The sequence below is a fragment of the Ichthyophthirius multifiliis genome (genome assembly GCF_000220395.1).
Source record: "Ichthyophthirius multifiliis unplaced genomic scaffold scaff_1120509251133, whole genome shotgun sequence".
NCBI classification, from domain to species: Eukaryota; Ciliophora; class Oligohymenophorea; order Hymenostomatida; genus Ichthyophthirius; species Ichthyophthirius multifiliis.
In genome coordinates, this window is record NW_004086173.1 from 1 (window position 1) to 112,172 (window position 112,172).

At 18.5% G+C, this 112,172-nt stretch overlaps 21 protein-coding genes across 21 annotated transcripts, besides 182 other annotated features; 12 read left to right on the forward strand and 9 right to left on the reverse strand. All coding sequences in view use genetic code 6, as the record gives it.

The window, feature by feature from the left end:
• The first annotated feature begins 4 nt into the window (after positions 1 to 4).
• Positions 5 to 51: a microsatellite.
• A 125-nt stretch (positions 52 to 176) lies between these two features.
• Positions 177 to 219: a microsatellite.
• Positions 219 to 275: a microsatellite.
• Positions 221 to 305: a microsatellite.
• A 1,815-nt stretch (positions 306 to 2,120) lies between these two features.
• Positions 2,121 to 2,155: a microsatellite.
• Positions 2,153 to 2,209: a microsatellite.
• Positions 2,169 to 2,210: a microsatellite.
• Positions 2,171 to 2,225: a microsatellite.
• Positions 2,173 to 2,223: a microsatellite.
• Positions 2,226 to 2,969: 744 nt separating the features above from the next.
• Positions 2,970 to 3,121: a microsatellite.
• Positions 2,977 to 3,121: a microsatellite.
• Positions 3,122 to 4,855: 1,734 nt separating this feature from the next.
• Positions 4,856 to 4,904: a microsatellite.
• A 606-nt stretch (positions 4,905 to 5,510) lies between these two features.
• IMG5_146500 (hypothetical protein) lies at positions 5,511 to 6,392 on the reverse strand (the record flags this gene model as incomplete). The annotated part of the gene is made up of 1 exon (XM_004031065.1): positions 5,511 to 6,392. One exon carries the CDS (start codon positions 6,390 to 6,392, stop codon positions 5,511 to 5,513), a length of 882 nt encoding a protein of 293 aa, XP_004031113.1.
• A 235-nt stretch (positions 6,393 to 6,627) lies between these two features.
• Positions 6,628 to 6,667: a microsatellite.
• Positions 6,668 to 6,888: 221 nt separating this feature from the next.
• Positions 6,889 to 6,945: a microsatellite.
• Positions 6,946 to 6,980: 35 nt separating this feature from the next.
• On the forward strand, positions 6,981 to 8,225 carry IMG5_146510 (hypothetical protein; the record flags this gene model as incomplete). Its single annotated transcript, XM_004031066.1, has 3 exons — positions 6,981 to 7,263; positions 7,305 to 7,603; positions 7,647 to 8,225. Exons 1-3 carry the CDS (start codon positions 7,029 to 7,031, stop codon positions 8,223 to 8,225), a joined length of 1,113 nt encoding a protein of 370 aa, XP_004031114.1. The 5' UTR covers positions 6,981 to 7,028.
• Positions 8,226 to 8,343: 118 nt separating this feature from the next.
• On the reverse strand, positions 8,344 to 9,120 carry IMG5_146520 (Ras-related gtp-binding protein, putative; the record flags this gene model as incomplete). The annotated part of the gene is made up of 2 exons (XM_004031067.1): positions 8,344 to 8,885; positions 8,988 to 9,120. 2 exons carry the CDS (start codon positions 9,118 to 9,120, stop codon positions 8,344 to 8,346), a joined length of 675 nt encoding a protein of 224 aa, XP_004031115.1.
• Positions 9,121 to 9,361: 241 nt separating this feature from the next.
• Positions 9,362 to 9,391: a microsatellite.
• A 49-nt stretch (positions 9,392 to 9,440) lies between these two features.
• Positions 9,441 to 9,469: a microsatellite.
• Positions 9,470 to 9,726: 257 nt separating this feature from the next.
• On the forward strand, positions 9,727 to 11,676 carry IMG5_146530 (hypothetical protein; the record flags this gene model as incomplete). Its single annotated transcript, XM_004031068.1, has 4 exons — positions 9,727 to 9,802; positions 9,840 to 10,218; positions 10,268 to 10,868; positions 11,524 to 11,676. 4 exons carry the CDS (start codon positions 9,727 to 9,729, stop codon positions 11,674 to 11,676), a joined length of 1,209 nt encoding a protein of 402 aa, XP_004031116.1.
• Positions 10,872 to 10,912: a microsatellite.
• Positions 11,496 to 11,600: a microsatellite.
• Positions 11,677 to 12,557: 881 nt separating the features above from the next.
• Positions 12,558 to 12,623: a microsatellite.
• A 206-nt stretch (positions 12,624 to 12,829) lies between these two features.
• IMG5_146540 (hypothetical protein) lies at positions 12,830 to 13,340 on the reverse strand (the record flags this gene model as incomplete). Its single annotated transcript, XM_004031069.1, has 3 exons — positions 12,830 to 12,956; positions 13,000 to 13,205; positions 13,299 to 13,340. 3 exons carry the CDS (start codon positions 13,338 to 13,340, stop codon positions 12,830 to 12,832), a joined length of 375 nt encoding a protein of 124 aa, XP_004031117.1.
• Positions 13,234 to 13,293: a microsatellite.
• A 38-nt stretch (positions 13,341 to 13,378) lies between the features above and the next one.
• Positions 13,379 to 15,807, reverse strand: IMG5_146550 (hypothetical protein; the record flags this gene model as incomplete). The annotated part of the gene is made up of 5 exons (XM_004031070.1): positions 13,379 to 14,742; positions 14,785 to 14,879; positions 14,925 to 15,215; positions 15,450 to 15,670; positions 15,718 to 15,807. 5 exons carry the CDS (start codon positions 15,805 to 15,807, stop codon positions 13,379 to 13,381), a joined length of 2,061 nt encoding a protein of 686 aa, XP_004031118.1.
• A 1,287-nt stretch (positions 15,808 to 17,094) lies between these two features.
• Positions 17,095 to 17,144: a microsatellite.
• Positions 17,145 to 17,263: 119 nt separating this feature from the next.
• Positions 17,264 to 17,329: a microsatellite.
• Positions 17,330 to 18,122: 793 nt separating this feature from the next.
• On the forward strand, positions 18,123 to 19,063 carry IMG5_146560 (hypothetical protein; the record flags this gene model as incomplete). Its single annotated transcript, XM_004031071.1, has 3 exons — positions 18,123 to 18,550; positions 18,621 to 18,840; positions 18,887 to 19,063. The coding sequence occupies 3 exons, from the start codon at positions 18,123 to 18,125 to the stop codon at positions 19,061 to 19,063; spliced, it is 825 nt and encodes a 274-aa protein (XP_004031119.1).
• Positions 19,064 to 20,177: 1,114 nt separating this feature from the next.
• Positions 20,178 to 20,739: a microsatellite.
• Positions 20,181 to 23,497: a microsatellite.
• Positions 20,934 to 20,977: a microsatellite.
• Positions 23,220 to 23,263: a microsatellite.
• Positions 23,451 to 23,543: a microsatellite.
• Positions 23,544 to 25,504: 1,961 nt separating this feature from the next.
• IMG5_146570 (tubulin-tyrosine ligase family protein, putative) lies at positions 25,505 to 27,706 on the forward strand (the record flags this gene model as incomplete). Its single annotated transcript, XM_004031072.1, has 4 exons — positions 25,505 to 26,236; positions 26,380 to 26,811; positions 26,858 to 26,900; positions 27,474 to 27,706. 4 exons carry the CDS (start codon positions 25,505 to 25,507, stop codon positions 27,704 to 27,706), a joined length of 1,440 nt encoding a protein of 479 aa, XP_004031120.1.
• Positions 26,221 to 26,295: a microsatellite.
• Positions 26,221 to 26,304: a microsatellite.
• Positions 26,224 to 26,298: a microsatellite.
• Positions 26,262 to 26,304: a microsatellite.
• Positions 26,334 to 26,376: a microsatellite.
• Positions 27,440 to 27,470: a microsatellite.
• A 164-nt stretch (positions 27,707 to 27,870) lies between the features above and the next one.
• Positions 27,871 to 27,944: a microsatellite.
• Positions 27,945 to 28,744: 800 nt separating this feature from the next.
• Positions 28,745 to 28,787: a microsatellite.
• A 3,651-nt stretch (positions 28,788 to 32,438) lies between these two features.
• On the forward strand, positions 32,439 to 33,448 carry IMG5_146580 (Ras family protein, putative; the record flags this gene model as incomplete). The annotated part of the gene is made up of 5 exons (XM_004031073.1): positions 32,439 to 32,591; positions 32,650 to 32,809; positions 32,896 to 33,003; positions 33,052 to 33,219; positions 33,396 to 33,448. 5 exons carry the CDS (start codon positions 32,439 to 32,441, stop codon positions 33,446 to 33,448), a joined length of 642 nt encoding a protein of 213 aa, XP_004031121.1.
• Positions 32,829 to 32,874: a microsatellite.
• Positions 33,449 to 34,106: 658 nt separating the features above from the next.
• Positions 34,107 to 34,143: a microsatellite.
• Positions 34,144 to 37,909: 3,766 nt separating this feature from the next.
• On the reverse strand, positions 37,910 to 39,385 carry IMG5_146590 (hypothetical protein; the record flags this gene model as incomplete). The annotated part of the gene is made up of 1 exon (XM_004031074.1): positions 37,910 to 39,385. One exon carries the CDS (start codon positions 39,383 to 39,385, stop codon positions 37,910 to 37,912), a length of 1,476 nt encoding a protein of 491 aa, XP_004031122.1.
• Positions 39,386 to 40,417: 1,032 nt separating this feature from the next.
• On the forward strand, positions 40,418 to 42,025 carry IMG5_146600 (hypothetical protein; the record flags this gene model as incomplete). The annotated part of the gene is made up of 3 exons (XM_004031075.1): positions 40,418 to 40,600; positions 40,783 to 41,671; positions 41,853 to 42,025. 3 exons carry the CDS (start codon positions 40,418 to 40,420, stop codon positions 41,996 to 41,998), a joined length of 1,218 nt encoding a protein of 405 aa, XP_004031123.1. The 3' UTR covers positions 41,999 to 42,025.
• Positions 40,627 to 40,671: a microsatellite.
• Positions 40,628 to 40,738: a microsatellite.
• Positions 40,633 to 40,685: a microsatellite.
• Positions 40,633 to 40,725: a microsatellite.
• Positions 40,660 to 40,738: a microsatellite.
• Positions 40,720 to 40,749: a microsatellite.
• Positions 41,689 to 41,745: a microsatellite.
• Positions 41,693 to 41,744: a microsatellite.
• Positions 41,765 to 41,843: a microsatellite.
• A 974-nt stretch (positions 42,026 to 42,999) lies between the features above and the next one.
• On the forward strand, positions 43,000 to 44,826 carry IMG5_146610 (hypothetical protein; the record flags this gene model as incomplete). Its single annotated transcript, XM_004031076.1, has 3 exons — positions 43,000 to 43,680; positions 44,270 to 44,341; positions 44,794 to 44,826. 3 exons carry the CDS (start codon positions 43,000 to 43,002, stop codon positions 44,824 to 44,826), a joined length of 786 nt encoding a protein of 261 aa, XP_004031124.1.
• Positions 43,807 to 43,883: a microsatellite.
• Positions 44,212 to 44,240: a microsatellite.
• Positions 44,419 to 44,495: a microsatellite.
• Positions 44,827 to 45,193: 367 nt separating the features above from the next.
• Positions 45,194 to 45,383: a microsatellite.
• Positions 45,214 to 45,383: a microsatellite.
• An 884-nt stretch (positions 45,384 to 46,267) lies between these two features.
• Positions 46,268 to 46,303: a microsatellite.
• Positions 46,304 to 46,766: 463 nt separating this feature from the next.
• On the forward strand, positions 46,767 to 47,111 carry IMG5_146620 (hypothetical protein; the record flags this gene model as incomplete). Its single annotated transcript, XM_004031077.1, has 1 exon — positions 46,767 to 47,111. One exon carries the CDS (start codon positions 46,767 to 46,769, stop codon positions 47,109 to 47,111), a length of 345 nt encoding a protein of 114 aa, XP_004031125.1.
• Positions 47,112 to 47,200: 89 nt separating this feature from the next.
• Positions 47,201 to 47,225: a microsatellite.
• A 519-nt stretch (positions 47,226 to 47,744) lies between these two features.
• Positions 47,745 to 47,778: a microsatellite.
• A 3,231-nt stretch (positions 47,779 to 51,009) lies between these two features.
• Positions 51,010 to 51,077: a microsatellite.
• A 39-nt stretch (positions 51,078 to 51,116) lies between these two features.
• Positions 51,117 to 51,188: a microsatellite.
• Positions 51,189 to 53,067: 1,879 nt separating this feature from the next.
• Positions 53,068 to 53,150: a microsatellite.
• A 116-nt stretch (positions 53,151 to 53,266) lies between these two features.
• Positions 53,267 to 53,295: a microsatellite.
• Positions 53,296 to 54,138: 843 nt separating this feature from the next.
• Positions 54,139 to 54,183: a microsatellite.
• Positions 54,142 to 54,171: a microsatellite.
• A 147-nt stretch (positions 54,184 to 54,330) lies between the features above and the next one.
• Positions 54,331 to 54,430: a microsatellite.
• Positions 54,431 to 54,487: 57 nt separating this feature from the next.
• Positions 54,488 to 54,539: a microsatellite.
• Positions 54,505 to 54,554: a microsatellite.
• On the reverse strand, positions 54,549 to 67,925 carry IMG5_146630 (hypothetical protein; the record flags this gene model as incomplete). The annotated part of the gene is made up of 15 exons (XM_004031078.1): positions 54,549 to 56,868; positions 56,908 to 57,987; positions 58,028 to 58,531; positions 58,675 to 59,868; positions 59,988 to 60,692; positions 60,742 to 62,080; positions 62,248 to 62,678; positions 62,731 to 64,503; positions 64,554 to 65,012; positions 65,059 to 65,281; positions 65,326 to 65,754; positions 65,890 to 66,677; positions 66,743 to 67,190; positions 67,286 to 67,863; positions 67,908 to 67,925. 15 exons carry the CDS (start codon positions 67,923 to 67,925, stop codon positions 54,667 to 54,669), a joined length of 12,171 nt encoding a protein of 4,056 aa, XP_004031126.1. The 3' UTR covers positions 54,549 to 54,666.
• Positions 58,562 to 58,594: a microsatellite.
• Positions 58,592 to 58,669: a microsatellite.
• Positions 62,114 to 62,152: a microsatellite.
• Positions 65,749 to 65,848: a microsatellite.
• Positions 65,757 to 65,830: a microsatellite.
• Positions 65,760 to 65,830: a microsatellite.
• Positions 65,762 to 65,816: a microsatellite.
• Positions 65,767 to 65,829: a microsatellite.
• Positions 66,920 to 66,966: a microsatellite.
• Positions 67,200 to 67,284: a microsatellite.
• Positions 67,202 to 67,276: a microsatellite.
• Positions 67,202 to 67,284: a microsatellite.
• A 364-nt stretch (positions 67,926 to 68,289) lies between the features above and the next one.
• Positions 68,290 to 68,361: a microsatellite.
• Positions 68,304 to 68,353: a microsatellite.
• Positions 68,362 to 68,461: 100 nt separating the features above from the next.
• Positions 68,462 to 68,507: a microsatellite.
• Positions 68,508 to 68,636: 129 nt separating this feature from the next.
• Positions 68,637 to 68,708: a microsatellite.
• A 676-nt stretch (positions 68,709 to 69,384) lies between these two features.
• Positions 69,385 to 69,415: a microsatellite.
• Positions 69,416 to 69,489: 74 nt separating this feature from the next.
• Positions 69,490 to 69,545: a microsatellite.
• Positions 69,546 to 70,779: 1,234 nt separating this feature from the next.
• Positions 70,780 to 70,820: a microsatellite.
• Positions 70,818 to 70,884: a microsatellite.
• Positions 70,835 to 70,891: a microsatellite.
• A 1,374-nt stretch (positions 70,892 to 72,265) lies between these two features.
• Positions 72,266 to 72,303: a microsatellite.
• An 84-nt stretch (positions 72,304 to 72,387) lies between these two features.
• Positions 72,388 to 72,459: a microsatellite.
• Positions 72,460 to 72,965: 506 nt separating this feature from the next.
• On the forward strand, positions 72,966 to 75,498 carry IMG5_146640 (hypothetical protein; the record flags this gene model as incomplete). Its single annotated transcript, XM_004031079.1, has 6 exons — positions 72,966 to 73,011; positions 73,140 to 73,215; positions 73,307 to 73,492; positions 73,536 to 73,603; positions 73,723 to 73,863; positions 73,904 to 75,498. The coding sequence occupies 6 exons, from the start codon at positions 72,966 to 72,968 to the stop codon at positions 75,496 to 75,498; spliced, it is 2,112 nt and encodes a 703-aa protein (XP_004031127.1).
• Positions 73,024 to 73,067: a microsatellite.
• Positions 73,240 to 73,291: a microsatellite.
• Positions 73,495 to 73,534: a microsatellite.
• Positions 73,636 to 73,699: a microsatellite.
• Positions 75,499 to 75,555: 57 nt separating the features above from the next.
• Positions 75,556 to 75,611: a microsatellite.
• Positions 75,599 to 75,641: a microsatellite.
• A 126-nt stretch (positions 75,642 to 75,767) lies between these two features.
• Positions 75,768 to 77,975, forward strand: IMG5_146650 (hypothetical protein; the record flags this gene model as incomplete). The annotated part of the gene is made up of 8 exons (XM_004031080.1): positions 75,768 to 76,066; positions 76,138 to 76,346; positions 76,408 to 76,469; positions 76,523 to 76,810; positions 76,897 to 77,082; positions 77,314 to 77,400; positions 77,449 to 77,560; positions 77,617 to 77,975. The coding sequence occupies 8 exons, from the start codon at positions 75,768 to 75,770 to the stop codon at positions 77,973 to 77,975; spliced, it is 1,602 nt and encodes a 533-aa protein (XP_004031128.1).
• Positions 76,486 to 76,521: a microsatellite.
• Positions 77,084 to 77,147: a microsatellite.
• Positions 77,089 to 77,134: a microsatellite.
• A 1,490-nt stretch (positions 77,976 to 79,465) lies between the features above and the next one.
• Positions 79,466 to 79,581: a microsatellite.
• A 365-nt stretch (positions 79,582 to 79,946) lies between these two features.
• Positions 79,947 to 79,978: a microsatellite.
• Positions 79,979 to 80,390: 412 nt separating this feature from the next.
• Positions 80,391 to 80,433: a microsatellite.
• Positions 80,434 to 80,547: 114 nt separating this feature from the next.
• Positions 80,548 to 80,574: a microsatellite.
• Positions 80,575 to 81,731: 1,157 nt separating this feature from the next.
• Positions 81,732 to 81,824: a microsatellite.
• Positions 81,761 to 81,811: a microsatellite.
• Positions 81,761 to 81,823: a microsatellite.
• Positions 81,816 to 81,895: a microsatellite.
• Positions 81,836 to 81,897: a microsatellite.
• A 113-nt stretch (positions 81,898 to 82,010) lies between these two features.
• On the forward strand, positions 82,011 to 83,494 carry IMG5_146660 (hypothetical protein; the record flags this gene model as incomplete). Its single annotated transcript, XM_004031081.1, has 5 exons — positions 82,011 to 82,060; positions 82,136 to 82,415; positions 82,640 to 82,890; positions 83,103 to 83,233; positions 83,362 to 83,494. Coding segments are annotated over 5 exons (845 nt in total), but the record flags the coding sequence as incomplete, so codon positions are not given.
• Positions 82,066 to 82,108: a microsatellite.
• Positions 82,449 to 82,547: a microsatellite.
• Positions 82,454 to 82,514: a microsatellite.
• Positions 82,469 to 82,536: a microsatellite.
• Positions 82,469 to 82,588: a microsatellite.
• Positions 82,534 to 82,587: a microsatellite.
• Positions 83,042 to 83,078: a microsatellite.
• Positions 83,042 to 83,080: a microsatellite.
• Positions 83,245 to 83,345: a microsatellite.
• A 187-nt stretch (positions 83,495 to 83,681) lies between the features above and the next one.
• Positions 83,682 to 83,727: a microsatellite.
• A 144-nt stretch (positions 83,728 to 83,871) lies between these two features.
• Positions 83,872 to 83,928: a microsatellite.
• A 360-nt stretch (positions 83,929 to 84,288) lies between these two features.
• Positions 84,289 to 84,328: a microsatellite.
• A 450-nt stretch (positions 84,329 to 84,778) lies between these two features.
• Positions 84,779 to 84,838: a microsatellite.
• Positions 84,780 to 84,837: a microsatellite.
• A 120-nt stretch (positions 84,839 to 84,958) lies between the features above and the next one.
• Positions 84,959 to 85,000: a microsatellite.
• Positions 85,001 to 85,015: 15 nt separating this feature from the next.
• Positions 85,016 to 85,091: a microsatellite.
• Positions 85,052 to 85,104: a microsatellite.
• Positions 85,105 to 85,237: 133 nt separating this feature from the next.
• Positions 85,238 to 85,338: a microsatellite.
• Positions 85,262 to 85,293: a microsatellite.
• A 510-nt stretch (positions 85,339 to 85,848) lies between the features above and the next one.
• Positions 85,849 to 85,960: a microsatellite.
• Positions 85,853 to 85,907: a microsatellite.
• Positions 85,871 to 85,960: a microsatellite.
• Positions 85,891 to 85,927: a microsatellite.
• Positions 85,911 to 85,959: a microsatellite.
• A 714-nt stretch (positions 85,961 to 86,674) lies between the features above and the next one.
• Positions 86,675 to 86,721: a microsatellite.
• Positions 86,676 to 86,730: a microsatellite.
• Positions 86,717 to 86,756: a microsatellite.
• A 1,715-nt stretch (positions 86,757 to 88,471) lies between these two features.
• Positions 88,472 to 88,547: a microsatellite.
• Positions 88,472 to 88,548: a microsatellite.
• A 48-nt stretch (positions 88,549 to 88,596) lies between these two features.
• Positions 88,597 to 88,709: a microsatellite.
• A 1-nt stretch (position 88,710) lies between these two features.
• On the forward strand, positions 88,711 to 93,916 carry IMG5_146670 (PAS domain S-box family protein; the record flags this gene model as incomplete). The annotated part of the gene is made up of 4 exons (XM_004031082.1): positions 88,711 to 93,195; positions 93,243 to 93,498; positions 93,557 to 93,744; positions 93,797 to 93,916. The coding sequence occupies 4 exons, from the start codon at positions 88,711 to 88,713 to the stop codon at positions 93,914 to 93,916; spliced, it is 5,049 nt and encodes a 1,682-aa protein (XP_004031130.1).
• Positions 93,917 to 94,025: 109 nt separating this feature from the next.
• Positions 94,026 to 94,078: a microsatellite.
• Positions 94,031 to 94,077: a microsatellite.
• Positions 94,079 to 94,873: 795 nt separating the features above from the next.
• Positions 94,874 to 94,903: a microsatellite.
• Positions 94,901 to 94,980: a microsatellite.
• A 270-nt stretch (positions 94,981 to 95,250) lies between these two features.
• Positions 95,251 to 95,304: a microsatellite.
• Positions 95,305 to 96,307: 1,003 nt separating this feature from the next.
• Positions 96,308 to 96,375: a microsatellite.
• Positions 96,309 to 96,365: a microsatellite.
• A 1,187-nt stretch (positions 96,376 to 97,562) lies between the features above and the next one.
• Positions 97,563 to 97,612: a microsatellite.
• Positions 97,603 to 97,636: a microsatellite.
• Positions 97,637 to 98,214: 578 nt separating this feature from the next.
• Positions 98,215 to 98,249: a microsatellite.
• A 686-nt stretch (positions 98,250 to 98,935) lies between these two features.
• Positions 98,936 to 98,978: a microsatellite.
• A 207-nt stretch (positions 98,979 to 99,185) lies between these two features.
• Positions 99,186 to 102,318, reverse strand: IMG5_146680 (hypothetical protein; the record flags this gene model as incomplete). Its single annotated transcript, XM_004031083.1, has 4 exons — positions 99,186 to 99,595; positions 99,772 to 100,740; positions 100,837 to 102,124; positions 102,180 to 102,318. 4 exons carry the CDS (start codon positions 102,316 to 102,318, stop codon positions 99,262 to 99,264), a joined length of 2,730 nt encoding a protein of 909 aa, XP_004031131.1. The 3' UTR covers positions 99,186 to 99,261.
• Positions 99,607 to 99,722: a microsatellite.
• Positions 99,608 to 99,722: a microsatellite.
• Positions 99,609 to 99,713: a microsatellite.
• Positions 99,624 to 99,719: a microsatellite.
• Positions 99,649 to 99,744: a microsatellite.
• Positions 99,653 to 99,758: a microsatellite.
• Positions 99,675 to 99,755: a microsatellite.
• Positions 100,761 to 100,831: a microsatellite.
• A 40-nt stretch (positions 102,319 to 102,358) lies between the features above and the next one.
• Positions 102,359 to 102,404: a microsatellite.
• A 129-nt stretch (positions 102,405 to 102,533) lies between these two features.
• Positions 102,534 to 102,607: a microsatellite.
• Positions 102,572 to 102,640: a microsatellite.
• Positions 102,611 to 102,657: a microsatellite.
• Positions 102,658 to 102,665: 8 nt separating this feature from the next.
• Positions 102,666 to 102,707: a microsatellite.
• Positions 102,666 to 102,711: a microsatellite.
• Positions 102,712 to 103,850: 1,139 nt separating this feature from the next.
• Positions 103,851 to 103,887: a microsatellite.
• Positions 103,888 to 104,441: 554 nt separating this feature from the next.
• Positions 104,442 to 104,488: a microsatellite.
• A 720-nt stretch (positions 104,489 to 105,208) lies between these two features.
• Positions 105,209 to 105,265: a microsatellite.
• Positions 105,211 to 105,269: a microsatellite.
• Positions 105,212 to 105,310: a microsatellite.
• Positions 105,213 to 105,289: a microsatellite.
• Positions 105,250 to 105,306: a microsatellite.
• Positions 105,280 to 105,371: a microsatellite.
• Positions 105,297 to 105,334: a microsatellite.
• A 353-nt stretch (positions 105,372 to 105,724) lies between the features above and the next one.
• Positions 105,725 to 105,827: a microsatellite.
• Positions 105,727 to 105,772: a microsatellite.
• Positions 105,734 to 105,781: a microsatellite.
• Positions 105,799 to 105,849: a microsatellite.
• A 465-nt stretch (positions 105,850 to 106,314) lies between these two features.
• Positions 106,315 to 106,361: a microsatellite.
• Positions 106,362 to 107,129: 768 nt separating this feature from the next.
• Positions 107,130 to 107,191: a microsatellite.
• Positions 107,192 to 107,217: 26 nt separating this feature from the next.
• Positions 107,218 to 107,252: a microsatellite.
• Positions 107,253 to 108,509: 1,257 nt separating this feature from the next.
• Positions 108,510 to 108,545: a microsatellite.
• A 100-nt stretch (positions 108,546 to 108,645) lies between these two features.
• On the reverse strand, positions 108,646 to 110,085 carry IMG5_146690 (hypothetical protein). Its single transcript, XM_004031084.1, has 3 exons — positions 109,065 to 110,085; positions 108,870 to 108,954; positions 108,646 to 108,822 (listed from the first exon to the last, which is right to left on the reverse strand). The coding sequence occupies exons 1-3, from the start codon at positions 110,020 to 110,022 to the stop codon at positions 108,738 to 108,740; spliced, it is 1,128 nt and encodes a 375-aa protein (XP_004031132.1). The 5' UTR covers positions 110,023 to 110,085; the 3' UTR covers positions 108,646 to 108,737.
• Positions 108,978 to 109,046: a microsatellite.
• A 370-nt stretch (positions 110,086 to 110,455) lies between the features above and the next one.
• Positions 110,456 to 110,516: a microsatellite.
• Positions 110,517 to 110,575: 59 nt separating this feature from the next.
• Positions 110,576 to 110,650: a microsatellite.
• Positions 110,651 to 110,877: 227 nt separating this feature from the next.
• Positions 110,878 to 111,273, reverse strand: IMG5_146700 (thymidylate kinase, putative; the record flags this gene model as incomplete). Its single annotated transcript, XM_004031085.1, has 1 exon — positions 110,878 to 111,273. The coding sequence occupies one exon, from the start codon at positions 111,271 to 111,273 to the stop codon at positions 110,878 to 110,880; it is 396 nt and encodes a 131-aa protein (XP_004031133.1).
• Positions 111,274 to 111,806: 533 nt separating this feature from the next.
• Positions 111,807 to 111,868: a microsatellite.
• Positions 111,853 to 111,893: a microsatellite.
• Positions 111,894 to 112,041: 148 nt separating this feature from the next.
• Positions 112,042 to 112,082: a microsatellite.
• The last annotated feature ends 90 nt before the right edge of the window (positions 112,083 to 112,172 follow it).

Sequence of the window (112,172 nt, forward strand, 5' to 3'; positions counted from 1 at the left end):
ACCACATAAACCCCATAAACCCCATAAACCCCATAAACCCCACAAACCCCAAATCCCAAACATTTAACCCTAACAATTTTAAATTTTTGTCTTATTTTTATTTATTCTATATAATAATAATTAAAAAATTGTTTTGCATTACATATTTGTTTAATTAACAACAATAATTTTTTCAATTATAATTATTATATATTTTTTTATAATTATAAAATATTTTTTATTATAAATTTAACTATATTAAATTAATATTTTATAAATGTTAATATATTTAAATTATTTTTATTAATTTATTTTTAAATAATTTTAAACTAATATTAATAATTAATTGCATTAATTTTAATATAAATATATATAATTTTAAAATATTTTTAATGTTTTTTAAAAATTACCAAATTAATAACTTTCATAAATTATAGAATTTCTATTTTTTTATATTAGAAAAATTTAATATATTTTAATATATAATAAATTTTTTAAATTAAAATAAAAAAAATTATTTAATTATATTAATATATTAAATTTAAAAATAATTAATGTAAATTTTTGAATTGTTTTTTAATATTTTAAAAATAATAAAACTTAAATTTTTAAGAAATTAAATAATAAATTTTTTATTAATAAATTATGTATATTTCATTTTTTATATAATTTAATTAAATAAATATTGTTTTTAGAACTTTTATAATATATATTTTTAAAATAATAATTTAGATTTATCATCAATACTTAATACTATTAATTGAATTGTATTTCTTAATTATTTATTTATTATCTGTAACACTTCTTTATAATTTATTCTAACAATTTTCTTCATTTTTAGTTTTCTAAATATTTATATATGTTGAATCTTTTAAAACACCATCAAATTCTTTAATTTTATTTTAAAATTTCTCATTTTATAATAAATATGATTTTTTTTGCTCAGTAAATCCTACATTTTATCTTTTTAATAGGTTTTACATAAAGCATATATTATTTTATGTTTAGAATTTGGAAAATTTATCATTTTAATTAAAATTAAAACTTTTTCTTTCAATTAAATTTTAAAAAAGACTTTAAATCCTATTTTAATCCTCAGTACTTTTTATATCATTCTTTTATTTTTAATAAATTCCATTTTCTTTATTACTTATAAAACAACTCAATTTTTATTTTTTTCTTAAAACAGAATCACATATATAGGAATGAGTTAATTTTTATTTATTTTGTTATAATTATTAATCACTTTTTTATTATTATATTATATTAATTTCTTTATTTTTTTTTATTAAAAAATGCATTCATATTCCAATTTTATTTCGTCATTTTTTTTTCTTAAAATACTCACTTCTGTTTCTAAATACTATATTCTTTCAATAAAAAGTTAAAATTAAGTTTCAAATATGCCTTTCATATTATTAATTTCATTTTCAGATTTTAGCTTTTCCTGTTATATTATTTATATTATCTCTTTTTCGATTTTTTTTTAGTATTCTTCTTTTAGAATAATATTTTTTTCGTTTAAAAATTTAAGTTTTTCTTAAAGTTAATTAATTTCTAAAGCCGAAATTTATATATGGTTATTTTTTTCGGTTATAATTTATTCAAATTCTTCTATTTATAAATTATTTTACTAATATATTGCTATTTTATTTTATTCGAAATTTTTTTCTAAAATTTCTCTTTCTTTATAATACATTTCTCGATTTTAAATTATTAGATTATATAAATCTTTTATATAAGACTCTAATTTGACCTCTTTTTATTATTATTCTGCAATTTTTTCCTATAACTAACTTATTAACTCCTTAAAATTATTAATTTAAATCAATAATTGTACCTCTTTTTAGTTTCGGGAATTCTCATCTTATAAAAAATCGCTTTTATCTAGTATTTATTGATTTTATTAAATAATTAAATTTAATTTTTGCTCATTCTTATCATTTTTGGCTTTTAATTAATATTTCAAGTCTTCAATTATATTTTATAATTCTTATTGTTTTAAATATGCTTTGTTTTATTATTCATCTTAAAATAAGTTCGTTAATTATTGATTTTCTTAAATTTCTTAATTTTATTCAAAATCATAATTCATTTTTATATAAATATTAAATTAAATATATTTAACTAATATATAAATTTTTATTAAATTTTATTAATTTATAAAAATTTATTATATTGTTTTTGTTTTTATTTTTTTATTTATATTTATATTTTTTTTATTATTTATTCGTATATTTTTTTATCTTTGTTTATAATAATGAAAAATTTATTCTATTTTTTAAATCTACTTTTTACTGTAAAAGCAATTTCTCATTAAATATATTAATTATAAAATAAGTAAAAAATAATAACAGACTTTATAAAGCTAGACTAAAGCAATTAAAATATGTTTAATAAATGTACTAACTTAGGAAATTTTATCAATAGAAATTAATGAATTAAACAGAAATTATTATTTAATAAAATTTTGAGAAAAATAAAATAGATTCATATTTAATATATCAATATAATATTTAATTTTCTTATATAAATATATAATTTGAAATTTCTTATTAATTAAAAAAAGAGGGTTAAACTATTTTATTTGTCAAAGTAATTAATTATTAAATAAAAAAATTAATTAGAATGCAAGATAAAATAGAAGAACTTAAAAGAATTAAAATTCTAATTTAATTTTTTTTTTAGAATAAATATAATTAATTGTATTTTTTTATATACTTATAATTATAGTTTTACTTTTCATTATTAAATATTATGAATAAATTACAAAGGACTTTTTAAAAAATATATTAGTAAAATAATTAAAAAAGTTTCAAATATTATAGAAAAGAATTTGCAAAAAGTCTTAAGAAGAACATTTTTTAAATTATTTAATATAATAAAATAAAAATATTTTATAATAAGAATAAATGTAATATATTCAATAATTAATAATAATTCTCAAATTTAATATTCATAGCTTTTATCATTAACTTAAATTCCCAAATCTTCATTTCCTTCGTATCCTTCGTATCCTTCGTATCCTTCGTATCCTTCGTATCCTTCATATCCTTTATATCCTTCATATCCTTCATATCCTTCTTATCCTTCCTGTCCTTCCTGTCCTTCTTATCCTTCTTATCCTTCTTATTCTTCTTATAATGTTTAACTTTAATTGCATGATTTATAATTTTACTCCTACAAACTATTATAATTCATTAAATTATTTATGTAATCAATTAGTAGTTATTTCAAAGTATTCCTCATATCATCATTTAGCGAATATATTTTGCAAAAATTATTAGCTAGTTATTCAGGATTATCCCCTTAATGAATAATAATCGTTCCCTTTTTTCCTTTTGAAAAATTGACATCAACATTTCCTATAACTTACCTGTCTTTAATTTTACTCATATTATTAGACATACTATTATTCTAATTAAAGGAAAATGGCATAGGCTCAGTAAAGCGAAGCATTTTTTAACTCAAAGACAGTCTTTTTCTTTCAAAAAAACTCTCTTTTTCATTCTAAATCTCCCGTGCTTTATACATTCTTTCCATTAAATCTTTGGCTCCTTTAATCCCTAAAACTGTGTACTCCTTATCGAATTATAGTTCGTAGTTTATTTGAGGTTTAAAAGTGCATTCTTCTGCCTCTAATTACATTTTTAAATTGTCAATTTTTTATTTTGCCTCTTGAATTTCTTAAATTTATTATTTATGCTTTTCATGTAATTTTTCATATACAGAAACATTATTAGTTTAATTTGCATTTGTAATTATTTAACTTTTTTCGTTTATTTAAGGTTTAAAAGTACATACTTATTTTTCTTCTTATTCTATTTATTCCTGAAGCTACTTTTTTTTTTATTCTAAACTTTTTGAATTTTAATAAAGTTTTTCAAATCTATTACTACTTTATGTAATTTATGTTTAATCTAAAATAATCGAATATTTGTTAATATTAGGATGAAACTTTAACTCATTATTATTAGTTTATTAAGAATTATTATTCATCATAAATTTTTCAGAAGAATAACTATGCATTCCTTTAAAAATGCTGCCTTTGTTTTTATACCATTCCATTAAGTTTATTTTATCATCGTTTAAACGTCGAAAATTAAGAATTAATTATTCCAAATTCCAATTTTCTCCACTTGATAATCCTATATATAATATAATTTAAAGAAAAATAAAAAATATACCTTCTTATACTTAAAGTTTTTCATTAATAAATTATGTTACAATATCAATTTTTTATATTTTATTTAATTACTTATTATCTTCAACTAACTATTAGATTTCTAATTATTAATAAATAGCTTCCTTAAGTTAGCTTTCAGCTTATGCATTAGTTAATTTATTTTCGAATAAAATCATTAAGACGTTAAAAGCTAATTTCTTAGAAACCCCATTTTAGTGATTTAATGATAAAATTCTATAGGATTATTCGTGAAATTTCATTTCTTTAGCCATTCTATTAAGGTCTATAGTATTTCTATCGTGTAAAAATAAAGAGGTTTAATCTTAGTCTTTTTTGAACTATATGCATTTAAAAATGTTAACATTAGAAAAAAGTAAACCAAAATTAGGGTAAGAAATGTATTCTCCTTAATCAGAAAATTCAATGATTTAAGAAAGAATTTCTTCAATTTTTTTAAGGACGATTTGTTAACTTTTATTTGTTATTTTCGATTTTTACATTTTTTCTTGAATTTCGTTTTAAATGTTTGTTATTTTTTCAGTTTGTTTGCTTTTTCGGTCTATAAAATCCTAATATAAATATTTTACAGAATAATTTTTCTCATTAGAATCTCTATTTGCAAGTTTTTAAGAATTTTTATTTATTTATGGGTGAAAAGTGAAACTTTAATGTTTATGCCATGCAAATTATTATTATTATTTTTAAATGTTATTTTTTTTTTTTAAAGTAATATTATTTTAATAAAGATTTTAGTAATTCTATTTTGATGAACTAATATTGTTTAAGCTTTTTATATTTTTAATTAAATTTTTTTATACATTGTAATTTAATTTATTTCTTTTTTCTTAAATTTCTTATTCTTATTTATCGTATTACTTTATAATATTTAATTTACTTTCTAGTTCGTTTAATAAACTTTATTCGTTTTAATTTAAAAGGTTACTTTCTAATGCTTTTAGCTTTTGTAATGCTGAAAAATAATCTATTAATTCAGTCTATTTCTGTTCTTGAAGATTTAAATTCGATTACATTATTATATAAATCAATAAAAGTTATTTTTTTGTTAATTAAAATTATATTTAGTATTTTTTTTCTTATATTTTTTTAATATAATAAAAACGTAAAATAAATATATTTATATTTATTATTATAAGTATTTTATTAACTCTATTTTATAAATTTGTATTTATATATCTAAAAATTCAAAAATAAATATTAAATATTTTCTAAAAGAATAATTTAAAAATAAAAATTTTACAAAAAAAAAAAAAAAATTATAACAATAATATAAAAAAATATTTCATTTATTTTTTTAAAAAAAGAATAATAATATAATAAGTAAAACTCAACAAACCCCAAAACTCTTACAAGCCTCCTAGATCGCCCTACATTGCCAATTTCCTTTACTTCCAATCCCTCCAGTACAATCTCTGCAACTAGTTCCACAATTTTAAGCTCCTTCCTAAGCTAAATCACATGTATTTGGAGAAAGTGCAGCCCAAAAAAGTATACCTTTAACATCTTGTTAATTTTTTTTATATTGTAGAGTCTACTCTAAACTTGCTAAATCTTCACAAGTATTAACCAAATTTCTTGCTACTGTCATTTAATTTCCCTAAAGTTTATGTTAATTCCAATACATTCTGTTGTCGGGGGATTATTCAGGGTCATATACCATTACATTAACCCAGTTTAGTAATTCAATATTGTCTAAAGCTGCTTACTCTACGTTAGGGAAAGCTCCTGGAGACGCCCCAGTATTAATTGTTAATACAGAGGACATTTAATTATTATTATTTTTAGGAATTATTTTTCTAAAGGTCTATATAAATTCATTTATCCAATTTTTGGTATTATCAGATTCGGAATCTAGTTCAATTCCTATATTGTATTTTTAGGCAATATAAGCTGCATTTTGGGCTACTTTTGTTGGATTTGCCTATAAAAATCTATTTTAAAAATCCCAACCACCAATAGAAAGCATTACGTAAAAGTTGTCCTTTCTTTAGACTGATATTTGGGCTAAAGAATCTAAAAATTCTTGAGGAAGATTCGTTGAAACTTCTAATTCTAAAGGATCTAAAAATGATAAAATAGCAATATTTCCACCATTTTAAATTAACCATTTAGGAATGCCTCCTTTTAATTATTTTGTTTAATCGTATATTCCATCGTAAATAAATACATATGAACCGAATAATTTTTCTGGAATTCCTTTAGAACTCATTAATTATTATTGTGGGTTTGAATAGTTGAATGTTATATAAAATATTAATAATGTTGTAAATATGAAGGCTTTTATGATTATTGGAATATGATTTTTCATTATTTTAAAATTTAAAACCTATTTATTTTTATTGTGTAAAAAGATTTATATTTAAAAATATGAAAAAAAAAAATATAAAAATTATAAATATAAAATATATTTTCTTTAATTATTTATTAATTTTATGCATTATGTATTTATTAAAAATTATATAATTTTATTTAAAAATTTTATAAAGCAATTACAATTTATAAATTATTTTTAGCTTTTATATTTTATTGTAATTTATCTTTATTTTTAAAAAAATATAAGATTTAATTTAATAAATATTTTAACTATTTTGTTTTATATTGGCATGGCATAATATAAAGTGTAATAATTATTAAAATTATTTATTATATTTTTTACTTTAATTAATTTACAAAAATATAATGGTAATTACATTATTTTATTGCTTTTTAATTTATCATTAAAAAATTACTTTAATATATAATTAATTAAAATATTTTAATTTTTTTTATCGTTAATAAATTATTAAATAAAAATACTTTTTTTTAAAATAAAATTAATTAATATTATTAAAAACAAAACTTATATATGAATATAATCGATTCACATAAGCTTTAGATAATCCTTAAGGAATCATCTGAAACTCTTTCATTTTTATAATCAGTTCTTCCTTAAGACGATTTATCATCCGAACTTGCCGGATATGAAATATCGAAATTATTAAAAAAATAAAAATAACTTGAAAAAGAATACGCATAATTAGTTTAAATTCGTACATCTCTTACAGGAATTCAAAATAAAAAATAACTTATAGAAATCCAAAGTTAAAAACTATTATTTTAATATAAATAAAAAAATAAAAAGATAAAATTGTGGAAGTAGCTTCAAATTTAAAAGAAAGCACAAAAAAATTATGTAGGTTATTTAAAGAAAACCCCGACATAGAAAGCGATTCAGCCAAAGTATAAAGAGATAGGAGAGAATTTATGAAAATGATAGAACTTTTAATTCAAATGGTGCAAAATGGAAGCATACATAAATTTTTTAATATGACCACATAAGAACTAGAAGAATAAGACAAATTAAGGAAATTAATATAAATGGAAAAAGAGCTTTGTAATGATATAAAATAGTTATAAGTAGATAGATTAAATGAAACTAAAGTAATTTATTTATAAATATATGAAATTAAAATATATTAATAAGGAATATGAATAAGAATAAGTTGAGATCAATTTAAAAATATAAACATTTAAAGAAAAACTTTTATATAAAAAAAATAGAGCATATGCTAAAAATTCTTATAGAGAAAAAGAAAAACGTTCAGAAGAATCGACTGATTTTAGAACTTTTGACATAGAATAAAAGCATATTTAAGATTAAATTAAAAATTTATAAAATAAAATAGATACTGAAAATTAGGTGTTTTAAGAATTAAAAGATTTTCTTGTCAAAAAAGAAGAGTAAGCAAGACTTTCGTCAGACGAATGGGAGAAGAAAACTCAAATTTTAAAACTTAAATTAGAAGAAAAAATCGAAATTTTAAATAAAGAAAAGGAAAAGTGTACAGAAGAATTAATTAAACTCAGATAATGGTAAGAAGAAATTGAAGAAGAAAGATAAAGAATTGAGAGATTAGAAATTAAAGAAGCTAAATAAAAAGAAGAAAATTAACTAAACCTTATAAGAATAGATAATGCTTTAAAACTTATATAATAGGAATATATAGAATGGAAAGAATAAGGAGGAGGAAAGAAAAAATCAAAAGGAAAAAAAAAAAAATGAAATTTAAATATTTATTAATATATATAGTTTTAGAATTTTTTTTAAAAAAAAAATTTTTTTACTTTTTAAAAAGGGAGAAAAATACAATTTATAATTAATTTATATTTTTTTTCATATATCAATTACAACATTTTTTCTTTTATTTTTATTATTTTGATTGTAAATTAATTTTATTCGTATTTTTTTAATACCCCTCTTATAAAACATTAAAATTAATAATACTTAACGGCTTACTTTCTTAATTTTATTAATTAAGTTCGATTTACTCAATACCCATTTTACTCAATTAAATAAAAGACTCATATATATTGATGTTATTCAAAGCACTAGTTTCTAAAAAAGGTAAATTATATTATTTTGCTAAAATTTCACCATCTTATTTTGTAACCTATCTTTCTTCTTCTTTAGAATCACATTTATTGCCAACTAAAAATATACATACATTTTAATTATCGCTATGCTCTTTTATATTATATAACCAATTTTCTACATTCAAAAAAGAGTTTTTATTTTGAACTGAATAAACTAATAAAATTCCGTGAGCACCTTTATAATAGTTTTATGTTATGGTCCGGTATTTTTCTTATCCAGCAGTATCCCATATTTATAATTTTATTTTTTTTCCTTATATTTCTAAATATTTTAACTAAAAATCGATTCCTATTAATACATATTATCTTAATATATTAATAAATCTGAATAATTTGACAAATATTTATATATATATATAATATTATTTAAAACATAGAATTTTTTATATACCAACTGTATTTGTATGTGATAATGAAAATTTATCATCACAAAATCTTAAAGCAATACATGTTTTTCCCACTGTAGAGTCTCCGATTATTAATAATTTTAAAATTGTATCAACCTTTTCTTTAGCAATTTTCATTTATATTATAAAAAAATATTTTATAATTATTAAGTATTCGTATTTATAAAATAATTTAACTTAGGATAATAAAATAATAATAAATAAAATTGCTATTATTATTTTTATAAATGAAAAATTAATTTTTTATATAAATAAACAAATGCTTATCAAAATCAATTCAGTTTTAATGTTTTTCAACAATATTTTTATGATTATAAATATATTATTTAATTGTTAAAAAAAAAATTATGTTTATTTTTATTTTATTTATTAATATTTTTTTATTAATTAAATGAATCTTTGAATTTATTATAAATTAAAATTAAAAAAAAAAATTGTAAAAAAGTTAAAATAAAAAAGATTAAAAATTTAATAATATAATTATTGAGATAATTATACCTTTCAAAAAAAATAAAATAATTAATAAAATTAAATGAATAAAAAACTAAGAATAATCTATTTAATATAAATTTCATAATAAATATATATTTATATAAATAAAATTATTAAAAAATAACAATTAATAATTTAAATTTACATTTTTAAAAAAAAAAACATTTTGTAAAAATAAATAGCAAAAAAAATATATATTATTTTAAGATTATAAAAAACTATATATAAATAATGATAAATCAATTCGGTTAGTTATACAAGATGTTTATTAGACCAACCCGCTAAGAATATAATAATCAAGATTTAGGTAAAATTAAACATTTTTAATATATATAAAAAAAAAGGAAATCCATACCAAATATATGGATAATATAAATCAAAAAGAGAAGATATAATAATTCTTAACAAAAAAGGATAAAAACTTTAATGTTCTTTATTTTACCCTTTACTTTTAAGTTAGAGTAATGATGATTTTCCTTTAAAAAAGATAAATTGTGTTATATATTGTCATTGTAACAGTGGATCTCGATTAGAACCTCTTAGATTTCTACCTTAATTAATATCTAAAGGTCTAGCTTTATTTTGTTTCGATTTTTCTGGAAGTGGACTTTCTGAAGGCGAATACGTAACTTTAGGAAAAAACGAAAGTGAAGATTTAGATTTAATAATCTAATATTTAAAAAATAGTGAAAAAGTAAGTAATATGATATTATGGGGAAGAAGGTATAGAAAAAATAAGAAATTTTTACTTTTTTAATATAAATATAAATAGTATGGGCGCTGTAACATGTTTTTAATATTTAAACAAACCAGGCTCTATGAGAAATATCAAAGGTGTAATATTTGATAGTGGATTTGCAAATTTAAAATTTCTTGCACAAGATTTAGCTAAATAGAAAACAGGAATGCCTTCAATTTTAATAGAGACAGCTTTAAGCTTTATAAGCGAATAAATTAAATAAAAATGCAATTTAGATATAAAAAGTATTGATTTGACAAAAAATATACATAATCTGCATATCCCATGCTTTTTTATTTGTTCCAAAGAAGATACTTTTATCAAATGTTAACACACTGAACAGCTTTATAATAGGTATAATGGAAGAAAATGGCTTGAATATGTGAATGGAAACCATAACGCAGATAGATAACCTGAGTTTGTCGAAAAAATAAGCGTATGGATTTTTAAATTGTTTGAAGAAAATCTTAAAAATAATAATAATATTGATTAGAATTTAAGAAAATAATAAAGCTTTCATATGATGAGTTAATCTAGTATCAGCATTAATATAAATAATAATTTGAAAAGATCGTAAACTCCTATTTATTTCAAAACAGGCGAAAAAGATAATATAGAGACTGACAAAAATATTGTGAAAAAAGAAGAAAAAACAGAAGAAAAAATCGAAGAAAAAAATATCAGAGAAATTTCTGAATATGATAAAAGTCAATTAAAAAAATATTTAAATTAATTCATTCGAAAAAGTGATAACTCCCTATATATACAAAAAACAGAAAGTATTTAAACTAATAATTAATATAATTCGCCTTCCTAAACAAGAGTCTCTACTGAAGAAAATACTAATAATAAGGAAAAATAATTGAATGAAAAGACTTCTAGTTTTTTAAGCAATTAATATGAAGATAGTTTGGATTAATAAAAAACAGCAGTTAGTATTTAAAATAATAACTAACATAATTTTTAAGATTCCCCTTTAATAACTACTATAAAAATAAAAAGATAGATTTCTGAATAGTTCTCCAGTTAAAATTAACAAAGTGACTAATCAAAAATGTTTGGAAATTTATATTCTTATGAAAATTTAAATGATAAATATTTTAATATTCCCACTGCTTCCTTTATGCCTACACCAACTTTCACACCTAAAAAAGACATACCTATAATCTAAAATCTGAAAGAAAAGTCGATTTCAAGTAGTTTAGTAATTTAAAATGTTTCGGAATTGTATTAAAATATTTCAGCTAAAGACATTCCTTCCTAATAATTTGAATAAACTATAATTAAAGATTTTTCTAGTTTGTAATATTAATAAACTAATGAAAAAGAATTTTCTACTTAATAATTTTAATAATATAAAAAAGAAGATACAGCTACAAAGAATAAATTCAAAAATAACAGATCAGTTACTATTGATTTTTAATAGTTTTCTAAAATAATGAATAAATAAATAAATTCAGAAAATAATAACCCAAATATTTGTAATAATAATACAAATTATTAAAATAATTAAATTTCGATTAAAAGCTAACCAAACATATATATTTAAAAAGAAGTAAATATTCATTAAAATAACATCCAGAATAACATATATAATAATTAATAATAAATTGTAGATAATTTAAAAATTAATCAATAAAGCATTCAGTTAAACAAGTAATAATTCAATAAAAATAATATTTACCAAAATAATAGCTATGTTGATTAAAATAATTTAAAGAAAGGTGATATTAATATAATAGAATAAAATAAAATTTTCATTTAATAAATCTAATAGAAATATTAGTTTCTCTAATAATAATGTTAAGAAATATAATAATTGAAAGAAAACGATAGACCATTCTTAAATTAAAATTATAATCCATTACAAACAAATGTTTTTAAAACTCAATATTCTTTAGATTTATCCTAATATTAAAGTTAGAATAATAACATTAGTAGCAGTGTAGATTTTAAAACAATTTAAACATAAACACATATATTCAAAGATATATCTCCATAATTAAAATTTTATTAATAATTTAGATGAATATATAATAATAAATATATATATTTAAATTTATAAACAATTATTAAATATAAATAAATAAAATTATTTATTTATTAATGTTTTTATTTACATAAATATATTTATGTTTTTTTTTATGTATTTCTATTTATCGATTTTGAAAATATTATATAAAATGTTTAAATTATAATATTTCTATTTAAAATATTTTTTTTTTTAATTTATATAAAAACAATAAAAATTACAACTTTTAAATTAAAGCAATAATCAAATTATTTTCAATATTTTTTTAAAATTGAAAAAAAATATATGCCTATTATTTATTATAATTTAAAATTATATAATTAGTTTTTTAAATTTAAAAATATTATATATTTTTTTAAAAAAATTATTTTTTAATTAAGTATTTATGATTAAGTTAATAACTATTTTTAAATGTAAACTAAGTTTATATTATAAATTAAAATAAATATTAATTTATTTTAAATAGAAATTATAAAAAAATAAAATAAACATTTATAATATGTTCTTTTTTATTTTGTAGCATAAATTTTATTTATAATCATTATAATATTTTTGAAGATATATCATTATTCAAAATTTTAAACTTCTATTAATGGTGCTAAAACCTACTAATATTAAGGATATTCTTATAAAAGTTATTCGATACATTATTAAATATTATTATTTATTTCTTTTTATTCTTAATATTTTCTATTTAAAAAAAAAAATATAAAATAAGCAAAATAAAAAATACATTATTAATTATGATTCTGGATAAGTTAATTTCGCATTTTTATTAACTAAATCATCATATTTTTTGGACTAAGCTTATTTATAACTAATTTTGAATATATTTGAATTCTTTTCGAGTTTTAACATACACAATTTCATATCCATATCATAAGTATCGGCTTCTAATTCTTATAAATTATTTCCTTCAGATTCAATTTAATTATTAAGCTAATAAATAATTAATTATTAATAATTTAAAAATAAATATAAATTTAATATATAAAAAAAATTATTTTAAATTTATATTATAATAAAATTTACTTCTTAAACTTCATTTTATTTTTATTTGATAGTTTTATCCATTTACTCTGAGTTTTTGGTAGTTTAATTAAGCGTAATTTTCAACTATTAAGTTTTTTAATAGTTAAGGCTGTATTGTCTACATTTTTTGATTTATTCTAACTATCTATACTACTAAAAGTTTTATCCTTATTCATATATTTCAATTAAATAGTTTCTCTCTTATAAACTGTTCTTTCCATTTCTGCAATAATAGTTTCCTACTTTTTCCTGAATTCATCTAATCTCAATTCCATTCTATGAATTTCCTTCTTTAATTCTTAAATTTCAGTTTATCCTACTGTAGGATCTAATGCATCTTGCATTTCTTTTTCAAGCTAAATTTTTCTTTCCCATAAAAGAATTTACCTCTCACATTCTACAATTTCGGCCAATAATTCAGCTTTTTCTTCTTTCAAATTATCGATTTCGACTTCTAATTTAACAGATTCTTTTTCGAATTCTTTCAACTTTTGTTCGAATTCTGAATTAATATTGAAGTTTTAATTATCCAATTTTGCCTATTTTTCCTTATTTCTGTGTAAAGCGTCATTTAATTTATTCATGTCATTTCTCAAGTTTTTCAAAGCATTTTAAATATCCCTAATTTCTTTTTCATAAGATCTATAATTTTAATTCAAACGCATTTTCTTTTACTCCATAATAGTCTATTTAGTCTTTAATTAAGAAACTTCTTCTTCCAATTTATTATATCTATTATTTTACATAACTAAAAAAGTTTATTTTTTAATCCATTCTCTTTACATTTATTCGTTTTCATAAGCTTTTTCATCCGCCAATCTTTTCAAATTATTCCTTTTGGCTTCCAAAGGACCCCTACTGGAATCACTTTAATTACTGCTTAATTTATCATGTTCTCTATTCAATCTTCCTACTTCGTGTTATTTTTTCTCATTTAAATCATGTCCTTATCTTATTTAAACCTCATAAGTGGCCACAGTAATTTCTTTTTCTTCTCTTTCCTTTATTACCTCTTTTTTCTTTTATTCAAGTACTTCAATTTATGATTAAGTGTTTAATTGATCAATTTTTACACGGGCAATTTCATTACATATATTTTCCAATTCAACAGCTTTATCTTCAATGTCAATTGCAATTTGGTTAGCTTGTTTATTCAAATTTGTAGCTGTTTTTTCGATTGTAGTATGTTCTGATTTTTAATGAATTAAATCTTCATAAAGCTTCTTTATTTCTGTGTGAAGTTTCATTATATTTGTCTCAATTAAATCCATTTATTCTTCAATACTGTTTGTATCTATTTCAGCTTTCGATGTTTCAGTTTCTGTTTAATGCAAAGATTATGTCAATAAATTTATTTAAGCTTCCAATTTACTTCTTTCTTCATGCAATTCGTATTATTTTCTTTCCAAATATGTTCTTTCATAATCTAATTTCTTTTTTTTTCCTTTAATTATTTTAATTTAAAATAAATAAAAAAAAAATATACCTTATAATACTTCTTATGTATCATTTTGTTTTCTTATTTCTGAATTCACACCGTTTAATTCAGTTCCGATTTACAAATTAAGTTCTTATTATCCTCTAAAATAAAAAATATAATATTAATATAATATATAAATTTTTTACTTAAGTGCCTCTTTAATAGCCTACAAAGCATTGTCCATTCTTTACATAGTCATAAGTGATTTTTACCATCTTTCAAGCAAATTTTTTTTCGAAGCAATAATTTTTTGCATTTCTAAATGAGCTTCTTTTAAAATTTAACGCGCTTGTTCAGTTTCTTCTTTTTGAGAAATTAATTATGCAGTCAATATAGTTTTTAATTCTGTAAGTCTTTTTATTTCCTCATTCATTTAATTTATGAGTAAATCTTAACTTTTCTTCTATTATTCCAAAGAAACAACATTCTCTTCAGCTCTATAAGTGTTTGTTTTAGTATTTATTATTTAACCTTTCATTTATTAATTAAATTCTGCTATCTAAAATAAGGTTCTAGTTAATTTAGATAATTCATCTTATGCCTTTATGTATTTTTTCGTAATTCTTCTAGCTCTTTTTTTTAGTTTAATAAGTTTCGTTATCAATTTTTAACTTTTATTCAGCTTCAATTCTTTTAATTTTTTTATATTATTTATTTCAAAAAATAAATACCTTAATTTTTAAACCCAATTATAATTTTCATGAGCTTGTTCAAAATTCATTTAATTTTCAGCTAATTATTATTGTACAGAATATAATCTTACACCAACATCTTCTTTAGTTTTTTCTAATTTCTTTAAATTAGAATCGCATTCAATTAATTTCTAATCAACTCTTTCATGTTCATCTGTTAATTATTTTGTTAAAGCAGCTTGTAATTCTTATAGCAAATGCTATTTATTTAATTATTTTTTTTAAATAATAAATAATAGATTTTTACATGATCTGCGGGTAAAAAAGCCATTTCATCATTATCTTCGAAATTTTCATCAACTGCATTTTGAGGGGCTTCGTTAAGATTATTACTCATTTATTTTTTAATTGTGTGTGTAAATTTTATTTTTAATTTTTTTATTTTTGTTAACTAAAAAAAAATAAGTTTTATATTTTTATTTATTTTCTTTATTTTTATTTTTAAAAGTTGTTTTTTTAAAAAATATATAATTCATTTTTAATTGAAAAAACTAAAAAAATAAAAATTAATATATTAAAAAGATATACAAAATATTGATTTAACTTTATTTTTTTCAAATATTAAAATTTAGATTAATTCTTATTATTGTACCCAAAATAGAATTATTTAATTCACAAAGCCATTTTGGGTATTAAGAAATTAATTAATTTAAAAATTATAAAGCAATTTAATTTTCTATTTTTTACTTTTAAACAATTTCTTCGACAATATTAACTTTGAAAATATTACTCACTTTTTTATGTTCAAAATATTACTTTATAATTTATATTGTTTCATTTTATTTCTCGTTCTTTACCTATATATTTTATTTAATACTCTATTATATATTAACTACCTTTTTTTAAATTATTTATTTTATTTATTCTGTAAATTAAGATTCTTAGTTAGTCTTATAATTTTGTTATAATTCGTGATAATATATCCTTTATTTGAAGTCAGTAAACCTTTTTGTTAATTCTTAAAAATTAAAATCATTGTTTTCATCATTATCCATTGAGATAAATAAATCTTATTAATTCTACTAATTAATTTAAAGTTTTAGTTTATATAATTAAGGATTAAAATTCATTATTAAATTCATTTTTTAAAGATTTAAATTAGGAATTTATTGAATTAATTCACTTAAATAGAATTTTATTGTTTGTGAAGAAAAAAACTTTGCTTCAATTTTTTAAAACAAATCCAAAATTTCTTTATTTTAAGAACATTTTATTTCTAAAATATTACTTCCAAGTAATTTTCTGTATTTATCTTTTATTGAAGGGTTATTTAGTATTTTATTTATTGTATTATTTTTGGTTATAGTTTGTACAAAGTTTAGGCTTTTATTCTTTAATTTTTAAATATCGTTTTTAAAAAAAAATTATGTTTTTTATATTCCTTTTTTAATAAACTTTTGTGTGTTAAAATCCTCTTTTTAATATTTTTCAATTTATTATTTTTTTTAATCTTATTGGATTGGTTAAAAACTTTAAGTATCCATTACTTTGTTATTTTTTTTTTTTAGAATATATTTTTTTAAAGGATATAAAAATTAATTTTTAATTTTTTTTTATTTGATAAAATGTTGATACCGTAAATAAATACCTCCAAAATAACTTTGAAAATTAATTAATAACCGGCTAAATATAAATATTTTATATTAATATCAATATAGTTTAATTAAATAAAATTATTAAAATGAAACGAAAATATAGTAATATATATTTTTTATTTTTTAAAAAATAAAATTTTGAAATATTTACTATTATAAAAATAATTTTAAAAATTATTTATTTTGTTAAAAAAAATATTAATTTAATTTAGTTTAATTTAATTTAATTTAATTTAATTTAATTTAATTTAATTAAATTAATTTTATCTTATTATTAATATGAAATTTAATGATTATATTAATATTGACTATTTAATTGTTTTTTAAAAAAAATATATAAATGCTATTTAATGTTTGTTATTTTTCAAAAAAAAATATTTATGTTATGTTTACATATAATTAATTAAATTATTTTTGTAATATTAAATATAAAATAAAAAAAGTTGAACTTCAATAAATAAATAAATAAAATTAATATTATAAACAAATAAATTTAAGTATGGGTAATTAGTGTGGTTGTGTAGGAGACAAGGGACTTGACAATTAAACATAAATAGTATTTTAATTTATTTAATTGTTTGCATATAAATATATAGGATATAGAAAATTAAATATAAGATAAACAATAAACTTCCAATCAGAATAATGACATTAATAATGCTGAAAAAAACATTAAAGCAACTTTAAATGTAAAAAAATAAAATAAAAAAAAATTTAATAAATAAAAGGAAGATGAAAATAAAAAATATGAAGATTATGAAGAAAACATAGCAAAAGTAGAAAAAAACTCAACTTAAAATTTATAACAAACATATAAAAATTAAGAACAAGAGCAGACTTAAAATCAAAATTACACTCTAAGAACTCAAGTGACTGAAAAAAAGCCAGAATCCACTTAAAAATAAACTGAAAATACCATTAATTAATAATAAAATAACGACCCAGATAATTAATCTTAAAAAAGTTAATAAAAATAAGGTTCTAAATATTTTGAAGAAGAAAAGGAATCGCTTATTTAACAATAAAGTATTTTTTTTTAAAAAAAGAAAAACATAATATGATAAAAGATTAATAACATGAAGAAAACAATCATAATTCAGAAATAAGGGAAAAAAGACCCGAATATACGTTCAAAAGTGGTGCTATATATGATGGAGAATGGAAAGGAAATATGCGAGATGGCTATGGAGAGCAAAAATGGCCAGACGGAGCTCGATATGAAGGCTAATGGTGTAATAATAAAGCTCATGGAAAGGGTAAATTTTATCATGTAGACGGGGATATTTTCGAAGGAGAATGGGTTATGGATAAGGCTAATGGTTAAGGCGTTTATATACATGTGAATGGTGCAAAATATGAAGGATAATGGAAAGATGATTTATAACATGGGTTTGGAATTGAAACTTGGAATGATGGGTCGAGGTTCGAAGGAAATTATATAAATGGAAAAAAATCGGGACATGGAATATATGCTTGGGCTGATGGGTATTTTTGTTATTTTATTTTAATTTTTTAACGAATTAATTTATATTTTTTAAATGAAAAAAAAAAATAGTTCAAAATACAATGGAGAATGGAATGATAATAAAATTTCAGGAAAAGTTAAAAAAAAATTAGTTTTTTATTTTTAATAAAATTTAAAGGGTACTTATGTATGGTCTGATGGTAGATAATATGAAGGCGAATGGTTAAATAATAATATGCATGGAAGAGGTATATATACATGGAAAGATGGAAGAAAATATGAAGGAGAATATAGCAATGATAAAAAAAATGTAATTGTTTCAATTTTTATTTTATATTTAAATATTTTATACAAAGGGTTATGGTATTTATATTTGGGCTGATGGAAGGAAATACGAAGGTGAATGGAAAAACGGAAAATAATATGGAAAAGGTAAATATATATAATTAGATGGAACAATTAAAAATGGGATATGGGAAGATGGGAAAAGAATTAAATGGGTAGATGATGAGGATAATAATTAAAATGAATGAAAAATAAAAAATACTTATAAAAAATTATTTTTGTATTAATTATATATATTTGTTATTAATAATCAATAATTTTTATTAATATAAAAGTAAAGGAATTTAATTTATTTATTTATTTTTAATTCAAAAAAAAATATTGAACAAATATAGTATTTTATTTAATAACCACAAAATTTAAAAAAATATTCGCAATTTTATTGAAAATAAATAAATAACAAATATGAATATACCAAATAAAAAAATTAAATAACCTATATTCTTTTCTCCTTCAGCAGTTTAAAAGAATAAAATACAGCCATAATTATCAGGAGTAAAAACATAACCTTAATAAAAAACAATTTCTATATATCCACCAAATAAAAATAATGAAAACCAACAAAAAATTCAAGATTTCGACTAATTTAAATTAAAATAAGAAATAGAAGCAAGAGAACATGAATTAAAACTACTCGCTTAAATGGAATACTTAATAGATTTAATTAAAAGTTTATAAGAAGACAGAACCATAAACATAGATTCTTAAAAAATAGGAGAAATAGAAAAGTTAAAATCAAGTTATTAAAGTAGTAAAAATATCATACTCAATGAAGATTTTCAAGATTAATAAAAACTGATTTTATCTTAAAATATTCAAGAATAAGTCATTCTAGATGCTTCCAAAAATGAAAATGTTTACATGCAAAAGTACTATTAAGAAATGTAATGCGAATAAGATTAAGAAATTAATAATTAAAATAACTTAAATAGCTTTGAAAAAATATAATATAATGAAGAAATAAATATTCTGTAGCAAAAACTTGAAGAAAATAATATAAAGTAGGATAAATTAAATAAAAATATTTTTAAACTTGAAAAGGAATTAGAAGAATAAAAGATTATTATTTAAGAAAAATAAAAAATAAATGAGAAATTAGAAAATCAAAATTATATATTATAAAATTAAATTGATTAAATTTTAAATTAAGATTAAAATTATAATTTATCTAATTAGTAATAGGAAAATAATAATTTGGATATTATAAAGTAATAATTATTTAAATTAAAAAATTAACTGAATAATAAATAAGATGAATATGAAAAATAAAATTTTAATTTTAACTAATAAGAATATGATAAGTTAAAATAAGATTATGAACATTAAATTTAAAAATTTAATAGCGAAAACTAAATTGAAAAAGAAAAACTAAACGAATCTAATAATTAAAACCAAGAATTAGATTAATAGAATTATTAAAACATTATTTTATTATAAAATTAAATATAGTAATTAGTTAAACATAATAAATATTTACAAAATCTAAACCAAAATTTAAATGATAAAAATGAAATTTTATAAGATGAAAAATAAAATTTGGATTAATAACTATAAAAGGAAAAATAAAATTTCGATAAAGAATTAAATAGATTAAAATAAGATTATGAATAACAAATTTAAAAATTAAATAATGAAAACTAAATTAATAATAATATATTATACTAATCAAATAATTAAAACTAAGATTTAGATTAATAAAATTAATAAATAATAATTTCATTGTAAAGTTAAATAAAGCATATAATTAAAGATAATTAATATTTAAAAAATTTAATCGAATAATTAAATGATACTAATTAAATTTTAATTGATGAAAAATAACATTTGGATTCATAATTAAAAATGGAAAAATAAAATTTCGATAGATTTAAATAAGATAATGAAAACTAAGTTTAAAATTTTAAAAACGAAAATTAAATTGATAATGAAAAATTATACGAATCTATAAATTTAAACTAAGAATTAGATTAATAAAATTAATAAAAAATAATTTCTTTATAAAATTAAATATATCAATTAGTTAAAGATAATAAATATTTATAAAATCTAAACCATTAATTAAATGATAATAATTAAATTTTAATTGATGAAAAATAAAATTTAGATTTATAATTAAAAAAGGAAAAATAAAATTTTGATAGATTTAAATAAGATTATGAACACCAAATTTAAAAATTAAAAAATGAAAACTAAATTGATAATAATATAATATACTAATCAAATCATTTGAACAAAGATTCAGATTAATAAAATTAATAAATAATAATTTCATTATAAAATTAAATATAGAAATTAGTTAAAGATAATAAATATTTATAAAATCTAAACCAATAATTAAATGATACTAATTAAATTATAATAGATGATAAATAAAATATTGATAAATAATTAAAAAAGGAATAATAAAATTTTGAAAAATTAAAATAAGATTATGAAGACTAAATTTAATAATTAAAAAATGAAAATTAAATTGATTATAATATATTATACTAAACAAATAATTTAAATTAAGATTTAGACTAATAAAATCAATAAATAATAATATCATTATAAAATTAAATATAGCAATTAGTTAAAGATAATAAATATTTTCAAAGTCTAAACAATTAGTTAAATGATAATAATCAAATTTTAATAGATTAAAATTCAAATATGGATTAACAATTAAAAAAAGAAAAATAAAATTTCGATAGATTAAAATAAGATTATGAGAACTTAATTTAAACTTTTAAAAATGAAAATTAAATTGATATTAAAAATTTATACTAATAAAATAATTAAAACTAAGATTTAGATTAATAGAATTAATAAATCATTATTACCTTATAAAATCAAATAAAGCAAACAATTCAAGATAATTAATATTTAAAAAATTTAAACCAATAATTAAATGATACTAATCAAATTTTAATTGATGAAAAATAACATTTGGATTAATAATTAAAAAATGAAAGAAAAAATTTTGATTAAGGATTCGATAGATTTAGATAAGATTATGAAAACTAAATTTAAAAATTAAAAAGCGAAAAATAATTTGATAATAATATTTAGAACTAATCAAATAATTATAATTAAGATTTAGATTAGTAGAATTAAAAAATCATTATTTCATTATAAAATTAAATAAAACAATTGATATAAGATAAATAATATTTAAAAAATTTAATCGAATAATTAAATGATACTAATTAGATTTTAAATGATCAAAAATAAAATTTTGAATTATAATTATAAATGGAAAAATAAAATTTTGATAGATTTAAATAAGATTATGAATACTAAATTTAAAAATAAAATAATGAAAACTAAATTGATAATAATATATTATACTAATCTTATAATTTAAACTAAGATTTAGATTAATAGAATTAATAAATAATAATTTCTTTATAAAATTAAATATAACAATTTGTCAAAGATAATAAATATTTACAAAATCTAAATAAATAATTAAATGATAATAATCAAATTTTAATAGATGAAAAATTAAATATGGATTCATAATTAAAAAAGGAAAACTAAAATTTAGATATATTAAAATAAGATTATGAAAATTAAATTTAAAAATATAAAAATTAAAACTAAATTGACAATAAAAAATTAAATGTATAAAATAATTAAAACCAAGAATAAGATTAATAAGATTAATAAAACACTATTTCATTATAAAATCAAATACAGCAATTAATTAAAGATAATATATATTTACAAAATCTAAACCAATAATTAAATGATACTAATTAGATTTTAATTAATGAAAAACATAATTTTGATTAAAAATTAAAAAAGGAAAAATAAAATTTTGATAGAATTAAATAAGATTATGAAGACTAAATTTAATAATTAAAAAATGAAAACTAAATTGATTATAATATATTATAATAATCAAATAATTTAAACTAAGATTTAAACTAATAAAATTAACAAATAATAATTTCATTACAAAATTAAATATAGCAACTAGTTAAAGATAATAAATATTTATAAAATCAAAATAAATAATTAAATGATAATAACCAGATTTTAATAGATTATAAATAAAATATGGATTAACAATTAAAAAAGGAAAAATAAAATTTTGATAGATTAAAATAAGATTATGAAAACTAAGTTTAAAATTTTAAAAGCGAAAACTAAATTGGTAATAAATAATTAAACGAATAAAATAGTTTAAACCAAGAATTAGATTAATAAAATTAATAAAACATTACATCATTATAAAATTAAATAAATCATGCAATTTAAGATAATTAATATTTAAAAAATCTTAACTAAAAATTAAATGATAACAATTAAATTTTAGTTAATGAAAAACAAAATTTGGATTAATAATTAAAAAAAGAAAAATAAAATTTTGATAGAATTAAATAAGATTATGAAGATTAAATTTAAAAATTAAAAAACGAAAACTAATTAGATAATAAGAAATTATACGAATCTAATAATTTAAACAAAGAATAAGATTAATAAAACATTATTTCTTTATAAAATTAAATATACCAATTAGTTTAAGATAATAATTATTTACAAAATTTAAACTAATAATTAAACGATACTAATTAAATTTTAATAGATGAAAAATAAAATTTTGATTAATAATTAAAAAAGGAAAAGTAAAATTTCGATTAATAATAATTAAAAGATAAATAAATTTTTAATTAATAATTAGAATAACTTTATTAAAATAATTAATATTTAAGTGATTAAATTTAATAATTAAATGAGGAAAATGAAAAGCTTTGTAATGAAAATTAAATCATATATGACTCTAATGTTAAAATATAAAATGAAAATTAATGCCTTTAAGTAGAAAATGAAAAATTATGGAACGAAAATATGTTGTTTTAATAATAAATATAAGAATATTAATAAGAAAATGATAAATTAAAAAATGAAAATAAAATTCAAAGTTAATAAATATACTAAAAAGAATAAGATTTTAATGATTATGTTAATAATAATGAAGATCTCTTAGGAAAAAATTAATAATTATTAAATGAAGTGAAAATATAATAATAAGAATTAGAAAATCTACTAAAATAAAGTTAGAATTTAAAAAATATTAATAATGATTTAGCAAAATAAGTAAATGAAAAAGATAAATTAATAATTGAGTTAAATTAAGATGAATATTAAAAATGTAAAAAAGCTAAAAAGCCAGTAAATTCAACAGTTAATTAGTAATATAATCAAAACAGTAATTATCCTGTAATATCATCAATAAAATATAGAAATGTTGAAAGCCCAAACATAATTAAAAAAGAAATAAATACTTCCTAAGATTTAAATAATAAAGGTAATTTTTTATTTTATTTATATATAAAAATAAAAATAGATTAATAGTAATTAGACTTAAACAATTTAGTCAGTAATATTTAAGGGATTTAATTATGTGATTTTCCAGAAAATAATTTAGCAGATTAAATAAATAAATATTGTTAAAATGATTAAGAATTATTGTAAAAAATAGAAAAGTTAACATACTAGAATTAAGAATTGAAAAAAATGCTTATGGAAAAAGAAAATGAACTAATTGAATTAAAGACAAATTATAAAAATAGATATAATACTAAATAAAATAAAAATAATCATGGAAAAAGCTAATATTATATTGAAATTAATCAAATGCTTTTAAATTAAAGGAAAAATAAAGAATTAAAATATAGTTCAAAGCTTAATTCAGAAATATAATAGTTATAAAAAATTTTTGATTAAAAATGTAAAGAAGCTAAATAATGGAAAGAAACATATAAATAATTATATGAAAGTTGATAAAAAAAAATTATATAATTTTTAAATATTTTTTAGAATGTATTCTAATTATAGTAATTATTTTAACATTCAATTAAATGTATTTATTAAAAATAATTCTTAATAAATAAATAATAATTAATATATATATGTTAAAAATATAAATAAATATAAAATTAAGTAAATGAAAACAAAAAAATTGACTAAAATTAAAATATATTATGATAATTATTTATTTTTTTAAATATAAAAATATAAAGTAAATTAATATTTATTATTTATAATTATGTTTTTTTAACTAACTTTCAAAAATCAATTTTTTTAAAAAAATTATTAATATTAATAAATCATATATTATTAAAAAAACTCAGTATTTTTTTAAAAAATAAATAAATGTTCAAAAAATAATCTTCAAAATCATGTGATGTCCGTTAATTAAATTATGAAAAAGAAAATTTCGAAAAAATGTAAATCTATTTTTAATACCATCCAATATCTTTAAATAAATTAATATAAGAAAAGAAAGTAAAATTATTTTTAGAAAACCCATTAAAATGCATTCAATTGATTCCCCAAAAATAAACCGATTTTCGTCCCTATAAGTCTTAAAAAATCCCCTTACACACTTATGACGATCTCCAAGACGAAAATGACATATAATAGCAATTAAAAAGATAATAAAAATGCCAATCATTTAGTTATTTACCAAAACAAATAGTTACTGAAGAAACGTTAGCCAATTTTAAAAGAAAAAACAAAATTTTACCCAATTAAAATATATTTATAATAATTGGTGAATATTAAGAACTCCGAAACTACTTAAAATCTCATGGCTGGGTTCAAAATAAATAAGAAAACAGTCTTATTTTTGATTTAAAATGGGTAACAAAAAAAAAGACGTGAATACTCAATTCCTATTAGATAAACAAATAACAAATCATTACGATAAAAATTTTCATTTAATTTCCAAAAATGGTCTTGCTAAAAGTTTAAAAACACTCTCTTTTAAGTAAATTAATTTCAATAAATTTTTCCCAAGAACATATGAAATGAATAATCAAAGCGATTTTGTAGATTTTTGTGAAGAATTTAAATATACATAAGCGGAAAGTATTCTTAAAAAACATATTGAAAACTATTAAAATAATATTGAAATTTCCAAAGTCAAACGTTTATAAATTCTAATTGCACTTTCTTATATTAAAATTAAAAATTAATTTTTTACTTAAAAAAAATATGTTTCTCCTAAATCTATTTCTTAAGAAGAATGGATTATTTTGAGTGAGTAAATCAATCTAGAATAATATTTATAAGATTCCAATTTCTATAACAAAGTATTTTAAAAAACTATCAAAAAACTAAATGAAGATATTTCAAATATAACCTAATTGATAAAAAATCAACTTGAAATTTCTTAAAAAAATGATCCTTAATACACTCTTAACGGTAAAAGTAACATCTGGATAGTAAAACCTTCAGGGTTATCTAGAGGAAGAGGAATAAGAACATTCAATAAACTCGAATAATTGCTTTAGTATGTTAGTGGAAAAGAATTAGGATGGATTACTTAAAAATATTTAGAAAATCCCTTAACAATAAATAATAAAAAAGTAAAATATAATATAATAAATACACATAAATAAAAATAAAAAATAATAAAAAAAATAAAAAAGAAATATGTATAAAGAATTTATATATAATAAAATAAAATATTATAATATTTAATAATTATAATTTTAAATATTTATAAAAGTTTGATATAAGATAATGGGTTATAGTAACTGATTGGAAACCTTTAACAATTTTTTGTTATCAAGAATGTTATTTGAGAATATGTGTAGATGAATATAACGAGGAAAATTTATCAAATAAGTTTGCTCACTTGAGCAATAATTGCATTTAAAAAAATGCGAATAATTTTTAAGAAAAAGTTGATGAAACTATGCTTTTTTAAAATTAATTTGAAGAATATTTGTTTAAAAAAACTAATGTTTAAGACTTTTTTAAATAAAAAATACTCAAATAAATATAAAATATTATCATTGATTCACTTGTAAGTGTTTAAAATATTATTCAACCTAGAAAAAACAGCTTAGAAATGTATGGATATGATTTTACTATTGATGAAGATTATAATGTTTGGATTTTAGAAGTTAATTCAAGTCCTTCTATGGATTATTCGACAGTAATTATATACATAAATATAGTAAAAATATATATTATTACATTAGAAAGTAACTGAAAAACTTGTAAAAAAAGTATTATGGGATACAGGTATTTTAATTAACGAGTATTTTATTAATAAAGATAAAAGAGCTTTCGATAAATATACATGTTATGGATAATGGTAAAACATATATAGAAAATGATTTCAAAACATTCTAAATTTTATTTTATTTAATATTTTAATTTATAAAAAAAATACACATTTAATAAAAAAAAAATTAATTAAACTAATTAAAAAATCTTAAAAATAAAATAAAAAAATGTTTGTTTATGAAAAATTTAAAAGTAACAAATACAATTTTTTTATAATATATACGACATAAATGAAATAGATTTAACATATAATTCTTTTAATCCATATTCTGATATGTTTACATATCCAAATGATACAAGGGAATGGGGTTTAGTTAGATAAAATAAATTAAAGACTATAAAAGAATTATTATCAACAAATTAATTAGACCCAAATATGATAGTAATAAAAGCTTCGGGACATACTTTTCTACATGAAACTATTACTACTAATAAAAAAGAAATTGGAATGCTTCTTTTTTTATATAATGGTTATTTAGTCTTCATTTATTATTTAATAAAAATAAAATAATAAAATTAAAATAAAAGTTGATATTCATTAAAAATGTGATAAAGGATGGACTCCTTTATTAAAAGCTTGTTCTTTAGGTAGAACTTACTTTGTGAATGAATTATTAAAAAGAGGTGCTAATCCTTATGAAACCGATGATAAAGGAGAAAACTGTTATGACAAAGCATAAAAATTTGATAGAAATTAAGTTTTAGAAATTTTAAAAAATAAAGATTATGACGAGAATATTTAATTAGAAGATAGACTTTGAGTTATTTGATTGTAATTTAATTTTTATTAAAAATAATTTTTTTTTTGATATTGAAAATATTATATATTAATAAAATATGTTTTTTGCTAATAAATATATATATATATATATATATATTTCGAATAACTTTTATTAAGAATAAAAATAATGTTTAATATATTTAAAAAAAATTATATTTTATTTTTATAAGTTTAAAATATTTTTTTTTTAATTTTTAACGATTAAAAAATATATTTTTAAAAAATGCTCAATTAAATGGTATACAGATGGTAATCAAGCCCAAAAAATTCTACTTATAAATCCTAAAAATTCTTCAAATCAATAACTAAATATATATTATATATATATAATAAGAAATTATATTTATTTGGAGAATATTACTAAAACTATGTAAAGTAATAGTCTTTTACTTAATAAAGAAAAAACAGTCGTCTAAGTTTTTTTTAAAAAATAAACATTTTTCGTTTTTCTTGTTATAGAAAATCTCCCAAGTTAAAAAAATAAAAAATTAATAAATTAATAGATATATAATTAATTCATTTACAAAAATAAACTTTTTAGCTAATTTAGAAAATAGTGAAGTTTTCTAATTAATGTGCCTTCAAGTCTACCAAAAAATTAGCAAAAATAAAAAAGAAAATGCAAGTTTTAAAAAACTGAAATATTTAAAAATAATTTAATTAACAAATGAATAATAAATTTAATTTTGAAATATTATCCTAATTCAGAAGATATTAAAAATGTTTGAATAGCTTATATTATTATCTATTTATTTATTTTTAGCTGTATCCATGTAAAAATAATAGCTTTTTTACAAAAATTAATGCTTCTCAATTTAATTAACATTTAAAAGATTAATAAAAATAATATCGGGTAAAAAAAGTTGAGCTTGAGATGGACATATATTTAATTATTTTTAGGATAAATATATAATTTTTGGAAGATATAGGTTTATTATGTGTTTAAATTATGTTTTTTTATTAGATTAAAATTAATTATATTAAAAATAATAAAAACTCTGAAATTTTTGTTATTATTTTAAAAAAACTTTGAATTTTTATTAAAAAAAATATTTAATTTTAAATATATATTTTTATATTATTAAATTTTTTTAAAAAAATGGATAATTTATCTTGTGCTTCTCAGGGAGAAATAAAAGCATCTTAAGAATATGATAAAATTGAAAAACAGCTACGTTAAAAAATCCAAAATGATAGGAAAAATAAAGAAAATAGGGAATTTAATGTAATTGAATATGATAAATTCGAACCATATTTAACTAATTTATAATAAATAAATAATCATAATTTAGCGTAACAAAAAATGTACTATATTATTTAAATTAAAATTAAATATTTAGTGTTGCAACAAATTATATGGTTTAATTTTAATAATTACAATTAGATTATTAAAAAATTTAAGATGAAAATTATTAAGCATTAAAGAAAAACGAATATTAGTAAAGAAAATTTGATATTTTATAAGAAAAAATGTAAGAAAAAATAGACTAATATAAATAGCAAAGAGATGAATTAAGAATAATTTAAGAAAAGAACGAATATAAAATTTCAATACATGATAACGTTGTGAATGAAAAAGATGGAATTATATAAAGTAAATCATAATTAATATAAGTAAGATTTGTTTTATTATCTTTTATTTATATTTTTTAAAAAAAAAAAAGTAATTAGAATAATCTTTAGAAATAAAAGATAGAGAAAATTAAAATTTAAGAAAATAATTAGAATTATATTAAAACGATAGTTAAGAAAAATATAAGATAATTTGTGATTTATAATAAGATAACGGATAAAAAGAAAATGAAATTATTTTATAAAATTAAAAATATGAAAATATGAAAAATTAGTTCTAATAAGAAATGTAACATCTCTAATTAAAATTCACAAAAAGCGAAAATGATTATAATATGGAATAAAAAAAAAGGGAACTTTTAGAAAAACAACTGAATCCTTTAATAGCGAAAGTGTAATATTTTGAAGAGAAATAAAAAGAATAAGAAACTATACATGAAAGAATTCTATTTGAAAATAATAAACTTAAATAAAAAAATTAAGAATTAGAATAAGGATTCTAAAATTATTATAAATAGGAAATATAAAATATATATGAAGAAAATGTCAAAAAAATTATTCAAATTGAAAGTTAATTGCAAAATTAAATTAATAAAAACAATTTATTAAATTAATAATTAAAAGACCTTAATTAAAAACTTGTTCAAACAGAAATTTAAAATAAATTTAACAAAAACTAAAGTTAAGAACATGAATAAATGCTTGAAGAATCTAATAAAGAAAAATAGTTATATATGCAATAATTTAGGTATATTATATAATATATTTTTATATATTAATTTAATATAAATATATATATATATAAAGACAATTGAAAGATTAATATGAAAAAGCAATAGATGAATTATAATAATCTTTAAAATAATCACATTTATAAATATTTAATTAATAAGAAGAGCTTAAAAGTTTTTAATCTTAATTAAAATAATATGAAGATAGAATTGTGGTAAAAATTTTTTCTTTTTTTTATTTTTTTAAATGATATATATATAATATAGTATTTATTAGAAATGTAAGAATTAATGAGTCTTACCGGAAATTAAAATACATTAAAATTAAGTTCAGAATTTTTTAAAAAAGGAACTTTTAATAACGAAGAATTAAATGATATTAGAAATTAAGCCTATGATGAACATAATTTAATTAAATAAAAAAGAGAAAACAATTTTAAAGAATAGACAATTAAGAAAATATTGAAATCGCATTAAAATAAGACTTAGAAATCAAAAGTGATTAATTTAAATCTAATGATTTAGATTCTTAATGGAATCAATTATATTTTAAATTAAATAACATTTCTAATAAATAAGATAATTAATCTTAATTGTAATTTAATTATTGAATGTTTGTATTATATTCTTATTTCTTAATTTTATTTACTATAAAAACCTAAATTAATTTAATTATCAAACATTTTGAAATGTAGAATTTTTATTTATTTAATTTTTTTAGTAAAGCTAAATTAAAAAATCTATATTTTTTATTTTTTTTTAAATATAAACGCGAAAAATTCAAAAAAATATATAAATCAACAAATTATAAAAAATAATACTTTATTAAAAAAAATAAAAATGGAGTAAACTTAAGAAAATTATTTAGATAATCTTAAACAATAACTAATGATAAATGCAACATAAACAGTATAAGTGTTTAATTTACTAGAGACATATTGTATAATAGGAAGTACTAAGCAAGAGACTAATTAATTCCTTAAATAAATAGCTAAACAAAGTTTAAATATAATATATTTAAATATATTTGAAAAAAAAAAAAAAAAAGTAAAAGAGTCTGAAATTATTAGATACATTGAAAATATAAATCAAAACTATAATTTTTATAATTAATTAATATCTCCTTTAAGAAACTATAACGACCAAAGAACTGCTTCTAGTAATATTTTAAAGAAAAGAAGAATTTTTACATCGCCCATAATAAAAATTGAAAACGTAAAGTAAGAAGAATAAAACGAATTTAGTGAATTAAAAAGCAATTATTATTTAATTAACTAAAATAATATTACGCCTTGTAAATTTTACTTATAATAACTGGATGAAACTTTTTCAGAAAGCTTTCTTTAATAAATTAACTAAAATAACTAAAGATCAATTTCCAAATTTCTTAAAATACTCGAAAAATCAAGCTAAAAAATACATAAATTCTAGGAAAAACATTTAGAAGAAGATGAAGAATTAATTTCGGATATTGAAAAAAAATAAGAAGTAGATAAAAATATTAGTTAAATAAATAAATATAATAATTTCTAAACTAAGTAAAGAGGCCCTTATTAAAAATATAGTCAATAATTAAAAGAAAGTTTATTAAAAGAAGTAATTATATATCTAATATTATTATTATTTAAAAAAAGGTTTAATAAGGAGAAAGTGCTAAAAATATTTCGCTAAAATATAATATTCCATTAAAAAATATACAAAGATGGTAATAATTCGGAATAGAAAGAAAAGAAGGAGGGGGAAGAAAAATAATGGATATTTATATGGAAATTATGTTGTTTGAGTTTTGTATTGATTATGTTTTAAGGCATAAAATTAAATGCTAGAGAAAAATTATCATGGAAAAAGCACTCGATTTTTCTATTAACAAAAAAAAGTTTAAAGGATCCAAAGGTTGGCTTGATAAATATTAAAAAAGGACTAAATTATCCCAAATAATGTTTAATTTAAAATCACTTTAAGCTAATTAGGAAAAAGAATATTTCGTTATTGTTAAGAAATACTCTCTTAGATATATTTGTAAAGATTTAAAAATTGAAAGTCTTTGTTTTATTTTCTTAAATTAGAGATATTACAACTTTTTAGTTGAATAATCTTAAAAATATAGATATTTTTGGAATTTAGACTTGGTCAATTATTAGATTCATTTAAAAAATTATTAAAGTAATCCTTCTTAACTATAAAGTGTTGTAGATTTGTGCTAAATTTTAAATATTGATCTTTCTTAAATTTCTATTTATTGAATTTTATTTATTTTAACAATTAAATTAAGTTTTTTATTATTAAAAAAAAAATATTTAAAAATAATAATTAAATTTATTTGTGTTTTTATTTTGGAAAAATATTGTAAAATAAAATTACTTTTATTAAATATTTTATAAAATAAAAATATAACTAATTAAAATAAATATGGATACAAACGAAAGTGGTGTAAGTATGGACTCTAATTCTTAAAATAACTCAAGAATAAAGCATAAAATAATATTTTTAGGGGACCAACATGTAGGTAAAACATGCATAATTGAACGTTTTATGTACGATGTTTTTGACGAAAAATCGCATGTAATAAATAAATTTATATTATAAAATTAAAAATAAAAAAGTAATATAATTATAATAGCCTACAATAGGAGTTGATTTTTTAGCCAAAACAATAACAATAGATGAAAAAAGTATTCGATTATAATTATGGGATACAGCTGGATAAGAAAGATTTAGAAGTTTAATACCTAGTTATTTGAGAGATGCAACATGTGCAGTTATAGTTTTTGATATTACTTGTAAATATAATATAAAAAGAAATATATATTTTATAAATAAATTAATATTTCATTAAATATATATAACTAAATTTAAAATATTTGAGAAAAGACATCCTTTGATAATCTAGATAAATGGATTTAAGATTATAAAGATAATAGAGGAATAGATGCTCCTTTTATATTAGTTGCAAACAAATTAGATATGAAATTATGTTAACTAAATATATATTTTAATAATTTATTTATAATTTTTAATAAAGCAAGAGAAGTAACATAATAGGAAGCTGAATAAAAGGCTTAAAGCATTAGAGTTAATTATTATGAAATTTCAGCAAAAACAGGCGAAAACGTATTAAACATGTTTAAATCTATGGCAACTTCTTTATAACCTATTGAACAAAGTATATTAAATCCTGGATAGTCAAACGGTAAATATATTTTTTTTAGTTTTTTATTTTTTTTAAAAAAATAGTTTTAAATTATTAAATTATATAAAATACAAATTAAAATGCAACTAAAGAAGGAAATAATAATATTAATATTAATAACGAAAATAAAAATTAATAGTAAGCACCATAGTAATAAAAAAAAATTGTTCTAACAGAAAATAATAAAAACTAAGACGAAAAACTAAAAAAAAAAGAAGCTTGTTGCTGAAAAATTATGAAAATATATCATATAAATAAAAAAATATATTTTAAAATTATAAATAGAATTAAATAAATAAAATTAATTTAATTTAAATAAAAAATTAAATAAATATACATATATTAATATAAAACAAAACAAAATAGATTTATTTTTAAAGAAATTAATAAAACTAATGTTATTAGTTTAATATAAATAAAAATTAAATAATAATCTTTTAATAATGTTTATTTTATACTAAATTTTATTATCTTTAAATATTATTATTAGTGTTATTAAAAATAATTATTAATTTAATATTTTTTCATAATTTTACTGAAATCTATTATTTATAAAAATTGATATGTCAATATTTATCATATAAAATATATAGCTGTTAAATTAATTTAACCAATTGTTTACATTTAATATATATATCTAAAGAAATAGATTCTTATTTTCTTACAAAATTATGTATTCAATATCTATTTATCTGAAATATATTATTAAATTTTCTATTAGTGGATATGTTTTATTATAAACTTTAAATTATTATAATATGTCTTAAAAATGTTTTAATTTTTAATTTTAATAAGTTTAAAAATATTCACTTTTACTGCAAATTCTGATAATTATGTAATGTTTTTTAATTGTTTATTTAATAAAAGGCTAATTTTATTTAAACTTTAAAAATAATAATTATATTCAAAAATAATATTTATATTTTATTTCGTTGTTTTTCTTATTAAATATTTAGTACATTGCTTATATTTTTTTTTACAAAAAAAAAACCTCTCGAATATTTTTTTTTTTTTTTTGGTTTTTGATAATTTTCTGTTATTTTTACAAGTTTCGAACAAATGTATTTGTATTCGATCTTAAAGTTTTATATACCATTTTATTTCGATTTTATTAATACCATTTTATTTTGATTTTAATATAAAAAAAATATTATTTATAAAATTTTCTAAATTCTTATTTCTTTTTAAAAATTTCATTATATTTTATATAAATATTTTAAACAAAACAAAACACATACATAAATATTTAAATATTTCAAATTAATTGTTTAACCTTTTAATATACATCATTTAAGTTTATGCCTTAATTATTTAAAAATGTTAAACTTTTTAACATTATTAATTTGTTATTTTCTTTATTTTTACTATATTTGTTAATAAATATATAAGCAATTAAAGTTGCCCATATATTATATTTTACATCTTCGCTAATTTTTAACTATTTAATTTCGTTAACCATCAAGCTTATCAAATAATTTTTATCAAACTAAATAATTTCACAGAAAATATTATCTAAAATCCAAAACCCTTCTTATTATTATAAATAAATTAAGTCTAAATAACTGTAAGTACTTTTTTAAAAAAATTAAAACTATATGCTATCCGGAATTAATATAATTTCAGAGATTTTATTTTATTTACATTTAATGAATTTATCAATATTTTAAAAAAACTAATTTTTATTTTCATAAAATTAAATAATAGGTAAATATTAAACTTATTATATTTCATTTAAAAAATTAACAGAAAAAATCGTATTTTAATTTACTTTATCTTCCAATTTAATTATATTTTCTACATTATTAGTTTAAAATTAACTCACATTTTTTTTAAAAAACTATTTCTCTTTATCATCATTAAGTCTATATTAAATTTCGATTTCTTCATTATCTACATTAAATTCTACAAATTAGTTTTTAAAAAATACTTAAAATTCTCCTTAGTTTAACTAAAAATCGAAAAAGCAAGGCGTAAAAGATTCCGAAATAGCCTTTATTAATTCTAAATCTAGTTCTTTTACTTATAAAATAGTAAAATTACTACTATAAAGGTATTAAATATTATTATTTATTTAAGTATTGATAGCAAAAATATTTAGGAAGGTATTTTTTTAAATATTCAAAACATTCAAGTAATTATATAATTTTAACAAATTTTCACATTCAATTATAAGGAAAATAGTTTAATAAAAAAAGGACTTTTCTAATCAATATATTTTTACAAAAGAAGTAAATTTTAATAATTAATATCTTCCTGTTATTAAGTAAAAAAATATGAGAAATTCTCGATTTTTTCAAGAACGAAATCAACATTTTTCTATGAACAAATTTATGAATTTTCGAATAAATCTTATACTTATCCATCCAAACTTAAAATATTAAAAATGCATTTCGATGGTAGGCTTTTAATAGCCAATTTCAAGGCATTTTTTACTTTGCAATCGCTTTCTTATACAGCAATTACAAATAAAAATTCATTATAAATGTTATTAATATCATTATAGAAAAAATAATCTTTTAAATGCATTGAGTATACTTATAATGGATCTAAATTATTTATTTTGGGGAGAAAAAATCCTTATTTTGCTTAATTTTTATCTTAAAGTAAGATTATGTCATTTATATTTTGATAACTAATATATATATCAAAGTCTTTGTTTTTAACTAAAGGCTTTATTTGATAATATCCGTCTTTTTAAAAAATTTAGGAATCTTTTGATTTAATAAAATTTACTTCAGGAACACTTTTTATATTAAATTCGAAAAATTATTCATTTTAATTTTAAGAAATAATATTTTTTTAAAAAAGAAGTGAATTTGGATTTGGAAATGTTATTTAAAGGATTTTATTTTAAATAATTTTTAATTTTTAGCTAATTTTTAGCTGTATTTTAATAAACTTTTAAACTTAATGTTCTCCTAAGTAAATCCATTGATATTTTTTCGATAATTTAGGCATTAATTAAGGATTATAATGCAATATTTTTAAATTCTTTGATTATGAATTTTTATTTATTTGGTTTATATTTAATTATTAAGAGTCTATTTAAGCATATATAGAATCTAAACATTAATCATCTTTTAAACAAAATTGATAAAATATAGATATTTTCTCATCTAATAAATTAGGCTTGAATATCTAATTTATTCTTAAGCATAAAGTATTCACTTATATTAATGCATTATAAGTAATTTGAGGATAACTAAATTATATATCCTTGCTTTGATGTTTTATTGATATTCCAGACCGTAAATAAGGCTATGTTAAAAATATTGGTTTTCGAACTTCTTAAGGAAAACTCATTCTACATGTTTATTCTATTACCAGTTCTTATTATTATTAAACGTCTATTGGTTTAGTACAATAATTTCCCATTTTTTGTTGTTATTAAAAAATAATTTATTAATGTTAATTTTTTTTAAATTTTTAAAAATGTATTGTTTGGAAAAAATTAATTATTAATTATTTTTTATTTTTAAATTTTTTTTTTCTGTTTTCAATAAACATTTATTAAATATTCAAGTATATAATAAAATTTATGTATTTCAAATAAAAAACATTAAATGCCAATTTTTTTTATTTTTTTTGTAAAAATTAATATTTTTAATTTTTGTCATTTATTTATACTGTATATTATTTATTAAAAAAATAAAAAAAAATCATTATGTATATTATACTTTACAATTTATTATTTATCTTTTCAAAAAATACAAAAATAAATATCTTGTAATATATATATTTAAAAACAAAAATATAGAACAAAAATGATGAAAAAATACCGAATAGATCGAATAAATTAATTAGAATCTGCCGAAATAGATTTATAATGCAAAAATATTTTAAAAGAAGTTATAATTAAATCATTTTCCCATTTTAACAGCTCAACAATAAACAAATATATTCCCGAACTAACTTTCGTTGTCGATTTTTTATATTTCCGAGAAACAATAAGTAAAGACAATAATCTTCCAGGAAATTAACTTCAAAATATAAAATTTGAAGGGAAAAATAATTAAAAATTAAAACCAAAATAAAAAATTTTATATTTCTTATTTGATGTATTAATTAAGTATTTATTTTCTAAATTAAAAAATATTCTTTTATTTAAAGAAGATTCTAATAAATTTAAAAAACTTATAGAAACAATTGAAAAAACATACAAACTTTTCAATTTTATCAATTTTATATGCTTTATCATAACGGGAAAATATAGAAGTATACCCGAAAGGTTAAGCTAAGTCACGTTTAATTATATAAACGAAAAAAGACAGAGATATTTAGATTTCGAACTGCTAAATAGGACTATAATTTGGAGTGTTATGGCCGAATTTTTAGTTTTTGTGATTCCTTATGTCTAAGATTTGAATTTCTTGAAAAATATTTTCTTTAATACAACTTTTTTGGGAAACATTTAACATTTAAATAATTTATGTGGAATTTGTGAAGAAGAAAATATTACCATGTAAAAGATTTTATAACCTTGCAAACATTAATTTTGTTATTATTGTATTTAAAATTATATTTAATAGAATAAAAAAGAAAATCTATTGTGTCCTAAATGTTAATAATCTTTTGAAAAATTATGATATATCCAATTTTAATAGAAATAAATATATATAAATAATTTAAAAATAAAAAAATATTATTTTATATCTAAAATAAAAATATTTAAATATAAAAAAATCATAACTCAAAAACTTCCTAAAGGATTCTAAACCTCAAATTAAAATCCAGTAGCTTTTTTAACATCATCTAAAGTATATTCCAGTGCAACTTCCATAAGTACCATTTATCCATTAACTTTTTCAAAAACTGCCATATCAGTAATAATTTTATTCACTACACCTTTCCCAGTGATTGGTAAAGTACATTCATTTAATAATTTAAGTTCGTTTTTTGCCATATGTTCCATTACTACGATAACTTTACTACCCGAACTTACTAAATCCATTGCTCCTCCCATTCCTTTTACTATCTTTCCAGGAATAATCCAATTAGCAATGTCTCCATTTTTACTAACTTACATTCCTCCTAATATTGTAAGATCTAAGTGGCCTCCTCTGACTATCCCAAAACTCTAGCTACTCGAGAAAATACTACTTCCTTTCAAAAGCGTTATCGTTTCTTTGCCTGCGTTTATCAAATCAGCATTCTCTTACCCAGAAACAGGATAAGAACCCACTCCTATCACTCCGTTTTCCGAATGGATGTGAATTTCAACATCAGGATGCACATAATTAGGCAAAAGAGTAGGAATACCAATTCCTAAATTGATATACATGCCATTTCGAACTTCCTAAGCGGCTCTTTTGATGATTTTTTCTCTCACTTTGAAGCCCTTTTATTTCAATTAATTTTCTTTATTATCATTATTTATCTAAAGAGTTCTTTTTTCAATTCTTTTTTCGAAAGAATTTCCTTTGAAAATTCTCTTTACATAAATTCCTGGTACATGGACACTATCAGGATCTATTTCTCCATTTTCGACTATTTCTTCAACTTCTGCAATTACTACTTTAGCTGCTGTAGCCATATCTTGGTTAAAATTTCGAGCGGTCCTATTAAAAACTAAATTCCCGTTTTTATCTGCTTTTTGGGCTTTTATTAATGCAAAATCTCCAAAAATACTTTCTTCAAGAATATATTCTCTATTATTAAAAGATCTTTTTTCTTTTTTCTAAGAAATTATCTCGATTCCATTCTTAACACCTCCTTATTTATATTTTATCGGAAAACCGCCCTATTCAATCAATGTATAGGCTCCTGTGGGGGTATAAAAAGCAGGAATACCTTAGCCACCAGCTTTGCATTTTTCAGCAAGAGTACCTTATGGAGTTAACTCCACCTCTAGTTCACCTTATAGATATTAGCGTTCGAATTCGGCATTTTCACCCACATATGATGATATCATACGTTTTATTTAACGAGATTATAAAAGAAGGCCGAGTCCCCAATCGGTAACTCCACAATTGTTTGAAACTACAGTTAGATTTTTTGGCCCGTTTGTGCAGACGGCTTAAATTAAGTTTTCAGGAATTCCACATAAACCAAAACCGCCTACAAGAAGTTTTGAACCGTCTTTTATATCTTTTGTTGCTTCGATGGCACTTGAAAATATTTTACTACTAAAATATCGACGTGGAGTATTTTTAATTAAAGAATACATAGATATTTTTTTATTTTTAATTTTTAAAAAATATTATATATTACTTTTAGCAAGATTTTATTTTTTAAAAAAAATGATGTCAAAAAAGACGATAAAAAAATGAATTATCATCTTTTTATCTAATTATTTTTAATAAAGAAATTAAATAAAAAATACAAAAAGATGATGCTAATAAGTAATTATATATATTGATTTTAAGAAAAATAAATAAAAATTAAAATTTATAATTTTATTTTTGCTTTAATTAAATTAATTTAGAAAAAATATATTTTAAATATAAAAAATTAAATAGCAAGTATTATTTAATATAATAAAAAATGAATATAGTGATATATTATAATATTATTGTTATTTAAAAATATTTATTTAGAAAAAAATTAAATTGTGATTATTATATTTATATTTTATAATATTTTATAAAAAGTTAATTTTATACACAAAAAAAATTGCATCATTTTTTATTTGGTTATTAATTATTTAAAAATAAAAAGATATTTTGTATTTAAATAATATAATAATTATTTTTTATAAATATTTAAATTTTTATTTATTATAATATAAAATATATATAAAAAATAAATTATTAATAAATATAAAAAAATATATATTTTTTATTAAAATAATATAAATATTATTAAATATTTTTTATATATATTTATATATATTAAAAAAATATATAATTAAATATTAATATTTGATTATAATTTTAATTATTTATTAAAATAAAAAAATTAAATACATTTATTTAATAAATATAATCAAATTTAATTATTTTTATTTTAATATTTAATAATAAATTATGCATATAATAAAAGATTTTTTTTATTAATAAATAAAAATATAAAATAATGAAATATAGAATAATACATAAATTAAATAATTAATTAACAAATATACTCAAGAAAAAATTTTCGATAAAAAGTCATACATATGAATTAGAAAACGAACATAATATATTTCAAAGAAAAAATGAATTTGAATAATTATATTAAATAAAACAAGAAAAAATATTAAAAGGATCGGCAACAAAATATGGAACAATAACATACAAGTCTAATAAAATACAAACTAGTAATATAAAAAAAAAATGAAAAATAATAATAAAAAAAAGTTGATGAGTCTAATTTCAAATAACCTTATAAAATTGATATAAATTTATCAAGTATTGGATTTGGAACATATTAAGGATCTCCAACAAAAGAAAATGATTTATAAGTTGCTAAATATAATTAAAAAAAAAAAATATTATATATATGAATATATATATATATGTATAAATATATATAAATAAATATTTATACATATATAAATATTTATTTAAATATTTATAAATTTATATATTTTAATATATATTTTTAATATATTTAATCTATTTAATTTTATAAAAATATTAATAGATGTTTAATGCTTTAATAGATAGTATTTGTACTGGAGGAGTGAATGTTATAGATACCTCTATAAATTATCGATATTAAAAATCCGAAAGAACAATCGGAGCTGCTTTAAGTTATTTAAAATCTTAAAAACAAATAGAAAGAGACTAATATTTTTTATCTTCAAAAGGAGGATTTATTCCCGAAGATTATGACTAAAAAATTAACAGATAAGATATGATTAAAAAATTAAATTTATCTTAAGCAGAAATTATAAATAATCAATATTCTCTTTCTAAAAATTTCCTTTCTTAATCTATTGAAATGTCCTTGAATAATTTAGGAATAGATACTTTAGATTTGTTTTATTTATAAAATTCATCTGAATAAATATTACCTGTTTTGGGTAGAGAAAAGTACTTTTTATTATTATAAAAGGCTTTTGAATGTTTGGAAGAAAAAATAATGTAAAAAAAAATTAATTCTTATGGACTGGCAACTTGGATTTCATTTAGATGTTCTTCTTATATGGAAAAATTTTATTTAAATTTGGAAGATATCGTAAATTTGGCAGAAAATGTAGGAGGAAAAAATCATGGGTTTAAGTTTATTTAATTACCTGTAATTTAATAAATATAAAAATATTTATTTTATTTATAAATAAAGGTAAATTTAATGATGCCAGAATGTTTTGCTGAAAAATATTAAATAATATAAAATGAAAAAGGTGAAAAGTAAGAAGAATATCTATTAAAAGTTGCAAAATAACTTTAAATTAATATAATTACTTCATCACCTTTAATGAATGGAGCATTAATTAATACTCCTTTAAGTTCTTAAGTATTTGAATGTGCAAATTTAGGGGCTAAACACTTATAATTTATAAGATCTATTCCTTCAGACGCTATATGCTGTAATAATATATACACATATATATATAATATTTATTAATTTATATAATATATATATTAATAATTATATATATAAAAAAAATAAAAAAAATAAAATATTATATATGTAATATATGTAAATATTATATATATATATATATATATATATATATATATATATTTATTTTTATATATTTCAATCAGCAACATTGATTGGATAAAAAAAAAATAGACATGTAAAAATGAATTTAGAAGTATTAAGTTATCCTAAAATTAATGAAGATAAATTTTGGTTAAATTTAGCTCCTTCCTTAAGAGAAGAATAAGAAGAAGAAATTGGTGCATATTGAATAATAAAACATATAAATATATCTAATTTATTTTATTTATGTAAAATTATTATTTTTATATTCATTTTAAATGTAAAATATTATTATAAATTATAATAAATTATTTATTTAATTTTGAAATTTTTATGTATTAATTATATAAATAAATTTATTATATATTTATTTTATTTTAACTTAAAATTAAAAATTTTGTATGAATTTTTTTATATAAGTTTTAATTTTTTTTTATATATATTTTATGCAAAATTTTTTTTATCATTTATATTTAAATTCACTTATATAAACTAAAAAAACAAAAAACATAAAACAAAAAAATATATAACTTAAAATTTTACATTTAAATTTAAGGAAGGATTTTTTTTCAAATATTATAAATAAGAAAAATAGAAAAGAAAATATATATATAAAAATAAAAAAAAACATAAAATATGATTAAAAAGCCTTTATAAACATCAAACAATTAAAACCAGACATCCTAAAAGCAATTAACTTATTCAAAATAAAAATCTTTATAAATAACTAAACAATTAAAAAAGAAAAAAGGTCAATCTAATTTATAATTTTACAAATTAGTTTGCTAAAAAAAGAATGTATCAATAAATAATGCAATATCTCATTCCCTTAAAGATGGAGAAATTAATATAAATTATGATAATCTAACCCAAAACGATATTGATCCATTAAAAATTATTTTAAGAGAATGTCAATTTTAAGCCATTACTATTACAGGTAATATAGATTTTAACGAAGAACAATTTTGTAAAAAACATGAATAAATATCTACAAAAAAAATAAAAAATTCTTCCTTTTTTTCTGAAGAAGAAGATTCTGAAAATAATAAAATAAACTAAAACATAAATAATGAAAGTCAAAAAAAAAAAACCTTAATAACTTAATAGCAGTAATTAAATTAACAAAATTAATAATTAACAAGCCATAAAACTACTAAATCTTCTAAAAAATTATTCTCTTAAGAATTCCCAAATCTCTTTTTATAAATAATGACCTGTTTTGGACAAAACATAGGAAAAAGTGAAAAAACGACACAAATAAAAGTCTAACAAATTAAAATAAATTCAGAAACTTTATATGCTTTTACTTCAGGATTTGCCCAATCTTAAACAATAAAAGAGTTATATTTAATCCATTGTTTTATTACTTCTGATGTTCTCGAAAAAGGTCTTATAGAAAATATATCACAAAATAAGTCTTTGATATTGTTAGATTTATCATTTAATCTACTTAATGGACAAGCTGGTGGTCTAATAGGAAAACTACTATCATCACACTCTAAAAATAGGGACGATAGGATATGGTTATGTGGATTGAGAGGTGAAGTACCTGAAAATGACGTTAATTTGGAAGGAATTTGTGAACTTAATTTAATGGGAAACGCTTTGAATTACAAAAGTGTAAAGGATTTGTGCTATTTTTTACAATTCGATGGATGGACAAGAAGCTTGAATTTAAGATACAATTAAATTGATGCTGAAGGGCTCTTAGAAATCGACAAAATGCTTGACAATAATGAAAATTTGATCAGTTTAGATATAAGAAATAATCCAGGAATTACTCCAAATACAGATGAATTAGAAAAATTCGGCGAAAGCTTGAAAGTAATTTCGAAGAGGATTTTTGATAAACTTATTAGAAATATTAAACTTTTTAAAGAAAAAAGAGAGGTAATGTAAATTAAACAACATAAGTAAATGATAGCTAATGCACATTATTAACATAATATGTAATTAAGTAGTCATTAGGATGAAAAAAATGAAGAATTTATAGAAAATTAGGAAGATTAAAAGTAGTAATAGTAATAGTAATAGTAATAGTAATAATAATAATAATAATAATAATAATAATAATAATAATAATAATAATAATAGTAAATTTAGGAAGGAAAGAAAAAAAAAAAGTAAAAAAAAGTTATAAATAATATTAATAGTAGTAATGAATAATAAAATTAAGATTAAGAATATGAAGATGAGGATTTAAAATAAAATGAATATATTTTTAGCGAAGAATTTTTCATGTAGTAATAAGAATATTTCAATGAATAAATTCAAAATGATGAATAATTCCATAATCTATCAGAAGAAGAATAATAATAAATTTTCTAATAATTTATACTAGAATCTTAAGAAAAGTATCTATAAGAATATAGAAAATAAAGAATATAAAATCTAGTAAAATAAATAAAAACAAATATAAAAATATAAATATATATATAAATATATATATATTATATTATTTATACTTTTATTTAAATAGAATAATAAATTTTAAGAAGTTTAAGAAGAATAAAATGAAGAAGATGAAGGTGATGAAGAAGAAGAATAAAAAGTACAAAATAATGATTAATAAATATTAGAAAATCATTAAGAAAAATAAACAGAGAATATTTAAAAGAAAAAACATTCAAAAAAATCAATAAAAACTAAAAAAACTAAATTAAATAATTAAAAAAATAAAAAATAAAAACAAAATAATTTAAATATTAATAATAATGAAATATAAACTGATGATAAAGACGAAATGGAAAAAATCTAACAGGTAATGCAATATTTATATGAGGAGTTAGAACTTGAATCAATCGTAAATCGAGAATGTTCATGCTGTTTAGAATTAGAAAAAAGGATTTTTTAATCTGAATATGAAAAACTTAATTTAATGATTGAATTAAAGAATCTTTAAACATCAATGGCCTAAATATCATAGTAAAATATGTAAAATACAGGAAACACATTTGCAATAAACGAAAATTAACAACAATAATAATAATAAATAGCAAATAGTTGGTCTGCTATATAACCAAATACATTAAATGAAGAATATATTCATCCTGAAAGTTTTTTAGGAAAATAATAGATGTAATAGTAAACTATTAATCAAGGTAATGAATAGGGAGAAGGGGAAGATATGCTTAATAAAATTGAAGGATTAATGACAGAATTGACTAGGCTAATGGATAATCTAGAAAGCATGCAAAATAATGTTACAAATTAAAATATTACATGCCATCTGTCAAATACTACAAATACAAACAATTAAACATGTTAATTAATTAACTCAGCAAATAATATTAATTTTAATAATACATTTACAAATATTTTAGGTGGATAGGGGTCTCATAATGTATCAAATATTATTCCAAGAAATTAAAATTTATAGATTTAGTAATAATAATAGGCTTATTAATAATAAATAATGATGTTATAATAATAATAATAGTAATAATAAAATAGACAACAATAATTAAATTAAGCAAATAAAAAAATAATAAACAATAAAATTAATAATATTAGTAATAATAATAATAATAATAATAATAATAATAATAATAATAATAATAATAATAGATATCATAATTATAATAATAATAATATGTAAATTAAGAATAGTTTTAACATGATTATTTTATCAAAAATCATGATAAACATAATAATCATAATAATTCTAGATGAATAAAAATTATAATTATTTATATGTATTTTAGAAAAAAAAAAAAAATATTTTTTTTATAAAAATTAATATATAAAATAAAATTTTAAAAAAATTTAATTTAATGTTATAAAATTAATATTAATACATAATCGATTTAAGATCCTGTCATTCGGAAATATCTAATAAAGAATTATGCAAATATTGCTAATAATTTGATTCTAAATTTCATTGTGGTTTCAATGTATAATTAATTCTTCCTGATTCTTACTATAAACTTGTATGCCATGGTTTTGTTAGAAGTGGATAATATCTTTATAAACAAAACAATTTTTTGTCTTGTTGTAAAATGTTTACGGTAAGAATTCCTGTAGAACAATTTAAAATAAACCATTAATAATAGAAAATAAAAAATAAGTTTTTTAAATTAATGCATAATTAAAAAGACCAAAAAAATTTATAAAATTGTCTACAAAAACATAACTTGGAAAATGAAGAAATAATTTAAATTCGCTAAATTTTAGAATCTTTAATTTAAAATTAGATATTCGAAAACATATAAATTCCCTCGAATTTCAAGTTTGTTTAAAAATCAAAAAATAATAATTTTTCTGATTATTATTCTGATTTAATTAATGTTTTTTTTTACAATAATAAAAATATGTTCGAAAACAAATAAATACTTTCAGAAAAAATTATATAATTATTAAATTAGGAACTTCCAAAAACATCATTTACATTTTAAATAAACAACTACTTTATACATTTTTAAAAAAATAATAAATTATATGAAAATAAACCTAAAGAAAAAAAAGAAGATGAATAAAAAAAAAAAATTAAAAATATAAAAAAAAAAAAATATAATTATGATATATTAAACTCTACCGAAATAAAAATTGGAAATTTACACATTATTATATGCGAACCAATATATGATGATGAAGCCTATCAATTACACTGTGAATATTATACATAAATACATAATCGGGAATAATTAACAAAAGAAACATATTAAAAATAAAATTTAGCTAAAATAATGGAAACATAATATTTGATTAGCTCAATTGATAATTAATGGAAACTTCCTATAGGAAATTTTTTAATGAAATATTATTTAAATAAAGAGTTAATTGCTGTTTCGGAAGTTGATATTGTTCCAGAAATGTTTCTTAGTTAGTATTTTTATTATAAACCAGAACTTAAGAAAAAATATAATATGGGTATATCAAGTATATTAATAGAAATAGACTATGCGAGTAAATTAAGGGAGTATTTTCCTTAATTTAAATACTATAATTTAGTTACTTATATTCCTAATACTCCAAAAATGAATTATAAAGCTGAGTTTTAAAAATAAGAAATTTTATGTCCAGAAACAGGTTAGTGGGTTGATTTAACTCTAGAATTGAATTTAAAAATGATTTAAATGCCTCCAAAGGAAGCTAGAGTGGCAGATTAAAGTGTTTAAATTTTAGATGATATTAATTTTTAGAATTTTGGTGTTGAATTATATTTATATGAAAATTTAAATTTTTTTATAAATGATAATTATTTGGCTATTACTGATTTAATGCCAGAAGCTTAACATAAGGTTATGTAAAATATGGCTTCTTTATTATAAGCTATGGGCAAAGAGCTATTTAACAGTTTTACTTTTGGATATTATAATTGAATATATATATATATAATTTAAAAAATAAAAATAAAAAAAAATCATATTAAAACTAAATTTAATTAAAAGCATTTTATTTAAAATAAAATAAAAATAAAGTTAAAAAATAAAGTTTACAAAGTATTTTTAATTATTTAAATATTTTTTTTTTAATTATATTATAATTAGATATATTAATACATCAGCCAATATTTGCTTTTTCTTCAATTTAATTTATAGTGTTTTAAATAAAATTATTTAATCCAGAATAGTATTTACTAATTAGATTAAAAAGTTTAACAATTTTCATGAAATCATCAAATTCATCAAAATAAATGTTTTTTATTATACATTAAAAAAAATGTTCTAAATATTTATCATCAATAATAATTTAAGATTTTAAAAGAACTTTTAAAATTTGAATGTAAACCTTTACATCAGTTTTTTCTTTTTCTAATAATTTTTAAGTAGTTTATTCTAAAACAGTCTATAAAAATAATTTCCTTTATTTAGAAAAAGGTTGATCTTTTAATTTTAAATACTAAACCTCTCTGACACATAAAATACATATGCATTATTTCAAAGTAAATTAATTTAAAATATTAAAAAGCCTTTTGTCAATTAAGTTTAGAAATTATTCATATTCTATTTGATATAAATATATAATTAAATAAATAAATAATTAAATTTACCTAGTGTATTGTCTATTTTAATTATTTTATAGAAATTTTAAATATCATTAAAACTAAACTTTTAGATATTATTTTAAATGTACTTCAAAATATATTTTTTATAAATATATTAATTCAATACGAATATATCATTAATGTTTAATTCCAAATAATTTTTATCAATAAACTCATTCCATTAGTTTTAAATTTAAAAGTCTAATAAAATATTGTTGAATTTATATATATTAAAAATTATTTTAAAATCTTTAATATTAAATTCCTTTATATGATTTAAAACAACCTACCTAAACTAATCCTATATTTTTAAAAACGCGTTTTAATACTTTAAATAAATACATTGCTATTCTCTTATTATTTCATCATTTTTAAAATTAAAATTCAAGCCTTCTATAATCGCTAAGTCTCTTTCATTTATTAAATTTTAATATTCTCTTAAAAAAGTTGAAAAGTAAATTTATCCAAAAAGTACTATTTCTTTTTTTGAAAATTCGCTAATTCTTTTTTAAAAATTTTCAAATAATCTATCTAAAATCTGGTCATATACTTCTTTTTTCAATGCAAGAGAACTTATAAAAAACGCGATCATTTATAATTAATTTAATTATGAAAAACTATCAAGCCTATTAATAAAATGAATGTATATTTACTCAACAATTTTTTTAGAACACTTATCATATTTTAACAAAACAAAAGACAATTTTAATAATTAATTACTCATAAAATTATGCAAATTTTTAATAAATTACTATTCGAAAATATAAAAAAACTTATCGGTGCCTTTCTAGATTTTACAAGCGCCTTCATAAATAGATATCAATTGTGTAATAGTAAAACTATTTTTGTTTTTTATAAAATCTAATTCGATATTATCAAATAGATTTCTGTCAAAAAGATCACTTTTAGAATATGTTATAAAAATATCATATTTATTTTTTATATTATATTTCTCTAAGTTCTAGAATAATTAAGGTCTTAATTCATTTAGCTTTTTTAATTTCTACAAATTATTTTCTTCTTGAATTTTACTGGATTTTGCATATTAAAATAGAGAAAAAAAACTTCTGAAAAGTTGTTAGCATTTTAAGTTTTGTTATATTATCATTATTTATTTGTTTTTTGTTTTGGTTTAAATTTTTTTTATTTTATTTTGCTTGTTTATTTATTATTTGCTTTATAATTTTTGGTGATATAATATATATTTATTTCAATATTTTTTTTTTCTTTTCTATATATTAAATTAATTTTTTAGGAAATTAAAAAAAATTTTCTTTGTTAAGAAATTAAGTGATAATGTTATAGATAATCTTTTTTTATAAAAAAAATAATATATATTTATTTTATAAATTATTAAAAAAAAGGAGTTAAAATATTAAACAATCAGAATTTTTTAATTTAATATATAATTTCTGCTAATAAAATTAATTTAAAATATAAAAGCTATTATAAAAAAAATTCATTAAATTTAGTTAAAAATAAAAAAAAAGATTTAATATTATTATTTTTTTTAAATAAAAATATTTTTTATTTATTTTTAAAATATGCTCTTATATATTAATTAATATTTTTACTTAATGTTGAGTTTATTATTTTGTATATATATAATATATTCTTTTTGAATTAGTACATATTAATTCATTTTTTTAAAAAAAATAATAGAAATCAAATTTACTATATTTTTTATATTTATTATTTTAAGTATTATATTTTTTCCATTAAATTTTGAATATTTTTTAAGTTATTTTTATTTCTTTCTTAACTAATTTACAAATTAACATCAGATATTTCAATTATTTTTTTATATTCATTTACTATTTTAATTTATTCAATAAGTTATAAATTTAACTGATATCCATACCTCATTATTTTCATCCATTCTTTTTTATTTTTTAATAATAATATATAATAAAAATTAGTTTTAAATTAAAAGAAAAATATAAATTAATTTTATTATTTAAATTTTAATAAAGTATTTATATATTATTGCTGCTATTTTTATATTTTAAATAAATAAAAAAAAATTATAATATACCTACAAATGTTTAAAGTAATAATATTTCATATGGAGGATTTTTTTAATTATAAATATATTCATGTAAATCTTTATTTTCTTCAATTTATTTCCTAAATAATTCATCATAGAAATCTGTTAGCTCTTAGAAATGAAAATACTTCATTTTAATTAAAAATATATCTATACTGTCTTTATTTTTGAAATGTAATTCACAAAATTTAGACCAATCAAAAGAAACAATACTATTATTATTAATAATTAAATCTATAATAGAAAAAAATTCGCTAACTTTTTCTTTGTCTAACTCTTTTAAATATAAAAACAATTCAGGGTCAATTTCCTCATTTAAGTTTTTCAAATTTAAGCAATCTTTTCTTAATTATTGAACTTTTCTTATTTTTTTCTTGATATTATTTTCTATGTTTTCTTGGTATTTAAAATTAGATATTGCATGCAAATAATCATCATTATAAAATTCCAAATCAATGTTTTTTTAAATATTATCGGTTTTTTTTTGTAATTAATCAATATCTAATTATAATTTTTAAATTATTATTTATTTTTCATTTTCTATATTTTCATATTCTTCTTCATTATCTGTTTCTAAATTTTTTGAAAGGACTTTAAATTAACTCTCTTAGTACATATTTTAAACATGCGCAATATTATGCACTTCATAATAATTTTGAAAAGCCTATAAAGAAGATGATGAAGATGAAGAATAATCAAGTTCTTTAGATTTACTTATTTATAATTAATTCATATTGTGTATTAAATAAATAAACAAAAATATTAAAATATATAATTTTCATTATAAAAAATATTAAATATATATAAATATATTTAATAAGTTTTTTTTCAATTATTTTATAACATAAAAGTTTTTCTTCTGATCTTATCATTAGTTTCTTAAGGAATAGCATTAGAATTTTTTAACATAATATCCGAATCTTACTAATTTGGTATAACAACTTTATTGTTTTAATCATTATTATCACATTTTTCAAAATCAATATCGAAATTATTTGGTTAAATTTAAGTTTATTAAGCTGCCCTTAAAATAGTTTAAATTTTTCTTTTTTATTAATTAACTCTTCTTCTTCTAAAAAAAATATACCCAAAAATACCGATAACAGCTAAAATTAAAAAAATAGTAATAATAACTATTAAATTAGATTAAGAAAAATCATCATCACTTAATTCTTAATTTGCTAATTTTGTATTTTTATTTGTAATATTATTTGAATTTGTAGTTGTAGTTGAAGTTGTATTTGTATTTGTATTAGAACTATTGTTATTATTATTATCTAATATGTAATTATCTATATAATATATATATTATATATATATATATATATATATATATATATATATATATATATATATATATATATACCTTTATCAAAACATGATGTCTAAACTTTAAAAGCATAATCAGGACATTTATCATAGCAAACACCTTTATACAAGACATATTTAGAATAACATTAAGTGCATATATTTTTGTCATTTGTACATAGTTAACACTAAAATTAATTACATGTTCTGCATTCTTCATAATAAAGTTTATCATCTTCTAAGCAATCTTCACAGTTATCATTTTTTCTATAAGTGTTAAATGGACATTTTTCCACACAAAGTCCTTTATAATTCAACATAGTTTCTATACACTAAGTACAATATGAGGATATATTTTAACAACTCAAGCACAACATTTATTACTAACACTGGCTACACGATTAATAAATTAAATTGTCAAACTACCCACACTTTAAACACTACCTATTAATTTAATAATATTACTAAGGACAAGCTGTCATGCAAACTCCATTCGCTAAAAAGTATCCTTTTAGACACTAATCGCACAAAGAAGGGTCTTTCAAACACTAAATACATTCTTTTTATTAGCATTTAATTCCACATTTATCTCCTATACATATTTCGCATGTATCTCCGTTTTTGATTGTCCCGATAGGACATATTGATACACATTATTTATTTTAAAGATTAAATAATTATTTGTAATCTTGACATTTATAGCATTAATTTTCATAAGGCCCTTAACAGTGGAAAAGGCATTTAGCGTTACATTATCTGCATTCATTAAAATAACCAAATTATTATTAAGGACATTCTGAACATGTCTAAGCTTCGGTTTTTTGGATTTCTGCACATATATTAACACCTAAATTTATTTCGGTGGCTTTTCCTGCTTCATCAAGGTAATAATTTTGAGTAGAAACTAAACATAATAAAGGTTAGTTAGTTCTCACTCCTAAAGAAGCTGTTCCATCGTAACAATAAACACAGGAATCTGGGCAAGTTTTTAAGACTAAAGCTTTGTCAATATAATGATTTTTAGTGTATTCTAAGCATTAAGATGAGGTTTGTAAAGAATTACAATATGAGCAATTTGTTGAAAAAGAACTTTTTGGATTTTCAATGTAAAATCTGTTCGATTAGAATGTAGAAAATACATTTATTGATTCTAAAAACTCACTATATTAGCCAGATATGTAATTTTATCTTCCTATAAAGCAAGCTGCTGGTTTTAAATTATAAAAATTGTTATTTAAAACTTATAGGGCTTGTAAAAGGGTATTTTCAAAAATTTAAATGGAAACAAAATAATTTTACTAAGCTTATTGTGCTTTATCTTAATATATTAATGTGTTTGAGAGAATTTTTAAATTATTTCTTGTTTAAGGTAATATTAATTAAAATCCTATATAATAATTGAACGAAAAAGAAATTTGTTTTATTAAAGAAGCTCTTTAAAAATGGCTGTTTATGAAATAATTGTTTTGAATATCTAAAGCTTATATATTCATACCAAGTGTAATTTAAGTATTTATAAATGTATTTTAGTTAATCAAATTTTAAGGCTATATTCTTGTATTATTAATTATTATATTACTACTAATGAATACTTATTATAATAAGAAATCTGTCGAAATATTAATATGAGAAAAACATTTAATAAATGTATTTGATTATTTGATTATTTAACTTTATATACTTGTTAATATAACTTATTACTTCAAATTAAAAAATAAGTTATTGCTTAAAATTACAGGATAACGGAGATCATATGTTCTTAATTCATCTCCTGTAGTATCGTGGATTATACTGTTGTTTATTGAACCTTTTTTAAGTAAAAATCCTTGCAAATTCTTAAATAAAACTCCTGTAAAAGAACCATAACTTAAGTTTAAGCATACACTTTATTAATATATTTTTTAAGTTCATATATATATTTTTTAGGCTTGTAAAAATATATATATATAAATATATATATATATATATATATATATATATAAATATTATATATATATATATATAAATATTTATATATATTTTTCTTAAATTAAATTAAAAAATATTTAATATTTTTATTTTCAAATCATATTACTTAGTAAAGGTAATTAAATTGCTTTCTAAAGGATATATTTTCTATTATACTGGCTATATGGAAGTTTATAAAGTTTATAAAGTTTATAAAACATAAGAGTCTTTGAAAATTTCAACAAATTATAATTTATTTTTATCTACTGACCACAAAGTAAATATTTCAATTTCTTTTTAATTTGCTTTAAAGTCTTAAACATGTGTAATTAAAAACTTTTAATTAATTTATGCGTATTTAGGAATAGTTTCTATTTCAATAAAGTTCTATCCTGCATTTATATTTTTTATTATTCTATAGGGATAAATAATAGGTCCAATGGCGTTTATTTATCCTGCTTAAGTATCTGTTAAATCACAAGTCTTTTGAGTAACTTCAACTTGATAAAAAGAAATAGCAAAATTTTAAGCATTAATATCTATTAAAGCATTTATTCCAATTACTAGTTGCTTAAAATTTAATGTTAATTCTTGCTATAATGTATGATCTATTTTTAATGTTCCAGATATTATTAATTAATCTAATATTATTTTATTATCCCATGTAATTATATTGCATGATTATAAATCTTATATTTACAAAATTGTTTTTGCTTAGTCTAAAAATGTTATGCAATTTTGAGAATATATTAAACCAAATATTAAATATAATAATAAAATAATCATTTTTATTTAAATATATATTTTATATATGATATAAAAAAGAGACAATTATATTTTTTTTAATTTTAAATAAAATCAAAGAATAAAAAATATTTTAAATTTTTTTATATTATGTTAACTTTTAAAAAGATTCGACAAAAAATTACAATTAAAAAGATGTATAATTAAATTACTTTTTTTTAATAAATAAAAAATATATTATAACTATTAAAGAAAAAGCAAAAAAGATATAATATTTATGAATTGTTATATATTTTATTTTAAAAAAAATTATAGATATTAAATTAATAAAATAAATTATTAAAATAAAAATAATAATTATAATATATATTATATTAATATATATTTTAATTATTTATATAAGATTATTATAAATTTAAAAATAAATAATATGTATTTATTAAATTAATATCTTTCTTTTAAAATAAATATATGATTTAATTTTTTATTTTAAAATAAATTAAAAAAAATATTTATATATATAAATATTATAAAAATATATATTTATTATATATATATATATATATATATTTATATTGATATATATATATCTATAAATATATAAATATCTACAAAAAAATTATTTATATGTTTACTTTAAAAATTTTATTCTTTTTAATTTTTTTTTATATATATATTATATTATTATTTATTATATATAAATTTTAAATTATTTATAAAAATATTAATTATAACAATAATAATTTATTATTAAATATTTATATATTAATAAATCTTATTAATATAATAAAATAAGAAATATCTTTATTTAATAAAAAAAATACTAATTTATATTATTATATAATCAATATCTTAAAGCTAAAAATCCAGCTACTCCTGCCACAACCCAAATTTATTCTAAAACATCTGATGGCAATTCAATATACATAACGAAATTTGTTGAATGCCCTGTTGTACTTAAAGTACCAGCCCTAGAAACTACTTTATAAAGTGGGCAATTATAAATACCTGAAGTTGGAATTACTCTATTTTCTACTGGCACAAGATGAATCATAGGTAAATTACAGAAAAGTTCTTTTGGTTTAGATTATTCTAATTTATGGCTTTCATGACACCATCTAGCTCCTTCTAAATACATTCCATAAATATAGCACCCGAAATCTGGTTTTTCCTTAATGTCAATATATTAAATGTCGTCCTTTATATCAAATTTAAATTAGATTTTATCAATTGCAATAATATGCTTTCTAGCATAATTTTATAAAGTACCAGTCACAAAAGCTTATGGGAAGAAAAATCCGGAAATCCAGAAAACTTTCGGAGTTCCATGTTCAATCCAATTTTATAAAAATAGAATCCTCTCATTTAAATCTTCAATCCACGAAGAAAGACTTTTTAAAGACAAAAATCCTTTTGCTGCCCAAAGTTAAGGCACTTAATTGTCATATAAAGAATTCGTCATCTTTTCTAAATCTTCAGACATTACAACTAGTCCTTTTAAAGCTTTTTTAGCATTCACAAGTGATATATTCATTATTTATAAAAGCCTATTATATCTCACAACTTCCTAAATTAGCACAGTGTTCATAGATTCATTATAATCAGTTGGATATTTCGTAAAAATAGCATCAAAATCGAACTCTTTTGGCGTTCTTTACTATATCTAAGTAGCTATTTATTCTATTTTTTCTTCCCTTGAAACTCCTCCTGCGGAACTAGTTCTGGGTTGTACGGACAGGATAGTTTCTAAAAGAGACCTTGTTTAATTTTAGGCATTAGTAATTTCAGCATTATCATGCAAACCAAAAACTTCTGGAGTCGGATTTAAAGGAAGACTGTCTATGTAATTGATATAATCTGAATATTCCCCAGGCTAAGGAGAATAGTAAATTCCACTTTCAGAAAGCTTATATCCATCTTACAAAATTTCAGGTCTCATGTAATTACTTAAAATTGATTTAATTAATTTCACATCCTTATCATCTGTAACCCTTCCTCCGTAATTAATTTCTGCCCCCAAATAATTCAGGACTTTGTAAGGAATTTCTTAATACTCATCCAATAACATTTTAAGCTACCTTTAACACACATTAAGGTCTTCCATAGTAAAATCATACGGAATATTCCATCCTATAGCTCCAAACTTCCTCCTATCTTAAATAATAGCATGGAAAAAGCAGAACCCGAACAAAAGTTTCTTAAATTAATCTACTTTATTGCAGTTATTTAAATAATTATCATTTAATCCTGCATAACTTCTTCTTAAATTCGCTCTTAAACCCTAAGGAGGTTCCAAAGTCATCTTAACCCCATTTTATAAAACCGAAATAGGGAATTAATTAGAAGGCATAGACGTTAACCAAAGCCTAAAATCTTTATGTATATTATCATTAAACTCCTCAACTATTCTTTCCAATTCGGACATCCACGAAATAGCCAAATGGCAGTTTTATAAAAGCACCCATCCACCTCTTTAGGTTGCTTCCTTTATCATTTTTTCTGCTTTTGGACCTTAACCTTGTCCTAGAGAAATACTATTGTTTTTATTCTACATGTCCATTTCTTAACAGAAACGTTAAAAGTCAGCCACTGGGTCAGAACCGGCAGAAAGTACGAATATAAGAGGAGTCGTAGAATATGAGTCTTTATAGCCCTTACTTATATCGAATACAGGGGGTATAATAAATTCCCTACCTTAGTTACTTTCTATCCATTTTTCAATTGCAGGTATTATTTTATCCGATCTAATGGCCTTTAAGACTATCATCTTTTAAAATTCGTTCAAGGAAGAGTTCCAAGGTTCTGGTAAAGACTCTAAGTGGGGATTGGTTGAGTCAAATAAGGGTTTAAATAAATCAGAATTGCTCATAAAGAATTTATCAAAATCCTTTAAGTTTTCTAATTAGCCTATAGAATATATTTATCTATACATATCACCCCAACTATTCTCATCTACCCAAGATGTTGGATTATTTAGTATTTTTATATCTCCAGTTGGACCACTTAATAAATATCTCCATTCTACTAAATCCATTTTATTATCTCCCTATATATGAAATAAATTTAAAAAAAAAAAAAAAAATACCTATAAAATCTAAACGGCTAAAAGGAAAGAAAATAACAGTTTATGCTTTTCAAAAAGAGATCTACAAATATTTTCATAAAGTGAATAAGTTAAATACTTATTAAGATTTTCTAATCTCTAAACAAGTTCTTTTGATGCCGGAGCATTTTCCACGCCCATTTCAAACAATTTCGAAAACCACTAAAGTGAATATTCATACATAGGATCAACTACATTAAGGTCTAAAATACAGAAGAACAACAAAGAAGCCCTATAAGCGACTGGTCTATATCCTTCTCTAGTCTAGTCTATTTATTATTCAGTTAATTTTGAGTCTTGCATCCTTTAATTGATTTCTGCGGCAAATTTTTTAGCGTTTTATAGTGTATTTATCAGAGTTTCGTCCATTAAAAGTTCAGAAATATCATCACTAGCTTATAGACTTCTTAAGATTTCATCTTCTATATTATATAGAGATTTTTTATCTGCAGCATTTCTTTTGACGATTTCAGTCTTTTTTTATTCTAATTAAGGGTTTTCTAATTCTACAACTTTTGCCAACATTTAATCTTCCATTCCTTATTTTGTAATCGCAAAGTTAATTATGCATACTTTAACGAAAGTTTCAGGGGAATAATGAGGATTTGGATTAGTTGAAGTCATAAATAATTTAAAGTCGGAATTTACGGCTATTGTTTTGTCTCCAAGTGTCAATTCTAATCCATTACTGGTTCTTACGAATTGCTATAAAAGAATAGGTTCTAGTGATGGATCGAGATCTCTACCTACGTTTTCTACGAGAACCCATTTTCCACCTCTTAAGGCCAATTCGAGGGTTTTTATTAAATTATAGTCACTCATTTTGCATACATCGATTCCCATTTTACATATTTCTTAGTTATTACCTAAATTTTTTATATATTTATTTGCCTAAGTCTATGGATCGATCATAAGAGGCCATCTTCTTGATTATTCTATTATAATACCGTTTTCTATTGAAGTATCATCTTTAGGTAAACCAGCTAAATTCCATTATTAAATTAATATAGGCTTTCCTAAAAATTTAGACATAGTAACATTATCAGAATGTAAAATACCAATCTATATTTTTTTATATATATGTATATATAATTTTTTGTACTTCATCTAATTTATGAATCCACATTTTTTCTAAAATCTATCTATAACTACTTACAAAAGGCCCAGAATAAGCCACCATACCTGCTCCTATAACAGAATCTCCAGGAACTAATGTTTCCCTACTTTATAATAATTTAATATCATTAGACCAACGCACTTTTTCATCAGATAATCCACTAGTTAATTTCTGAGCTCTATCCAATTTTAATTAACATTCAGATATTTCTTTAGCTAATCTTTCTTTTTCTTCTACTGTTTTATTAAAAGAATCTTCTAAAGACTTTATTTTTTATTAAATTTCTTCCAAAGCTTATTTCTTAACTCTTAATTCACTCATTTTCTCATTTACAAGTTTTTCCATAGCATTTAATTTATCTCTCAAAGGTTGTGTTTATCTAAAAACTTTATTAAAATCGTACATTGCCTATATCCATGCTTATATATATTTAATTGCAAAAGAGCATGTTTTGGCTTTTTCTGGTGTAAAATCTTCTTAATGAAGAATCTATTTAAATTTTATAAAAAAATTATAAGAAAATAAATAAATAAATAAATAAATAAATAAATATATATATATATATATATATATATATATATATATATATATATATTTATATTATATTTATATATATATTAATATATAATTACTTTATCTTCTAATTTTTTAATATATTATTAATTAATATTCTCTTTATCATAATCTAGTAATAAACTAAGAAGTTCACCTGGATCTGCCAATAAGTATTTTTTCGCAGTACCAAAATAATCTTCTTCTTTTTTTCCAATTTACCCTTCCACGTTTCTAACAATAATCTAACCACCTTTGTTCTTAATTTCATCCTACATTAAAATAACCATTCCTCCTAAAATAGTAATGCAAGCTGCTGGTGGATTCGGTAAAGACTTAACTTCGACTAAATGGTCTTTTTTTAATTTTCTAACTTCTATTAGAGTAGCATCAAGAATTTTATTAGCCTCTTCTACTGATTTTTCAGCTTCTTCTTTTACTTTTTGTGCTTCATTAGCTTATTTAGTTGCTATGGCTTCTTCTTCAGAAACAATTTTTTAAGTAATATCAGCTTCTTTTTATTCTTTTTCGATATAAGTCATCATCTACTCGGTTTTAATAGCTGCTTCTTCTAATTGAGGCTGCATATCCTTAAGCTTAATTTGCATTTCTTCTACCTAAATATTAGCTTCAATAAGTCTATCTAACCCATTTTTAAGCCTAGTAATGGAATCTTTTAACTCCTTTCTTTTCACCTTCATAATAGTCTTAAACATCGTCAATAATTCCAAATAAGAAGTAGGAGTAACATAATTAATTCTTCTCAATTCTTACTAATATTAAACTGAGATTTTCTCCACACTCTTATGTATAGTCTTAAAAGTTTCTACTAATTAAATTAGTTATTAATTAGAAATTCCAACTTCATCAATAAAATCAATTAATTATCCTTTACCGACTCCCAATAAAGCCTCCTCTGGCCATTCTGTGAACCAATCTAATGTACAGCAATTAACTAAACTGGGGAACATTCTAAGTCTAGTAGAGAAAAGATTAGAAAGAGGACTCATAGCAATAACTAAGTGAATATTATTACAAACACGACGTAAATATTGTGAAAATATATTCATTTTATTTGGTTATAAATTCCTTTTTATACACTCGTTTTTGCAAGCATCTATTATTTCTTCCATATCTTTATCTTAATAAAGATTCGTTACATCACCTGAGTTTAAAATAGAATTTAAATCTTCTAACATTTACTCATTTATAATTTATGTATCAACAAATAAAAATGCAACAGGTTCATCAATTACACCTGCCATCATTAAAATCTATTTATAATTAAATAAAAATTATACATATAAATTTATATTATATATAAATATTAATATTTTTAAATATGTAATTGTATATTTATTTATTATATATTAATTTATAATTAAATTTTTACATTTTTTATATCTTCTCTCCATGATCTCATACTATATCCTTTAATAACTTCTATCTATTATAATTTATATCCAGCAATAAAAGTTGCCATTTTACTTAAACTTTATCTTCCGGAACCTCCAACGCCCAAAAGCAAGGCATTACCTTTTGGTTATCTTAAAATACGATTTATTCTGCTAATATGTTCACAAGCGTCTAAGAAAAGCACTAATTTCATTAATGATTTTCCTTTTTTCGTAAACTAGGGATTCTAGTTATATTCTTCCTAAAACTCTTCCATTTTCGTCATAAGTACTTTCAAATCAGATACTTAAATATATGGCCTGAAATCCGATTCTCTTCCGTTCCAAAAGTCTACAAAAATTATCCTTTCGATGTCTAAAATTTACTCTTTTTCAAGGCTAAACTTCCCAAATTAAGATGCTAACATTTCCTTTAAATAATCCCTATCATCTTAATCAACTAGCCTATCGTGGAAAATTCTCATATTTTCATGATACCATAACTTAACTATACTTGCAGGTTCTTAACAATGTTTTTCACTAGCATTACATATTCCTTAAAACACCTTACTTATATCTCTCAAGTTAAAAGTATAATGCGACTTCTTTGGAGTTGGCAAAAGCTCATTTTTAACCCTCTTATATGTAACTAATACAGAATTAATTAATTCAGGAATAAGATCTTTTATCTATTCATTAAATTTCTAAAAACAAAAAAATAAAATATTTATTAAATTTTAATTATATATTTACAGCCAAAAATGCATTAACTAGTGTTTAGAATATACTCCTAATAATCCCTTCATCTAAATCAGTATAGCAAATAGTATTATAATGTCTTAAACATCTTGGTGAAATATTCGAACGTCCACCCCCAGGAGGTCCCATAGCACTCAATATAATTAAATCATCCAATCTCATAAATTACAAATCTTTCCTATTATACCATCCTCCATGATCAAAGTATTATCTAATCAATTCAATAGGAGGTTAAGCTCCGTATTCTTCTTTTTTAGGCATGTTAAGATCATCCACAAATATAATACATTTTTTTCCTATAGGAGGCCCAAATATACCTTTTCTTCTTTTTTCCAATTTAGAATCTATAGTATCTTGAGTTTAATTTGCCGAAGTTTAAGCACTGAAAGTCAAAGCAATATATTAGAAGTTTTCTGTTAAGCCATTTCCTAATAATTCGTATGCATTTAAAGATTTACCAGTACCAGTAGGCCCAGGAAAGCATACATGGTAATCATTTATCAAAAGTAACTTCATTAAGTAAATATTTCTAGTAGAATCAATTGTAGGTACCATAATTTCATTATATATAAGTTTATCAACTTAGAAATTTTTATAATTTTCACTCCAGGGAGTAAATTCTTTTAATTTTTAATCATATTAATAATCATAAACTAATCCTAAACTAGGGAATTATTATTTGGCTTTATGAATAATCATCTATTCTCGAATAAACTAAGAGAACTTTTCCCTACTTTCATAATCTACAGTACAACAAATACTCCAAATTAAACTAAATATAAGCAAAGATTCCAGCATTTATTCCAACTAATCAATTTCTTCCGGTTAAACTTTTTTTATTTCAGTCTCTTTATAGTTCTAGAAATAACAATTCATAATTCTAAAAAGACTCTAGCATAAATTATTATCCATAGTAGGCACAATCTCCTTAGTAAATCCCCTTAAAAATGCTACAGTCTTATCTAGATATATATTAAAGAAATCTTCCAAACTGCTCACAATATTCTTCCTTTCCAAACATTTTTAAGGTAAAGTATTCATCCAACTCTTAATTAAAGGCTTTAAACCTAAAGATATAGGCTCCATATAGACCATTCCACATCTCGAAACTGTAGCAGGAGAAGCAACGGTTAAATCCTCTACTTCAAACATCATAGTCATATAAGGAGTAAGAGTTAAAATCATACCACTATTAAGACATAATTTTTTATTATCATCAAGTACAGTATTCATATTTTCTATCCAAATAGCATCTACTGGTCCATCGAAAATAATCCAATGTCTCTCAGAACTTTAATCTCTGCAAGCTTCTCTTACAGTATAAGCTAAAATACTAAAAAAAAATTAATATGTATATATATAAATATATTTTTTTTATATTTTATTTTTTTTCAAATTTTTATTTAAAAACAAAATCAAAAAAGTTAACGTTTTTTGCGTTATTTAAATTTTATAAATAAATTAAGAAAAAAAAAAATATTAATATATATATATATCTACCCATCATTCCATTCTCTAGTTTATTCATTAGATTAACCATATAATTAACCCATAGTAATACTTTTAGGATTCATAGTATGTGAATGAACTTTATAAAATCCTTATTTTTCAAGTTTAGTTAAAGCTTTTTATAAAACTTTAATATTACTAGTTTTTCCACCTCCAGTAGGCCCTACAAGCATAAGACCATGTCTTACTTAAATAGTGTCATATAATTATAAGATTTTTTAATTAAAACTTTCTTAAGCTTATAAATTAAATTCTTAAATAGAATTCTATATAGAATTAAGTAACTACCCATAATCAATCTTCGGTCTACTAACCCCTGGAAATAAATCCTATATAATATTTTCAAACAATGGTAGATCATCTTTTAAAAATTTTGGGACATTAACATCTCTTAAAGCTCTTAATAGTAATTAATTCTCATCCTAAAATAAATATAAATAAAAACATAAAAAATAGAAAATAATATTTATATACCATATCAGGATCGGCAGCCTTAAGTAACCCAGCCGCATTAATAACACTTCTAACTGCCCTCATACCATAATCATAATGATCCTATGAGCTCAACTACTCACTTGACAATTTAAATGTCACGACCATTTTCTTTGCTAAATCTCTCCCTAATTTAAACCCGAAAGAATAAAGCATAATTTCCCCAATCAGCGCATAATCAGGCACCATCATAGCCACTGGTCTAAAAAGTGCCTTTAAATTATCTGGTAATTCTGTTCTTCCAGCATACCCTGGATTCATAGTAATAAAGACGCAAAAAGTAGGCTTTAATTTAATATCACTTCCTTCAAATCCTTCTACAATTTCTCTTCCATCAGCTTTTGCTCCAAATAAAATCAATAACTACTAAGCTATAACAGACAATACTTCAATATTAATTCTATTAAACTCGTCAAAACAACACCAAGCCCCTGCACTAGCGAGTCCTTTGAAAAATTTCGCCACCTACTAATAATCCATTGAATCTGAGCAATTAAATACTACACATTATTTAGCCAATCCTTTAGCCAAATCTTTCACTGATTCAGTCTTTCCTGTACCAGCTGGTCCTGCTGGAGCTCCTCCTAAATTTAATTTCAAAGCACCCATTAGAGTCATATAGCATTTATCTGTTAACGGAGTAATTACAAGTCTCAGAGTATTCCCTAAGTATTCATACCCATATGGGAAATTAGTCTATACACATTTTACTCTGCAATTGTCTTATTCCCAATAATATCGCAATTATGAAATCCACTCAAATGCTCCAATATCATTCACTTGATTGTCCAGTAAATTCTACACAACATCTTTAGCATGCACATCTAGCACAATAAGTGCATTTATAGTAGTCATCTACTACTTAGTAAGTCTCTGTCTTACCAAATCAACCAAAACATGCAATTCTTTCTCAGATTTTTTCCAAAACTCAGCCACTTTATCTTCCTTTATAGATTACTCAACCTACTCAGTCCATACAATCTGACTTCCATTCAAAATACACTATCCAGGATGGCAAAGCACCCACTAACTCCTCTACTTAGTAACATAATCCTTAACTGAAAGAAGTAAACTATCTCTAATACTTTCTTTCATCATTTCCTCAACTTCATTCATCCAATCTTCCACATTTTTATGCACAGGATCCACGATTCTACTAAAAGGTACTTTTTCCTTTTCTGCGGAAAACATAGCATGCATTTTTTTAGTTTCATCGAATTCCAATTCATGTACATTTTCAAAAACTTTCCTCAAATGAGGCTAAACTGCTGTCGGTTCTTTAGTTTAGGAAAGAATTTCTAATAATTCATCATCCGAAAGGAAATAAAATCTAGCAAATCTTTCTCTTTTTTTCTCCAAATAATTATTTAGTTCTTTCTAAACTATCTCCAAATTAGAATTTCCTTCTTTTAATTTATCTTTCAAACCTTCCAATTAGCACACTTTTACAACCTAGAGCACTTATTTTGTATAATTCATCATATGTTTCCAATTCTAATCTACCTATTTGAATTTTTTAGTTTCCCCAGGTAGTTATTTTGCTATATCTGGTGAATCAAAAATAGGTTATAGATACATCCAATTCATTTAATATTTAGCCCATTCTTCTAATAATTCGCTCATTAATTTAAGTTAATCATTCCATTCAATAAGCTCTTTTTCGAAAGGTTTTTTAAATGGTGAAAATTACATTGATTAAGTATTTACTATATGTTCATCTAAAACTGCATTTATATCATCATATCCTCTTATTATCTAATATATATATAAATAAATTCTATATATAAAGAAATATATAATTTTACAAAAGATGTTTTAAATTATTTTAAATCAAATTTAATATCTTCCCATTAAGCTTTCATTTCTTTCAAACTGCATTCAATATTATATTCTTTAGTTGCCCTTTCTCCTATTTCATCGCAAATAAGTAAATGTTACATTAAACCCATATCGATTAATTTCGTAAATGTAAAATCTTCCGTTGGTTCCACTTTAAATCCTACTTTTTCCGATATTTATTCCCAATGTCTTTCTTTCATTCCATTTCTTCTTAAAGCAACCATTAAAGGAACTTGAGGTCTAAAGGCATCTACTTAACTTTTTACTGCTTAGGCGATTTTTAGAACTCCTTATATGTCTTTTTCTTTGAAAAATTTTATAGATTAATTGTACGTTTTAAATGCTTCATCAACAAATTTTTCGCATTCTATTGCATTTAATTCGTCCCAAGGACCATTTCTCCATATTTCTATATTTTTGAACCACTTTTTATTTTTTTATTTTTTTTAATTATAAAAAAAATATATTTACTTAATTAGAAGTAGTCCATAAATTATAATAAGGATCAAAATCTTTTCTCATTTATTAAATTCGTGAATAATCAGTAATGTCCTTATTAAAAAGTTCTTCTTAATTATTAAATTTCTTGGCTCTTTCTTAAAATTCCTTTATTTTCTAATATAAATCTCTAGAAAGTCCACTTACAGTGCTATGATCTTTAATATTAGTATATGTATGGAAATTTTATACAATTCTATTTTTTTTTATTTAAAAATAATGAAATTATTGATAAAAAACCTTTCCACATCTTCTAATTCAGTTTTAAAATTCTCTTATTCATGTATCATTCTATCTCTGAATTTTAGTTTTTCTTTTTCTAAATTAGTTTTTTATTCTTCCATAGTCTTTAAAATATCTTTAGGTCCTCCAAAAACTTACCATTTTTTCTTTATTTCATCTTCTGTGAATTTATAATTATATGTTTCCATAATATCATACAATTCCATAGATTTCTCAATTTCTTTCTTTTATTTTTCTAATTCAATAGGAACTCCCATCATATATTCGAGTGTAGCTGATAACTCTTCTATATTATTTGGAGCTTTTGTAATAATTTATCTACAACTGTATATATCTTTATAGAGTTCTATAGTTTTATTTTTAGCTCTATTAGCAATTAATTCAATGAACAATTTTATTATTTATTAATATTTATTCACTAAATAACTAAAAAAAATAAAAAAAAAATATAAATAAATAATAATATATAATAAATATAAAAAAATAAAGAATAAAAATAAAAGAATAATTATTAAATATATATATATATATATATTATTAATTTTATTATATATATTTTACTTAACAGTATCCTAACAATTTATTTGAAAATATGAAACTTAAATAGCATCAGGCATTAAAGAAACTAAGCTTTTTTCTTTTTATTATATTTAATCAATTTCATCTGTAATGATACTAATTTCTTTTTAATTCTCACCGTCTTCATATTGTTTTACATATTCTTCTGGATTTAACAATAACAAATCTTTATAAGGATCAAACTACTTTAAATATTCTTCTAAAGGTTAAATAGACTACTCAGCTTCTTTACTTATAATATTAAATAATTCATTTACCCATTTATTTTCGTCAAACTATAATTCCTCTTTTGAGACATACTAATAATTCTAACCATTATCTCTTTTAGGACTTTTTAAAAACACTTCTTTTAATAAAGAAGCTTTCCTGAATAAATCCTACATCACAGTTTTTTCAATATGAGGCAGCTTAGAAAGTTCGTCAATTAATTAATCATAAATCATCTATATTGTTTATACAAAATTTATTGCATTAGTTGAATATAAGAACTCTTTGTCTTCGATTTTTTTCATTAAATCGACAACAAACAAAGGTTTTATGGCATTTACAGAATATGTGGTATTAGAATCTTTACTGTTTATAATTACATTGTTTTTATAATAGTTTATTACATGATTAGGACTTAAAACTTCCACTTTTTCAGGTACATATTATGACAAGTATTTATAGAAATTCTTAAATGAACGTTAACATAAAGTTAATAAACTATCTTGCATCATAGTAACTACTAAATTAAAGAATTTCTTTAATTTTCCATTATTATATACATCCTATTATTATTATTTATAAATAAAATATTTTTTTTAATATAGATTATTTAATTTTATTGTTTTACTAGATTATTTTCTTTTAAATTTAGCCATCCTTTTTCAGAACCAGTAAATTCTTAAGTAATAATTCTTTCAATAGTAGGAATCCAATTAATTTTTAATTTCTTAAGTATTTCATGATATTCGGAATCTTATTCAGCTTTAAAAGCTTCTAATCTATAAGGTTATTAAGGAGTACTAAGTTTAAAGAATTCATATTCTAATATTTTATTGCATTCATTTCTAATATCCTAAAGAGCTCTTATTGCCTCTGGAGTAATCAAAAATGAATTCAGGCAAAAATCTTTAAAAACTTCATGAAAATCTTTAGGTTCAGTAACATAAATCTCATATGGAGAAAACATATAAATATCTTTAGCACCTTTTTCTTTTTCTAACATAAGCATTCCTTTATAAGGAATTTACAAATCATCATCTCTAGGAGGTAAAACAAGTCCATGTGGGACTAAATCTCTAAAAAAAATATATATAAATATATAAATATATAAATATATAAATATATAAATATATATATAAATATATAAATATTTAAATCTATAAATATATACTCAGAATGTTCATTTAAATATTTTTCAAAAATAATACCATTCATATTAAATGAAAATTCTTGAGAAACTTCCATCAAAAGAGAAGTAAGTTCAGCATGTTCAAAAGTTTTATTTCTTACAAATTTTTCGAAATTCTTTTTCATTTCTGGAGAAACTTCACTCAAATGATTAGTTGGCATAGAAGAAATGTAAAACTTTAACCTAATTAATGAGTCTGCATATAATCTTTTTTAAAAAGCCACAGCTACTCTTTTGACAAATTATTACATTTCTTCAATATCAAAACAGATATAAATACGTGGAATTAATTTCTTTTACCCATTCTCGAATACGCATCTAAATTTCCCTTTATTTTGATTGTAACCTAATATATCAACTATTTACCAACTATATTGTCTAGTCTCTTCATCAAAATATATAGCCTTTCCTGTTGCTTAAATAGGAAGTCCGTCATCGTCTGTAAATACTTCTTCTAGATTAATATGTCCATCTACAAAAAGTTACTCGTTTGTAACATCATCATAATAATGTAAAGGGAGCCATTCAATGTTTATTTATGGATTATTAAAATCTATTCCCTAAAATATAATAATATATACACGTATATATATAAATAGTATACTTCTTCAAAAAGCATCATTTCAATATTATTGTTTGCATATTCTTTTTTTAGTTTTTCATATTTTGCCCTTTTTGTGTAGACCTTTTTAATGCCTTCTTAAAAATTTGCATCAAAGCCAAAATTTTATTCTCTTTTTTACTTGCTTATGTAGAATCTTTCTTTAGCAAATCTTTTCTAAGCAAGTTTTTGTTTTCTTTCTTTTAGTATTTTAGCTTCTTCTTCAGCCTTTTTTTATTTTATTTTTTTAGTTTAAAAAAAAATTGCATATTATTTTTTATTAAAGTGGAAATAAAAAAAGGCTATTTTTTTTTTAATTTTTACATCGCCATTAAATGTTTTTTTCAGCGTAGAACGCATAAACATATTCTTAATTCTTTATTTAATATTTAATTTTATTATATATATATATATAAATATAGAGTTATTATATATATATATATTTATATTTTTATTAATTACTCAACAAAATAAATAAAATTATTTAAAATATAATATTTTATAAGTTATATTATTTTTATTTTTAAAATTATATTTTATTAATAGATTTAATTTGTTTTTTATATAAAATATTTATTTTTATTTAGATATTTATTTCTTATTGCTATTATTTTATAAATCTAATATTTCTGTTTATTTATATTTTTAAAAAAAAATTATATAATAAACGAATTCATATAAGTTATTTTTGGAAAATAAATTATTTAAGTAAACAATATTTTAATTTATATAAATAAATTTATTATTCTTTATCTTAAAATTATAATATTAATTTTTTTTTCTAATAATTAATAATATTTATTTATAAATTTATTTTAATAATTCTCTCTATTTTTGTTAAAATCAAAAAAAAAAATTAATAGTTATTAAATTAATAAATTAATTAAATAAGAAAATAATACTAAATTTATTTTTTGTCAAAAAAATGATTTATAATAATTAATAGAAAAATTAAATAATTTTTATTAATGATTAAAATTATAAATAATATTTATATTTTAAATATTAATAATATTCAAAATTAAATAAAATTTGTATAAGACGAAATATCTATTATAATTTATGTTAAAAATAATGATTTTAATTAATAATAAAGACATTAGGTTTATTATACTTATTAAAATTTTAAATAATTTAAAAAACAAAAATATATTATATAGAATCTTAATTAAAACATAAGAAAATACATTATTTATATAAATAAATCTACATTAATCTAAAATTATATATTTATCTATATTTATATATTTAATAATAATAACAAAAAATAATGCTTAACTATAAGTATATTCACAAATCTTTAATTAAATCATCAAAATTATAATTAATATTAATTTTCCAAAATTAAAAATATTCAAACTATTATTGATCAAATACTTCAATTTATTTTTACTAAATATCTTGTTCTTATTTTTTTTATATATAATTGATTTTAACCGCTATAATACTTTCATCATCAATTTCTTCTATTTCCTCTTCGTTTTCATTTTCATTTTCATTTTGATTTTCATCATCATTATTATTTTTATAAAGCTTTTTCTAACACAATGCTAATAATTTCTAATTAAAATAAATAAAAAATAGAATATAAATATATATATATATATATATATATATATATATATATATATATTTATATATTTTTTTATGATTATAAGTATTTAAATTTACATGTTAAATATTTTAAATAGTTATTTCTTCTTAGCTAATTATGCTTTCTGATTATATATTTAATTTTGGATCTATACCTCCTAATGTCATTTTTTCTTTTTCATTTATTTATTTCAATGTATCGTTTTTTATCTTATCCCATTCTTTATCTAAATTATTTATAATATTTTTACAATAATATTTATCTAAAAATACTTTATTCTAAAGCTTTAGAAAGCCAATCAAATTTTTCTTTATAACTTTCTATTTAATTTCCAAATTTAACGAGCATAAATAAATAACCTTTAGTTATATCTTTTTTATATTTTCTAAAAAAACAAATAAGTTTTTAAATAAAATAATATATATACCCTGGCCTATGTTTGGGATTTTATACGTTTTGGATTAAAAATTAAATAAAATTAGCCTATTACATTATAGAATTTCTCATTTATTAATTATAAGCAGAAATAGCGAAACATTAATCAAATATATCTTAAATTTTTAATTGTAAAATATTATTAAATTCATGCTTAATAATTAATTTCTATATTATTTATATTTAATATAAATATGCATTTATTAAAATATATATATATATATATACTAGAAGATATTCAAAAAAATTTAATTATACAATAGAATTAAGAACAGATTCTGACCCAATTTTTAATAAATTATAAACAAGGTCTAATAATTTAAGATTTTTTAATCCAAAAAGTTAAGCAATACATCCAAATTGTGTACTATTTTGTTTTTTATTATCTTAGTATTCATTTTAGACAAGTGTCTATATTAATTTATTTGCTTAATTTATAATAAATTAAATTGGAAATTTTTTTTATATAATAGTTTTTGTTTTATTAATTATATTTTAATCATTATCATCTTTATTATTCTTTTTTATTTCATTAAATTTAAAGAAAAAATATAAATATTCAAAAAAAAAATAACTTAATTATTTTTCAATTCAATATATTATTCAAGCATATATGATAGTAACAAAGAAGCTTGTTAAGAAGATGATTTATTAAAAATAATCGAGTTAACTAAAATACTTAAATTATATTAACATATAAATATTTTTTTCAATTCAAAATATATTTTTTTGAAAGGACAGTCAATAATACTTATAAATATCATCTAAATGTTTTAATGAGTTTCAAAATCAGAAGATACATCAAATTTATTAAATAATTTATTAATAATAGCTATTTTAATATCCTATTTATAGAAAAATAAATAAATATTTATAAAAAAAAAATATTATATATATATATATATATATATATATATATTATATATATATATATATATTAAAAATATATATTATTATAATTTTATTTACTTAATAATCTTCTACTTATTATTATTCTAATTCTTAATCAATTATAAATATTTAAATTAATTTAGCAATACTTGCTTAATATATATTATTTATTAATTTATCAATTATCTTAATATTTTTTATAAATAATTCCAAAACTAAAATAAAACAATAAAAAAATATTTTAAGTATATACATACATATGGTTAATCATCCATTAACATAGTTACAATTTTATAAAAATATCCACATTAAGTACTATTTAATTCTTTATCAATATTATTAATAAAGCTAAATATATTCTAAATTAATATATTTCCCGGTATTTATAATTAATTGTAATTAAGCTCAGAATCTGTTTTTATATCTTCTTCACTTTCAGAAATCCATTAATCTCCGCTATTTTTATGTTTTAATTTTGTTTATTCAATATCTCTATGTATTTTAAATGATTTTTATTAATTTTTTTTTTCATTATCATCAACTATATCCACTTCTAAAATATAATCTTAAATCTATCGTATTTATATTGATAATATTTCACTTGCAACATAAGGAAATCTATATAGAAATTAATTTTTAAAATTAAAATAAAAATTAATAAGTAATATTTATATATTTAAAATTAAAATTAAATATAATTTAATATATATTTCTAAAATTTAGTATACTTATATTTTTATTATTCATCTAGCTCTTCCCATTTTTTAATTTAAGAAAAATCAATTGCATAAAATATTAATTACTATAAAAAATGTGTATTTTTAACCATACTTTTACATAATAAATATTATTTTATTTTTATTTTTAATTTTGTTGTTTTTTTTTTTACAAATTTCCAAACTTATTTGTATTCATTCTTATATTTTAAAGTATTCCTTATTCATTTAAAATATCTTCTATTTATAAATTATCTTTTTCTAAAAGTTATTCTAAGGTATTATTGATCTATTAAAGATTTTAATTTTATTGTAAATTCCTTTATTTTTATATAAATTAAGAGTAATAATAAAAAATTTAGATATTAATCTAATTTCTTAATATATTATTTACATTAATTACATTTAGTTAATCAAAAAAAAAAAAAAAAAACTTTTTTGTCGCTTTATTTGTTTTTTATTCGATTATTTTTGAAAAATAAAATTATTAACTTTTTATTTTTAATTATATAGATAAAAATTTAATATAAATAATTTTAAATATTTTAATAAATAAAAAAAATTAGAAAAAATACAAAGTTACTTAATAAATAAAATAATTTTTGTTATTTTTATATATTTTAATATAATTAATTATTTTTTTTTATAAAATATAATATCTTTATTTTCATAATTTATATTTTTTTTTAATCATCTAAATATTTTATTAAATAATATTTTTGTTAATATTATTAAAAAAAAAATATATTATTAATAAAAAAAAAAAAAATTGTCTAAAAACTAAATAATATTATTATATAATAATAAAAATTGTATAAAAATAGTTATCTTTACATAAAATTTAATTTATATTAATAAAAGATAAGAAAATCATAATATATTTAATATAAAACATAAAATTATAATATAATTTAATAAATATATAACAGATAGTTTTACGTTTTATTAATTGAAATTAAAATTAATATATATAGTTATAATTAATTTATCAAATAAATAACAATATATATTCATTATTATATTTTTAATTTACATAAAATAATAATATATTTATTTATTAATAATATAAAAAATATTTATATTTTTTATATTTAATTAAAGATTTTAATATATATTTAACTTAAATTTTATAAATGTTTTTTAATATGTTTATTTTTTTCGTAAATTATTTATTATCTAATTTAAATTAATAAATAAATTATAAAAAATATGAGAAATAAAAATAATTAAATGAAAAACTTAAATATATTAATATTTTTATTCCTTATGTAAGGTTTTATGTAATAAAAATAAGACGTCTACAAATATTCTACAATTTTGGATTCCGAAATACAAGATATAATATGGTGCGAAACAAGCTAAAACATAGAAAATAACATAATAATATTAACCGAGGAAGGTTCAATATATCGTTCAAATGAAAAAATGATTGAATTTTAAAAATAAGATGAAAATCTTTAAAAATCAGCAAGTAAAATTAAGCAATAAATAGATTAAAAAGTAAAAAAATATAAAAATAAATAAATAAATAATTAATGTAGTCTTACAAAGTATAAGAATTAATTAGAAATCCATCTTATAAAAATATAATAATATTAGCAGGAAACGGTAATATAAATTGGATAACTTTAGATTGTGGCAAAAACTTTAAGGCATTCTCTATAAATGGAGTAAAGTATATAATTATTATAATTAAAAATATTATTATTATTATTATTATTATTATTATTATTATTATTATTATTATTATTTAATTATTTTAAAAGAATAAATAAATTTAAACCACATCCTATAAAAAAAGAATTGTATTTAGCCTAAACCTCAACATAATGTCTAAATAATATTTCAAAACAATCAAAATAACCTTGTTTTTCTTATTCATAATTATATTTATCTCAAAACTACGGAAAAACATGGGAATTATTGACTAAGTATGTATCCTAATTTTCTTGGTAAAAAAAAATACAAAATTAAAAAAATAAATAAAATATTAAGGGGATATTTTGAACAATATAATAATTAAATTCCTATTTAAAGAATTTATTGGATAGAAGAAACAAAAAGTACAGAAAATATAAATAATATTTATAAAAACATATATATATATATATATATATATATATATATATATATATATATATATATACATTTATATATATTTTTTATTTAACATTAAAATTAGATAATAAAAACCAAAATCGAAATCCTTTAATAGAATCAAGAAATTTCTATCTATCTGACGATTTTCTTATCACTAAATAGCTCTTAATACAAAAAGGAAATGCATTTTACCTTCATAAAAACTACCTATATGTTGCATAATGTAAAATTTATAAATATAAATTAAAATAAAAAATTAATAGTGTAATCTAAAGATACCTTAGCTATATAACTTTTAGTATCCAATCCGTCTCTAAAAGATTAAAAATTTCGCTAAATTCGTTTATAAGAGGAGCTTTTAAACCATAAATTTTCTATTTTAGATGCTGAAGAAGGTCAAGTATTTCTAAATGTTTCCCATTTAGGTTTAACATCTCCTTTAGGTAAGCTTTATATATCTGATTCTTCTGGAATAAATTTTTCTTCAAGCCTAAATGGCTAAGTCCGTTCTGATAATGGCCGTGTAGATTTTGAAAGACTGGAAGGAATATATGGTATATACATATCCAACATATTCACAAAAGAAAAAACCGACCATATAACCAAAATATACTCCCGAGAAGACACACAAGACAACCATTTAGAAATTGACAACTCTCATTCTTAAATATTAAAAGACCTCCAAAAAATCGAGACTATGATAACATTCGATAAAGGCGCAATATGGCAAAGAATCCCTAAACCAAAGAACGAAAATACATGCAAAGGCTTAAACTGTAACTTAAACATTCACTCATCTTCTAATACACTATATAATTCCTTCTATTCGTCCAAAAATGCCATAGGCCTAGTCTTTGCAAACGGAAACGTAGGTCCATATCTACTTCATGATAAAGAAAATGTAAATACTTATATATCCCGAGATGCTGGATTGACTTGGTATGAGTTAAAAAAGGGTGCTTATGTATTTGAAATAGGCGATCATGGTTCAATTATAGTTATTGGAAAGGATAAAGACTATTCAAAAACTAAAGAAGTTGAATATTCACTAGATGAGGGTTAAACTTGGACTAAAATCCAGGTTTCTGAGGAAGAAATTTAGATTGAAAACATCATAACGGAACCAAATAATACTTCTACGACATTCATAGTAATCGGCAGAATAGATAAGCTTATAAATAATGAAATTCATGAAGTCGGAGTAGTAATAACAATAGATTTCTCCAATGTTTTTTCAGAAAAATGCACAAATGAAGACTACGAATAATGGACTCCACACGGATATTAAAACAAACAGTGTTTGATGGGAAAAAAAGTTACTTATTTAAGACGAAAGCTAGACTCACTTTGCCTCAATGGAGAGCAATTCTAAAGAATAGTCAATGAATAAACATGTGAGTGTACTGAAGAAGACTGGGAGTGTGATTTTGGATATGAAAGATAAGGATAGGGGCCTTGTATAGCGGAAAAAGACTATTTTTTTAAACCACCAAAGCCTGAATAATGCGATAAGTATTATTTTGAACCTACTGGATATAGAAAAATTGCTGGAAATAATTGTCAAAGAGGAGTAGATAGATCTCCAGTTTAAAAAAAATGTCCAGGAAAAGGTATATTAGGAGTTTTAATGAAAGTTTTGTTCATAGTAGGGAGTTTTGGATTTGTTATTTATTTAAGAAAAAGTTTAGTATATTTAGCAATATTAAGTTTTGAATAAGTAAAGGAAATAATATGGAAGAAAAAAGATTATATAGATTTTAGTGGGGTAAAATAGGAAGATGATGATAAATAAAATGATGAATATGCAAATTATTTAAAAAAAAGATAAAAAAAAAATTATTTTGATGATAATTTATGAAATATATTTTATTTTTATAAATATTTTATTAATTATATATATATTTAATATAGAATAATTTATTTTATATTTATATTTATATTTATATTTATATTTATATTTAAATATATATTCAATTAGATATATTTACTTAAATATATATTATAGAAATTAATTTTATTATAAATTATAAATAGACATTTTTTTATTATTTTATTATAAAAAAAAAATAATTATTAAATACATTTTATTAATTAAATAAATTATTAAAATTAAATAACTTAATATATATGGCTTTTGTTTATTTATCTTCTAAAAATTTACCATAATTTTCATAAATATAATCTAATTTAGGTCCAGGAAGTTATTTAGCTCATTAAAATTATAATATTAAAAAACTTTACGCTGGTTTTAATTCTACAGTTGAAAGATAAAAAGAGTTTTAATAAATAATTATTACACCTGGTCCTGGTGATTATAATATACAAAAAATTCCCTAAAATAATGAAAAATAATTATTAAATAAAAATATTAAAAGCTAAAATAATAATAAAAAACCTACTTAAATATTTTGCGGAAATTAAAAAAGGTTTATATTTTTATTAATAAATAAATATATATAATATCATATATACATAAATAAATTATTATATATTTAAGATTCGAAGATTATATAACTAAAGAAAAGCAATTAATTCCTGGTCCAGGATCATATGATTATGACGAATAATAATTTTAAATGAAATCAAAAAAACAAAATATATAAAATAGCGATTATATTATTTCACATTTATTAAAACTTAATAAATATTAATCTGTACCTTCTATACCTTCTAAATATAATTAATATGGATATACAGAAAATGAAGGTTTGAAAAAAATATATATAAATATAATACATATATATATATTTTATAAATCAAAATAAAGAAAATTAAATGAATTTGAATTAATTACCATTGCATTCATATTAAGGAACAAAATAAGATTCTGTAAATATAAAAATTTAATTAAAATAAGAAAAAAATTAAAAAAAAAAAAAAAGGTTGGGCCTGGATAATATGAAATAAATTATTCTTCATTAATAAAAGAAAAATATAAAGGAACATAATGGCATAAATATAAATCCAGAAACGATAATATATTAATTAAATAATAAGAAAATATAGGCCCAGGTACATATGATGTTACAAATAAATAAATACCAATATATAAGCTTAAATAAAGTCCTGGATTTATACTTGATTAATCTAAAGAATAAGCAAATTAAAGACTTAAGAATAAATTAAAAAAAGAAAATTAAGAAGAATAAGAAGATGAAGAATATATAAATGTATAATAAAATATTTACTATATATTTGATTTATATATAAATATATATTTTAATTTATATTACTATATATAAAAAAATATATAAAGGGAGCAACACCTGGACCTGGATATTATTATAATTCAATTCCTAAAAAAACAATTAAACCAGAAAAATTCTAAAATTTCGGATCTTTTACTCCAAATAGATTTTCTATTGAAAAATAATAGCAAATTTTAATAGGTCCTGGTCAATATGATCCAAAAGTTTCTGGATTATTTGCAAATAAATAATACGTATAAATATATAAATAAATATTAATATATATATATGTAAATAAATATATATTTATTTATATATAGGATTCGATATTTAAAAAACCTCCCTTTTTATCCTCTAATTAAAGATTTGAATAAAAAATATATATGAAATTTAACCTAGCCCAGGTTAATATTAAATAAAGCAAACTGTAAAAAAATTAATATACAAAATGCCTAAATATATAAAAATTTAATATATAAAAACAGATAAAAGATAGAGTAATATAAAATCTATTAAAAGGATATAAAGGAAATTTCGGTGTTAATGAAAAAAGATTTAAAGACTAAATAGATGTAAAAAAAATATATATTTTATAGAAATAAAAAATTAAATATATATAGGAAATACCTGGTCCAGGGACATATACTAATTCTATTAATGAATAAATATAAAATGAATAATAATCAGCAGTTTTTAAATCTTAAAATGGACGTTCTGATTTTGTTAATAAAGGTATTTTTTTTATACATATAAAATTTAATCATATTTAATATGTTTTCATAATAAAGAAAAAAGACCACCAGTTGGTTCCTATTAATTAAATTATTATGATATTGAACATAAAATATAAAACTAGTAAATAGATTCGGAAATAAAGACTAATATTCCTAATTTAGGATTTGGTATAGCAGCAGAAAGATTTAAAGATAAAAAAATCGAAGAAGTAGACGAACAGGATAAAATATTAAAAATTGCAAAAGATAATAATGAAAAATAAATTCCTAAATAGAAAAATTAAATAAGTTTTCCAAAAGCTGATAGATTTTCCCAAAAATAAAATATTAATAAAATTCCAGGACCAGGTGATTATAATTATGATTCGAATTGGAATAAAAGATCATATAATGTACATTTTGCACTTTTATGATAAAAAAACATATTAATTTTTTTATTAAAATTATAAATTATAATTTTTTTTTTAAATTTATAAAAAAAGAAAAAAAAAAAAAAAAATTTAAATAGCTTTTTTTTTTTTGTTTTGTTAATAAAAAAATATACAAATGAATTTAAATATTGCATAATAAAATTCATAAATAAAATAACAACTATATAATATGGTAAATAATTTAAATAAAAACAAACAATAGAAAACCATAAATTAATTAATTAAAAAAAACACACAAAAACAAATTCAATAAAATAAAATATAAACGAAAACGAATAAATACTTACCTAAAAAAAGACATTTTTTTAAACTTTATTAAATGAAGATTAATTACAAGAAAATTCAAAAGCTAATTTTTAATGCAAAAACCATCCTTAAAAAAAGGTATCAATTTTTTTTTTTTTTTTTTTTTCTAAAATAAATAATAATAAAAAAAAGGGAAAGTTTTATATAAAATCATAATAATATTTAAATTAATATTATTGTAGTAAATGTACAATTAATTTATTTATGTAAGGAAATGAAATGTGTGAAATTCGAAAAACAAGTGAAAAAAAAGCATATAATGAAAAGAAAATTGATTTAGATAACTTCTTAATTCAATTAAATAAAATAATAGAAAATACAGAAAACGAATTAAAATCAATACAAATAAAATAAATAAATGTAAATAAATATATAGAATAAGAAGAAAAAAAATTCAATGAAAACTTTCAAAATATAATTGATTTTTTTATGCGTTTATAAGTCGAATAAATTGAATAAATTTAAAAAATTAAATCAAAAATAAGATAAGACTATTCAAATAAAATAAAGCTTTTTGATAATTTTTTGTTAGAAATAAATACTTAAAAAAAAGACATAAATATAAACTATTAAAATATTCTTGTAAAAGTAGAATATGATTAAATTTCTTCTATAATAAATTCATATAATATTTAAAATTAGTAAAAAAACCCAAAACTGAAAACGAGCATCTTGAAATTTTTAAAACAGAAATTTAAAAATTCGAAGAGATATTGAATTCACTCATTAAATAAAATTTAAATTTTATAAAAAAATAATATATACCCTATATGTCTAAACGCACTTCTTAAAATTTAAATAATGTAAATAAAAGTATCGAAAACAAAGAAAGATCAGTAGGAGCATCCACATAATTCCCAAATTAATCAATTTATATATCATTTGATAATAAAGAAGCTTTCTAGAGCTAAGATAAACATATAAATAGTAGCAATAATATTATAATTAATCATTAAAAAACATTTTCGTTAAATATGACAAACAATAGTAGTATAAATAATATGGCATAAAGTTCTTAAGGAGGAGAAAATTCAAATAATAATAGATGTAAAAAATTAAACTAATTTATAAACAAAATCTAATAAAATTAAATTTAAAGAAATATTACATGTAATAATATTTTAAGAAAAGTATCTTTAAGTATAATAAATGATTCTTTAAATATAAATAATAATAAAAATAATAATAATAAAAATTATAATAACGAAAATAAAAACAATAAAAACGAAAATAATAATAATAATAATAATAATAATAATAATAATAATAATAATAATAATAACAGCCTTAATAATATTTCATTTGTAAAAAAAAAACATTTTTCAACTGAAAATAATTAATATGAAAAAATTAAAAAACATCTATTTAAATTTTAAATAATTATGATAGTGGAAAAAATATAAATTCATTTTAAATAAATAATTCTATAATAGTCCATTAAGATATATAATAAAATTCATATATCCCTTTTAGTGCTTATATTGATTATTGATATTTATTTTCAAAGATAAATTGTATATTACATATTTATTTTACTTATAAAAAATATATATTTTTTTCTATTTTAAATATATATTTAGCCATAAAATATGTTTGTATATTAAAAAAATATTATATTTAAATATATTTTTGTATATTCTTTTTATATTTTATTTAAATAATTTTTTATTAAAATAATTATTAATTTGACATTAAATTTATAGTCTAATCTTTATTTAATTTATAAATATTTTATTTCAGAAAATTTATTTGCGTACTTTCAAAAACTATATAAATTTAAAAAATATATAATATATAATTATAAATAATTAAAATAAATATTAACTATTCAGTTAGGCAGTATTTCTAATATGGATTAAAATTTCTAATCTTATATAATGTTTAAATTTATAATTTTATTTTATAAATAATTTTGATAAAGTTATTTCAAAAGATTAAATATAAAAAAATTACAATCAGAAAAAAAAAAAAAAAAACTAGAGTAAGGAAACATTTTAAAGTTTTTTAAAAAAAAACGACCATTTTTTTGTTTTATTAATTTTGTAATAAAAAAAATATAATTAAGAATAAATAATTAAAAGTTTTATAATTTAATTTAAAAATAAATAAATAATAATTTCTAAAATAAAAAAATCTCTAATTATTATATAATATTTCATCTATTTCATATTAGTTTAATTTTTATTTATTTTTTGTTTAAATTAACAAAAAAAAAGTCCTTTATCCTAATTTTTTTTATTAAAATTGATTTTATTTTTATTTTTATTTTTATTTTCAAAAAATATATATTTAAAAAATATTAATTTATATTAAATAAACTATCATTAAATAATTTATAATAAGTCTTATACATAAAATTAAAAAAACAAGAATTATTATAATTTTCTTATTTTTTCTTTAAAAAATTAATAATTAAAAAATAACATTTTCCTTCCAAAATTTTTAAAAAAAACTTGTTTTCTTTATTTAAATTTTAAATAAATAATATATATTTATCTTTTCTAAAAAATCCCTAAAAAAATAAAATTTATTCACAGAAAATTTATAAATAAAAATCATATATATCATCTCCAAATTATTAAAAAGAAATACATACAAACTATGTAATATTACTTCTAAACTAAATTTTTTATATATTATTATTTTCAAAAAATATATTTTAACTTTAATACCCTTCCTTTAAAATCCCGACTGAAATATACTAGATTTTTTACAAAAATTCACACAAACTATACTTAAGAGTCCTATTAATAGTATCTTGTAGATAAAAAATCCCGTCTTTTACCAAAAAAAGGCTCAAAGAATGATATTTGAATTAAAATTCTTCCAAACAATTCCTAGTAGTAATTATAACAATATATTTATTATCTAAAAATTCCTGTAACAAATCCAATTTAGCATCTTTTATGTCCCAACCAATCACCGGTATATCTAAAATTTCCAAAATAGCAAAATCTACTGCTTATTTTTATGAAAGGAAATAGCCTGCATTAAATTTAGCCCAAGCTTTTTCCAAAAAAGCAAAATACAAATTATTATTATTAACTTCACTTCCATAAAATAACATAGATTTTTCATTATATAAAAACCTATCATCTACTTAAATAAACACAGGCTTTCCATTATGAAAAAAGCGTATTTTTTAGTTTGGAAAAAAAAGTCTTTTTATAAAATTTATATTACGAGTAAAAATTAAAGATTTAAAAATACTCAAAAAATAACAATTTCCGATATTTGTACTTTATTTTATTTAATTATATGAAAATCTTTTAGGAAATAAACGAGTTTTATTATTTTGTAGTATTTTTTAAATTGAAATTGCTTGAAAATCTTTAATATATTCATAATCAGAATTATAAGGAAAATCATATTCAAAAAAATTAATTTTCAAACCATTAATTATGTTATATAATATTACTATTTCCCATAAAATATATAATTATAATTATTTAATTAAATGTTATATAAATATATAAATATATAATAATATATATATATATCTATATATATATTTAATTATATAATATTTTTTACTATTTTTTATATATATTCATATAATTTTTTTATATTATATTTTAATTTCTTTATATTATTTTTATTAAAAATAATTTAATATTTAATATGAAATTATATAAAAAAAGTGAAATTTTTTCAAAAGAACATAATAAAAATTCTGAGTTAGAAATTTCTCCTGAGATATAAAAAAAAATAATGAACGGGAATGCCTAATTTATAATAGATTTAATGGTTAACATGAAAATGTAAAAAATATATATAAAATAAAAATGAAATATTTATAAAATAAAAATTCATCCATTCATATAAAAAAGAGAAAGTTATACTATAACATCATTAGGAATACATTTAGTTAATTATTTTTTTATAGGAAAAAGTTATTTAAATTATGATAGATTTGTAAAAAAATAAAATTTTATTAAATTAATTATTAAAAAGATTTATTGTGCAGCTGCACTTATGTTGGCATTTAAAATAAGAGAATATGATCATTGTAGAATGAGACCAATAATAATAAACTATCATAAAATAGTTCCAAAAAAAAATAATGAAACAACTTCTATAATAGATGATCCAACATTATAGTAAATAAAGAATAAAGTAATATTAATATATTTTTTTTAAAAAAAATAAAATATTTATTTTAATATTTAATTATATTATTATATTATTATATTAATATATTATTATATTATTATAATATTAGTTTTAATATTATTATATATATATATTTATATGATATATATATATATATATATATATATATATATATTTATTTCTTATTACTATAATTAAAAATATATTTTTTTATTTTACTTTATAAGATTTGTATTGCTGAAAGTAAAATCCTAAAAGCTATTTAATTTGATTTCGATATTGCAATGCCTTTTGATTAATTAAACTAAGTTATTTCTACATTTTGTTCCAGAAAAGAAAAAGAGGAACATATTTTTTGTGCAACAAAAATTATTACATTTGATAGTTATAGAAGTTATGCTCCTTTAATTTTTAAACCATAAACAATTATAGTATCTGCTTTTATTATAAGCTGTTCATAATATAATATAGATCCATAGTAATATTATATATAAATAAAAAGAATATAATTTATCTTTAAATAATATATAAAATTGACTAATATGTTATTTTTAAATTCTATAAATAATTTATATAACATTAGAGAAAATTTATAATATTATTTTTATTATAAATTTGATATAATATTAAAAAATAATTTTATATAAAAATAAATTTTTATACAAATATCAATTATATACATTTATAAAGTTTAGAATTATCATCTAAATTAAAAGATAAATATAATCCAATGGTACTTAAAGAAGAAGAAGCATACGAAAGATGGCTTTAAGAAGTTTCTTTAGAATTATAAGTATAAATAAATGCTGAAGAAATAAAAGGTAAAATAAAAATATATAAATATATATTATATATTTATATAAAAAAATATATTTATATATATATATATATATATATATGAATATATATATATATAAATTTATATATATATATTTCATTTATTATATAGATTGCTTATATGTTTTAAATGAATTACTTTATTTACATTATGTTCCAAAAGAAGAAATATAAAAAAAATAAGAAAATAACGATATTAATAATATTAATAATTAAGTAGATCTGTAAAAAATGGAAGTAGAAAAGTGATTTTTTATATAAAATATAATATATTTATTTTAATTATATTTTTGTAAAAATAATATCTTTTATAATTATTATTAATTTAATATTAAAACATGTTGTTAAAAATTAATTATATTTTTTAATAATATTTTTTTATTTCTTATTCAAATTTTATACTTAAATAAATAATCGATTTTAATTATAATTATATTCAATTTATTTTTATATTACATATTTAATTTTTTTGATATTATTTTTTATATTTATTATATATTATAAATTTACATTTATATATTTTTTTAGAATTTTTATTACTTACTTAAAGGCTTATTTTTTTTTATGATCTTTTTTTTTATATTGATTTTTAATAATTAATTATTATTATTATTTTTGTTAATAATTATATCATCTTTTTTTTATATATATTTAATTTTATCATTTTTTATTAAATATAATTAGATATTATTATAATTTTTCTTTCTTAAATATATAAATAAAATAAAATATATAAAATTATTTATATAAAAAATCTAAAATTAAAATAAATTATATATCAATTAAATTATTTACATAATAAAATAATAATTTTCTTCTCACTTAATTTTTAAAAATACTAGGAGTATTTACAAGATAATATTTAAAATTACTATTTTTTTTATTAAAAAAATTTATTTATAATTTATTTTCTTATATTTTTTTATATTTCTTATAGATAAATTTTTAATACATATCTTTATTAATTTATTTTCAAAAAACTTTTTTTTTCAGCAAATATATTTATTTCTTTACAAATTTTAAACCTAAATAATTTATATATATATATTTTTTTTTTAAATAATTTTTTTTTTTTATAAAGATAAGGTAATTCATATAAAAAATTAATGTATTTACAAAAAAAATAGTATATATAAATCAGATAAAGTATAAAATTAATTTTTTCAGCAAAGCAAGATTTATAAATTAGTTTCTTTGTTTATGTATTATTTAATATTTATAATTAATTAGGCTATAATATTTATTAACTTCTATAATACAGAATTTATAGATTATTTTTAATGAATTAAATTTTAATGAAACTAAAATATATTTGCTACAATTATTAAATAAAAATATAAAATAAATTCTTAATTTAAAAATACAAATTATTAATATTGTACAATTTATTTTTTTAATTTTATAAAATTCAATATATGAATATTTTAAAAATAAAAATGATAAAATAAATTAGAAAGTGTTTATTATAAATATAATTACCTAATAATTTTATAATTTGTATTATTACTAAAATATATATTCCTTTTTTTAATATAAAATTAAATATGATATATAAATAAATATATAAATATAAATATAAATATAAATATTATTTTTAATTTAAACATTTATATATATCATTACATTATTATTTATATATTTTTTTATTATTATTATCTATTTCTATAATATATATTTATATTTTTTTTGCTATTACCCTAAAGATCTTCTTTTTTATATAAATATAATTTTTTTTATTTTAAAAATAATTTAATTAGTAATTAAAAAATATAATTTATGATTTTTTAATATAATATAATATAATATTTATTTTTTTAATATTTATATATATTTTTATAATATTTATAATTTTTTTGTTCAAAAATTAATAATATTTTTTTGTTTTTCGTTATATATTTTTTTTTAATTAAATAAGTTATTTTAAATAATCATTCATTTATATTTATGAAAATCTACGTCATACTTTATTTATAATTTTTATTTATTAAAATTACAATCATTATTAATAATTGAAAAATTTTTATTTAAAAAAATTTTTAGTTAATTAGAATACATTATAAAATTAAAAATTTTTTTCAAAAACAATTTTAAATTATTATATATATAAATAAAATAACTTATAAATATGTATTAATATTTAAAAAAAAAATACTAATATATTTTAAGTAAAAACAAAAAAATAAAATATGTTTTATAGATAATTATAAATGTTAAAATTTTTATTTTTTATATTTTAAATTAATTAATTTTGTTTTATTATTTTTAATCTATTATTAAAAAATAAAATAACATTTTTTTTATATATATTTTTCTTATTTAAAAATGTAAAATAAATATTTTTTTGTATTATATTTATATCTTTAGATTTATTTTAAGAAAATAAATTCAATAAAAAAATTAAATGAAATAATAAATTTAACAGAAATTTTAAAAATTTATGATAGAAAGATAAAAATATAATAATAAATATATTATGAAAAAGAAAAAATTAAAAATTCATATAAAATTAACACACATAAAACTATTTTTAAAAAATTCTTATTTTATCATAAAAATTAAGAAATTAAAAATATTTTACACATCACTTTTTTTTTTTTTTAAAAAAAAAAATATATATATATATAAAAAAATAAAATTATACAAATAAATATATAAATAAATAAATAAAAAAAAATAAAAATAAAAAAAATAATAATAATATATAAAATAAATGTAAAATAAATTATTAAGAGAACAATCTTAAATCTAAATTAACCGAAACCCATCATATATACGTGAATTAAGTTTTTTAAAGCTAATAAACAGAATTATACCTCAAGCAAATGATATTATAAAAAAAGACAGTTTTAACTTCCTATAACAATAAATGAAACAATATTATCATTTATGTACATTGATTCTTTATTATCATAAAACTAAAATCAAACAGAAAGAGAATGTCTTTTATATATATTAGTATCTTTTTGTTTATCTTTAAAGTTATCTGATACTCATAATTAGTTTTCTGTAAGAAGTATGAGATAGAATTTTACTGATAATGAGATTATCCAAACTGAGTAAAAAATAATGGAAAATCTAAAATGGAATTTATATTTAGTTACTCCAGTAGATATTTCTTATTATTTTTTAAAAGAACATTTTTCAAAATTTTTAGATGATTATGAATTTACGTCAATTCTTGATAGTTCTATTATTTAGGCTTTTTTTTCGAATTAAAATTGGAGTGCTAAAAATATGGGTGTTGGAGTGATTTTTTATGTCTTTTATACAGAAAATTATTTTTAATAATTTATTAATTTTTAAGACATTTTAACTAGTACTTATCCTGAATATTTTAGTCTTTTGAATAAATTAATTAAGTCTACGAGTATTTAATTGAATAATAAAATAAATACAAGAAAGAGTTTAATAAGATGATGACGAAGAATAAAATGATATTAATGATAATAATAATATTAATAATAATAATGATGATAATGATGATGACAACAATGATGATGATGATAACGAAACAGAACCTAATACTTTTAATGGTTTGTAAAATCAAGAAAACAGTGATAGTCTAGAAGCTTAAGATGAATCTTTTATTGATTAAGAAGAAAAATAAAAATCTTATGATTAAAATAATTAATTTTTTTTTTATTAACAAGAGGATGAGGAAGATGATGATGAAGATATTTTATTTTCTTTTGAAAAAATTTAAAAGAAATTGAAAAAAAATGATTTCAGAGAACATGTAATGTTCTGGAATTGAAAAAACTCTTTAAATAAATATTTAATTTTAATTTTTAATCATTTCAATACTAAATTATAAAAAAAATACATTTTAAAAAAGGGAATATTAATAAAAGAAAATGAAAAAAAACATTATTTATATTCTTTAATTTTTTAAAGAATTTGTTAAGTTTTTTTTTTTATTATTATTATTATTATTCCTTTTATTTTTGTGCTTTTTATTGATTTTTTTTTTTTTTTTTTTAAATAAAAAAAAAGATAAAACACAATTATATATTTTTTTATTTTAAATTATAAATAAAATAAATTAAATCTTAATAATTTTTTTTTTTTTTTTCCCTTTTTTTTTATCTTTATTTCTTTAGTAATTTTATTTTTAAATATAATATTTTTTTTCTATTTTTTTTTTTTTTTATCAAATATTAATCCTTTTTAATTTTTGTTTTGTTTTTTTTTTATTTGGGACCTTTTATGTATTAAATTTTATTTATTTATTTATAATTTTCCGTTTATTTATCTATTATTAGAAATATTTAAAATTATATTTAAATAAAAAAAATTATATTATTATTTTATTTTTAAAAAAATAAAAAATATTTAAAAAAACACAATAAAAAAAAATATAAACAATAAAAAATAAAATTACATTTTTTTTTTAAATATATCATTATAAAAATAAAATCCATATATAATTATATTTTTAATATATAAAAATAATAAATCATTTATATTATTCCTACATAATTTATATTTTCTCTTTAATATATTTAATATTTTATAAAGAATTCTCACATAAATATATTTATATAAATATTTTATATTAATTAGACTAAAAATATACTATTTTTTTACTCATAATTACTATTATTAATTTTATTTTTAAATTAATGTGTTTGTAACTAAGATATTTTTTCTTCGAAGTTTTTATTTTTTAAAGGAAATATTAATATATTTAATTATTCATTATTTATAAAATAAGAAAAATATACTTTTTTTTGAATTCATTATTAATTTATTTGCTTGAAATTTAATCGTTATTTTCTTCTGGATTTAAATAATCTTTATTTTATTATTGATCTGCATTATTATTATTAAATATTTATCTTTTATTACATTACAAACCAGAGCAATAATTTAAAAAGATGTATCATTGTTTAAGTTTTTGTCATTGAAGCTTTAATTATCTTCAATATTGCCTTATATAAAATTTTAAATATATATATGAAAATAGTTCTTATTTATTTCCTAGTTTATAAATTTATTATGAATAAAATTTAATGAATTTGCAAAACATTTTTTTTTCATATATATTTTTAAATTTTTTTTTTTTAATTTTTTTGTGATTATGTTTATATAGATTAAATCTTTAATCTTATATGTTATTTTTAAAAAAATAAATTATTTTTAAAGTTATAGTTTCTATTATTTAATTGAAATTTAATTTTATTTATCATATTTTTTATTATAATATGAATTTATTATAAAAGTATATTAATTATTATATTAATTTATATTTAATTAATTATAAAGTTTATATATAATTATTTAATTATTAATTATATTATTTTTTAAAGCAATTATTTCTGTTAATTAATAAAAGATAAAAAATAAAATATGTATATATATATATATATATATATATATATATATATATATATATTTATAATATTTTTTTTTTTTTTAAAAAAAAATATAAATATATATATATATATATATATATATATAAATGGAAGATTTCGATAAAAAAAACAAAGATATTATTCCATAAGAGAACTAAGGGCTTGAAGCATATTTATTATAAATAAAATTAATATCATTTAATGTATTATTTGTATTATTAAAAGAAGAAGAAGGCGAAAGTGTTTTAGTAATAATAAAAATAAAATATATATATATACATAATTATATATATTAAAAATCAATAAAGAACGTTTATTTTGCCACAGCTATGGATTATTTATAAATGCACTCTTTTCCGTTCCACTAGAAAATAACCCATATATGGAAAGCAACTGAATTTTTGCAAATAATATTTGATTTTTTTGATTTATTTGATTTAAATAAATATTTGCCTCGAATAAACTATGATATATTTATCACATCAGTATATTTTTTAGATTTAATAATATTATTAATTATTCTCGATATAATATTCGTTTCTTATAGTTTTTCGAAAAAAAAATTCTCTACAACCTGGCCTTTATCTATTCTCCGTTCAGTTGCCTCTTTATTAGTAACAGTCTTTTTTTTACCTATAACAGAAACCTTAGTATCTGTAATATAATGCTCAGTAAACGAAAATGGCATTTTAACATTAGATTCTTTCCCCGAAATCGAATGTTGGGTTGGTTGGCATCTTTTTCATGCCCTAATATCTTCCATTTTTAATCTTTTATTTATGCTTCTAAGTACTATAGTAGCCTTGACATATTTTCAGCCAAAACAAACTAGCGAAGATAGAACTGCTAGGTAAGATTCGAAAGGTGAAGTGGCCTTTATTTTAAATAAAGTACTTTGCTAAATCCTATTTTCCTTTATTCCTCAAGGAAATGACTGGTTTTTAGTACTTTTAGTATTTTCATTAAGTTTAGCCTTACATTGGGTTTATAATATGGAAGATCCTTATTATGATCAAGAGGTAGGCCTTTTTTATAAAATTGTGACTACTTACTATCTATGGACTAATACGAATTTACTCACTAGTTAAATTTTATAAGGAATGTAGTTTAACGGGGGACTTATTTCATGGCTTATTGGACTTCCGTTTATAGTGATGATTATGCTCACTACTAAAAAAAGTCGAATAGACACTTTAATAAGAAGTTAAATGAAATTCAGATCGGGGGAATAAATTTAAGGACATTTAAGATATGTACTTTAATTAATTGAGGATTAAAAAAAAGACAAAAATGCATATATGTTACTTATTGGTTATGTTGAAAAACATAAAGAAACCTGCCAGGAAGAAGACTGTCCTTTAAAATAAAAAAGATCAAAAAAAAGAAACTAATAAGAAACTGAAATGGAAGAAACTTGCCGAAATCTAATTAAGGAAATTGATAGAATTTTTTAAAATGGACTCAAGAAATTTCCTAATTGTACTAAATTGAGAATTTCTTACGCTTTTTTTCTAATGGAAAGGTTTAAAAATAAAAGGGAAAAATCTTTCTAATAATTTAAAATCGCGGAAAAAACAAAGCCTTCGTTTGATGAATAATTCATTATATATAGATATAAGAAAATCCTAAATGAAAATCTGGATTAAATAAATGAAAACGATGATGAAGGTGAAAACGATATCGTAAAAATAATCGCGTTTGATTCCCATATATAATAATGTGAAGAATATATGAAATTATCTGCACAAATGCATAAGGAATTTTGGGCAGAATTAAAAGAGGAAAATCCTGCTCTTTTTAAATTAAATATAATAGGAAGTAAAATATCATAGGCTGTCCATGAGGCGAAATCACATTATCATGATATGTAGAAAATAAACAACAAAATACCTTAAACAATAAAGACTTTTGGAAAATACCTTATATACGTACTCAATGATAGGGAAAATGGGGAAATTTTAATCGAAAAAGCTAAAAATTTAGCATAATTAGATGAAAATAATGAAGATAAAGTCGAAAAAATACTCGATTTTAAAAACGAGCCGATTGCTTATTCTTTGGTTAAAAATAAAAAGGGTGAAGTAGGCTAAATTGAGAATGTTAATTTAATTTTTTCGGTACTCTTTGGATATTAGAAAGAGGAAATTTAAGGGAAGCAAATTTAATTGATTATACCTAATCTATATAGTGAAATTCATCAGTAGTTTATGTAAAGATATTTTGAGAATGTCTCCTTGGGAATATTTGACTCGAATTATATTAATGAGGATTAATAAAAGTTTGGGAGGAGTAAAAATGGCTATCTTGTGGCACTTTTTTATAGAGTAAGTATACTTACAGATGATGCCTAGACCTTTTTAGTTAATTATAATGCGGATACTTCGATAAAATAGACTTGTTATATCCTCACGGATAAATTTGGGTTGATAATGGATATTTCTACGTCAGTTATTCTTTTTTTCGGAATAGAAATAGCCCATGTGAAGAATAAATAAATTTTAATCGAAACTATAGTTTCTGATTGGTAAAGTGAGAAAAAATACTTTGAGAAAAACGGGAAAGATTTCCTATACACATAAACGAACTAAGAAGGAAATCCTTAATAAACAGCATATAATTGCTAAATATAAAACCTGAAAATAGACATGGAATTATTAGAAAATAATGGGGATGAAAATACTATTTTAGATGAGAGTCAATATAAAAAAGAAATTATAGGATATCAATTTAAAATAGAAAAAACGGAAAAATCTAGTATGTAATAAACAGTCTTTTTTTCCAGATAAATTACTAGTTCTAATAATAGCAAAAAAATTAATAAAAATAGACTTTCAAGCGATAAAAATAATAATGGATTTTTCTCTAAATTATCTTTAGAAGATAATAATAATTAATTCTTAGATAATAATCGTAAGTCTTTATTTGTTGATCCGGATAATATTTTGAATTGCAAAAATGATAATTTAACTAAATTTGTGCTTGATTTATATAAAATATAATAAGATTTTTAATAAAGTCAATTCGAGTCTTTTGGGAACTCTTAGAATTCTGTTGATTAGGAAGATGTTTTTAATATAAATCAATTTAAGGACTACGGGAAAGGCATTAGGCTTAAAAGATTATATAATAATAGATTAGAAAATATTATCGAAGACGACGATAAAGAAGAGATAACGGAAGATGAAGAAAATAGCGTATTTAAAAATTAAATAGGGGATAAATACGAAGATGCGGAAGATTATCATATTTTTAATTAATCTAATTCTACAGAAGTAATTAGGAAAGCCCTAAATACATAACATGATCATTAATTAATAAGCGCTTTTATTTATTTGTCGCTTTTTTGGACAATAATAATAATTGGATTATCCCTTTTTATGTATTTCTTTAGTGTTTCAAGAATGGATAGTTATAAATTAGGAATAGATATAATATAAAGGATAAACTCAAGAATTTTCGAAATGAATAAACTGGTTTCTTAAATTATAAATAAAGCAAATATTTCTATGGAAAAAAATAAAGAAATGCTTTTATAAAAATGGAGTTTAGAAAAAATAAACGAAAATATAAACTAGACTTGTATGTAAATTATTAACTTAAACAAATAATTAAATAACCTTTAATACGAGGATTTCTTCGATAAATTTAAAGACGAAAAAATCTAATTTAAAATCTACTTTAATTCCTCATTTTACAAAACAGATAGTATAGATATTGCAAATACTGTATTTACTTTTGCAAATATAGGAAATTCATTCGGAAAAGGAAACATTTTATAAACTAATATATATTAAAGTGCTTAAGTAATTACTTTTTTGGTTAATTTTTTTAATTCTATATATAATAAACTGATCTAATAATCAGAATATGCAGCTTCTAATATATTAGATAATATTTAATAGGTTGAAATAGAACTTATTTTAACTTTAATCGTGACTCTAATAATATGTATTTTTGCTGTAATTGTATTCATAATAATAACTATTTTAATAAAAAATTAAAGGGAAAGTATACTTTTTTTATTTCTCGATATTCCCTAAAAACATATATATTATCTACATAAACATTGTGATAAATTTCTTTCAAGTTACATTTCAATTAGAGAATAAATGTAAAAAAGTCAAAATAAATAAGAAGGATTTGACACTTCAGACGAATCGGAAAACGGGGAAGAATTCGAATTAAAAAACTAATAAATAAACATTAAAAATAATAATAATAATGAAGAAGAAGACGATAATAATACTTTAGAAAAACAAATGAAAAAAAGAAAAAAAATCATTAAAAAATATAAAGCAAATAAATATAAAGGGGCAGAAGGTTATATTATTAGATATATTATAATTCTTTTTTTTACATTAATTTATTCTTGTATCAATTTTTATTCTATTTTTGACTAAAAAGCAACTATTAAATTCCTATGGCCATAGTATTATGAACATACTTTTATGTAAAATACTATTGCTTATTATTTAAATGTTTAGAAAATTATGATTATTTAACCAGATTTTGATATTAATGGATAAAAAGTTACTATATAAGCACTTTCTAAATTAAAAGATTTACTAGGATATAATGGAAAACTTAAAGAAGTAAAATTTATTTATATAAGTATATATTTATATATCTTTTATTTTAGTTTAATTTATAATTATTATCTACTATGTATTAATTTAGAGTTTAATATTTTAATATTTTTTATAAAAACCCATGTTAATTTATTGAAATTTAAGATAGAAATTAATGCGAGACTATAATTGAAGGAAATATGAAAATAGGAATTAATAATGTAATTTAGCATTATTTTAATATTTTTAAAAGCAATATTATTGAATATTTAGAAAATAATAAATCTTAAATATATATGCTTTCAAATATTTAATTTATAGAATTAGGTATAAAATTAAATATATTTATATATATATATATCATTATATATTAAAAATAAAAAAGAAAACTCATTTTATAGTTATGTAAGACCGAGTTTTTAATATTTATTAAATTTTGAAATTTCTTTTATTTACGATAAACTTGATTCTGCGAAAAGTTTGTAAACTTCATTAGTTGCAATATTTTCTGTTTTAATGTTTTTTGCCTATTTATTGTTTTGGTTACCTAAAATAAGTAGTTTAAAAACATAAGTATAAAAAATTTAATTGAATAAATATTTTGTATTTAATTATTTTAAATAAGTTAAATAGAACAATATAAATGATAAATATGATGCCTATTAATTTAATTAAAGAAAATATTAATATAAGAAGATTTGTAAAAGTTTTAATTAAATAAATGGATAAAACATCTTTAAAATGATTATAATTTTTAATAAAAAAAATAATTTGTATATTATTTGTATTCATTATTTTAAGAATTTCTTTTAGTCAAATAAAATTAATAAAAAAATAAATATCTTTTTATTTAAAAATAATATATAAATATATATTTATATATATATATATATATATATGTATATAATTTTTTTATTTTTAAACTAAAATTAATAAATAGACATATTAATAATTTTTCTTTTATTTTATTATTTTTTTTATTGATTATAATATTAAAAAGTATTATTTATATTATTATGAATATAATCATTTTCGAAATAAATAAAAAAAAATCATTTAAATTTTTAGAAAATTACATATATATTTAAAATAAAAGTATTTTTCTTTTTTTTATTATATATATAATATATAATTTATATTATTTATATTTCAAAATTATTAACATTTTTCGAAATATTTAAATATATTTTAATCAATATCAACTTTAAATATATTATTATTAAGGAGTACTTACTTATTAATAATCCTAAATATAAACTTAGCTATAAACAGGCTATTAAACAATCGAATTTCCGAAATCTTAATCATAAACCTAAACTGAATTAGAAACATTTTAAACAAGAGGTAAATATTAATAATGAATAGGTTAAACTTCTTAAATTTGAAAATTTTAAATATTTTCAGTTCTTAATGATTATTAAATAGGAATGTATTATTGAACTGGTTAAAGAAAAGTTGTTAAAACTGGCTAGCATAATTCTTAATATTAAGGTAAATTAACTTCTTAGAATTAATTTTTAATAATATCCTAATATTAGGGTTAAAATATCACTAATTATTCTTATTAATTAGACTAGGAAGCATGTTAATAATCATCTAAAATAGATTATTAAAAAGTTGCTTTGTTTTCAATATATTATACAGTATTAACTTTTTTTATAGAATCTTCAGGATTATTAAAATGATTCTTTTAATTATTAATAAAAAAAATATGTAAAAAAAAATATTAAAATATAAATTAATAATATAAATATAAATATAAATATAAATATAAATATAAATATAAATATAAATATATATATATATATATTATTTTTTTAATTATTTATTATATAAATTTGAATTTACATCATTAATATTTTTATTATTATTATTTATTATATTTTATTCATTTTATTATATTTTTTAATTATTAATATTTTAAGATTATTTAGATTTATTTTCTTAATTATTATATTTAGTTATATCATTTATATCATAATATATTTTACTTTTTATTTTAATTGGAAAATCTTATGATTAATATTATTTTTAAATTAATGAAGCAATATTTTTTTATTAATTTTTCAAAAAAAATTCATTATTATTATTATTATTATTATTATTATTATTATTATTATTATTATTATTATTTAAAATATAAGAATTATCTTCGATATTTTTTATTTCTACAAAAGATAATCTATCTATTATTCTTCTTCTTTCCATATTTTTTTATATATAAAAATCTAATTCTTAAAAATTATTTCTTTTTACTTCTTCTTAAATTAAACATAATTTAATACAATTTATTAAATTCTCAGAATATTTACTTTTTCCTATTTCTAATAATTCTTCCACTATTTACCATTTAATTATATAGTTTTCTCTATCATAACATAAATTACTTACATTTTTTAAACTAAGGCATTCTAACATTACCATTCCTATAGAAAATACGCAACTCTTTTCATTTATTTTCGCTGAATTCCCGCTAAATTAACCTAATTCCGTCAATTATTAAGGTGATATGTAATATTCATTTAAATTTCCACTTTATATTAGAGAAAAAGCGCAATTTTTTTAAGCTCCAAACACCTCTCCTAATTTAACAAAGCCTTCTTCAGTCAACAGTATATTGTATGGTCTTATATCAGCATGAAATACATATTTTTGGCATAAATATGTACATACTTTAATCAATGAAATAAATAAATACCATAATTCGTCTTCTCTAAAGTCTAAAGATACCTATTAACGAGATCTAATTTCCTAAGAAAGATCATAATGAAAATATTAATAAAGGAAAGTTATTTGATAATGCTATGAACATAAATATTCCGAAGAATTTTTTGAGTTAAAATTTATTAATTTGACTAAATTAGGGTGATCTAAGAAAAACATAATTTTAGACATCTCAACATTCTATTCCCATAAAATTTCATCGAAATATGTTTTTTATATAAGTGCATATTAATCATCTGGATATTATTTAGATTATAGAAGTTTCATTTAACCATATCTTATATCAGAATAATTAGAAATTATATCATAATCTTAATCTTCATATATTTTTCGATTTATTTAAAAAGAATTCTATTATCCCATTTTTATATTGGTTATTTATAATATTTAATTAATTAATTATATAAAAAAATTATATATTTATATATATATTTATATATATATATATATATATATATATATATATATATTTATTTATTTTAAATCATCCACTCATTTATTAGAATATTAATTATATAAATTAAAAGCAATTCTTGTTAATTTTTCTATATCCATATCTGAAATATTTTACAATTTAATTAAAATTTCTCCATAATTTTTCTATATAAGTTCATCTCTATTAATATATAGTATAGCTACACATATATAATTCACAAATTCGACAATATTGTCTGTTAAAATAAGTGAATCCCATATCTATAAAGCCTAAAAATACTAAAAATCTTGACAAAAAAACACTAACATCCATCTTAAACAATAACATTTTGGGTCTATGTTTAATTTTTTGAAATGATTATATAAATTATTATCTACTTTTCTAAATAAATCTAAAAACTTCTCTAATATATGTTTCTAATGATCACTTTAAGACTCATATACGTTAAACATTGGTTTTATTTTACTCATTATTATCGAAAAGCAATAAAATGAATCACTTTCTGCTTTATATTTTAAATATTCTTATTATTCACTATTAAAACACTAAAAAATTAAACCTATTATTTCATTCATACCTTAAACATAGCCTAATTAAGGGTTAAGTTTTGTAAATAAAAATAGAATTCTTGTAATAATATCCTAATATGTTTCCTCGTTTTCATTTTTTTTAGCTAAGTTGGCTATTTGTCCATTATAAAGTTTAATTTTTTCACACTTTTATTAATAATATTCCCTTCTAGTTCTTGAAGTATCTTTTTATATTTTTTTCCATAATTCTAAATCTTAAAAATGGTTATTCCATGAGGAAGAATGTTTCCTATTTAAAGGGTGATCTTAGCAACTTAAAAAAGTGATTTATTTAAAATTATTATTGTTTTGTGAAAAATCCTCCTATTATTATTAATCTTTTCCCTTTTTTATTTTCTAAACTATATATTCATCAACTAATTATTCATAGTGTTTTGTATTATTTTCTAGTATTTAAATCCATAATTTACGGTTTTAAGGTAAGTAATTTAATAAAATTCGCCATAATAAACTACGAGCAGAATCGGGAATTATTCTTTTTTAATGAATAAATTATATTAGTTCTTTTAATTTTATTTAGTCAGAATTTAAACAGTTGATTATTGTTTGGTATTATTAAATTGTGTTTTGGTCGAAATTCTTCTCGTCTTTATAAAAATATTTGTATAAAAAAAGATCTTCTATTTATTTTTATTTATCCATTTTATTATATATAAATATTTTTTTTTTATTTATAAATATTTTTTATTTTTTGTTAATTTTTTTTTTTTTTTAAATATATAATAATTTATATTTATATAAAGATTTATTGATTTGTATTTTTTATTATAAAAAAATATATTTATTTTATAACTTAATAATAAAAATATATGTATTTTTATTTACTTCTTATTTGTTTTTTATTAATTTAAATTTATTACATATATTTAAAATAAAATGGAATAATAATAATATATATTAAAAAAAAACAAATATAAAGAAGATATAGAAAAGTTAAACAAAGAAATCGAATTACAATAAAAAGACTAATATCTTTAATATAATATAATAAAACCAAAAGAAATAAAAGAAAACTTAACAAATTCGAAATCATAAGGACAAAGGTTTTTAAAAATAGGCTAAAGTTCACTCTAAAAAAACAACCAAATATGTTAACCATTAAATATTTCGAATAATTTAAAAAGTTTATAAATAACAAAACTACCAAAGGATGATTAAATACATTTCGAAATTTTAAATGCATTTATAGACGAATACTTGATCCTAAAATACGTTGATTTAATAAATAATGATACCGATATTTTTTATCTTCATACTAATTTCGATAATATATACAATTAAAGTATATTAGAATAAATATAATAAGATTAAAAAAAATAAGATTAAATTATATACAATAATATATCTAACAATGTCAATACAAGTAAAAGAAAATCAACTATAGGAAGTTATTATTTAAATTCAAGTCAATTTTAAAGTAAATATACTGATGTTTCCTATTTATCTTATGATTCGAATAATTTTTTATCAAGATTAAGTTCTAATTCGAACGCAATAATAAATAAAAATAAACCTTTTATACAATAAATGAATTTTAATATATTAAATTCTTGTTTTTAAAATAATAATTAATAAGCTAAAACTGTTTTTTATAGAATTTATATAGAAACAAAATTCAAACAAAACATAGAAATTGGTTTTGCCTAAATTTAATTTAGTTAAATTAATGTTAACCCTAATATAGAACTAAAAAGTGGTTTTATTAAGAAATTATATGTTTCTAGAATATATAGAAAACTTAATTACATGAATTTTATATGTATTAAGGTTTTTAGGTTTTTGTTTTAATAATATTCTAATTTAGAAAAAATAAATATGACTATATGTGATTATTTATAAGATTATTTAAAATTTTTATAGTCTATAGGCTTTAAATTAGCTAACGTCAGAATTGGAATATGTAATGAATTAAAAAATATAAATTTAGCTTTAAAGAAATAAGACTTTTTATAAATTTATAATCATATTATAAATAATATTAATATTGTAGATAAACCGGGTATTTGAATTATTTTTAAGAAAAAAAAAAAAAAATTAATAAAAATATAAAAAAATTATATTTAAAAATTTGAGGATTTTTTTCTTTTTATAGATTGTAAATTTTTTTAAAAAAAAAAAAAAGAAAAAAAAGTAAAATATACATTTATATTAATATTTTTAGTTTTTTGACTTAAATAATTTATTTATATAAATAAATTTGTATTTTAATTATTTATATTATTTAATTCATTCAAATATATTTATATATAATTAAAAAAAAAAAAAAATTAAATTCTAAATAAAGATAATAAGAAAAAATTTAACAATAAAAAAAAAATTCTAAACAATCATTAAATAAAATCAAGAAGAAACTTCTCCTTTAACTAGTTTTCTTAAAACATACTATAGAATACCTCCATTTTAATAATATGCAACTTCAACATCTGTATCAAGTCTTGCCTTAACCTAAAAAGTCTTTCCATTATCGGTTATAACATTTAAAACTTCATTAACTTTTAAATTTCCATTTTTTAAATCAATACTAAACTTTTCCTTTCCAGTCAAACCTAAACTATCTGCATTTTAACAATTTAAAAACTCGCAAGGTAAAATACCCATACCAACTAAATTAGATCTATGAATTCTCTCATAACTTTAAGCAATAACAGCTTTAATTCCTTAAAGATAAGGTCCTCTAAAAAAAAAAAAATTATATATAAATAATTATATAAAAAGATAAATATAAAAATATATATATATATATATATATAAATATTTAAATATATATTATTATAAATATATAATTATAATAATATATAAATTTATTAATAGATTATTATATATTTATAATAATATTTTTTTTTTATATACTTAGCTGCCCAATCTCTAGATGAACCAGATCCATATTCTTATCCAGCTAACACTATAAGTTAATGTTTTTCTTTTTAATATCTATTTGCTGCATCAAAAACTGCCATTTTTTCTCCTGAAGGTATATGTATTGTTTCTGGTCCTACTTTATCTATCATTTTGTTAATAAGTCTTACATTAGCGAATGTTCCTCTTGCCATAATTTCATCGTTTCCTCTTCTTGCGCCATAAGTGTTAAAGTCTTTCTATTATATTCCTCTTTCATTTAAATATCTTGCTGCTGGTGAATTTTTAGCAATATTTCCAGCTGGGGATATATGATCGGTTGTAATAGAATCTCCTAAATTCAATAAACAATAAGCATTTTTGATATTTTAAACAGGTTTAGGGTTCAATTCAGTTTAGGCAAAAAATGGAGGATTATGAATGTAAGTAGATTATTCTTTCCAGTCATAAACTTTTGAGTCTGAGGCTTTCAAAGCATTCCATCTTGGAGTCCCTTATGATATTTTATTATATACTTCTTTGAACATTTCTGTTTTTAGACTAGAATTTACTATATTTTATGTGGTTTCTCTATTTGGCCATATATCTCTTAAAAATACATTTTTTCCCTATTTATCTTTTCCTATTGGTTCAGTTTCGAAGTCAATATCAACTCTTCCGGCTAAAGCGTAAGCTACAACTAAAGCTGGAGAAGCCAAATAATTGGCTCTAGTTAAAGGATGAACTCTTCCTTCAAAATTTCTATTTCCTGAAAGTACTGCAGCGGCAACTATATCTGATTATTTAATTGCTTAATCTACTTCGGGTTCTAATTCACCAGTATTTCCTATACAAGTCATACATCCATAACCTGTAGTATTAAATCCTAATTTCTCTAAATAACTCTAAACACCACTTTCATTAAAATATTTAGTTACAACACCTGAACCAGGACTTAAAGTTGTCTTAATATAAGGTTTTACACTATAATTATAAAAAACATTTATAATATATATATATATATATATATAATATATATATATATATATATATATATATTTATATATATTTATATTTTACTTTAATCCTTTCTCCACAGCATTTTTAGCTAATAAACCAGCAGCAATCATAGAATCTGGATTAGAAGTATTAGTACAAGAAGTAATGGCTGCGACGACAATAGATCCATTTTAAAGAGTATAATTTTACCCTTAATATGTAAAACTATGACTTTTTTTAACTTAATCGCTATTCAATCCATATCCTTTAAACCCAACTTTATTAGTTAGAATTTATTAAAATTCAGTCTTTTAGTCTTTCACAGTTACCCTATCTTGTGGTCTTTTTGGTCCTGAAATACATGGTTCTACACTTCCTAAGTCTAAGTCGAGTACATCTCCAGTATAAACAGGTTCTTTAGTTTCATTAGTTCTAAAAAGTTACTATTCTCTCAAATAATTTTCTATAGTTTTAATTTTATGATCATCTCTACCTGTTAATTTCATATAAGAAACTGACTAACTATCAATAGGAAAATAACCCATAGTAGCACCATACTCAGGTGCCATATTAGCCACAGTAGCTCTATCTGCTAATGTCAAATTATCTAAACCAGGTCCAAAGAATTCCACAAATTTACCTACGACACCTCTTTTTCTTAACATTTAAGTACATGTAAGGACCAAATCAGTAGCAGTTACATTTTATTTAAGTTTTCCATGTAATCTAAAGCCCACTACTTCAGGTAAAACCATCGAAATACACTATCCAAGCATCACTGCTTCGGCTTCAATACCTCCTACTCCCCAACCTAAGACTCCTAGACCATTAATCATAGTAGTATGTGAATCTGTACCTACAAGAGAATCAGGATATAGTACGTTCTATTCATTCTAAAACACTACTCTAGCTAAATATTCTAAATTAACTTAATGTACAATACCACTTCCAGGGGGTACAATCTAAAAATTGTTTAATGCTTTTTGTCCCCATTTCAAGAATTCGAATCTTTCATAGTTTCTCTAAAATTCGATCTCCTCGTTTTTCTCATAGGCCTGCTTATCTTTATACACATCAGCCTAAACTGAATGATCAATAACCAAATCTACGGGACACAAAGGATTTATCTTATTGGGATCTCCACCTAAACGCACCATAGCGTCTCTCATGGCAGCCAAATCGACAACAGCAGGAACTCCTGTGAAATCTTGGAGAATTACACGAGCAGGTTTAAAAGGAATTTCTATTTATTTTTAAGCATTTTTTTACCAAGATAATATATTTTCAACATCTTAGGCTTTTACATTGAATTCATCGCAATTTCTTACAGCACTCTCTAGTAATACTCTTATTGAATAAGGAAGTTTTTCTATATATATATATTTATTGATTTTAATTTTTTTTTTTAAGAGGGGTTAATTTACCTACACGAGAATCGTTTAAATCAGGAAGACTATAGAAATTGTAACTTTTTCCGTCTACTTTTAGATTTTTAAATGTTTTTTAGAAAGGATTCTTTTGGGATGAAAAATTAAATGTTAGTTTATTACCGAATTTATACATTTTATTTATAATTATTATATTTTTTCTTGTTTTTTTTTCCTATTTTATTATTGATTAATTTTTATTTTATTATTATTATTTATTATATATATTTTTTTATGAATATATATATTTTGTTTTTTAAATTATAAATTATTAAATAAAAAAATATTGTTTTCATTTTTATTTTAAATAATTTATAATGTTATTTTTTTTTTATAAAAAAAAAAAATTATTATATATATAAATAAAGATATATATAAATATATATATAATATATATATATATATATATATATTTATATATATATTTTTATTTTAATATTATTTTTTATATATATTTTAAATATTTTCTTTTATAATTTACTTAATTTTTATTTTCTTTATAAAATTTTTATTTATTCTATATAATTTTCTTTATACCATATATTTTTTTATTTCTTAATTTCATCTTAAAATTTTATTAAAAACATAATATAAAAATTATTTATTGTTTAAATTTTTTTATAAAAATATGAGTTTAATATTATAATTTTTTATTATAAATTATTTATATAATAATATATTTTTACTTTATTTTTGTTTAAAAATTATTATAAATGGGTGCTTCTTAAATATAAAATCCTTAAATAATTTATTTTTTATATTAATAAGATAATATAAACTAATAAATATCTTATATAGATTAAAATAGCATCGATTAATATTTATTAAAATCTCACTCAATTTAATATACAAACTTAGTTTTGTTTGAAAAATAATTTTAAATCTAACAACTATATTAATAATTTCAAGCCAAAACAAAATAACTTCAAAATATAATTCATAATAATTTAATAAACATAGAAATATTTTATAACGAAAATTTAAACAAAATCTAAATTTTAACTAAAGACTATTAAAATACACTATCTAATATGACATAATAAATTTCAAATAATGAAAAATATATAAAAGAAACAGATATTTTATTTTATTTCTAAAGTATAATAAATGCTCTTTAAAAATTACACGAAAATTAATTATTTCATGGAGATATAAGACCTGAGACAATATATCTTGATGAAAACAATTCTATTAAACTTTCTCTTTTATAATGTCAAGAAAAATATCCTTTTTCAAATTATAATTAGGCCATATATTATATAATAAATAATCAATAAACATAAATTATAAAAAACAATTTTTTATTATCTCCCGAATAAATAGTAAATTTGAAAAATATGGAAAAAAAATCTAAAAATGATATAAAAACTGACATTTTTAGCTTAGGAATACTCATATTACAAATAATATTTAACTGTAAAAATATATATTATATAAATCATTAAAAAAACTCATTATGCATAAATTTCTCTTTAACATTTTCCTATTTATAATAAATTAAAAATATATATTCACCTTAACTATGCTTTTTAATTTCCTCATGTTTACAAATTTAATATAATAAAAGACCCGATATATATCAAATACAAAAAATTTTAGATGAAATTAAATGTGGTAAAAACTATTATTAAACAATTATATAAAAGGAATATTTATAAAATTCAGAAGTAAGTAAATTTTCTTAAATAAGTAAATTTTCTTAAATGGAAGAAGTACATTATTACGGTTAAAAATAGATTATTGTAAATAGTATATATGATTAAGGAAAATCAGTAAATTTATCAGTTTGTTCATCTCCAAATAAATAGGTTAAAACTATAACTTTGCTAAATAATTCTAAAAAAGATAATATAAAAATATAGGAATGGAATGAAATTTAAAATGATAATAATAATAATTAAATTTTATAAGAAAAATAGGATATTTATAAAAAAAAAAAAAAAAATTTTATTAGTTAGATACTTAATCCAAAAAAAAAAATATAGATAAATTTTTGACATAAAAATAAATTAAAGTAATATTTAAAAAATTAATTTCAAAATATTGTAAATTCATTATATTATGAGATTATAAATTAATTATGTCTTAGAATGTTTCATTTAAAAATATATATGTATTTTTTAAAAATAATAATAATAATAATAATACTTTATAAAAAATATATTTTTATAATAGAAATTATATATTATTTAGTAAAATATAAAAAAAATATATATATGAATATAAATATAAAATTATATATTATTTATTTATTGTAAAATTATTATTTATATATATATATGATTATATAAATATATATTTTATTAAAGATATTTATATTTAATTATCGTTTTTAAATTTATCAAAAAAAAAAAATTTTTATTTCTAAAATTTTATTTTTTTCATTCAAAATATATATAAAATAACTATTATAATAAGACTTAAATAATTTTTTTACAATAAGATGTATCTACGTCATTCTCATTTTTTTAAAACGAAAGTTAAAAAGCTACTTTTTCTTTATTTTCTTCATTTTAAAACGCGGTGATTTTAATCAAATACACATAATCTTTATTATCGAAAAGTTTGAAAGCTCCTCCATATTCTCTATAATTCTAATCATAATTGATATTCTGAATATCATCAGTTAATTCAATCAAACAATTATATAAATTTTTAAAGTCCTCACTATTTTTAACTAGATGGTTATTAAAATAATTACCATTACAACAAATTGCATAATCATTATTTTATTCCCACAATTCTTCAAATATTTATTTACTAATAAATTCCATATTTAAATATTTATTAATGGAACAAGGAATTAATATACAACTTCTATAAGATTTTTATCCTGTACTAAATAAATATATAATATTTAAATAAAAAAATATATTACTTATATGCTATTTAAGCCATAATCATTTATAAATCAATTTTAAAACTAGGAATATAAATATCTTAATTAATAGTTTCTTAAGGTTTTAAATTCATCTGATTTATTTAAGGAGGATCAGCTAGAACAGTTAAATATCCTATTTATTAAGTAAAATATATGTATATATAAATTAAATATATGTATATATAAATTATATATATATATATATATATAATATAGATATTTATATTAATATGTATTTATATTTATTTTATTTTTATTTTTTTATTTATATAATAAATTATATTTAAATATATTTATATTTAATTTATTAAAAAAATATATATAAATAACCTTTACAATAAGATAAAGCTATTAAAATGGAATTTATATTTACACTTAATTTATTCGTATAAGTAAGACTTATTTTTAGAATATATTCTTTATTTTATTTATTTTTAACAAAATTATATTTTGCACTAATTTGAAATTCAAAAGAATCATAAAGAATACAATTTTATAAAATATAGGACTCTTTAATTGTTTTTTTATCTTAATTTATTCTACCAGATTATTATTTTAAATTTTAATTATACCATTATCTTTCAACTTCTTATATTTATTCAAATTTAATTTGTCTTTGTTTATTTATATTAACTTTTAAAGGATTTGGACTAAAAAAATTTTTATAAATATATATATATATATATTTATATAATATATATATTTATATGTTTATAATTTAAATCTTTATTATTGTTTTTTATTATTTATATATATTAATATTTTTTATATTTTATTTACATTAATGAACTAGGACCTATAAAGTTATTTTTAAATGAATTAATCGAAAAATCAATTATATCATTAATTTAGTTATTTTATTTTTTATTTTATTCAGCTATTTCATAAGCTTTTAGTACTGTATAATTATCTTAATATATATTTTATAAATGGCTATTTTAATCATACAAATTACAATGTGCTGCAGTTTTATCATATAAATTTTTAAGATTTTATACATTGTTATCATTATTTAAATCATTTTAATATTAAATTCTTTCTAAACTAATTTAAGATTTTTCTGAATTTTTTTCTATTTTATAATCTTAGAATTGATTTTCCGAAAAAGCCTAAGATATATTATTATTTTCATCTATTTATTATTTTTAATTGGATTAATTATTTATTTTAGGGGATATAGTATATTCCATATTACTCATATTAGAAAATTATTTCTATATTTCTTTTTGATGTTCATCTAATTTTAAGATTTATTTTTTCTATTCAAACGTATTTTTTTCAATTAACTATATTTTTTCCAAAAGAACATTGTTTAAATTAGCATCATAACTATTTTCCTCTTATTTTTTATAAAATTCTTCTTTTAATTTGCATATTTCTTTATGTAAATCATCTATTATAGAATTATTTTTATCTTTTTCTTATTCTTATTTTAATTAATTTTTTAATTGAATAATTTCTATTTAATATTATTACAGACTTTATTCATTTTTCTAATTATATAAATAAATATTGAAATAAATTTAATAAATATACATATAATATGTAATTTTTTTTGAATTACATTATTAATTTTTTAATTTATTTATTATTAATATTATGTAACTTCAATAAGTTATTTTTCAATTAATTATATATTTTTTCTATATTCACAATGTAAAATAATTACTTAATTATTTTTATATTATTCTTTTAAAATCTTTATCTCATTTTAATTATTCGTCATAATTTAAAACTGCTTTCTTATTTGAATTAAATCTTCTTTTCCAGCTTTTTTATTTTTTTAAATTTTTCATTAAAGTTTTATATTTATTATTTAATAGTATATAATTTTTATTGTATTTTTTCTTATTCTTTTTAATACTGTTTTAATTTAATACTCTTTTTTTTTATATATAATTAATATTTTTTAAAAAATACCCATTATTCTTAAGTATAATTAGAATTATAAATATCTTCCATTTCTTCTTTGATTATTGATAATTTTATATTTAAATTATCATTTACTTAAAAATTATTAGCAAATTCAAAATTATCTAAATCTAACTTTTAATTTTCGATACTAATATTATTATCAATATTATTATTATTATTATTAATATTATTATTATTTTCTATTATTTATTATGAATTAATTTTTTTTAAACTCTTAAAATAATATAAAAATAATTATAATATTAATATAATTACAACTATTTCATTTTTAGATAAAATTTAGCTTTAAATTTACTTAACAACATTTGATTATTAAGATTTATCTTATTCTTCTTTTTTAATATTACATTCACTATTTTTAATGTTTTCATTTTCAATTTAAATATTATTTCTTTAATTATTTTCTTTTTTTTCCAATTTATTTTCAAGTCCTTTTATTTATTATCCTTTTGACTAAAAAGATATAATACTCTATGCTTATAAAATTTTATTTTATTTTCCCTAAACTTATTATGCTTAAGCAACTGAAGCAAATGGATTTTCCTCAAAATCTTCTTTACTTTTATTTTGCTTTATTATTTATTCTCCACTAGTTTTTTATTTTACTTAAGACTCTTACATATGTTTTAATTAATACCCATTATATTATTAACCTTTTTTTATTTTCAATAAATCCTATTCTGAAGGTAATAAATCATCAAAATCATCTAAATTTCGACTATTTTCATACTTTACTTTGCTGGTTTTGACACTATCTTCATATTCTTCCACAAAGCCGTATTTCATAGCTTCGACTTTCGAATCTTCGCCCCCTGAAGCTTCAGAAACTTAACCGAAAGCATCTAAATCAAATGCTTATTCTTTTTATTATTTAAGAGTCTATGATTTTTATTATTATTATAGATAAGAATTTTATTTAAGTAAAGTATTATCTTATTATATAAAGGGATTAGAGTTTTTTTTTTAGAAGTTATTCATAATAATATCTTCATTTTTTTTTTATTACCAAAAATTTATTTTAGAATCTTCACTTTAATTAAATTTTTAAGAATCTTAAGGAGAATCTTCCATTGGATTTTTTATATTTCCAAAAATATTTGAATTTTTATTAGATTTATCATCTTATTTTTAACTATTTTATTTAAAACTACTAAATTTACTTAAATTTTGTAATTAAGATTCGCCTCTTGAAATAACTTTTTATTTTTTTTATTGTGAATTTGTATTAAAAAAGTCAGAATCTTCTAATGGGTTTGCTATTTAATCATAAAAATCATTTTTTTAAAAATTTTGAAAAAAATCCATATAATTATCATCATTATTAGAGTTATTTTATTAAGATTATTGCATTTTTTTCTTTAATATTTTTTTAAAAAAAAAAACAAAAAAACTAATAATAATAATATATATATTAAGTAAAGAAAATAATTATTTTTATATAAGAAATTAAGGTTAAATAAATATATTTATTTATTTTTATAAAAAAAATTCAAATTGTTATTTTTTATTTTTATAAATATTATATATATATATATATATATATATATTATTCAACCATTGAGAAATAATTAGATTTAAATATTATAAACATGTAAATATTAAAAATTAATATTCTTATAAAAAATTAATAAAAAAAACGCAAATATAAGAATTCTATGTTTTTATATGTTTATAAAATATATATGTAATAACATAAATATCTGAATTTATGGTAAATTATATCTAAAATAAAAAAAATATCATTTATAAAATTAATATTCTTTATCTGATTTCCTAATAACAATTTTATAGGCTTTATCAAAATCTTTTTATGTAATAACATATCTAATAAATAAAAAATAAAAATAACAGAAAAAATATAAATTAATAACCTGTTTTTTCTAACAGCTTACATACCGGCTTCTTGACAAATAGCGGTAATATCAGCACAACATAATTTTTCAGGTCTACTAACATCTAAAAAAAAAAATATAAAATAAATATATATATATATATATATATATATATATATATATATATATATATATATATATATATCTAAATATATAATTATTTTATTTTTTTACATGATTCTAAATCTACATCTTCTGCCATATTCATTTTTGCTGATACAGTTTAGAAAATTAGTCTTTTTTATCTTCTATCTGGTAACGGGAATTCTATTTTTCTATCCAATCTTCCCGGTCTTAATAAAGCTGGATCTAGTGTATCTTATCTATTAGTAGCCATAATAACTTTTACATTAGTTGTTTAATCGAATCCATCCATTTAATTTAAAATTTCAATTAAAACTCTTTAGACTTCTCTATCAGCTCCAGTTTATGCATCGAATCTTTTTGTTGCTACAGCATCTACTTCATCAATAAAAATAATACTTGGTGAATTTTCTCTTGCTAATTTGAAAACATCTCTGACCATTCTTGGTCCTTCTCCTAAATATTTCTAAACAAACTCCGATCCCACAACTCTTATAAAAGCCGCTGTAGTATGATGAGCTACAGCCTTTGCCATCATAGTCTTTCCAGTACCTGGTGGTCCATACAGAAGGACACCTCTTGGAGGATCTATTCCTATTTATTCGTAAAGTTCTGGATAAGTTAGTGGTAATTCAACTGCTTCTTTCATTTCTTATTTCTATTAATCCAAACCTCCTATATCCTAATATGAAACATCCGGTTTTTCAGTAACTTGCATCATTTATATTGACGAATCACTTTCACTGGGTAATATATCAACAATAGAATGTGAATGACGATGTAACGCAATACTGGTTGAAGGCTTTAATTATTCTCTATCTAATGTCGATAATACTCTCACGTAATAAGTTGAACCTCCAGAAGATGATACTAAAGCATGTAATTCGTCTATCATTTCTATAAAATGACCGATTACTAAAGGGACTGATTGGATTCTTTTAAGCTCTTCCTTTGAACGAATTAGTTCACGTTTGAGCTTTTTTTAGTCGTCTTTTATAAATTCTTCTTATATGTCGAGAAATTCTAGTTGTTTTTCTAATTCTTTCATTTGAATGTATAAATCTTCCTCGGTTTGTGATGATAAAGCGTCCTTTTTTTTTTTTTTTTGGATTAATGGCTATATTCTCATTTGTTTTCATTTATTTTTTTTACTGCTGGTTTTTCGATTTCCATTTTTTTTTTTTTAATTTTTATAAAATGTTTTTTTTTTTTTTTTTAAGAATCTAATCTTGAAAATAAAATAAATATAATAATTTTTTTATTTTATTAATTAAAATACAATTTTTTTTATTATTTATTTTAAATTAAAAAAAAAATATTATTAATTATTAAAGTCTTTTCCTAATGTGTTATTTATACAAGTAAATTAATTTCATTATTTTAGTTGTTTAATTTTAAACTAACAAAAACATTAATTTTTTTAAAGAGCTATAAATATTTAAAAATAATTATAAGTAAAAAAAAATTAATCGTATTAAAATAAATTAAAAGAAAAATTAAATAATAAAAATTATAAAACAAATAAATAAAACAAAATTTAAATTTAAATATAATAAAGAATAATATTTATTTTAAAAATATTCATATGATTAAAATAAATAATATATATATAAATATATATATATATATATATATATATATATATATATATATATATATATATATATATATATATAAACAGAATATAATAAAAAAATACTAATACCATAAACTACATAAACATAAATAATTTCTATAAAATTTAAAACATATAAATTTAAAAAAAAAACCTTTAATAAAGTATTTTTACAAATATAAACTTAAAAAATACAAATAAAGTAAATATATATAAAAAAATATTAAAAGAGTCATATTTTTCGACAGATATATATTTAAATATATATATATATAGAATGAAAAAAAATCACTCCATCCATAATTTATCAAGTTCACATTTAAGTCTTTTTTACATTAAAACATCTAAGTGGTCTTTAATTTCTTAATGGACTTCATCTAAGCTTTTTTCAGTGTCAATTCTGACAACATTTTTTTCATTTCTTAGCAATCCTTCAAATTCGAATCTGACTTTTTTCTAAAAGGAATTATTCTCATAAATTTCTTCACCGAACCCTCCTCTTTTACTTGTCACTTCTTCCGAAGCGTACAAATAAAAAATAATATCAGGCTAAGGAAGTCCTTTATCACAATTTTTACACCATTCCACATTTAAACCTTTAGCTGTAGAGTAACATACACCTGAATAAGCGTATCGATCAGATATAATAGTTATTCCAGAGTTGATTTTTTCCACTATATCCATTTAATTTTCCCATCTATCAGCAGAAAATAATAAATGAATAGTTTAATCAGTATATGTTTATCCACCTTTTAAAAAATTATTTATTTATTATCCAATCATTGTAGTACGATCAGGAAATTTCTTTATTTAGGCTGTTTTTTATAAACCTTATATATATTAAAGTAATCTTTCTGATTAAGTTGTTTTTCCACACCTATCTAATCCTTCGAAAACAATAAATAAACCTCTTTGTTTTTATTTTTTCATTATTTTTTTTGTTTTATTTTAATAAATTATTTTTAAACTAAAATAATATTTAAGCAGAAATAGTAAATTTTATTTATATTTCTTATTATTCGCGCTGGTATATATTTTTTTTGAAAAAGAATATTTTTTTTTGTAATTAATTTAAATATTATATATTCAAAAATAAAAAAAAAAAATTAAATTTATAAAATTCATTTAATTTTAAAATAAATATATTTTTAAACAAATTAATATTATTAATATTAATTTATTTAAAAAAAAAAATTAAATTATTAAAGCAATTTAAAAATTATATATTATAAAAATAATAATTCTAAATATAAAAAAATGAATTATATATATATAAATATATATATATATATATATATATATATTATTATTCTTTTTTACTTTAATAACTTTATAACTTTTTTTTCTATATTTTTTTATATTTTAATTTATATCTCACGTAAACTTAAAAAAATAACATACAATTCTTTTTATAATTAAATTTATTATATTTTTGGAAATATACATCTAATATTTATTTATTAAATCTTTTTATTTATTTAAATTTTATTATTAAATTTCATAAAAATATAATTATAATTTAGTTTACTTTAATTATTATAATTTTTAAAATAACTTTTTTTTACAACTTTACTATTAATAAT